This window comes from Lampetra planeri, chromosome 48 (assembly GCF_965212315.1).
Source record: "Lampetra planeri chromosome 48, kcLamPlan1.2.h2, whole genome shotgun sequence".
NCBI classification, from domain to species: Eukaryota; Metazoa; Chordata; class Hyperoartia; order Petromyzontiformes; family Petromyzontidae; genus Lampetra; species Lampetra planeri.
In genome coordinates, this window is record NC_136154.1 from 1,420,043 (window position 1) to 1,541,005 (window position 120,963).

Below are 120,963 nucleotides of genomic sequence, written 5' to 3' on the forward strand. Positions count from 1 at the left end.
GGCCATTAAAAAAAAGTGGCTGACCAAAAAAGGAATTGGGCCATAAAAAAGACCAGTCTAAAAAAATTGGTCAGTAAAAAAGATAAGATAAGAAAAAGTGACCGGTTAAAAAAGAATGGCCATTAAAAAAAGATTGACCACAAAAAATTGGCCCGTAAAAAAAGACCAGTCAAAAAAATTGGCCAGTAAAAGAATGTGGCCATCAAAAAAAATAACCGGTAAAAAAAAGTGGCCATTAAAGACGTGGCCATTAAAAAAAGTGACTGGTTAAAAAAGAGTGGCCATTAAAGAAAAATTGACTGGTAAAAAAATAAGTGGTCATAAAAAAAGTGAAACAAATTGGCCGGTAAAAAAGATAAATGGCCATCAAAAAAAGAATATCGGTTAAAAAAGAGTGGACATTAAAAAAGAAGTTGACCAAAAAAGAATTAGCTCGTAAAAAAGACCTGTCAAAAAAAATTGGCCAGTAAAAAAGATGTGGCCATCAAAAAAAGTGACCAGTTAAAAAAGAATGGCCATTAAAGAAAAAATTGACTGGTAACAAAAGTGGTCATAAAAAAAGTGAAAAAAATTGCCCGGTAAAAAAGATAAATGGCCATCAAAAAGAAGTGACCGGTTAAAAAAGAATGGCCATTAAAAAAGGAGTGACCACAAAAAATTGGTGCGTAAAAAAGAAAGACCAGTCAAAAAAAAATGGTGAGTTAAAGAATGTGGCCATGAAAAAAAATGACTAGTCAAAAAATGTGGCAATTAAAAAAGAAAAAAACTGTCAAAAAAAATTGGTCAGTAAAAAAATAACTGGCCATCACAAAAAGTGAGGTGGTGGAGGATGCGGAGGAGGAGGCGGACGAGGAGACAGACGAGGAGGCGGACGAGGAGGCGGACGAGGAGGCGGGCGAGGAGGCGGACGAGGAGGCGGACGAGGAGGCGGACGAGGAGGCGGACGAGGAGGCGGACGAGGAGGCGGACGAGGAGGCGGACGAGGAGGCGGACGAGGAGGCGGACGAGGAGGTAGGTGGCCCGTCAAAAAAAGAGACCAGTAAAAAAAAATTGACTGGTAAAAAAAAGTGGCCATGAAAAGAAGTTTAAAAATTGGCTGGTAAAAAATATAAATGGCCATCAAAAAAAATTACCGGTTAAAAAAGAGTGCCCATTAAAAAAAAAGTGGCCGAGCAAAAAAGGAATTGGGCCATAAAAAAGACCAGTCAAAACAAATTGGACATTAAAAAAGATAAGTGGCAATAAAGAAAAAATACCGGTTAAAAAAGAATGGCCATTAAAAAAAGATTGACCACATCAAATTGGCCCCTAAGAAAAAAAAGACCAGTCAAAAAAAGATTGGTCAGTAAAAAATAGTTGGCTATCAAAAAAAATACCGGTTAAAAAAAAGGGGCCATTAAAAAAGATACGTGGCCATCAAAAAAAGTGACCGGTTCAAAAAGAGAGTGGCCATTAAAGAAAAAACTTGACTGGTAAAAAAAAAGTGGCCATAAAAAAAGTGAAAAAAATTGGCTGCTAAAAAAGATAATGGCCATCAAAAAAAATTACTGGTTTAAAAAGAGTGGCCATTAAAAATGAAGTGGCCGACCAAAAAAGAATTGGCCTATAAAAAGACCAGTCCAAAAAAATTGGCCAGTAAAAAAGATGTGGCCATTAAAAAAAGTGACCGGTTAAAAAAGAATGGCCATTAAAAAAAGAGTGACCACAAAAAATTGGCCCCTAAAAAAAGAAAGACCAGTCAAAAAAAATTGGTGCGTTAAAGAATGTGGCCATGAAAAAAAATTACTGGTTAAAAAAATGTGGCAATTATAAAATAAAAAAACAGTCCAAAAAAATTGGTCCGTAAAAAAATAATTGGCCATCACACAAAGTGAGGCGGAGGCAGCGTAGGCGGAGGAATCGGAGCAGAGGAGGCAGAGGAGGAGGTAAGTGGCCCGTAAAAAAAGAGAGACCAGTAAAAAATTAATTTGGGCAATAAAAATATAAGTGGACATCAAAAAGAGTGACTGGTTATAAAAAGTGGCCATCAAAAAAAGTGACTGGTTAAAAAAGGGTGACCATTAAAGAAAAAATTGACTGCTAAAAAAAAGTTGTCTTAAAAAAAAAGTGAAAAAAATTGGCCGGTAAAAAAAGAAAGACCAGTCAAAAAAATGTGGTGAGTTAAAGAATGTGGCCATCAAAAAAAATTACCAATTAAAAAATGAGTGGCAATTAAAAAAGAAAAAAAGTAAAAAAAAATTGGTCAGTAAAAAAATAATTGGCCATCACAAAAAGTGAGGTGGTGGAGGATGCGGAGGAGGAGGCGGACGAGGAGACGGACGAGGAGACAGACGAGGAGACGGACGAGGAGGCGGATGAGGAGGCGGACGAGGAGGCGGACGAGGAGGCGGACGAGGAGGCGGACGAGGAGGCGGACGAGGAGGCGGACGAGGAGGCGGACGAGGAGGCGGACGAGGAGGCGGACGAGGAGGCGGACGAGGAGGCGGACGAGGAGGCGGACGAGGAGGCGGACGAGGAGGCGGACGAGGAGGCGGACGAGGAGGCGGACGAGGAGGCGGACGAGGAGGCGGACGAGGAGGTAGGTGGCCCATAAAAAAAAAGAGACCAGTAAAAGAAAAATTGACTGGTAAAAAAAAAGTGGTCATAAAGAGAAGTTAAAAAATTGGCCGGTAAAAAAGATGAATGGCCATGAAAAAAAGTGACCGGTTAAAAAAGAATGGCCATTAAAAAAAGATGGACCACAAAAAATTGGCCCGTAAAAAAAGAAAGACCAGGCCAAATAAATTGGTCAGTAAAAAAGATAAGTGGCCATGAAAAAACGTGACTGGTTAAAAAAGAGTGGCCATTAAAAAAAAGTGGCTGACCAAAAAAGAATTGGCCCATAAAAAAAGACCTGTCAAAAAAAATGGCCAGTAAAAAAGATGTGGCCATCAAAAAGAAGTGACCGGTTAAAAAAGAATGGCCATTAATAAAAGTTATCACAAGAAATTGGCCCGTAAAAAAAGAAAGACCAGTCAAAAAAAATTGGTCAATAAAAATATAATTGACCATCACACAAAGTGAGGCGGAGACGGCGGAGGCGGCGGCGGAGGAGGAGGTAGGTTGCCGGTAAAAAAAAAGAGACCAGTAAAAAAAATATTTACTTGTAAAAAAAAAAGTGGTCATAAAAAAATGTTTAAAAATTGGCCGGTAAAAAAGATAAATGGCCATCAAAAAAAATGACCGGTTAAAAAAGAGTGGCCATTAAAAAAAAGTGGCTGACCAAAAAAGGAATTGGGCCATAAAAAAGACCAGTCTAAAAAAATTGGTCAGTAAAAAAGATAAGATAAGAAAAAGTGACCGGTTAAAAAAGAATGGCCATTAAAAACAGATTGACCACAAAAAATTGGCCCGTAAAAAAAGACCAGTCAAAAAAATTGGCCAGTAAAAGAATGTGGCCATCAAAAAAAATAACCGGTAAAAAAAAGTGGCCATTAAAGACGTGGCCATTAAAAAAAGTGACTGGTTAAAAAAGAGTGGCCATTAAAGAAAAATTGACTGGTAAAAAAATAAGTGGTCATAAAAAAAGTGAAACAAATTGGCCGGTAAAAAAGATAAATGGCCATCAAAAAAAGAATACCGGTTAAAAAAGAGTGGACATTAAAAAAGAAGTTGACCAAAAAAGAATTAGCTCATAAAAAAGACCTGTCAAAAAAAATTGGCCAGTAAAAAAGATGTGGCCATCAAAAAAAGTGACCGGTTAAAAAAGAATGGCCATTAAAGAAAAAATTGACTGGTAACAAAAGTGGTCATAAAAAAAGTGAAAAAAATTGGCCGCTAAAAAAGATAATGGCCATCAAAAAAAATTACTGGTTTAAAAAGAGTGGCCATTAAAAATGAAGTGGCCGACCAAAAAAGAATTGGCCTATAAAAAGACCAGTCCAAAAAAATTGGCCAGTAAAAAAGATGTGGCCATTAAAAAAAGTGACCGGTTAAAAAAGAATGGCCATTAAAAAAAGAGTGACCACAAAAAATTGGCCCCTAAAAAAAGAAAGACCAGTCAAAAAAAATTGGTGCGTTAAAGAATGTGGCCATGAAAAAAAATTACTGGTTAAAAAAATGTGGCAATTATAAAATAAAAAAACAATCCAAAAAAATTGGTCCGTAAAAAAATAATTGGCCATCACACAAAGTGAGGCGGAGGCAGCGTAGGCGGAGGAATCGGAGCAGAGGAGGCAGAGGAGGAGGAGGTAAGTGGCCCGTAAAAAAAGAGAGACCAGTAAAAAATTAATTTGGGCAATAAAAATATAAGTGGACATCAAAAAGAGTGACTGGTTAAAAAAAGTGGCCATCAAAAAAAGTGACTGGTTAAAAAAGGGTGACCATTAAAGAAAAAATTGACTGCTAAAAAAAAAGTTGTCTTAAAAAAAAAGTGAAAAAAATTGGCCGGTAAAAAAAGAAAGACCAGTCAAAAAAATGTGGTGAGTTAAAGAATGTGGCCATCAAAAAAAATTACCAGTTAAAAAATGAGTGGCAATTAAAAAAGAAAAAAAGTCAAAAAAAATTGGTCAGTAAAAAAATAATTGGCCATCACAAAAAGTGAGGTGGTGGAGGATGCGGAGGAGGAGGCGGACGAGGAGACGGACGAGGAGACAGACGAGGAGACGGACGAGGAGGCGGACGAGGAGGCGGACGAGGAGGCGGACGAGGAGGCGGACGAGGAGGCGGACGAGGAGGCGGACGAGGAGGCGGACGAGGAGGCGGACGAGGAGGCGGACGAGGAGGCGGACGAGGAGGCGGACGAGGAGGCGGACGAGGAGGCGGACGAGGAGGCGGACGAGGAGGCGGACGAGGAGGTAGGTGGCCCATAAAAAAAAAGAGACCAGTAAAAGAAAAATTGACTGGTAAAAAAAAAGTGGTCATAAAGAGAAGTTAAAAAATTGGCCGGTAAAAAAGATGAATGGCCATGAAAAAAAGTGACCGGTTAAAAAAGAATGGCCATTAAAAAAAGATGGACCACAAAAAATTGGCCCGTAAAAAAAGAAAGACCAGGCCAAATAAATTGGTCAGTAAAAAAGATAAGTGGCCATGAAAAAACGTGACTGGTTAAAAAAGAGTGGCCATTAAAAAAAAGTGGCTGACCAAAAAAGAATTGGCCCATAAAAAAAGACCTGTCAAAAAAAATGGCCAGTAAAAAAGATGTGGCCATCAAAAAGAAGTGACCGGTTAAAAAAGAATGGCCATTAATAAAAGTTATCACAAGAAATTGGCCCGTAAAAAAAGAAAGACCAGTCAAAAAAAATTGGTCAATAAAAATATAATTGACCATCACACAAAGTGAGGCGGAGACGGCGGAGGCGGCGGCGGAGGAGGAGGTAGGTTGCCGGTAAAAAAAAAGAGACCAGTAAAAAAAATATTTACTTGTAAAAAAAAAAGTGGTCATAAAAAAATGTTTAAAAATTGGCCGGTAAAAAAGATAAATGGCCATGAAAAAAAATGACCGGTTAAAAAAGAGTGGCCATTAAAAAAAAGTGGCTGACCAAAAAAGGAATTGGGCCATAAAAAAGACCAGTCTAAAAAAATTGGTCAGTAAAAAAGATAAGATAAGAAAAAGTGACCGGTTAAAAAAGAATGGCCATTAAAAAAAGATTGACCACAAAAAATTGGCCCGTAAAAAAAGACCAGTCAAAAAAATTGGCCAGTAAAAGAATGTGGCCATCAAAAAAAATAACCGGTAAAAAAAAGTGGGCATTAAAGACGTGGCCATTAAAAAAAGTGACTGGTTAAAAAAGAGTGGCCATTAAAGAAAAATTGACTGGTAAAAAAATAAGTGGTCATAAAAAAAGTGAAACAAATTGGCCGGTAAAAAAGATAAATGGCCATCAAAAAAAGAATACCGGTTAAAAAAGAGTGGACATTAAAAAAGAAGTTGACCAAAAAAGAATTAGCTCATAAAAAAGACCTGTCAAAAAAAATTGGCCAGTAAAAAAGATGTGGCCATCAAAAAAAGTGACCGGTTAAAAAAGAATGGCCATTAAAGAAAAAATTGACTGGTAACAAAAGTGGTCATAAAAAAAGTGAAAAAAATTGCCCGGTAAAAAAGATAAATTGCCATCAAAAAGAAGTGACCGGTTAAAAAAGAATGACCATTAAAAAAAGAGTGACCACAAAAAATTGGCGCGTAAAAAAGAAAGACCAGTCAAAAAAAAATGGTGAGTTAAAGAATGTGGCCATGAAAAATAATGACTAGTCAAAAAATGTGGCAATTAAAAAAGAAAAAAACTGTCAAAAAAAATTGGTCAGTAAAAAAATAACTGGCCATCACAAAAAGTGAGGTGGTGGAGGATGCGGAGGAGGAGGTGGACGAGGAGACGGACGAGGAGGCGGACGAGGAGCCGGACGAGGAGGCGGGCGAGGAGGCGGACGAGGAGGCGGACGAGGAGGCGGACGAGGAGGCGGACGAGGAGGCGGACGAGGAGGCGGACGAGGAGGTAGGTGGCCCGTCAAAAAAAGAGACCAGTAAAAAAAAATTGACTGGTAAAAAAAAAGTGGCCATAAAAAGAAGTTTAAAAATTGGCTGGTAAAAAATATAAATGGCCATCAAAAAAAATTACCGGTTAAAAAAGAGTGCCCATTAAAAAAAAAGTGGCCGAGCAAAAAAGGAATTGGGCCATAAAAAAGACCAGTCAAAACAAATTGGACATTAAAAAAGATAAGTGGCAATAAAGAAAAAATACCGGTTAAAAAAGAATGGCCATTAAAAAAAGATTGACCACATCAAATTGGCCCCTAAAAAAAAAAGACCAGTCAAAAAAATATTGGTCAGTAAAGAATAGTTGGCTATCAAAAAAAATACCGGTTAAAAAAAAGGGGCCATTAAAAAAGATACGTGGCCATCAAAAAAAGTGACCGGTTCAAAAAGAGTGGCCATTAAAGAAAAAACTTGACTGGTAAAAAAAAAGTGGCCATAAAAAAAGTGAAAAAAATTGGCTGCTAAAAAAGATAATGGCCATCAAAAAAAATGACAGGTTAAAAAAGAGTGGCCATTAAAAATGAAATGGTCGACCAAAAAAGAATTGGCCTATAAAAAGACCAGTCGAAAAAAATTGGCCAGTAAAAAAGATGTGGCCATTAAAAAAAGAGTGACCACAAAAAATTGGCCCCTAAAAAAAGAAAGACCAGTCAAAAAAAATTGGTGAGTTAAAGCATGTGGCCATGAAAAAAAATTACTAGTTAAAAAAATGTGGCAATTATAAAAAAAAAACAGTCCAAAAACATTGGTCAGTAAAAAAATAATTGGCCATCATACAAAGTGAGGCGGAGGCAGCGTTGGCGGAGGAGTCGGAGCAGAGGAGGCAGAGGAGGAGGAGGTAGGTGGTCCGTAAAAAAAAGAGACCAGTAAAAGAAAAATTGACTGGTAAAAAAAAGTGGCCATAAAAAGAAGTTTAAAAATTGGCTGGTAAAAAATATAAATGGCTATCAAAAAAAATTACTGGTTAAAAAAAGAGTGCCCATTAAAAAAAAGTGGCCGACCAAAAAAGGAATTGGGCCATAAAAAAGACCAGTCAAAACAAATTGGACATTAAAAAAGATAAGTGGCAATAAAAAAAAATACCGGTTAAAAAAGAATGGCCATTAAAAAAAGATTGACCACATCAAATTGGCCCCTAAGAAAAAAAAGACCAGTCAAAAAAAGATTGGTCAGTAAAAAATAGTTGGCTATCAAAAAAAATACCGGTTAAAAAAAAAGGGGCCATTAAAAAAGATACGTGGCCATCAAAAAAAGTGACCGGTTCAAAAAGAGAGTGGCCATTAAAGAAAAAACTTGACTGGTAAAAAAAAAGTGGCCATAAAAAAAGTGAAAAAAATTGGCTGCTATAAAAGATAATGGCCATCAAAAAAAATTACTGGTTTAAAAAGAGTGGCCATTAAAAATGAAGTGGCCGACCAAAAAAGAATTGGCCTATAAAAAGACCAGTCCAAAAAAATTGGCCAGTAAAAAAGATGTGGCCATTAAAAAAAGTGACCGGTTAAAAAAGAATGGCCATTAAAAAAAGAGTGACCACAAAAAATTGGCCCCTAAAAAAAGAAAGACCAGTCAAAAAAAATTGGTGCGTTAAAGAATGTGGCCATGAAAAAAAATTACTGGTTAAAAAAATGTGGCAATTATAAAATGAAAAAACAGTCCAAAAAAATTGGTCCGTAAAAAAATAATTGGCCATCACACAAAGTGAGGCGGAGGCAGCGTAGGCGGAGGAATCGGAGCAGAGGAGGCAGAGGAGGAGGTAAGTGGCCCGTAAAAAAAGAGAGACCAGTAAAAAATTAATTTGGGCAATAAAAATATAAGTGGACATCAAAAAGAGTGACTGGTTAAAAAAAGTGGCCATCAAAAAAAGTGACTGGTTAAAAAAGGGTGACCATTAAAGAAAAAATTGACTGCTAAAAAAAAGTTGTCTTAAAAAAAAAGTGAAAAAAATTGGCCGGTAAAAAAAGAAAGACCAGTCAAAAAAATGTGGTGAGTTAAAGAATGTGGCCATCAAAAAAAATTACCAATTAAAAAATGAGTGGCAATTAAAAAAGAAAAAAAGTAAAAAAAAATTGGTCAGTAAAAAAATAATTGGCCATCACAAAAAGTGAGGTGGTGGAGGATGCGGAGGAGGAGGCGGACGAGGAGACGGACGAGGAGACAGACGAGGAGACGGACGAGGAGGCAGACGAGGAGGCGGACGAGGAGGCGGACGAGGAGGCGGACGAGGAGGCGGACGAGGAGGCGGACGAGGAGGCGGACGAGGAGGCGGACGAGGAGGCGGACGAGGAGGCGGACGAGGAGGCGGACGAGGAGGCGGACGAGGAGGCGGACGAGGAGGCGGACGAGGAGGCGGACGAGGAGGCGGACGAGGAGGCGGACGAGGAGGCGGACGAGGAGGCGGACGAGGAGGCGGACGAGGAGGCGGACGAGGAGGTAGGTGGCCCATAAAAAAAAAGAGACCAGTAAAAGAAAAATTGACTGGTAAAAAAAAAGTGGTCATAAAGAGAAGTTAAAAAATTGGCCGGTAAAAAAGATGAATGGCCATGAAAAAAAGTGACCGGTTAAAAAAGAATGGCCATTAAAAAAAGATGGACCACAAAAAATTGGCCCGTAAAAAAAGAAAGACCAGGCCAAATAAATTGGTCAGTAAAAAAGATAAGTGGCCATGAAAAAACGTGACTGGTTAAAAAAGAGTGGCCATTAAAAAAAAGTGGCTGACCAAAAAAGAATTGGCCCATAAAAAAAGACCTGTCAAAAAAAATGGCCAGTAAAAAAGATGTGGCCATCAAAAAGAAGTGACCGGTTAAAAAAGAATGGCCATTAATAAAAGTTATCACAAGAAATTGGCCCGTAAAAAAAGAAAGACCAGTCAAAAAAAATTGGTCAATAAAAATATAATTGACCATCACACAAAGTGAGGCGGAGACGGCGGAGGCGGCGGCGGAGGAGGAGGTAGGTTGCCGGTAAAAAAAAAGAGACCAGTAAAAAAAATATTTACTTGTAAAAAAAAAAGTGGTCATAAAAAAATGTTTAAAAATTGGCCGGTAAAAAAGATAAATGGCCATCAAAAAAAATGACCGGTTAAAAAAGAGTGGCCATTAAAAAAAAGTGGCTGACCAAAAAAGGAATTGGGCCATAAAAAAGACCAGTCTAAAAAAATTGGTCAGTAAAAAAGATAAGATAAGAAAAAGTGACCGGTTAAAAAAGAATGGCCATTAAAAAAAGATTGACCACAAAAAATTGGCCCGTAAAAAAAGACCAGTCAAAAAAATTGGCCAGTAAAAGAATGTGGCCATCAAAAAAAATAACCGGTAAAAAAAAGTGGCCATTAAAGACGTGGCCATGAAAAAACGTGACTGGTTAAAAAAGAGTGGCCATTAAAAAAAAGTGGCTGACCAAAAAAGAATTGGCCCATAAAAAAAGACCTGTCAAAAAAAATGGCCAGTAAAAAAGATGTGGCCATCAAAAAGAAGTGACCGGTTAAAAAAGAATGGCCATTAATAAAAGTTATCACAAGAAATTGGCCCGTAAAAAAAGAAAGACCAGTCAAAAAAAATTGGTCAATAAAAATATAATTGACCATCACACAAAGTGAGGCGGAGACGGCGGAGGCGGCGGCGGAGGAGGAGGTAGGTTGCCGGTAAAAAAAAAGAGACCAGTAAAAAAAATATTTACTTGTAAAAAAAAAAGTGGTCATAAAAAAATGTTTAAAAATTGGCCGGTAAAAAAGATAAATGGCCATCAAAAAAAATGACCGGTTAAAAAAGAGTGGCCATTAAAAAAAAGTGGCTGACCAAAAAAGGAATTGGGCCATAAAAAAGACCAGTCTAAAAAAATTGGTCAGTAAAAAAGATAAGATAAGAAAAAGTGACCGGTTAAAAAAGAATGGCCATTAAAAAAAGATTGACCACAAAAAATTGGCCCGTAAAAAAAGACCAGTCAAAAAAATTGGCCAGTAAAAGAATGTGGCCATCAAAAAAAATAACCGGTAAAAAAAAGTGGCCATTAAAGACGTGGCCATTAAAAAAAGTGACTGGTTAAAAAAGAGTTGCCATTAAAGAAAAATTGACTGGTAAAAAAATAAGTGGTCATAAAAAAAGTGAAAAAAATTGGCCGGTAAAAAAGATAAATGGCCATCAAAAAAAGAATACCGGTTAAAAAAGAGTGGACATTAAAAAAGAAGTTGACCAAAAAAGAATTAGCTCATAAAAAAGACCTGTCAAAAAAAATTGGCCAGTAAAAAAGATGTGGCCATCAAAAAAAGTGACCGGTTAAAAAAGAATGGCCATTAAAGAAAAAATTGACTGGTAACAAAAGTGGTCATAAAAAAAGTGAAAAAAATTGCCCGGTAAAAAAGATAAATGGCCATCAAAAAGAAGTGACCGGTTAAAAAAGAATGGCCATTAAAAAAAGAGTGACCACAAAAAATTGGCGCGTAAAAAAGAAAGACCAGTCAAAAAAAAATGGTGAGTTAAAGAATGTGGCCATGAAAAAAAATGACTAGTCAAAAAATGTGGCAATTAAAAAAGAAAAAAACTGTCAAAAAAAATTGGTCAGTAAAATAATAACTGGCCATCACAAAAAGTGAGGTGGTGGAGGATGCGGAGGAGGAGGCGGACGAGGAGACAGACGAGGAGGCGGACGAGGAGGCGGACGAGGAGGCGGGCGAGGAGGCGGACGAGGAGGCGGACGAGGAGGCGGACGAGGAGGCGGACGAGGAGGCGGACGAGGAGGCGGACGAGGAGGCGGACGAGGAGGCGGACGAGGAGGCGGACGAGGAGGTAGGTGGCCCGTCAAAAAAAGAGACCAGTAAAAAAAAATTGACTGGTAAAAAAAAAGTGGCCATAAAAAGAAGTTTAAAAATTGGCTGGTAAAAAATATAAATGGCCATCAAAAAAAATTACCGGTTAAAAAAGAGTGCCCATTAAAAAAAAAGTGGCCGAGCAAAAAAGGAATTGGGCCATAAAAAAGACCAGTCAAAACAAATTGGACATTAAAAAAGATAAGTGGCAATAAAGAAAAAATACCGGTTAAAAAAGAATGGCCATTAAAAAAAGATTGACCACATCAAATTGGCCCCTAAAAAAAAAAGACCAGTCAAAAAAATATTGGTCAGTAAAGAATAGTTGGCTATCAAAAAAAATACCGGTTAAAAAAAAGGGGCCATTAAAAAAGATACGTGGCCATCAAAAAAAGTGACCGGTTCAAAAAGAGTGGCCATTAAAGAAAAAACTTGACTGGTAAAAAAAAAGTGGCCATAAAAAAAGTGAAAAAAATTGGCTGCTAAAAAAGATAATGGCCATCAAAAAAAATGACTGGTTAAAAAAGAGTGGCCATTAAAAATGAAATGGCCGACCAAAAAAGAATTGGCCTATAAAAAGACCAGTCGAAAAAAATTGGCCAGTAAAAAAGATGTGGCCATTAAAAAAAGTGACAGGTTAAAAAGAATGGCCATTAAAAAAAGAGTGACCACAAAAAATTGGCCCCTAAAAATAGAAAGACCAGTCAAAAAAAATTGGTGAGTTAAAGCATGTGGCCATGAAAAAAAATTACTAGTTAAAAAAATGTGGCAATTATAAAAAAAAAACAGTCCAAAAACATTGGTCAGTAAAAAAATAATTGGCCATCATACAAAGTGAGGCGGAGGCAGCGTAGGCGGAGGAGTCGGAGCAGAGGAGGCAGAGGAGGAGGAGGTAGGTGGTCCGTAAAAAAAAGAGACCAGTAAAAGAAAAATTGACTGGTAAAAAAAAGTGGCCATAAAAAGAAGTTTAAAAATTGGCTGGTAAAAAATATAAATGGCTATCAAAAAAAATTACTGGTTAAAAAAAGAGTGCCCATTAAAAAAAAGTGGCCGACCAAAAAAGGAATTGGGCCATAAAAAAGACCAGTCAAAACAAATTGGACATTAAAAAAGATAAGTGGCAATAAAAAAAAATACCGGTTAAAAAAGAATGGCCATTAAAAAAAGATTGACCACATCAAATTGGCCCCTAAGAAAAAAAAGACCAGTCAAAAAAAGATTGGTCAGTAAAAAATAGTTGGCTATCAAAAAAAATACCGGTTAAAAAAAGGGGCCATTAAAAAAGATACGTGGCCATCAAAAAAAGTGACCGGTTCAAAAAGAGAGTGGCCATTAAAGAAAAAACTTGACTGGTAAAAAAAAAGTGGCCATAAAAAAAGTGAAAAAAATTGGCTGCTATAAAAGATAATGGCCATCAAAAAAAATTACTGGTTTAAAAAGAGTGGCCATTAAAAATGAAGTGGCCGACCAAAAAAGAATTGGCCTATAAAAAGGCCAGTCCAAAAAAATTGGCCAGTAAAAAAGATGTGGCCATTAAAAAAAGTGACCGGTTAAAAAAGAATGGCCATTAAAAAAAATTACTGGTTAAAAAAATGTGGCAATTATAAAATAAAAAAACAGTCCAAAAAAATTGGTCCGTAAAAAAATAATTGGCCATCACACAAAGTGAGGCGGAGGCAGCGTAGGCGGAGGAATCGGAGCAGAGGAGGCAGAGGAGGAGGAGGTAAGTGGCCCGTAAAAAAAGAGAGACCAGTAAAAAATTAATTTGGGCAATAAAAATATAAGTGGACATCAAAAAGAGTGACTGGTTAAAAAAAGTGGCCATCAAAAAAAGTGACTGGTTAAAAAAGGGTGACCATTAAAGAAAAAATTGACTGCTAAAAAAAAGTTGTCTTAAAAAAAAAGTGAAAAAAATTGGCCGGTAAAAAAAGAAAGACCAGTCAAAAAAATGTGGTGAGTTAAAGAATGTGGCCATCAAAAAAAATTACCAGTTAAAAAATGAGTGGCAATTAAAAAAGAAAAAAAGTCAAAAAAAATTGGTCAGTAAAAAAATAATTGGCCATCACAAAAAGTGAGGTGGTGGAGGATGCGGAGGAGGAGGCGGACGAGGAGACGGACGAGGAGACAGACGAGGAGACGGACGAGGAGGCGGATGAGGAGGCGGACGAGGAGGCGGACGAGGAGGCGGACGAGGAGGCGGACGAGGAGGCGGACGAGGAGGCGGACGAGGAGGCGGACGAGGAGGCGGACGAGGAGGCGGACGAGGAGGCGGACGAGGAGGCGGACGAGGAGGCGGACGAGCAGGCGGACGAGCAGGCGGATGAGGAGGCGGACGAGGAGGTAGGTGGCCCATAAAAAAAAAGAGACCAGTAAAAGAAAAATTCAGCTGTAATAATAATGGCGAGCGAGTGATCCATAAACAGGTTACAACGACAACACCCAAGGGCGCAGGGACCTCGGGCGATTGGCTGCGGGAGCTGGTGGCAGGGATAACGGGAGCCACGTCGCTGGTGGAAGGCCAGGTGAACGGGCAGCGCACCCGGATCCTGTTGGACACGGGCGCCATGGCCTCTCTCATGAGCGCCGCGCACTGCAGCATGCTCGGGGTGGACGTGGGCTGCCTGCAGGCGCCGGATCGCGCGCTGCACACGGCAAGCGGAGCCGGGATGGGGTTGCTGGGGAAGGTCTCCCTCGAGGTCCGTCTAGGAAACCAGGTGTGCACACAGGAATTCTACGTTTCGAGTGTGTTGTGCCACGAGTGCATTGCAGGAACGGACCTCCTGGAAAAGTTGGGACTTAACGTACAGCCCCGGCAACGATGCGCTACGGTGGAGGGCAGCGGGGAGCGGATTCCGTTCCTAGGACAGGAGCCGAATCGCCCACGCTTCACACCCGTGGCCGCTACGCTGGTGTCGGCCGTCACCATCGGGCCTCTCGCCGAGATGCTGGTGCCAGTGGCAACCCTCTCCACCGACCCAACCCACCGACCATCGGGCGAGGTAATGCTGACTCCTCACCCGGAGTTGGCATCGCGATACGGGGTGGTAGGGTCAGCCACACTGGTAAACGCAGATGGGGGCCGGCTGTTTATACGTGTGTTTAACCCACACAGTACCCCGGCAATGATACGACGACGCACCCCGGTAGCCACCGTACACCCCCTGCACGCTCGCCACTCGAACGACTCGGTGTTCGCACTCTGGGCGGAGGACCCTGGCCGCCCCGAGGACAGCCAGGATCTGGCCTGGCGGGTCGGCCCGACCCCCCGAGCCGAGATTGTTCCCCTGCAGGATGCGTTACATGTGCCTTGGGCAGCCTTACCTAAGGGGGAGGCCGATCAGCTGCGCGGGTTATTGCGGGAGTACGCCGACGTGTTCAGTGAGCACGATTCGGACGTGGGCCGGACCGACCTGGTCAAGCACCAAATTGACACAGGTGCAGCCCGACCCATCAAACTCCCCGCATACCGAGTGGGCGCGCCTGAACGGACCCAGATCAAAGAGGCAGTCACGGATATGCTACGCGATAACATAATCCAGCCCTCCGCGAGCCCTTGGTCTGCCCCGGTGGTACTGGTAACGAAAAAGGACGGATCGACTCGGTTCTGCGTTGATTACCGAAAATTGAACGCAGTCACCCTCGGCGACGCTTTTCCCATCCCACGCATCGACGACACCTTCGACAGTCTCGCAGGAGCGCGGTATTTTTCCACCCTCGATCTGGCGTCCGGTTACTGGCAGGTGGAGATGACGGAGGAGGATCGGCCAAAAACAGCATTCACCACCCCGATGGGCCTGTTTGAGTTTCGAGTGTTGCCGTTCGGACTCACTAACGCGCCCGCGACGTTCCAGCGGTTGATGGAGTTGGTGATGCGGGGCTTGCAGTGGGAACAGTGCCTGATTTACCTGGACGACGTAATAGTGTTCAGTAGGTCGCTGTCCGAACACTGGTCCAGGCTGCGGGAAGTATTCCAGCGACTGCGAGCAGCCCATCTCAAGCTCAAGCCACGTAAGTGTTACATTGCGCAACGCGAGGTGGGGTACCTCGGACACCGAGTCAGCGAGGCAGGGGTGAGCACCGATCCCGAGAAGGTGCGTGCCGTAGTGGATTGGCCGCGGCCGAGGAACCTGACGGAGATCAGGTCATTCTTGGGACTCGCCACTTATTACCGTCGATTTGTAAAGGGATTCAGTGAGATTGCACGCCCCCTCACCCAACTCACCTCCCCTAAGAACCCCTATCAGTGGTCAGAGGCCTGCCAGATGGCTTTCACCACACTCAAAGACCACCTCACCCACACCCCCACCTTGGCTTTCCCAGATTTCACCACCGATTTTATTTTGGACACTGACGCCTGCAGCAGTGGGCTGGGCGCGGTGCTGTCGCAAGTGCAGGGTGGGACGGAGCGGGTCATCGCGTACGCCAGTCGGACCCTGAGCGGGGCCGAACTGAACTATTGTGTAACCCGTCAGGAACTGTATGCTGTAATTTTCGCGTGTAAACAGTTCCGACCGTACTTGTACGGCAGGAAATGTCGTGTGCGCACCGATCATTATGCACTGCAGTTCCTCCTTACATTCAAGGAACCGCGGGGGCAGATGGCTCGATGGCTGGCGCAGCTGCAGGAGTACAACCTGCAGATCGAGTACCGAGCGGGGCGAACACACGCGAACGCGGACGCCTTGTCAAGACGGCCCGCGGTGCGCGCTGAGACGAGGGAGGGAGACGCCTGCCCGTGCTTCACGGGGGGACGCTGCCGCCAGGCAGCAGAACCCAAGGAGCGCGCGGAAACTAAACTCCCCCCCCCGAGAGAGAGTGCAGTGTGCGCCGCAGGAACCCCTGCAGAAGGAGCCCGGGGACAGACGGATCATCCCACCCCAACCGGGCGGATCCAAGAGGATGTCGGCTGCGCCTTCCCGGGCTTGGACGACGAGCAGCTGCGCCAAACCCAGCAGCGGGATCCGGATCTGGCGGCGGTGGAGGCGGCACTGCGAGAGAGGAAGGATGCACTACCAGGGCCCTGGAGCGGTTTGTATGCCCGGTTGTGTGTAGAAAACGGGGTGGTGAGGGAACTGGCCGACGCTGGGCAGCCGGGGTGCATCTGCGTTCCCGCCCATGTGCGACCCCAACTACTACGACTGGTACACGACCACCCGCTCGGGGGCCATGATGGGGAACGGCGCACCCGGGAGACTCTGCGTCGCCAGTATCTCTGGCCTAAATTGGCGCAAGATGTGGCCACCTGGGTGCAGGGCTGCCGGGCCTGTCAGCAGTGTGGGCAAAAGCCGGCGAGGTACCAGGTACCCCTGAGGCCGTTCCGAGTCAGTCGGACGAATCAGTTGGTCGGAATCGACCTGCAGGGGCCCTTTCCACGATCCCACCGGGGCAACCGATATATTCTTGTAGCGGTGGAGTACTTCACCCGCTACCCCGTGGCGGTGGCTATCCCGGATAAAACAGCCCTCGTAGTGGCCCGGGCCTTCGTGGAAAACTACGTACTTAAGTGCGGGATCCCCGAACGAGTCATTACCGACCAGGGTAGTGAATTCGAGGCCGAACTATTCCAGGCGCTGTGCCGAGAGTTCGGGATCCAGAAGGACCGAACCACGGCATATCACCCCCAGGCGAACGGGATGGTAGAGAGGATGAACCAGACTCTGGCCGGAAAGCTTAAACGCATGGCGGCCGCGAATCAACAGGACTGGGACGAACACCTCCCCTATGCCCTGTTCGCCTACACCACCGCCGTTCACACATCTACAGGACAGACCCCGTTCCTAATGATGTTTGGTCGCGAGTCTCGCCTGCCCGCAGATCTGCTGTTCGGTGTCCCTCCGCCGCAACGGGAGGAAGGGAGCCACCCCGTGGAGCACTTGCTGGAGACCCTGCGAGGGGCCAGGGGCCGAGCCTACCCGCACGGAGAGGCCGCGCACCAGCGGCAAGAGCAGGGCGCCCGACCCCGTATGGAGCCCCCCTTCTACACTGCGGGCTCCGAGGTGTGGCTGTACACTCCCCGCGTCGGTGCCGGACAGGTGGGGAAGCTGACCACCTACTGGCGAGGACCCTGGATTGTGAGACGGCAGATCTCACCATGGACGGTGCTGATTCAGGGAGGAGAGAGGGGCCGGGAGATGGTGGTCAACATCCGCCGACTGAAGCCGTGGCGAGCAGCCCCCGAGGGGGGGAGCCCCGCCGTCCAAGTACCCCGAAACCCCGGGGTCCCTCCACCCCCCGTGCCCGGGGGCCTCGCGCAGTATATGGGCCCCACGGAGCCCCGGGCTCCGAGGGGCCCCGGGCGGGGCCGGGGGCGACGAGGACGGCGACCCTTCAACCCCACCGCCTCTGAGTTTGTTCCCCAGCCCGCAGGTGCCAGAGACCGAGGGGAGCCGTTGGAATGGAGGAGGAGACCACCGCCGGAGCCCCAGGAGACGGAGCAGCCACCCCCGAGGCCAGCCACAAGGGCCGGGCGAATCCCGCGGACCCCGCGGCGATACCTCGTGGGGGCAACCCAGGCGAGGTGCTCCAGTCAACCCGGGACGGGGACTGGCACCCCGGGGGGCAATGTGGTGCCACAGCGACGGGGCCGCTCGGCCGAGCCAGGGAGCCGCCCGGCTTCCACCGCCGCACTGCCCCCCATCACCCCCCCCACATAAACACGCACCCGCACCCACGTAGGGCCTCGTGGTCGGGTCACCTACCCTGAGTTTTCACCCGAGGGCCCCCTAGGGGGGTTACCCCACGGTTTCTCAGGGCCAGGGAATTGGACAGGACCCTTCCCAGGCCAAGTAACACTGCGGCGCCGTAGGCGGATTTGAGATCGCACGACCACGGCGAGCTCAGAGAGCCCCGCAGTTAGAAACGCATACAAACACAAACACGGGTCAGCAAGGCAGATAGCTGGGATCAGGACCCGGGACGACTGATTGGTCGAAAGTTCAAAGGCCGGCGGGATCGCAAAAGAGCGGGAAATCCTAGGCTCAGGATTGGTCGAGAGACCAAGGCGGTCGGGACGGGGGCGCCTAGCCTTTGATGTGAATAGTTTAAAAGAAAACGCAGGGGCAGTAGGGAAGTCTCTTCTTCTGGAGTTTGGACACGGGGTCAGCGACGAAGGAGTCATCGGGCGAGCCGCTAGATTGTCTGCAGGACGATCTGAGCGCCGCAAGGTCACCAAGGACTACAGACGGTATCGTGTTGCGCGCCTTACAACACCTCAGAGCGGAGAGTAGGATCCGTAGGAGAGGGTTAGTTCGGGGTAAGGACGAGTAGGAAAGCGGTTTAGCAGAGAGCGCAGCATAGAATAGGGCTACACGGCACCAGAGTGTGGGTTAGAAGCGCCTTGCTGGCCCGCACACACACACGGGTGGCTCGGTTGGTTAGCAAGGGCTAATAAAATCTCGAGCGTAGTAACAAAACCGTGTTGTTGGGTGTTTTTGGAACGTGGTATTAGCGTGCACTGCATTCGCGAGTGTGTGGTCGTTGTATGCATAAAGGCCGTGGTCTCTGTACGATTGTGCGGGTACGGAGGTGTGTGCGTTAACGCCCGGGGAGAGCACTTTTGTGTGTTGGCGTGACTACGCAGCCGTGTGAGAGGAGAATCGTCCTTGTACGATATTTGTGTTGACGTGCACGCGCGAGTGGGGGAGGGGACGAGTCGTCGTGTCGGCGTGTGCCCCGCTTGCGTGCGCTCGTTACTTGCGTAAGCTCTCGGCGTGCGTAAGCGGCGTACCCCAGGTGCGCGATCGTAACGTGAGCGGCCAGCGCGGCGCAGAGCAGCGCAAGAGTGGGTATCGCGTGTGGAGCTGTATGGGTGTGCGCGCACGTTCACGACGTGTGTAACACAGGTGCGCGATCCTAACGTGAGTGGTCAGTGTTGGGTGAGTGCCGTGCAGAGCTGTGTGTGGGTGTGCGCGTACGTGGTTAACCATGCCTGCTACGCGGACCCGCGGTGGAGGGGAATCCTCGGGTGACGGCTCCCACACCCTGGGTGAGGAGCCTAGCGGCGGTTCGCTTAGCAGCGGGGGGGCGATTGATGATGTTAGTCCGGCCGTTAGTATTATCGAGGGAGGGATCTCGGGGGCTAGCGACCCCCACAAATGCTCACGATATAAATTATAATTCAAAACAAGTGAACAACCAACATTTGGGAGACATTGTTCGGTCAGGGCATGATATGACGATTGTCGGTTTTCAAAAGTGTTACTGATGAACACTATTTAAAACGCACTCGAATTTTTTGCAAGACAAGATGCTTCAACAGACTACTCATATTTAATTCCAACGAAATATTTTCTATTTAAGTTTTGCCTCGCGCGCTCGCGATTCCTCCTCTCGCGCTATGGTGAGGACTGCGCGCCATGTCAACAGTCCCTTGTCACCGAACTTTTAATTGGACGTTTTAATCGAACTTTGAAATGAATAAATATATGGATTTTCAGATGGACAACAAACTGAAGAAAATTACTCAAAATTAACCGACATTAAATAGAAAGTTTAACATTTTACGTGGCAAGAGGTGAGTAGCTCACGCACTGCAGAAGGGTCGCGCGCCTTGAACAAGATCGAGGCACGGTGCACAATCATCACCACTCAAATTCAACTCAAGTGACTCTGCAGTCGAATGTTTAAAGAAAATATATAATCTTACGTTTAATGCACCGACAGAGTTGATATTCTAGGAGCGCAGGATGGTTCATCCGATGGGTTGTTTTTACTGCAATAAGTAACACGTATTTACTGCACTAAATAACACGAATGAGTAATCATTGGAAAGATGTTATTAACCATGTAAAAAATATTTAACTACACATATTTGTACCATCTTATTTGACAAGTAATATTATACTTTACCGAGTGTTGACATCCCCAGCGTTTACCAGTACTTTTTTGCTTACTATCAGCTAACACCGGCCACAACCCTGAGCTGATGTGCTCATTTGATCCCTTTTCTGACCGCTCAAAAAGAGCGAGTTTTATTCTTTAATAAACACGATTCTTTCTTCCAATAGGCATCCCAATTTATTCTAAACCATGTTCCATGATTGATGCAATGTTGGAATGCTGCTCAAATACCGTTCCTAAATTAGACATAAAGGGTATCTGGAATGAGCAGAGCATTCGTTTAATTGCGAGCAATTTGGGACGAGGGCAACTCGACGACGGTGTCCTTATTAAACAGGACCCTGCGGGGTGGGCTGGTAGGAACGAATAACCAAATAATATAAACATAATGTATTATTACACTTGTTAAGCCAGGAAAGCCCCACTGAGTCAAAAGGTTTTTGTAGGGTCCTGCCAAGTGTTTGCAGTAGGGGGCGATGTTGCTACACCTAATCGGACGATACGAAGGGAGAGATTGAGGCCTAGTTCTAGGCTTTAGGCCTAGCTGTATGCTTTAGGGCGCTGTGAGTTAATTTTTAATTTAAATGTTTTAATGATTCATGTAAAAGCTTTAAATTTAAATGTTTCTATTTAAAAACATGAGGGAATGTAACATTGTTAAACATAACTCCCTTTCACACACGCGGGGGTACGACACGAATGGAGTTTCAGGCCTAGTTCTAGGCTTTAGGCCTAGCTGTAGGCTTTAGGGCGCTGTGAGTTTTTTTTTTATTTCAAAGTTTTAATTAAAAGCTATCTCAGGGAATTATTAGGGCGCTGTTAGTTGTTTTATTTAATTTCAAAGTTTTAATTAAAAGCTATCTCAGGGAATTATTAGGGAATGTTACACGTGTTTAGCCAGGAAAGCCTCATTAATTTAAATGTTTTAATTAAAAGCTGAGGGAATTATAAGGGAATGTTACACTTGTTTAGCCAGGATAGCGTCACTGAGTCTAAAGGTTTTCGTAGGGTCATGCCAAATGTTTGCAGTAGGGGGCGATGTTGACGGACGGACACATTAATCTGTTGGTGGTCTGGTCCATTTCGTTCCTACCAGTATAACAAAACTCCTGTGTACGACTGTCCAAGCTCTTTGCAAGTAAGTGGGTGGCTCTGAAAAGAGCCGTTGTTGTGGTGGTAGAGGCGGCGGCGCGTTCACTTCTTTGCCTGAGAGGTCTTCTTGGGCAGCAGCACGGCCTGGATGTTGGGCAGCACACCGCCCTGGGCGATAGTCACGCCGCCCATGAGCTTGTTGAGCTCCTCGTCGTTTCGCACGGCGAGCTGCAGGTGTCGGGGGATGATCCTCGTCTTCTTGTTGTCGCGGGCCGCATTGCCAGCCAGCTCGAGGATCTCGGCAGAAAGGTACTCGAGCACGGCGGCCAGGTAGACGGGTGCTCCAGCGCCGACCCGCTGGGCGTAATTGCCCTTGCGGAGCAGCCTGTGAACGCGACCCACGGGGAACTGCAGGCCGGCGCGGGAAGAGCGGGACTTTGCCTTGGCGCGAGACTTGCCACCGGTCTTGCCGCGTCCAGACATTGTTAAGGGACCTAGGATGCAAAAAGCACTGGAGACAAAGTACGAACGATTTGTGACGTTGACACGCACCACCGGAGCGGCTTTTATAGCGGAGACGAGGATCGTAGAGCGCGCCGCTGCTGATTGGCTCCTCTCGGTCGAGTCCCGCCCTCTCCTTGAGCCACCAATGAAAAGCCGGGACGCGATGATTCGATGTTGACTTTAATTATTTGTATCCATATATATTTTAATGCGGACACGCATCTTATGAATGAAACAATGCGATACACGTACTTAATAGGTTCAAGTTTTAAGCATGATAGAGTTAATTTATGGGCACGTGCTGGCAAGTCAAACTTATAAGCGGATTCCGCAAATATCAATGTATTATTGATTATAATCATCATTTTGAGGGACCGCATTGGTTATAAGAAATCATTGTGATAGCCTTGAGCTCGTGCTTGATCGCCCACGTGCCTATACGGTGTATATATATTTTCCTTTAACCGCCTGTTCGGGCAATGCCTAAAAATATATGTGCGTGAATAATTCAGTCTCTTAGTTTGCAAAATGTGAACTTCTTATCAGCTCGGGCTTGAAACAACATAAACCAATATCTTTGGGTTTAATAGTTAATATATTTAACCAAAATAACCCTTTTGTTGTACATTATGTAAACATGGTTTCCCAACGCTTATATACGACACCAACGTGTGATGTTGAAAAATATGAGCGGCGGGGTATAGAAAATGAACTTCATTGTCGCTTACGCCTGACGACTCGTGAGAGCCGTGACCAGCAAACGAAGGTTTCCGGCACCCGAACTTTGAAGGACACATGGAAGCGTTTTCATGAGTAAGTGGTGGCTCTGAAAAGAGCCTTTGTGTTGTGCTTTGAGGGCCGAGCTGGGCGTTCAAGCGCGCTCGCCACGAATGCGGCGGGCGAGCTGAATGTCCTTGGGCATGATGGTGACGCGCTTGGCGTGGATGGCGCACAGGTTGGTGTCCTCGAAGAGCGCGACAAGGTACGCTTCGCTGGCCTCCTGCAGAGCCATGACAGCGGAGCTCTGGAAGCGCAGGTCGGTCTTGAAGTCCTGCGCGATCTCCCTGACGAGGCGCTGGAAGGGCAGTTTGCGGATGAGCAGCTCGGTGGACTTCTGGTAGCGGCGGATCTCGCGCAGAGCGACGGTGCCGGGCCTGTAGCGGTGAGGCTTCTTGACGCCGCCCGTGGCCGGAGCGCTCTTTCGGGCCGCCTTGGTGGCGAGTTGCTTGCGGGGGGCCTTGCCGCCCGTGGACTTGCGAGCCGTCTGCTTGGTGCGAGCCATGGCTTGGTGAGGGCAAAGATTCTCACAGGCGGGGAGAAGGCGGCTTATGTAGCCCAGAGCGCGCGCTCACTGGTCAGCGGAGTCGTGACGTGCGAAGAAGGGGAGCGTGCTGATTGGTTGGCAGCGTGCAATGATCTCGAGTCGTCAACTCTTCTTAATCAACAAAATGTTCACAGTTTGGATCATTTCAGAATGCCGCATCACGATGCAGTAGTACCCTTTGAGCGCCGTCGATGTCTTTAACGGATGTTATTTTCTCAAGCAAACACCTTTCCGAAAACAACTTTACAGTGCTCTGCATGATCTAAATAAAGTGTTAAGAAACTGCACTTCATTGGAAACAGTAATACGTAAAAATGTCGGAAAGAGGTGATCACAGGAATAGATATATATTCTCTTGGCATTGAGATGATGATCAATTATACTGCACGAGTCATCCATGCTAGGCGCTTACTTTTACATATATGTACACGTGCAAAATGTTAGTTCCTGCCCGAAAATACAACCACGAATTAAATATATTGCATTGCAAGGTTTTGGCGCCAAACATCCAATGTAATATCTGAATGGGCTGCAGATGAAATCAATGGACAAACAAGTCCAAGAAATGCCTGCTGGTGAATATGATGTGCCATGAATATTGTTATCGCTTTTATTCACGTGGAAACATGTTAAAATGCGTTCGATCTCTCCACTTCACTCAATGAGCGAACAATGTCCCCGCGTGAACCGGGGCTTTGTTGGAAGTTTCGTTTTGTACTCCTGCTAGGACTGGTACAAGCAGGTTCGTTGAGGTGGGTGGCTCTGAAAAGAGCCTTTGTAATTAATGGTGGAGTCGAGGCTTCACTTGGAGCTTGTGTACTTGGTGACGGCCTTGGTGCCCTCCGACACGGCGTGTGTGGGGGTCGCTAGCCCCCGAGATCCCTCCCTCGATAATACTAACGGCCGGACTAACATCATCAATCGCCCCCCCGCTGCTAAGCGAACCGCCGCTAGGCTCCTCACCCAGGGTGTGGGAGCCGTCACCCGAGGATTCCCCTCCACCGCGGGTCCGCGTAGCAGGCATGGATAACCACGCACGCGCACACCCACACACAGCTCTGCACGGCACTCACCCAACCCTGACCACTCACGTTAGGATCGCGCACCTGTGTTACACACGTCGTGAACGTGCGCGCACACACGCATACAGCTCCACACGCGATACCCACTCCTGCGCCGCTCTGCGCCGCGCTGGCCGCCCACGTTACGATCGCGCACCTTGGGCACGCCGATTACGCACGCCGAGAGCTTACGCAAGTAACGAGCGCACGCAAGCGGGGCACACGCCGACACGACGACTCGTCCCCTCCCCCACTCGCGCGTGCACGTCAACACAAATATCGGACAAGGACGATTCTCCTCTCACACGGCTGCGTAGTCACGCCAACACACCAAAAGTGCTCTCCCCGGGCGTTAACGCACACACCTCCGTACCCGCACAATCGTACAGAGACCACGGCCTTTATGCGTACAACGACCACACACTCGCGAATGCAGTGCACGCTAATACCACGTTCCAAAAACACCCAACAACACGGTTTTGTTACTATGCTCGAGATTTTATTAGCCCTTGCTAACCAACCGAGCCACCCGTGTGTGTGTGCGGGACAGCAAGGCGCTTCTAACCCACACTCTGGTGCCGTGTAGCCCTATTCTATGCTGCGCTCTCTGCTAAACCGCTTTCCTACTCGTCCTTACCCCGAACTAACCCTCTCCTACGGATCCTACCCTCCGCTCTGAGGTGTTGTAAGGCGCGCAACACGATACCGTCTGTAGTCCTTGGTGACCTTGCGGCGCTCAGATCGTCCTGCAGACAATCTAGCGGCTCGCCCGATGACTCCTTCGTCGCTGACCCCGTGTCCAAACTCCAGAAGAAGAGAGTTCCCTACTGCCCCTGCGTTTTCTTTTAAACTATTCACATCAAAGGCTAGGCGCCCCCGTCCCGACCGCCTTGGTCTCTCGACCAATCCTGAGCCTAGGATTTCCCGCTCTTTTGCGATCCCGCCGGCCTTTGAACTTTCGACCAATCAGTCGTCCCGGGTCCTGATCCCAGCTATCTGCCTTGCTGACCCGTGTTTGTGTTTGTATGCGTTTCTAACTGCGGGGCTCTCTGAGCTCGCCATGGTCGTGCGATCTCAAATCCGCCCACGGCGCCGCAGTGTTACTTGGCCTGGGAAGGGTCCTGTCCAATTCCCTGGCCCTGAGAAACCGTGGGGTAACCCCCCTAGGGGGCCCTCGGGTGAAAACTCAGGGTAGGTGACCCGACCACGAGGCCCTACGTGGGTGCGGGTGCGTGTTTATGTGGGGGGGGTGATGGGGGGCAGTGCGGCGGTGGAAGCCGGGCGGCTCCCTGGCTCGGCCGAGCGGCCCCGTCGCTGTGGCACCACATAGCCCCCCGGGGTGCCAGTCCCCGTCCCGGGTTGACTGGAGCACCTCGCCTGGGTTGCCCCCATGAGGTATCGCCGCGGGGTCCGCGGGATTCGCCCGGCCCTTGTGGCTGGCCTCGGGGGTGGCGGCTCCGTCTCCTGGGGCTCCGGCGGTGGTCTCCTCCTCCATTCCAACGGCTCCCCTCGGTCTCTGGCACCTGCGGGCTGGGGAACAAACTCAGAGGCGGTGGGGTTTAAGGGTCGCCGTCCTCGTCGCCCCCGGCCCCGCCCGGGGCCCCTCGGAGCCCGGGGCTCCGTGGGGCCCATATACTGCGCGAGGCCCCCGGGCACGGGGGGTGGGGGGACCCCGGGGTTTCGGGGTACTTGGACGGCGGGGCTCCCCCACTCGGGGGCTGCTCGCCACGGCTTCAGTCGGCGGATGTTGACCACCATCTCCCGGCCCCTCTCTCCTCCCTGAATCAGCACCGTCCATGGTGAGATCTGCCGTCTCACAATCCAGGGTCCTCGCCAGTAGGTGGTCAGCTTCCCCACCTGTCCGGCACCGACGCGGGGAGTGTACAGCCACACCTCGGAGCCCGCAGTGTAGAAGGGGGGCTCCATACGGGGTCGGGCGCCCTGCTCTTGCCGCTGGTGCGCGGCCTCTTCGTGCGGGTAGGCTCGGCCCCTGGCCCCTCGCAGGGTCTCCAGCAAGTGCTCCACGGGGTGGCTCCCTTCCTCCCGTTGCGGCGGAGGGACACCGAACAGCAGATCTGCGGGCAGGCGAGACTCGCGACCAAACATCATTAGGAACGGGGTCTGTCCTGTAGATGTGTGAACGGCGGTGGTGTAGGCGAACAGGGCATAGGGGAGGTGTTCGTCCCAGTCCTGTTGATTCGCGGCCGCCATGCGTTTAAGCTTCCCGGCCAGAGTCTGGTTCATCCTCTCTACCATCCCGTTCGCCTGGGGGTGATATGCCGTGGTTCGGTCCTTCTGGATCCCGAACTCTCGGCACAGCGCCTGGAATAGTTCGGCCTCGAATTCACTACCCTGGTCGGTAATGACTCGTTCGGGGATCCCGCACTTAAGTACGTAGTTTTCCACGAAGGCCCGGGCCACTACGAGGGCTGTTTTATCCGGGATAGCCACCGCCACGGGGTAGCGGGTGAAGTACTCCACCGCTACAAGAATATATCGGTTGCCCCGGTGGGATCGTGGAAAGGGCCCCTGCAGGTCGATTCCGACCAACTGATTCGTCCGACTGACTCGGAACGGCCTCAGGGGTACCTGGTACCTCGCCGGCTTTTGCCCACACTGCTGACAGGCCCGGCAGCCCTGCACCCAGGCGGCCACATCTTGCGCTAATTTAGGCCAGAGATACTGGCGACGCAGAGTCTCCCGGGTGCGCCGTTCCCCATCATGGCCCCCGAGCGGGTGATCGTGTACCAGTCGTAGTAGTTGGGGTCGCACATGGGCTGGAACGCAGATGCACCCCGGCTGCCCAGCGTCGGCCAGTTCCCTCACCACCCCGTTTTCTACACACAACCGGGCATACAAACCGCTCCAGGGCCCTGGTAGTGCATCCTTCCTCTCTCGCAGTGCCGCCTCCACCGCCGCCAGATCCGGATCCCGCTGCTGGGTTTGTCGCAGCTGCTCGTCGTCCAAGCCCGGGAAGGCGCAGCCGACATCCTCTTGGATCCGCCCGGTTGGGGTGGGATGATCCGTCTGTCCCCGGGCTCCTTCTGCAGGGGTTCCTGCGGCGCACACTGCACTCTCTCTCGGGGGGGGGAGTTTAGTTTCCGCGCGCTCCTTGGGTTCTGCTGCCTGGCGGCAGCGTCCCCCCGTGAAGCACGGGCAGGCGTCTCCCTCCCTCGTCTCAGCGCGCACCGCGGGCCGTCTTGACAAGGCGTCCGCGTTCGCGTGTGTTCGCCCCGCTCGGTACTCGATCTGCAGGTTGTACTCCTGCAGCTGCGCCAGCCATCGAGCCATCTGCCCCCGCGGTTCCTTGAATGTAAGGAGGAACTGCAGTGCATAATGATCGGTGCGCACACGACATTTCCTGCCGTACAAGTACGGTCGGAACTGTTTACACGCGAAAATTACAGCATACAGTTCCTGACGGGTTACACAATAGTTCAGTTCGGCCCCGCTCAGGGTCCGACTGGCGTACGCGATGACCCGCTCCGTCCCACCCTGCACTTGCGACAGCACCGCGCCCAGCCCACTGCTGCAGGCGTCAGTGTCCAAAATAAAATCGGTGGTGAAATCTGGGAAAGCCAAGGTGGGGGTGTGGGTGAGGTGGTCTTTGAGTGTGGTGAAAGCCGTCTGGCAGGCCTCCGACCACTGATAGGGGTTCTTAGGGGAGGTGAGTTGGGTGAGGGGGCGTGCAATCTCACTGAATCCCTTTACAAATCGACGGTAATAAGTGGCGAGTCCCAAGAATGACCTGATCTCCGTCAGGTTCCTCGGCCGCGGCCAATCCACTACGGCACGCACCTTCTCGGGATCGGTGCTCACCCCTGCCTCGCTGACTCGGTGTCCGAGGTACCCCACCTCGCGTTGCGCAATGTAACACTTACGTGGCTTGAGCTTGAGATGGGCTGCTCGCAGTCGCTGGAATACTTCCCGCAGCCTGGACCAGTGTTCGGACAGCGACCTACTGAACACTATTACGTCGTCCAGGTAAATCAGGCACTGTTCCCACTGCAAGCCCCGCATCACCAACTCCATCAACCGCTGGAACGTCGCGGGCGCGTTAGTGAGTCCGAACGGCAACACTCGAAACTCAAACAGGCCCATCGGGGTGGTGAATGCTGTTTTTGGCCGATCCTCCTCCGTCATCTCCACCTGCCAGTAACCGGACGCCAGATCGAGGGTGGAAAAATACCGCGCTCCTGCGAGACTGTCGAAGGTGTCGTCGATGCGTGGGATGGGAAAAGCGTCGCCGAGGGTGACTGCGTTCAATTTTCGGTAATCAACGCAGAACTGAGTCGATCCGTCCTTTTTCGTTACCAGTACCACCGGGGCAGACCAAGGGCTCGCGGAGGGCTGGATTATGTTATCGCGTAGCATATCCGTGACTGCCTCTTTGATCTGGGTCCGTTCAGGCGCGCCCACTCGGTATGCGGGGAGTTTGATGGGTCGGGCTGCACCTGTGTCAATTTGGTGCTTGACCAGGTCGGTCCGGCCCACGTCCGAATCGTGCTCACTGAACACGTCGGCGTACTCCCGCAATAACCCGCGCAGCTGATCGGCCTCCCCCTTAGGTAAGGCTGCCCAAGGCACATGTAACGCATCCTGCAGGGGAACAATCTCGGCTCGGGGGGTCGGGCCGACCCGCCAGGCCAGATCCTGGCTGTCCTCGGGGCGGCCAGGGTCCTCCGCCCAGAGTGCGAACACCGAGTCGTTCGAGTGGCGAGCGTGCAGGGGGTGTACGGTGGCTACCGGGGTACGTCGTCGTATCATTGCCGGGGTACTGTGTGGGTTAAACACACGTATAAACAGCCGGCCCCCATCTGCGTTTACCAGTGTGGCTGACCCTACCACCCCGTATCGCGATGCCAACTCCGGGTGAGGAGTCAGCATTACCTCGCCCGATGGTCGGTGGGTTGGGTCGGTGGAGAGGGTTGCCACTGGCACCAGCATCTCGGCGAGAGGCCCGATGGTGACGGCCGACACCAGCGTAGCGGCCACGGGTGTGAAGCGTGGGCGATTCGGCTCCTGTCCTAGGAACGGAATCCGCTCCCCGCTGCCCTCCACCGTAGCGCATCGTTGCCGGGGCTGTACGTTAAGTCCCAACTTTTCCAGGAGGTCCGTTCCTGCAATGCACTCGTGGCACAACACACTCGAAACGTAGAATTCCTGTGTGCACACCTGGTTTCCTAGACGGACCTCGAGGGAGACCTTCCCCAGCAACCCCATCCCGGCTCCGCTTGCCGTGTGCAGCGCGCGATCCGGGGCCTGCAGGCAGCCCACGTCCACCCCGAGCATGCTGCAGTGCGCGGCGCTCATGAGAGAGGCCACGGCGCCCGTGTCCAACAGGATCCGGGTGCGCTGCCCGTTCACCTGGCCTTCCACCAGCGACGTGGCTCCCGTTATCCCTGCCACCAGCTCCCGCAGCCAATCGCCCGAGGTCCCTGCGCCCTTGGGTGTTGTCGTTGTAACCTGTTTATGGATCACTCGCTCGCCATTATTATTACAGCTGGTTTGGGTCGGGTCCACGTCGATTTCATCCCCCGGTGGTCCCCTCTCTAGGGGGGGCTTAGTGTTTGACCTATGCATCGGCCTCGCACGGGCGAGCTGAGGGCAGTCCCTCATGAGATGCCCTCGACGGTCGCACACATAACACGTCCTGGGAGGAGTGGCGGCTCTGTGGCGAACTTTCTGCCCACTCCCTCCTCCCCCCGTGCGCTGTTGCTCATACTCTGCTTCTAGTCGGGCTATCCTTCCAGTTAGCCCTCCTACCGCGGAGTCTAGGTCCCCCATTTCGGATCGGATGGTCTCAACGGAGGATTGCACCTGGGTTACCTGGCCGGCTATATCTCCCATGCCGGTCTGTAACCCAGCTACCCAACCCGGGGTTGTCTCGCGGGACACTGGAGGTTCTCTTTCCCGGCCCCTTACCGTCCTCGCGAGCTCCTGTTCCTCCTCCTCGTCTTCCGAGAGCAGGCTCGCAATGGCGCGCTCTCGTCCCAGCCCCCGGAGCTGCGCGCGTTCGCTGTGAATTCTTTCACACTTACGTGCGCGCTCGACAAGGGTGTTAAAGGGAAGACGTGGGCAGCTCATGTCTGGCTGCCACCACGCCGTGCGAGACAGGTACCGCTGGATTTTCTCGGCAGCCAGTTCCTCAATAACCTCAGTTGCGTACCCCGGGCGTGCGATCTTTGTTAACTCGCGCACATCCTCGGCGTAATCACGGAGATCTTCGCCAGGTTGGCGACGGCGCGCCTCTAAGGCCGATTTTGCTTCCTCCTCGTCACGTGTGCCAAAACGCTGATCGAGTCGGCGCATCAGCTCCTCTAGCTGTGTCTGTGCGCTCGCGGGTAACGCTTCTACAAAATCGGCTGCCCGCCCATCAAGATTCATATTAAGTTGACGTACTGCCTGCGCGTCCGTCCATCCATTAATTTCCTTGGCCCCTAAGAGATTGCGGGCGAATGCCTTCCACGAAGGGGCCCCCCGGCCGGTAAATATCAGTCTTATTTTAGCGTGAGGTAACGCGGGGGTCCGTACCGCTTCCGACACCAATTTGTGGGGGTCGCTAGCCCCCGAGATCCCTCCCTCGATAATACTAACGGCCGGACTAACATCATCAATCGCCCCCCCGCTGCTAAGCGAACCGCCGCTAGGCTCCTCACCCAGGGTGTGGGAGCCGTCACCCGAGGATTCCCCTCCACCGCGGGTCCGCGTAGCAGGCATGGATAACCACGCACGCGCACACCCACACACAGCTCTGCACGGCACTCACCCAACCCTGACCACTCACGTTAGGATCGCGCACCTGTGTTACACACGTCGTGAACGTGCGCGCACACACGCATACAGCTCCACACGCGATACCCACTCCTGCGCCGCTCTGCGCCGCGCTGGCCGCCCACGTTACGATCGCGCACCTTGGGCACGCCGATTACGCACGCCGAGAGCTTACGCAAGTAACGAGCGCACGCAAGCGGGGCACACGCCGACACGACGACTCGTCCCCTCCCCCACTCGCGCGTGCACGTCAACACAAATATCGGACAAGGACGATTCTCCTCTCACACGGCTGCGTAGTCACGCCAACACACCAAAAGTGCTCTCCCCGGGCGTTAACGCACACACCTCCGTACCCGCACAATCGTACAGAGACCACGGCCTTTATGCGTACAACGACCACACACTCGCGAATGCAGTGCACGCTAATACCACGTTCCAAAAACACCCAACAACACGGTTTTGTTACTACGCTCGAGATTTTATTAGCCCTTGCTAACCAACCGAGCCACCCGTGTGTGTGTGCGGGACAGCAAGGCGCTTCTAACCCACACTCTGGTGCCGTGTAGCCCTATTCTATGCTGCGCTCTCTGCTAAACCGCTTTCCTACTCGTCCTTACCCCGAACTAACCCTCTCCTACGGATCCTACCCTCCGCTCTGAGGTGTTGTAAGGCGCGCAACACGATACCGTCTGTAGTCCTTGGTGACCTTGCGGCGCTCAGATCGTCCTGCAGACAATCTAGCGGCTCGCCCGATGACTCCTTCGTCGCTGACCCCGTGTCCAAACTCCAGAAGAAGAGAGTTCCCTACTGCCCCTGCGTTTTCTTTTAAACTATTCACATCAAAGGCTAGGCGCCCCCGTCCCGACCGCCTTGGTCTCTCGACCAATCCTGAGCCTAGGATTTCCCGCTCTTTTGCGATCCCGCCGGCCTTTGAACTTTCGACCAATCAGTCGTCCCGGGTCCTGATCCCAGCTATCTGCCTTGCTGACCCGTGTTTGTGTTTGTATGCGTTTCTAACTGCGGGGCTCTCTGAGCTCGCCATGGTCGTGCGATCTCAAATCCGCCCACGGCGCCGCAGTGTTACTTGGCCTGGGAAGGGTCCTGTCCAATTCCCTGGCCCTGAGAAACCGTGGGGTAACCCCCCTAGGGGGCCCTCGGGTGAAAACTCAGGGTAGGTGACCCGACCACGAGGCCCTACGTGGGTGCGGGTGCGTGTTTATGTGGGGGGGGTGATGGGGGGCAGTGCGGCGGTGGAAGCCGGGCGGCTCCCTGGCTCGGCCGAGCGGCCCCGTCGCTGTGGCACCACACGTGCTTGGCCAGCTCGCCGGGGAGCAGCAGTCGCACTGCGGTCTGGATCTCCCGAGAAGTGATGGTGGAGCGCTTGTTGTAGTGCGCCAGGCGGGACGCCTCGGAAGCGATGCGCTCGAAGATGTCGTTGACGAACGAGTTCATGATGCTCATTGCCTTGGACGAGATGCCGGTATCGGGGTGCACCTGCTTCATCACCTTGTAGATGTAAATGGCGTAGCTCTCCTTCCTGCGGTGGCGTCGCTTCTTGCCATCCTTGCGCGTAGCCTTGGTCACAGCCTTCTTGGAGCCCTTCTTGGGAGCAGGAACCTTGGCCGGCCCAGCGCTCTTTGATGCGGGAGGATCGGGCATGTCGACGCGTTGTAGGCAGCTTCAGGTCAGAACAGACGGGAAGCGAATGTGGATGTCGGTCGCGCGTTGAGCTCCTTTTATAGGAGGCGAGATGCAAATCAGAGGATCGTAGTGCGCGGCGCTGCTGAGTGGCTCTTTTAGTACCATCCCTCTCCATCAGCGTCCAATGAGAAACGCGGACGCGATGTTCACTTTAATATCGATTTTTACTGCAAATATAACACAATGTAATGTCCAAACATGTATATTAGTGAATTGCAGCCATGGCATTGCCTTTGTTTTAAAAAGGATGACGAGAATACCCAATACAGTATATTGTGTTTTGAGCGTGGGTTTTTTTGTTTCTTACGAGGGATTGTTTCACCACTCGTCTAATACGGCGCACGGGCGTTTTATGAACGCAATTTGGAAAAATACAAGCGCTCGGTGAAATACCAGAAATGGGTACTGTATTAACGCGTTCAAGAATCACGCCTTGTTAAATGTGACGTGTCGCGAATACCTTGATTTCTTTCATTCATGTGCAAGCAGATGAAGATTCGCCAACTCAACAAGCAAACGTCCACCACGCTCACGAGGAATTGGCGCGCAACAACCCAGGACATGTGCTCCATTTAGAAAGTATTTGGCAACACTGGCGCAAGCAGTTTCGAAGAGGTGGGTGGCTCTGAAAAGAGCCTTTGGGTTGGCTTAGTGTGCGAGAGATGGGCGCTCAGCCTCCGAAGCCGTAGAGAGTGCGGCCCTGGCGCTTGAGGGCGTAGACCACGTCCATGGCGGTGACGGTCTTGCGCTTGGCGTGCTCCGTGTAGGTGACGGCGTCGCGGATGACGTTCTCAAGGAAGACCTTCAGGACGCCGCGGGTCTCCTCGTAGATGAGGCCCGAGATGCGCTTCACACCGCCGCGGCGAGCGAGGCGGCGGATGGCGGGCTTGGTGATGCCCTGGATGTTGTCGCGCAGCACCTTGCGATGGCGTTTTGCGCCTCCCTTGCCGAGCCCCTTACCGCCTTTACCGCGTCCAGACATTCCGACTACTTCTGACAAAGCTCGCGAGAGACTGCGCGCTCAGCTTGCAGCAGCAGCCGCCTTTATACCCGAAGCGTGGTGACGTCACCGACCACCCCTGCCCTCCGCGATGGCTCCGCCTTAAACCTTAGACCTTTAACCTCTGTGACGAAGAAAACCCTCCACTGTCGTCAATAACACTTCCTTGACATGTATAATATGCGACGTTTTGGGCAATGACCCTTCTTCGAAGCACTCTGTAATGATATTGGCACACCCGCAGCGAACGCGAGAGGAACGCGATCTGTTGCAAGATTGCACGTGGAGTGAATAATCGGTGTAAGGTCTTGTTTTCAAGTGAACAAGATGAACTAACTTTATAATCGTGTGAAGCTAAACGGCTTCCAACACAATAGTTGAGTGAACGTCACCAACTAGTTCTCCCAAAGTAAGAAAGACATTGCAAACAATGCGATATTTACGTATAGAAATTAATTTTAATAGAGAAGTTTAGATGGTGCACCGCAATGTTTACAAAACAAAGTGAAAAGGCGAGAACGAGCGAATGAAGGCAAATTGAGTAAAGCTGTCTGGAATCAATACCTTTTTAGACTAAATTCCATATTTGGCACCAGTAACATGATGACGGAATGAAGAGGTGCAACACATAATTCGGACGTCGCTGAGATTACTCTGCACTCCGTTCGAGTGAGGGAGCTGCCACCCGCCTCGCCTGTGTTTGTGATCCCTGCTTTCGGGCTCGATTACTCCCATCACATCAATGCTTAAAACACATCGAGTGGGTAAAATGTTATAGTTAATTTGGCGAATGTACGTAACTTATCCAATCTACACAAATCCTCACGATTGAACTGCACCAAGCGTCGAGCTCCTTGATCAGGGCCGAGGCAAGGCGAGCAACCATCGCCACGCCGTAAATGGGTTTGACTTACAGAATATGGCACGTGTGGGGGTCGCTAGCCCCCGAGATCCCTCCCTCGATAATACTAACGGCCGGACTAACATCATCAATCGCCCCCCCGCTGCTAAGCGAACCGCCGCTAGGCTCCTCACCCAGGGTGTGGGAGCCGTCACCCGAGGATTCCCCTCCACCGCGGGTCCGCGTAGCAGGCATGGATAACCACGCACGCGCACACCCACACACAGCTCTGCACGGCACTCACCCAACCCTGACCACTCACGTTAGGATCGCGCACCTGTGTTTCACACGTCGTGAACGTGCGCGCACACACGCATACAGCTCCACACGCGATACCCACTCCTGCGCCGCTCTGCGCCGCGCTGGCCGCCCACGTTACGATCGCGCACCTTGGGCACGCCGATTACGCACGCCGAGAGCTTACGCAAGTAACGAGCGCACGCAAGCGGGGCACACGCCGACACGACGACTCGTCCCCTCCCCCACTCGCGCGTGCACGTCAACACAAATATCGTACAAGGACGATTCTCCTCTCACACGGCTGCGTAGTCACGCCAACACACCAAAAGTGCTCTCCCCGGGCGTTAACGCACACACCTCCGTACCCGCACAATCGTACAGAGACCACGGCCTTTATGCGTACAACGACCACACACTCGCGAATGCAGTGCACGCTAATACCACGTTCCAAAAACACCCAACAACACGGTTTTGTTACTACGCTCGAGATTTTATTAGCCCTTGCTAACCAACCGAGCCACCCGTGTGTGTGTGCGGGACAGCAAGGCGCTTCTAACCCACACTCTGGTGCCGTGTAGCCCTATTCTATGCTGCGCTCTCTGCTAAACCGCTTTCCTACTCGTCCTTACCCCGAACTAACCCTCTCCTACGGATCCTACCCTCCGCTCTGAGGTGTTGTAAGGCGCGCAACACGATACCGTTTGTAGTCCTTGGTGACCTTGCGGCGCTCAGATCGTCCTGCAGACAATCTAGCGGCTCGCCCGATGACTCCTTCGTCGCTGACCCCGTGTCCAAACTCCAGAAGAAGAGAGTTCCCTACTGCCCCTGCGTTTTCTTTTAAACTATTCACATCAAAGGCTAGGAGCCCCCGTCCCGACCGCCTTGGTCTCTCGACCAATCCTGAGCCTAGGATTTCCCGCTCTTTTGTGATCCCGCCGGCCTTTGAACTTTCGACCAATCAGTCGTCCCGGGTCCTGATCCCAGCTATCTGCCTTGCTGACCCGTGTTTGTGTTTGTATGCGTTTCTAACTGCGGGGCTCTCTGAGCTCGCCGTGGTCGTGCGATCTCAAATCCGCCCACGGCGCCGCAGTGTTACTTGGCCTGGGAAGGGTCCTGTCCAATTCCCTGGCCCTGAGAAACCGTGGGGTAACCCCCCTAGGGGGCCCTCGGGTGAAAACTCAGGGTAGGTGACCCGACCACGAGGCCCTACGTGGGTGCGGGTGCGTGTTTATGTGGGGGGGGTGATGGGGGGCAGTGCGGCGGTGGAAGCCGGGCGGCTCCCTGGCTCGGCCGAGCGGCCCCGTCGCTGTGGCACCACATAGCCCCCCGGGGTGCCAGTCCCCGTCCCGGGTTGACTGGAGCACCTCGCCTGGGTTGCCCCCACGAGGTATCGCCGCGGGGTCCGCGGGATTCGCCCGGCCCTTGTGGCTGGCCTCGGGGGTGGCGGCTCCGTCTCCTGGGGCTCCGGCGGTGGTCTCCTCCTCCATTCCAACGGCTCCCCTCGGTCTCCGGCACCTGCGGGCTGGGGAACAAACTCAGAGGCGGTGGGGTTTAAGGGTCGCCGTCCTCGTCGCCCCCGGCCCCGCCCGGGGCCCCTCGGAGCCCGGGGCTCCGTGGGGCCCATATACTGCGCGAGGCCCCCGGGCACGGGGGGTGGGGGGACCCCGGGGTTTCGGGGTACTTGGACGGCGGGGCTCCCCCCCTCGGGGGCTGCTCGCCACGGCTTCAGTCGGCGGATGTTGACCACCATCTCCCGGCCCCTCTCTCCTCCCTGAATCAGCACCGTCCATGGTGAGATCTGCCGTCTCACAATCCAGGGTCCTCGCCAGTAGGTGGTCAGCTTCCCCACCTGTCCGGCACCGACGCGGGGAGTGTACAGCCACACCTCGGAGCCCGCAGTGTAGAAGGGGGGCTCCATACGGGGTCGGGCGCCCTGCTCTTGCCGCTGGTGCGCGGCCTCTCCGTGCGGGTAGGCTCGGCCCCTGGCCTCTCGCAGGGTCTCCAGCAAGTGCTCCATGGGGTGGCTCCCTTCCTCCCGTTGCGGCGGAGGGACACCGAACAGCAGATCTGCGGGCAGGCGAGACTCGCGACCAAACATCATTAGGAACGGGGTCTGTCCTGTAGATGTGTGAACGGCGGTGGTGTAGGCGAACAGGGCATAGGGGAGGTGTTCGTCCCAGTCCTGTTGATTCGCGGCCGCCATGCGTTTAAGCTTCCCGGCCAGAGTCTGGTTCATCCTCTCTACCATCCCGTTTGCCTGGGGGTGATATGCCGTGGTTCGGTCCTTCTGGATCCCGAACTCTCGGCACAGCGCCTGGAATAGTTCGGCCTCGAATTCACTACCCTGGTCGGTAATGACTCGTTCGGGGATCCCGCACTTAAGTACGTAGTTTTCCACGAAGGCCCGGGCCACTACGAGGGCTGTTTTATCCGGGATAGCCACCGCCACGGGGTAGCGGGTGAAGTACTCCACCGCTACAAGAATATATCGGTTGCCCCGGTGGGATCGTGGAAAGGGCCCCTGCAAGTCGATTCCGACCAACTGATTCGTCCGACTGACTCGGAACGGCCTCAGGGGTACCTGGTACCTCGCCGGCTTTTGCCCACACTGCTGGCAGGCCCGGCAGCCCTGCACCCAGGCGGCCACATCTTGTGCCAATTTAGGCCAGAGATACTGGCGACGCAGAGTCTCCCGGGTGCGCCGTTCCCCATCATGGCCCCCGAGCGGGTGGTCGTGTACCAGTCGTAGTAGTTGGGGTCGCACATGGGCGGGAACGCAGATGCACCCAGGCTGCCCAGCGTCGGCCAGTTCCCTCACCACCCCGTTTTCCACACACAACCGGGCATACAAACCGCTCCAGGGCCCTGGTAGTGCATCCTCCTTCTCTCGCAGTGCCGCCTCCACCGCCGCCAGATCCGGATCTCGCTGCTGGGTCTGTCTCAGCTGCTCGTCGTTCAGGCCCGGGAAGGCGCAGCCGACGTCCTCCTGGATCCGTCCGATTGGGTCCCGAGCTGCGGGTCCCGCGCTTGCCGGGCGGTCGACGGGATCCTCGGTGCCACCTGCAAGGGTCTCTGTGGCGCACACTGCACTCTCTCTCGCTGGGGGGGGGTCAGTGGCCGCGGCCTCTCGGGGGTCCGTTGCCTGCCGGCAGCGTCCCCCCGTGAAACACGGGCAGGCCTCCTCCGCCCTCGTCTCGGCGAACACCGTGGGTCGCCTCGACAAGGCGTCCGCGTTTGCGTGCGTCCGGCCAGCCCGATACTCGATTTGCAGGTTGTACTCCTGCAACTGCGCCAACCACCGGGCCATCTGCCCCCGCGGCTCCTTGAATGTAAGAAGGAACTGCAGAGCATAATGGTCAGTGCGTACGCGACATCTCCTGCCGTACAAATACGGCCGGAACTGTTTGCATGCGAAAATTACGGCGTACAACTCTTGGCGGGTCACGCAATAGTTCAGCTCGGCCCCACTCAAGGTCCGGCTGGCGTACGCGATGACTCGTTCCGTCCCATCCTGTACCTGTGACAACACCGCGCCCAGCCCGCTGCTGCAGGCGTCGGTGTCCAAAATAAAATCGGTGGTAAAATCGGGGAAAGCGAGGGTGGGGGCGTGGGTGAGGTGATCTTTGAGAGTGGTGAAGGCCGTCTGGCAGGCCCCCGTCCACTGGTAGGGGTGCTTAGGGGAGGTGAGTTGGGTGAGAGGGCGTGCAATCTCACTGAATCCCTTTACAAATCGACGATAATAGGTGGCGAGCCCCAAAAATGATCTGATCTCCGTCAGATTCCTTGGCCGTGGCCACTCCACTACGGCGCGTACCTTCTCCGGATCGGTGTGCACGCCTGCCTCGCTGACGCGATGCCCGAGGTACCCCACCTCGCGTTGTGCGATGTAACACTTACGTGGCTTGAGCTTGAGATGAGCCGCTCGCAGTCGCTGGAACACCTCTCGAAGCCTGGACCAATGCTCAGACAAAGATCTACTGAACACTATCACATCGTCCAAGTAAATCAGGCACTGTTCCCACTGCAAGCCCCGCATCACCAACTCCATCAACCGCTGGAACGTCGCGGGCGCGTTAGTGAGTCCGAACGGCAACACTCGAAACTCAAACAGGCCCATCGGGGTGGTGAATGCTGTTTTTGGCCGATCCTCCTCCGTCATCTCCACCTGCCAGTACCCGGACGCGAGATCGAGGGTGGAAAAATACCGCGCTCCTGCGAGACTGTCGAAGGTGTCGTCGATGCGTGGGATGGGAAAAGCGTCGCCGAGGGTGACTGCGTTCAATTTTCGGTAATCAACGCAGAACCGAGTCGATCCGTCCTTTTTCGTTACCAGTACCACCGGGGCAGACCAAGGGCTCGCGGAGGGCTGGATTATGTTATCGCGTAGCATATCCGTGACTGCCTCTTTGATCTGGGTCCGTTCAGGCGCGCCCACTCGGTATGCGGGGAGTTTGATGGGTCGGGCTGCACCTGTGTCAATTTGGTGCTTGACCAGGTCGGTCCGGCCCACGTCCGAATCGTGCTCACTGAACACGTCGGCGTACTCCCGCAATAACCCGCGCAGCTGATCGGCCTCCCCCTTAGGTAAGGCTGCCCAAGACACATGTAACGCATCCTGCAGGGGAACAATCTCGGCTCGGGGGGTCGGGCCGACCCGCCAGGCCAGATCCTGGCTGTCCTCGGGGCGGCCAGGGTCCTCCGCCCAGAGTGCGAACACCGAGTCGTTCGAGTGGCGAGCGTGCAGGGGGTGTACGGTGGCTACCGGGGTGCGTCGTCGTATCATTGCCGGGGTACTGTGTGGGTTAAACACACGTATAAACAATCGGTCCCCATCTGCGTTTACCAACGTGGCGGATCCCACTATCCCATACCGTTTTGCCAACTCCGGGTGAGGAGTTAGCATTACCTCTCCTGATGGTCGGAGCGCGGGGTCGGTGGGGGATGTTGCCACCGGCACCAGCATCTCGGTGAGTGGGTCGATGGTGACTGCCGTCGCCAGGATAGCGACCACAGGTGCGAAGCGGGGGCGCGTTGGTTCTCGTCCCAGGAACGGTATCCGCTCGCCGTTGCTCTCCATGGTGGCGCATCGCTGGCGGGGTTGCACGTTGAGTCCCAGCCGTTCTAAGAGGTCGGTACCTGCGATACACTCGTGACACAACGCACTCGACACGTAGAACTCCTGGGTGCACACCTGACTGCCTATGCGGACCTCTAGGGTGGCTCTCCCCAGCAGCCCCATTCCGGCTCCGCTCGCCGTGTGCAGCGCGCGGTCCGGTGCCTGCAGGTGACGCACGTCGACCCCGATCGCGCTGCAGTGCGCTGCGCTCACGAGCGAGGCCACCGCCCCCGTGTCCAGCAGAATTCGGGTACGCACTCCGTTTACCTCCCCTTCCACGAGCGACGTGGCCCCCGTGATCCCCGCCACCAGCTCCCGTAGCCAGTCGCCAGGAGTCACCGTTTCTGTGGGCGTTGTTGTTGGAACCTGTGTGGAGATCACTCGCTCGCCATTATTACCGTCTTTTTGCATCGGGACCGCTTCGAATGCACCCCCAGATGGTCCACTCTCTAGGGGGCGTTGGGGTTTAACCCCGGCGCGTTTCTAGCGCGGGCGATCTGCGGACAGTCTCTCACGAGATGCCCTCGCCGGTCACACAGGTAACACGCACGGGGGGCCGTCCCGTAGGAGCCCCCCCGTCCGTTTCCTATCCCCCCTCCGGCACGCCGCTGCCCCGACTCTGCCTCTAGTCGGGCTACCCTCCCAGATAACCCTCCCACCGTGGCGCGTAGGTCCCCCATTTCGGATCGGATGGTCTCAACGGAGGATTGCACCTGGGTTACCTGGCCGGCTATATCTCCCATGCCGGTCTGTAACCCAGCTACCCAACCCGGGGTTGTCTCGCGGGACACTGGAGGTTCTCTTTCCCGGCCCCTTACCGTCCTCGCGAGCTCCTGTTCCTCCTCCTCGTCTTCCGAGAGCAGGCTCGCAATGGCGCGCTCTCGTCCCAGCCCCCGGAGCTGCGCGCGTTCGCTGTGAATTCTTTCACACTTACGTGCGCGCTCGACAAGGGTGTTAAAGGGAAGACGTGGGCAGCTCATGTCTGGCTGCCACCACGCCGTGCGAGACAGGTACCGCTGGATTTTCTCGGCAGCCAGTTCCTCAATAACCTCAGTTGCGTACCCCGGGCGTGCGATCTTTGTTAACTCGCGCACATCCTCGGCGTAATCACGGAGATCTTCGCCAGGTTGGCGACGGCGCGCCTCTAAGGCCGATTTTGCTTCCTCCTCGTCACGTGTGCCAAAACGCTGATCGAGTCGGCGCATCAGCTCCTCTAGCTGTGTCTGTGCGCTCGCGGGTAACGCTTCTACAAAATCGGCTGCCCGCCCATCAAGATTCATATTAAGTTGACGTACTGCCTGCGCGTCCGTCCATCCATTAATTTCCTTGGCCCCTAAGAGATTGCGGGCGAATGCCTTCCACGAAGGGGCCCCCCGGCCGGTAAATATCAGTCTTATTTTAGCGTGAGGTAACGCGGGGGTCCGTACCGCTTCCGACACCAATTTGTGGGGGTCGCTAGCCCCCGAGATCCCTCCCTCGATAATACTAACGGCCGGACTAACATCATCAATCGCCCCCCCGCTGCTAAGCGAACCGCCGCTAGGCTCCTCACCCAGGGTGTGGGAGCCGTCACCCGAGGATTCCCCTCCACCGCGGGTCCGCGTAGCAGGCATGGATAACCACGCACGCGCACACCCACACACAGCTCTGCACGGCACTCACCCAACCCTGACCACTCACGTTAGGATCGCGCACCTGTGTTTCACACGTCGTGAACGTGCGCGCACACACGCATACAGCTCCACACGCGATACCCACTCCTGCGCCGCTCTGCGCCGCGCTGGCCGCCCACGTTACGATCGCGCACCTTGGGCACGCCGATTACGCACGCCGAGAGCTTACGCAAGTAACGAGCGCACGCAAGCGGGGCACACGCCGACACGACGACTCGTCCCCTCCCCCACTCGCGCGTGCACGTCAACACAAATATCGTACAAGGACGATTCTCCTCTCACACGGCTGCGTAGTCACGCCAACACACCAAAAGTGCTCTCCCCGGGCGTTAACGCACACACCTCCGTACCCGCACAATCGTACAGAGACCACGGCCTTTATGCGTACAACGACCACACACTCGCGAATGCAGTGCACGCTAATACCACGTTCCAAAAACACCCAACAACACGGTTTTGTTACTACGCTCGAGATTTTATTAGCCCTTGCTAACCAACCGAGCCACCCGTGTGTGTGTGCGGGACAGCAAGGCGCTTCTAACCCACACTCTGGTGCCGTGTAGCCCTATTCTATGCTGCGCTCTCTGCTAAACCGCTTTCCTACTCGTCCTTACCCCGAACTAACCCTCTCCTACGGATCCTACCCTCCGCTCTGAGGTGTTGTAAGGCGCGCAACACGATACCGTCTGTAGTCCTTGGTGACCTTGCGGCGCTCAGATCGTCCTGCAGACAATCTAGCGGCTCGCCCGATGACTCCTTCGTCGCTGACCCCGTGTCCAAACTCCAGAAGAAGAGAGTTCCCTACTGCCCCTGCGTTTTCTTTTAAACTATTCACATCAAAGGCTAGGAGCCCCCGTCCCGACCGCCTTGGTCTCTCGACCAATCCTGAGCCTAGGATTTCCCGCTCTTTTGTGATCCCGCCGGCCTTTGAACTTTCGACCAATCAGTCGTCCCGGGTCCTGATCCCAGCTATCTGCCTTGCTGACCCGTGTTTGTGTTTGTATGCGTTTCTAACTGCGGGGCTCTCTGAGCTCGCCGTGGTCGTGCGATCTCAAATCCGCCCACGGCGCCGCAGTGTTACTTGGCCTGGGAAGGGTCCTGTCCAATTCCCTGGCCCTGAGAAACCGTGGGGTAACCCCCCTAGGGGGCCCTCGGGTGAAAACTCAGGGTAGGTGACCCGACCACGAGGCCCTACGTGGGTGCGGGTGCGTGTTTATGTGGGGGGGGTGATGGGGGGCAGTGCGGCGGTGGAAGCCGGGCGGCTCCCTGGCTCGGCCGAGCGGCCCCGTCGCTGTGGCACCACACACGCATTCAACAGCAACGTAATACACTGTCATGTGTTACCGATGAACTAATGGAAGCGCAGCAGCATCTGGTTCACTTTTTTAACTAAGTGGGTGGCTCTGAAAAGAGCCGTTGAGGTGGAGTGAATCGAGCGTCGTCCGATCGGATTCACTTCTTTGGCGCAGTCTTCTTGGGCTTGGCCGCGGCCTTCTTGGGCTTGGCCACCTTGGGTTTGGCGGCCTTGGCCTTGACGGTCTTGGGCTTAGCGACCTTGGGCTTCGCAGCCTTGGGCTTGGCTGGGCTCTTCGCCGCCTTCTTGGGCTTAACAGCCAACTTCACCTTTTTGGGGCTCTTGGCCGCCTTGGCAGCCGCGGGCTTCTTTGCTTTCTTGGGAGACTTCTTGGGCGCGGTCTTCTTGGCTGCCGCGGGCTTCTTCACCTTCTTGGCTGCCGCGGGCTTTTTAGCTGCGGGCTTTGCCGTTGACGACTTGGGCTTCGCCTTTGCGGCAGCCTTTTCCTTGTTGAGTTTGAAAGAGCCAGACGCGCCGCTGCCCTTCACTTGCGCCACGGCGTCTTTGGCCACGAGCTTCTTGATGGCCAACTTCACGCGGGCATTGTTCTTCTCCACGTCGTATCCTCCGGCAGCAAGCGACTTTTTGAGCGCAGGAAGAGACACGCCGTTCCTCTCCTTGCTGCTGGCCAGAGCCTTGAGGATGAGCTCGGACACGCTGGGGCCGACCTTCTTGGCCTTTGGAGCGGCGCGCTTCTTCTTGGGGCTTTTAGGCGCTGAAGTAGCCGCAGCTGGTGGTTGAGCAGGAGCAGTTTCCGCCATCTCAAGACGTCGCTTTTATCGCCTCGCCTCTTTGAAATCGAAATCAGCGCTCTCACGAATTCGAAACGAGTGTTCTCCAGGCCCGAGGTTATTATAGAAGCGGCGTACTGAATGCGGACGTCGCTGAGATCATCCAGAACTCAGCTCTGGTGAGGGAGTTGCCACCATACTCACTGTGTTTATCACGCCTGCCTTTGGGCTCGATTACTCCCGTAACGTTCATACTTACATGCATCTAGTTGATACATTATCACGAAGATCACTTCTTTAATGTACGTTACTTATGCAATATACGACAATGCTCACGATATAAATTATAATTCAAAACAAGTGAACAACCAACATTTGGGAGACATTGTTCGGTCAGGGCATGCTATGACGATTGTCGGTTTTCAAAAGTGTTACTGATGAACACTATTTAAAACGCACTCGAATTTTTTGCAAGACAAGATGCTTCAACAGACTACTCATATTTAATTCCAACGAAATATTTTCTATTTAAGTTTTGCCTCGCGCGCTCGCGATTCCTCCTCTCGCGCTATGGTGAGGACTGCGCGCCATGTCAACAGTCCCTTGTCACCGAACTTTTAACTGGACGTTTTAATCGAACTTTGAAATGAATAAATATATGGATTTTCAGATGGACAACAAACTGAAGAAATTTACTCAAAATTAACCGACATTAAATAGAAAGTTTAACATTTTACGTGGCAAGAGGTGAGTAGCTCACGCACTGCAGAAGGGTCGCGCGCCTTGAACAAGATCGAGGCACGGTGCACAATCATCACCACTCAAATTCAACTCAAGTGACTCTGCAGTCGAATGTTTAAAGAAAATATATAATCTTACGTTTAATGCACCGACAGAGTTGATATTCTAGGAGCGCAGGATGGTTCATCCGATGGGTTGTTTTTACTGCAATAAGTAACACGTATTTACTGCACTAAATAACACGAATGAGTAATCATTGGAAAGATGTTATTAACCATGTAAAAAATATTTAACTACACATATTTGTACCATCTTATTTGACAAGTAATATTATACTTTACCGAGTGTTGACATCCCCAGCGTTTACCAGTACTTTTTTGCTTACTATCAGCTAACACCGGCCACAACCCTGAGCTGATGTGCTCATTTGATCCCTTTTCTGACCGCTCAAAAAGAGCGAGTTTTATTCTTTAATAAACACGATTCTTTCTTCCAATAGGCATCCCAATTTATTCTAAACCATGTTCCATGATTGATGCAATGTTGGAATGCTGCTCAAATACCGTTCCTAAATTAGACATAAAGGGTATCTGGAATGAGCAGAGCATTCGTTTAATTGCGAGCAATTTGGGACGAGGGCAACTCGACGACGGTGTCCTTATTAAACAGGACCCTGCGGGGTGGGCTGGTAGGAACGAATAACCAAATAATATAAACATAATGTATTATTACACTTGTTAAGCCAGGAAAGCCCCACTGAGTCAAAAGGTTTTTGTAGGGTCCTGCCAAGTTTTTGCAGTAGGGGGCGATGTTGCTACACCTAATCGGACGATACGAAGGGAGAGATTGAGGCCTAGTTCTAGGCTTTAGGCCTAGCTGTATGCTTTAGGGCGCTGTGAGTTAATTTTTAATTTAAATGATTTAATGATTCATGTAAAAGCTTTAAATTTAAATGTTTCTATTTAAAAACATGAGGGAATGTAACATTGTTAAACATAACTCCCTTTCACACACGCGGGGGTACGACACGAATGGAGAGTTTCAGGCCTAGTTCTAGGCTTTAGGCCTAGCTGTAGGCTTTAGGGCGCTGTGAGTTTTTTTTTAATTTCAAAGTTTTAATTAAAAGCTATCTCAGGGAATTATTAGGGCGCTGTTAGTTGTTTTATTTAATTTCAAAGTTTTAATTAAAAGCTATCTCAGGGAATTATTAGGGAATGTTACACGTGTTTAGCCAGGAAAGCCTCATTAATTTAAATGTTTTAATTAAAAGCTGAGGGAATTATAAGGGAATGTTACACTTGTTTAGCCAGGATAGCGTCACTGAGTCAAGGTTTTCGTAGGGTCATGCCAAATGTTTGCAGTAGGGGGCGATGTTGACGGACGGACACATTAATCTATTGGTGGTCTGGTCCACTTCGTTCCTACCAGTATAACAAAACTCCTGTGTACGACTGTCCGAGCTCTTTGCAAGTAAGTGGGTGGCTCTGAAAAGAGCCGTTGTTGTGGTGGTAGAGGCGGCGGCGCGTTCACTTCTTTGCCTGAGAGGTCTTCTTGGGCAGCAGCACGGCCTGGATGTTGGGCAGCACACCGCCCTGGGCGATAGTCACGCCGCCCATGAGCTTGTTGAGCTCCTCGTCGTTTCGCACGGCGAGCTGCAGGTGTCGGGGGATGATCCTCGTCTTCTTGTTGTCGCGGGCGGCATTGCCAGCCAGCTCGAGGATCTCGGCAGAAAGGTACTCGAGCACGGCGGCCAGGTAGACGGGTGCTCCAGCGCCGACCCGCTGGGCGTAATTGCCCTTGCGGAGCAGCCTGTGAACGCGACCCACGGGGAACTGCAGGCCGGCGCGGGAAGAGCGGGACTTTGCCTTGGCGCGAGACTTGCCACCGGTCTTGCCGCGTCCAGACATTGTTAAGGGACCTAGGATGCAAAAAGCACTGGAGACAAAGTACGAACGATTTGTGACGTTGACACGCACCACCGGAGCGGCTTTTATAGCGGAGACGAGGATCGTAGAGCGCGCCGCTGCTGATTGGCTCCTCTCGGTCGAGTCCCGCCCTCTCCTTGAGCCACCAATGAAAAGCCGGGACGCGAGGATTCGATGTTGACTTTAATTATTTGTATCCATATATATTTTAATGCGGACACGCATCTTATGAATGAAACAATGCGATACACGTACTTAATAGGTTCAAGTTTTAAGCATGATAGAGTTAATTTATGGGCACGTGCTGGCAAGTCAAACTTATAAGCGGATTCCGCAAATATCAATGTATTATTGATTATAATCATCATTTTGAGGGACCGCATTGGTTATAAGAAATCATTGTGATAGCCTTGAGCTCGTGCTTGATCGCCCACGTGCCTATACGGTGTATATATATTTTCCTTTAACCGCCTGTTCGGGCAATTGTGGGGGTCGCTAGCCCCCGAGATCCCTCCCTCGATAATACTAATGGCCGGACTAACATCATCAATCGCCCCCCCCGCTGCTAAGCGAACCGCCGCTAGGCTCCTCACCCATGGTGTGGGAGCCGTCACCCGAGGATTCCCCTCCACCGCGGGTCCGCGTAGCAGGCATGGTTAACCACGTACGCGCACACCCACACACAGCTCTGCATGGCACTCACCCAACACTGACCACTCACGTTAGGATCGCGCACCTGTGTTACACACGTCGTGAACGTGCGCGCACACACATACAGCTCCACACGCGATACCCACTCTTGCGCCGCTCTGCGCCGCGCTGGCCGCTCACGTTACGATTGCGCACCTGGTGTACGCCGATTACGCACGCCGAGAGCTTACGCAAGTAACGAGCACACGCAAGCGGGGCACACGCCGACACAACGACTCAAGCCGCCGCCGCCGTGCGCGCGAGACAAACCGTACAACAATGCGCAGCCGATTACGCGCTCGAGCCGTGGGGTCGGGGGTCAGGGGTCCACCACCGCGCCGCACTTTACGCAAGTAACGAGCACACGCAAGCGGGGCACACGCCGACACGACGACTCGTCCCCTCCCCCACTCGCGCGTGCACGTCAACACAAATATCGTACAAGGACGATTCTCCTCTCACACGGCTGCGTAGTCACGCCAACACACAAAAGTGCTCCCCCCGGGCGTTAACGCACACACCTCCGTACCCGCACAATCGTACAGAGACCACGGCCTTTATGCATAGAACGACCACACACTCGCGAATGCAGTGCACGCTAATACCACGTTCCAAAAACACCCAACAACACGGTTTTGTTACTACGCTCGAGATTTTATTAGCCCTTGCTAACCAACCGAGCCACCCGTGTGTGTGTGCGAGCCAGCAAGGCGCTTCTAACCCACACTCTGGTGCCGTGTAGCCCTATTCTATGCTGCGCTCTCTGCCAAACCGCTTTCCTACTCGTCCTTACCCCGAACTAACCCTCTCCCACGGATCCTACTCTCCGCTCTGAGGTGTTGTAAGGCGCGCAACACGATACCGTCTGTAGTCCTTGGTGACCTTGCGGCGCTCAGATCGTCCTGCAGACAATCTAGCGGCTCGCCCGATGACTCCTTCGTCGCTGACCCCGTGTCCAAACTCCAGAAGAAGAGAGTTCCCTACTGCCCCTGCGTTTTCTTTTAAACTATTCACATCAAAGGCTAGGCGCCCCCGTCCCGACCGCCTTGGTCTCTCGACCAATCCTGAGCCTAGGATTTCCCGCACTTTTGCGATCCCGCCGGCCTTTGAACTTTCGACCAATCAGTCGTCCCGGGTCCTGATCCCAGCTATCTGCCTTGCTGACCCGTGTTTGTATGCGTTTCTAACTGCGGGGCTCTCTGAGCTCGCCGTGGTCGTGCGATCTCAAATCCGCCCACGGCGCCGCAGTGTTACTTGGCCTGGGAAGGGTCCTGTCCAATTCCCTGGCCCTGAGAAACCGTGGGGTAACCCCCCTAGGGGGCCCTCGGGTGAAAACTCAGGGTAGGTGACCCGACCACGAGGCCCTACGTGGGTGCGTGTTTATGTGGGGGGGGTGATGGGGGGCAGTGCGGCGGTGGAAGCCGGGCGGCTCCCTGGCTCGGCCGAGCGGCCCCGTCGCTGTGGCACCACATAGCCCCCCGGGGTGCCAGTCCCCGTCCCGGGTTGACTGGAGCACCTCGCCTGGGTTGCCCCCACGAGGTATCGCCGCGGGGTCCGCGGGATTCGCCCGGCCCTTGTGGCTGGCCTCGGGGGTGGCGGCTCCGTCTCCTGGGGCTCCGGCGGTGGTCTCCTCCTCCATTCCAACGGCTCCCCTCGGTCTCCGGCACCTGCGGGCTGGGGGACAAACTCAGAGGCGGTGGGGTTTAAGGGTCGCCGTCCTCGTCGCCCCCGGCCCCGCCCGGGGCCCCTCGGAGCCCGGGGCTCCGTGGGGCCCATATACTGCGCGAGGCCCCCGGGCACGGGGGGTGGGGGGACCCCGGGGTTTCGGGGTACTTGGACGGCGGGGCTCCCCCCCTCGGGGGCTGCTCGCCACGGCTTCAGTCGGCGGATGTTGACCACCATCTCCCGGCCCCTCTCTCCTCCCTGAATCAGCACCGTCCATGGTGAGATCTGCCGTCTCACAATCCAGGGTCCTCGCCAGTAGGTGGTCAGCTTCCCCACCTGTCCGGCACCGACGCGGGGAGTGTACAGCCACACCTCGGAGCCCGCAGTGTAGAAGGGGGGCTCCATACGGGGTCGGGCGCCCTGCTCTTGCCGCTGGTGCGCGGCCTCTCCGTGCGGGTAGGCTCGGCCCCTGGCCCCTCGCAGGGTCTCCAGCAAGTGCTCCACGGGGTGGCTCCCTTCCTCCCGTTGCGGTGGAGGGACACCGAACAGCAGATCTGCGGGCAGGCGAGACTCGCGACCAAACATCATTAGGAACGGGGTCTGTCCTGTAGATGTGTGAACGGCGGTGGTGTAGGCGAACAGGGCATAGGGGAGGTGTTCGTCCCAGTCCTGTTGATTCGCGGCCGCCATGCGTTTAAGCTTCCCGGCCAGAGTCTGGTTCATCCTCTCTACCATCCCGTTCGCCTGGGGGTGATATGCCGTGGTTCGGTCCTTCTGGATCCCGAACTCTCGGCACAGCGCCTGGAATAGTTCGGCCTCGAATTCACTACCCTGGTCTGTAATGACTCGTTCGGGGATCCCGCACTTAAGTACGTAGTTTTCCACGAAGGCCCGGGCCACTACGAGGGCTGTTTTATCCGGGATAGCCACCGCCACGGGGTAGCGGGTGAAGTACTCCACCGCTACAAGAATATATCGGTTGCCCCGGTGGGATCGTGGAAAGGGCCCCTGCAGGTCGATTCCGACCAACTGATTCGTCCGACTGACTCGGAACGGCCTCAGGGGTACCTGGTACCTCGCCGGCTTTTGCCCACACTGCTGACAGGCCCGGCAGCCCTGCACCCAGGCGGCCACATCTTGCGCCAATTTAGGCCAGAGATACTGGCGACGCAGAGTCTCCCGGGTGCGCCGTTCCCCATCATGGCCCCCGAGCGGGTGGTCGTGTACCAGTCGTAGTAGTTGGGGTCGCACATGGGCGGGAACGCAGATGCACCTCGGCTGCCCAGCGTCGGCCAGTTCCCTCACCACCCCGTTTTCTACACACAACCGGGCATACAAACCGCTCCAGGGCCCTGGTAGTGCATCCTTCCTCTCTCGCAGTGCCGCCTCCACCGCCGCCAGATCCGGATCCCGCTGCTGGGTTTGTCGCAGCTGCTCGTCGTCCAAGCCCGGGAAGGCGCAGCCGACATCCTCTTGGATCCGCCCGGTTGGGGTGGGATGATCCGTCTGTCCCCGGGCTCCTTCTGCAGGGGTTCCTGCGGCGCACACTGCACTCTCTCTCGGGGGGGGGAGTTTAGTTTCCGCGCGCTCCTTGGGTTCTGCTGTCTGGCGGCAGCGTCCCCCCGTGAAGCACGGGCAGGCGTCTCCCTCCCTCGTCTCAGCGCGCACCGCGGGCCGTCTTGACAAGGCGTCCGCGTTCGCGTGTGTTCGCCCCGCTCGGTACTCGATCTGCAGGTTGTACTCCTGCAGCTGCGCCAGCCATCGAGCCATCTGCCCCCGCGGTTCCTTGAATGTAAGGAGGAACTGCAGTGCATAATGATCGGTGCGCACACGACATTTCCTGCCGTACAAGTACGGTCGGAACTGTTTACACGCGAAAATTACAGCATACAGTTCCTGACGGGTTACACAATAGTTCAGTTCGGCCCCGCTCAGGGTCCGACTGGCGTACGCGATGACCCGCTCCGTCCCACCCTGCACTTGCGACAGCACCGCGCCCAGCCCACTGCTGCAGGCGTCAGTGTCCAAAATAAAATCGGTGGTGAAATCTGGGAAAGCCAAGGTGGGGGTGTGGGTGAGGTGGTCTTTGAGTGTGGTGAAAGCCGTCTGGCAGGCCTCCGACCACTGATAGGGGTTCTTAGGGGAGGTGAGTTTGGTGAGGGGGCGTGCAATCTCACTGAATCCCTTTACAAATCGACGGTAATAAGTGGCGAGTCCCAAGAATGACCTGATCTCCGTCAGGTTCCTCGGCCGCGGCCAATCCACTACGGCACGCACCTTCTCGGGATCGGTGCTCACCCCTGCCTCGCTGACTCGGTGTCCGAGGTACCCCACCTCGCGTTGCGCAATGTAACACTTACGTGGCTTGAGCTTGAGATGGGCTGCTCGCAGTCGCTGGAATACTTCCCGCAGCCTGGACCAGTGTTCGGACAGCGACCTACTGAACACTATTACGTCGTCCAGGTAAATCAGGCACTGTTCCCACTGCAAGCCCCGCATCACCAACTCCATCAACCGCTGGAACGTCGCGGGCGCGTTAGTGAGTCCGAACGGCAACACTCGAAACTCAAACAGGCCCATCGGGGTGGTGAATGCTGTTTTTGGCCGATCCTCCTCCGTCATCTCCACCTGCCAGTAACCGGACGCCAGATCGAGGGTGGAAAAATACCGCGCTCCTGCGAGACTGTCGAAGGTGTCGTCGATGCGTGGGATGGGAAAAGCGTCGCCGAGGGTGACTGCGTTTAATTTTCGGTAATCAACGCAGAACCGAGTCGATCCGTCCTTTTTCGTTACCAGTACCACCGGGGCAGACCAAGGGCTCGCGGAGGGCTGGATTATGTTATCGCGTAGCATATCCGTGACTGCCTCTTTGATCTGGGTCCGTTCAGGCGCGCCCACTCGGTATGCGGGGAGTTTGATGGGTCGGGCTGCACCTGTGTCAATTTGGTGCTTGACCAGGTCGGTCCGGCCCACGTCCGAATCGTGCTCACTGAACACGTCGGCGTACTCCCGCAATAACCCGCGCAGCTGATCGGCCTCCCCCTTAGGTAAGGCTGCCCAAGGCACATGTAACGCATCCTGCAGGGGAACAATCTCGGCTCGGGGGGTCGGGCCGACCCGCCAGGCCAGATCCTGGCTGTCCTCGGGGCGGCCAGGGTCCTCCGCCCAGAGTGCGAACACCGAGTCGTTCGAGTGGCGAGCGTGCAGGGGGTGTACGGTGGCTACCGGGGTGCGTCGTCGTATCATTGCCGGGGTACTGTGTGGGTTAAACACACGTATAAACAGCCGGCCCCCATCTGCGTTTACCAGTGTGGCTGACCCTACCACCCCGTATCGCGATGCCAACTCCGGGTGAGGAGTCAGCATTACCTCGCCCGATGGTCGGTGGGTTGGGTCGGCGGAGAGGGTTGCCACTGGCACCAGCATCTCGGCGAGAGGCCCGATGGTGACGGCCGACACCAGCGTAGCGGCCACGGGTGTGAAGCGTGGGCGATTCGGCTCCTGTCCTAGGAACGGAATCCGCTCCCCGCTGCCCTCCACCGTAGCGCATCGTTGCCGGGGCTGTACGTTAAGTCCCAACTTTTCCAGGAGGTCCGTTCCTGCAATGCACTCGTGGCACAACACACTCGAAACGTAGAATTCCTGTGTGCACACCTGGTTTCCTAGACGGACCTCGAGGGAGACCTTCCCCAGCAACCCCATCCCGGCTCCGCTTGCCGTGTGCAGCGCGCGATCCGGGACCTGCAGGCAGCCCACGTCCACCCCGAGCATGCTGCAGTGCGCGGCGCTCATGAGAGAGGCCACGGCGCCCGTGTCCAGCAGGATCCGGGTGCGCTGCCCGTTCACCTGGCCTTCCACCAGCGACGTGGCTCCCGTTATCCCTGCCACCAGCTCCCGCAGCCAATCGCCCGAGGTCCCTGCGCCCTTGGGTGTTGTCGTTGTAACCTGTTTATGGATCACTCGCTCGCCATTATTATTACAGCTGGTTTGGGTCGGGTCTACGTCGATTTCATCCCCCGGTGGTCCCCTCTCTAGGGGGGGCTTAGTGTTTGACCTATGCATCGGCCTCGCACGGGCGAGCTGAGGGCAGTCCCTCATGAGATGCCCTCGACGGTCGCACACATAACACGTCCTGGGAGGAGTGGCGGCTCTGTGGCGAACTTTCTGCCCACTCCCTCCTCCCCCCGTGCGCTGTTGCTCATACTCTGCTTCTAGTCGGGCTATCCTTCCAGTTAGCCCTCCTACCGTGGAGTCTAGGTCCCCCATTTCGGATCGGATGGTCTCAACGGAGGATTGCAGTTGGGTCATATTTTTATTCGTTTCCTCGCGTACCTGGGTTACTTGGCCGGAGACATCCTTTATACCCGTTTGTATACCGGCAACCCATCCCGGGGTTGTCTCGCGGGACACTGGAGGCTCTCTTTCCCGGCCCCTTACCGTCCTCGCGAGCTCCTGTTCCTCCTCCTCGTCTTCCGAGAGCAGGCTCGCAATGGCGCGCTCTCGTCCCAGCCCCCGGAGCTGCGCGCGTTCGCTGTGAATTCTTTCACACTTACGTGCGCGCTCGACAAGGGTGTTAAAGGGAAGACGTGGGCAGCTCATGTCTGGCTGCCACCACGCCGTGCGAGACAGGTACCGCTGGATTTTCTCGGCGGCCAGTTCCTCAATAACATCAGTTGCGTACCCCGGGCGTGCGATCTTTGTTAACTCGCGCACATCCTCGGCGTAATCACGAAGATCCTCGCCAGGTTGACGACGGCGCGCCTCTAAGGCCGATTTTGCTTCCTCCTCGTCACGCGTGCCAAAACGCTGATCGAGTCGGCGCATCAACTCCTCTAGCTGTGTCTGTGCGCTCGCGGGTAACGCTTCTACAAAATCGGCTGCCCGTCCATCAAGATTCATATTAAGTTGACGTACTGCCTGCGCGTCCGTCCATCCATTAATTTCCTTGGCCCCTAAGAGATTGCGGGCGAATGCCTTCCATGAAGGGGCACCCCGGCCGGTAAATATTAGTCTTATTTTAGCGTGAGGTAACGCGGGGGTCCATCCCACTTCTGACACCAATTTGTGGGGGTCGCTAGCCCCCGAGATCCCTCCCTCGATAATACTAATGGCCGGACTAACATCATCAATCGCCCCCCCGCTGCTAAGCGAACCGCCGCTAGGCTCCTCACCCATGGTGTGGGAGCCGTCACCCGAGGATTCCCCTCCACCGCGGGTCCGCGTAGCAGGCATGGTTAACCACGTACGCGCACACCCACACACAGCTCTGCATGGCACTCACCCAACACTGACCACTCACGTTAGGATCGCGCACCTGTGTTACACACGTCGTGAACGTGCGCGCACACACATACAGCTCCACACGCGATACCCACTCTTGCGCCGCTCTGCGCCGCGCTGGCCGCTCACGTTACGATTGCGCACCTGGTGTACGCCGATTACGCACGCCGAGAGCTTACGCAAGTAACGAGCACACGCAAGCGGGGCACACGCCGACACAACGACTCAAGCCGCCGCCGCCGTGCGCGCGAGACAAACCGTACAACAATGCGCAGCCGATTACGCGCTCGAGCCGTGGGGTCGGGGGTCAGGGGTCCACCACCGCGCCGCACTTTACGCAAGTAACGAGCACACGCAAGCGGGGCACACGCCGACACGACGACTCGTCCCCTCCCCCACTCGCGCGTGCACGTCAACACAAATATCGTACAAGGACGATTCTCCTCTCACACGGCTGCGTAGTCACGCCAACACACAAAAGTGCTCCCCCCGGGCGTTAACGCACACACCTCCGTACCCGCACAATCGTACAGAGACCACGGCCTTTATGCATAGAACGACCACACACTCGCGAATGCAGTGCACGCTAATACCACGTTCCAAAAACACCCAACAACACGGTTTTGTTACTACGCTCGAGATTTTATTAGCCCTTGCTAACCAACCGAGCCACCCGTGTGTGTGTGCGAGCCAGCAAGGCGCTTCTAACCCACACTCTGGTGCCGTGTAGCCCTATTCTATGCTGCGCTCTCTGCCAAACCGCTTTCCTACTCGTCCTTACCCCGAACTAACCCTCTCCCACGGATCCTACTCTCCGCTCTGAGGTGTTGTAAGGCGCGCAACACGATACCGTCTGTAGTCCTTGGTGACCTTGCGGCGCTCAGATCGTCCTGCAGACAATCTAGCGGCTCGCCCGATGACTCCTTCGTCGCTGACCCCGTGTCCAAACTCCAGAAGAAGAGAGTTCCCTACTGCCCCTGCGTTTTCTTTTAAACTATTCACATCAAAGGCTAGGCGCCCCCGTCCCGACCGCCTTGGTCTCTCGACCAATCCTGAGCCTAGGATTTCCCGCACTTTTGCGATCCCGCCGGCCTTTGAACTTTCGACCAATCAGTCGTCCCGGGTCCTGATCCCAGCTATCTGCCTTGCTGACCCGTGTTTGTATGCGTTTCTAACTGCGGGGCTCTCTGAGCTCGCCGTGGTCGTGCGATCTCAAATCCGCCCACGGCGCCGCAGTGTTACTTGGCCTGGGAAGGGTCCTGTCCAATTCCCTGGCCCTGAGAAACCGTGGGGTAACCCCCCTAGGGGGCCCTCGGGTGAAAACTCAGGGTAGGTGACCCGACCACGAGGCCCTACGTGGGTGCGTGTTTATGTGGGGGGGGTGATGGGGGGCAGTGCGGCGGTGGAAGCCGGGCGGCTCCCTGGCTCGGCCGAGCGGCCCCGTCGCTGTGGCACCACACAATGCCTAAAAATATATGTGCGTGAATAATTCAGTCTCTTAGTTTGCAAAATGTGAACTTCTTATCAGCTCGGGCTTGAAACAACATAAACCAATATCTTTGGGTTTAATAGTTAATATATTTAACCAAAATAACCCTTTTGTTGTACATTATGTAAACATGGTTTCCCAACGCTTATATACGACACCAACGTGTGATGTTGAAAAATATGAGCGGCGGGGTATAGAAAATGAACTTCATTGTCGCTTACGCCTGACGACTCGTGAGAGCCGTGACCAGCAAACGAAGGTTTCCGGCACCCGAACTTTGAAGGACACATGGAAGCGTTTTCATGAGTAAGTGGTGGCTCTGAAAAGAGCCTTTGTGTTGTGCTTTGAGGGCCGAGCTGGGCGTTCAAGCGCGCTCGCCACGAATGCGGCGGGCGAGCTGAATGTCCTTGGGCATGATGGTGACGCGCTTGGCGTGGATGGCGCACAGGTTGGTGTCCTCGAAGAGCGCGACAAGGTACGCTTCGCTGGCCTCCTGCAGAGCCATGACAGCGGAGCTCTGGAAGCGCAGGTCGGTCTTGAAGTCCTGCGCGATCTCCCTGACGAGGCGCTGGAAGGGCAGTTTGCGGATGAGCAGCTCGGTGGACTTCTGGTAGCGGCGGATCTCGCGCAGAGCGACGGTGCCGGGCCTGTAGCGGTGAGGCTTCTTGACGCCGCCCGTGGCCGGAGCGCTCTTTCGGGCCGCCTTGGTGGCGAGTTGCTTGCGGGGGGCCTTGCCGCCCGTGGACTTGCGAGCCGTCTGCTTGGTGCGAGCCATGGCTTGGTGAGGGCAAAGATTCTCACAGGCGGGGAGAAGGCGGCTTATGTAGCCCAGAGCGCGCGCTCACTGGTCAGCCTGGTCAGCGGAGTCGTGACGTGCGAAGAAGGGGAGCGTGCTGATTGGTTGGCAGCGTGCAATGATCTCGAGTCGTCAACTCTTCTTAATCAACAAAATGTTCACAGTTTGGATCATTTCAGAATGCCGCATCACGATGCAGTAGTACCCTTTGAGCGCCGTCGATGTCTTTAACGGATGTTATTTTCTCAAGCAAACACCTTTCCGAAAACAACTTTACAGTGCTCTGCATGATCTAAATAAAGTGTTAAGAAACTGCACTTCATTGGAAACAGTAATACGTAAAAATGTCGGAAAGAGGTGATCACAGGAATAGATATATATTCTCTTGGCATTGAGATGATGATCAATTATACTGCACGAGTCATCCATGCTAGGCGCTTACTTTTACATATATGTACACGTGCAAAATGTTAGTTCCTGCCCGAAAATACAACCACGAATTAAATATATTGCATTGCAAGGTTTTGGCGCCAAACATCCAATGTAATATCTGAATGGGCTGCAGATGAAATCAATGGACAAACAAGTCCAAGAAATGCCTGCTGGTGAATATGATGTGCCATGAATATTGTTATCGCTTTTATTCACGTGGAAACATGTTAAAATGCGTTCGATCTCTCCACTTCACTCAATGAGCGAACAATGTCCCCGCGTGAACCGGGGCTTTGTTGGAAGTTTCGTTTTGTACTCCTGCTAGGACTGGTACAAGCAGGTTCGTTGAGGTGGGTGGCTCTGAAAAGAGCCTTTGTAATTAATGGTGGAGTCGAGGCTTCACTTGGAGCTTGTGTACTTGGTGACGGCCTTGGTGCCCTCCGACACGGCGTGCTTGGCCAGCTCGCCGGGGAGCAGCAGTCGCACTGCGGTCTGGATCTCCCGAGAAGTGATGGTGGAGCGCTTGTTGTAGTGCGCCAGGCGGGACGCCTCGGAAGCGATGCGCTCGAAGATGTCGTTGACGAACGAGTTCATGATGCTCATTGCCTTGGACGAGATGCCGGTATCGGGGTGCACCTGCTTCATCACCTTGTAGATGTAAATGGCGTAGCTCTCCTTCCTGCGGTGGCGTCGCTTCTTGCCATCCTTGCGCGTAGCCTTGGTCACAGCCTTCTTGGAGCCCTTCTTGGGAGCAGGAACCTTGGCCGGCCCAGCGCTCTTTGATGCGGGAGGATCGGGCATGTCGACGCGTTGTAGGCAGCTTCAGGTCAGAACAGACGGGAAGCGAATGTGGATGTCGGTCGCGCGTTGAGCTCCTTTTATAGGAGGCGAGATGCAAATCAGAGGATCGTAGTGCGCGGCGCTGCTGAGTGGCTCTTTTAGTACCATCCCTCTCCATCAGCGTCCAATGAGAAACGCGGACGCGATGTTCACTTTAATATCGATTTTTACTGCAAATATAACACAATGTAATGTCCAAACATGTATATTAGTGAATTGCAGCCATGGCATTGCCTTTGTTTTAAAAAGGATGACGAGAATACCCAATACAGTATATTGTGTTTTGAGCGTGGGTTTTTTTGTTTCTTACGAGGGATTGTTTCACCACTCGTCTAATACGGCGCACGGGCGTTTTATGAACGCAATTTGGAAAAATACAAGCGCTCGGTGAAATACCAGAAATGGGTACTGTATTAACGCGTTCAAGAATCACGCCTTGTTAAATGTGACGTGTCGCGAATACCTTGATTTCTTTCATTCATGTGCAAGCAGATGAAGATTCGCCAACTCAACAAGCAAACGTCCACCACGCTCACGAGGAATTGGCGCGCAACAACCCAGGACATGTGCTCCATTTAGAAAGTATTTGGCAACACTGGCGCAAGCAGTTTCGAAGAGGTGGGTGGCTCTGAAAAGAGCCTTTGGGTTGGCTTAGTGTGCGAGAGATGGGCGCTCAGCCTCCGAAGCCGTAGAGAGTGCGGCCCTGGCGCTTGAGGGCGTAGACCACGTCCATGGCGGTGACGGTCTTGCGCTTGGCGTGCTCCGTGTAGGTGACGGCGTCGCGGATGACGTTCTCAAGGAAGACCTTCAGGACGCCGCGGGTCTCCTCGTAGATGAGGCCCGAGATGCGCTTCACACCGCCGCGGCGAGCGAGGCGGCGGATGGCGGGCTTGGTGATGCCCTGGATGTTGTCGCGCAGCACCTTGCGATGGCGTTTTGCGCCTCCCTTGCCGAGCCCCTTACCGCCTTTACCGCGTCCAGACATTCCGACTACTTCTGACAAAGCTCGCGAGAGACTGCGCGCTCAGCTTGCAGCAGCAGCCGCCTTTATACCCGAAGCGTGGTGACGTCACCGACCACCCCTGCCCTCCGCGATGGCTCCGCCTTAAACCTTAGACCTTTAACCTCTGTGACGAAGAAAACCCTCCACTGTCGTCAATAACACTTCCTTGACATGTATAATATGCGACGTTTTGGGCAATGACCCTTCTTCGAAGCACTCTGTAATGATATTGGCACACCCGCAGCGAACGCGAGAGGAACGCGATCTGTTGCAAGATTGCACGTGGAGTGAATAATCGGTGTAAGGTCTTGTTTTCAAGTGAACAAGATGAACTAACTTTATAATCGTGTGAAGCTAAACGGCTTCCAACACAATAGTTGAGTGAACGTCACCAACTAGTTCTCCCAAAGTAAGAAAGACATTGCAAACAATGCGATATTTACGTATAGAAATTAATTTTAATAGAGAAGTTTAGATGGTGCACCGCAATGTTTACAAAACAAAGTGAAAAGGCGAGAACGAGCGAATGAAGGCAAATTGAGTAAAGCTGTCTGGAATCAATACCTTTTTAGACTAAATTCCATATTTGGCACCAGTAACATGATGACGGAATGAAGAGGTGCAACACATAATTCGGACGTCGCTGAGATTACTCTGCACTCCGTTCGAGTGAGGGAGCTGCCACCCGCCTCGCCTGTGTTTGTGATCCCTGCTTTCGGGCTCGATTACTCCCATCACATCAATGCTTAAAACACATCGAGTGGGTAAAATGTTATAGTTAATTTGGCGAATGTACGTAACTTATCCAATCTACACAAATCCTCACGATTGAACTGCACCAAGCGTCGAGCTCCTTGATCAGGGCCGAGGCAAGGCGAGCAACCATCGCCACGCCGTAAATGGGTTTGACTTACAGAATATGGCACGCATTCAACAGCAACGTAATACACTGTCATGTGTTACCGATGAACTAATGGAAGCGCAGCAGCATCTGGTTCACTTTTTTAACTAAGTGGGTGGCTCTGAAAAGAGCCGTTGAGGTGGAGTGAATCGAGCGTCGTCCGATCGGATTCACTTCTTTGGCGCAGTCTTCTTGGGCTTGGCCGCGGCCTTCTTGGGCTTGGCCACCTTGGGTTTGGCGGCCTTGGCCTTGACGGTCTTGGGCTTAGCGACCTTGGGCTTCGCAGCCTTGGGCTTGGCTGGGCTCTTCGCCGCCTTCTTGGGCTTAACAGCCAACTTCACCTTTTTGGGGCTCTTGGCCGCCTTGGCAGCCGCGGGCTTCTTTGCTTTCTTGGGAGACTTCTTGGGCGCGGTCTTCTTGGCTGCCGCGGGCTTCTTCACCTTCTTGGCTGCCGCGGGCTTTTTAGCTGCGGGCTTTGCCGTTGACGACTTGGGCTTCGCCTTTGCGGCAGCCTTTTCCTTGTTGAGTTTGAAAGAGCCAGACGCGCCGCTGCCCTTCACTTGCGCCACGGCGTCTTTGGCCACGAGCTTCTTGATGGCCAACTTCACGCGGGCATTGTTCTTCTCCACGTCGTATCCTCCGGCAGCAAGCGACTTTTTGAGCGCAGGAAGAGACACGCCGTTCCTCTCCTTGCTGCTGGCCAGAGCCTTGAGGATGAGCTCGGACACGCTGGGGCCGACCTTCTTGGCCTTTGGAGCGGCGCGCTTCTTCTTGGGGCTTTTAGGCGCTGAAGTAGCCGCAGCTGGTGGTTGAGCAGGAGCAGTTTCCGCCATCTCAAGACGTCGCTTTTATCGCCTCGCCTCTTTGAAATCGAAATCAGCGCTCTCACGAATTCGAAACGAGTGTTCTCCAGGCCCGAGGTTATTATAGAAGCGGCGTACTGAATGCGGACGTCGCTGAGATCATCCAGAACTCAGCTCTGGTGAGGGAGTTGCCACCATACTCACTGTGTTTATCACGCCTGCCTTTGGGCTCGATTACTCCCGTAACGTTCATACTTACATGCATCTAGTTGATACATTATCACGAAGATCACTTCTTTAATGTACGTTACTTATGCAATATACGACAATGCTCACGATATAAATTATACTTCAAAACAAGTGAACAACCAACATTTGGGAGACATTGTTCGGTCAGGGCATGCTATGACGATTGTCGGTTTTCAAAAGTGTTACTGATGAACACTATTTAAAACGCACTCGAATTTTTTGCAAGACAAGATGCTTCAACAGACTACTCATATTTAATTCCAACGAAATATTTTCTATTTAAGTTTTGCCTCGCGCGCTCGCGATTCCTCCTCTCGCGCTATGGTGAGGACTGCGCGCCATGTCAACAGTCCCTTGTCACCGAACTTTTAACTGGACGTTTTAATCGAACTTTGAAATGAATAAATATATGGATTTTCAGATGGACAACAAACTGAAGAAATTTACTCAAAATTAACCGACATTAAATAGAAAGTTTAACATTTTACGTGGCAAGAGGTGAGTAGCTCACGCACTGCAGAAGGGTCGCGCGCCTTGAACAAGATCGAGGCACGGTGCACAATCATCACCACTCAAATTCAACTCAAGTGACTCTGCAGTCGAATGTTTAAAGAAAATATATAATCTTACGTTTAATGCACCGACAGAGTTGATATTCTAGGAGCGCAGGATGGTTCATCCGATGGGTTGTTTTTACTGCAATAAGTAACACGTATTTACTGCACTAAATAACACGAATGAGTAATCATTGGAAAGATGTTATTAACCATGTAAAAAATATTTAACTACACATATTTGTACCATCTTATTTGACAAGTAATATTATACTTTACCGAGTGTTGTGTGGTGCCACAGCGACGGGGCCGCTCGGCCGAGCCAGGGAGCCGCCCGGCTTCCACCGCCGCACTGCCCCCCATCACCCCCCCCACATAAACACGCACCCGCACCCACGTAGGGCCTCGTGGTCGGGTCACCTACCCTGAGTTTTCACCCGAGGGCCCCCTAGGGGGGTTACCCCACGGTTTCTCAGGGCCAGGGAATTGGACAGGACCCTTCCCAGGCCAAGTAACACTGCGGCGCCGTGGGCGGATTTGAGATCGCACGACCACGGCGAGCTCAGAGAGCCCCGCAGTTAGAAACGCATACAAACACAAACACGGGTCAGCAAGGCAGATAGCTGGGATCAGGACCCGGGACGACTGATTGGTCGAAAGTTCAAAGGCCGGCGGGATCGCAAAAGAGCGGGAAATCCTAGGCTCAGGATTGGTCGAGAGACCAAGGCGGTCGGGACGGGGGCTCCTAGCCTTTGATGTGAATAGTTTAAAAGAAAACGCAGGGGCAGTAGGGAACTCTCTTCTTCTGGAGTTTGGACACGGGGTCAGCGACGAAGGAGTCATCGGGCGAGCCGCTAGATTGTCTGCAGGACGATCTGAGCGCCGCAAGGTCACCAAGGACTACAGACGGTATCGTGTTGCGCGCCTTACAACACCTCAGAGCGGAGGGTAGGATCCGTAGGAGAGGGTTAGTTCGGGGTAAGGACGAGTAGGAAAGCGGTTTAGCAGAGAGCGCAGCATAGAATAGGGCTACACGGCACCAGAGTGTGGGTTAGAAGCGCCTTGCTGTCCCGCACACACACACGGGTGGCTCGGTTGGTTAGCAAGGGCTAATAAAATCTCGAGCGTAGTAACAAAACCGTGTTGTTGGGTGTTTTTGGAACGTGGTATTAGCGTGCACTGCATTCGCGAGTGTGTGGTCGTTGTACGCATAAAGGCCGTGGTCTCTGTACGATTGTGCGGGTACGGAGGTGTGTGCGTTAACGCCCGGGGAGAGCACTTTTGGTGTGTTGGCGTGACTACGCAGCCGTGTGAGAGGAGAATCGTCCTTGTACGATATTTGTGTTGACGTGCACGCGCGAGTGGGGGAGGGGACGAGTCGTCGTGTCGGCGTGTGCCCCGCTTGCGTGCGCTCGTTACTTGCGTAAGCTCTCGGCGTGCGTAATCGGCGTGCCCAAGGTGCGCGATCGTAACGTGGGCGGCCAGCGCGGCGCAGAGCGGCGCAGGAGTGGGTATCGCGTGTGGAGCTGTATGCGTGTGTGCGCGCACGTTCACGACGTGTGTAACACAGGTGCGCGATCTTAACGTGAGTGGTCAGGGTTGGGTGAGTGCCGTGCAGAGCTGTGTGTGGGTGTGCGCGTGCGTGGTTATCCATGCCTGCTACGCGGACCCGCGGTGGAGGGGAATCCTCGGGTGACGGCTCCCACACCCTGGGTGAGGAGCCTAGCGGCGGTTCGCTTAGCAGCGGGGGGGCGATTGATGATGTTAGTCCGGCCGTTAGTATTATCGAGGGAGGGATCTCGGGGGCTAGCGACCCCCACAAATTGGTGTCGGAAGCGGTACGGACCCCCGCGTTACCTCACGCTAAAATAAGACTGATATTTACCGGCCGGGGGGCCCCTTCGTGGAAGGCATTCGCCCGAAATCTCTTAGGGGCCAAGGAAATTAATGGATGGACGGACGCGCAGGCAGTACGTCAACTTAATATGAATCTTGATGGGCGGGCAGCCGATTTTGTAGAAGCGTTACCCGCGAGCGCACAGACACAGCTAGAGGAGCTGATGCGCCGACTCGATCAGCGTTTTGGCACACGTGACGAGGAGGAAGCAAAATCGGCCTTAGAGGCGCGCCGTCGCCAACCTGGCGAAGATCTCCGTGATTACGCCGAGGATGTGCGCGAGTTAACAAAGATCGCACGCCCGGGGTACGCAACTGAGGTTATTGAGGAACTGGCCGCCGAGAAAATCCAGCGGTACCTGTCTCGCACGGCGTGGTGGCAGCCAGACATGAGCTGCCCACGTCTTCCCTTTAACACCCTTGTCGAGCGCGCACGTAAGTGTGAAAGAATTCACAGCGAACGCGCGCAGCTCCGGGGGCTGGGACGAGAGCGCGCCATTGCGAGCCTGCTCTCGGAAGACGAGGAGGAGGAACAGGAGCTCGCGAGGACGGTAAGGGGACGGGAAAGAGAACCTCCCGTGTCCCGCGAGACAACCCCGGGTTGGGTAGCTGGGTTACAGACCGGCATGGGAGATATAGCCGGCCAGGTAACCCAGGTGCAATCCTCCGTTGAGACCATCCGATCCGAAATGGGGGACCTAGACTCCGCGGTAGGAGGGCTAACTGGAAGGATAGCCCGACTAGAAGCAGAGTATGAGCAACAGCGCACGGGGGGAGGAGGGAGTGGGCAGAAAGTTCGCCACAGAGCCGCCACTCCTCCCAGGACGTGTTATGTGTGCGACCGTCGAGGGCATCTCATGAGGGACTGCCCTCAGCTCGCCCGTGCGAGGCCGATGCATAGGTCAAACACTAAGCCCCCCCTAGAGAGGGGACCACCGGGGGATGAAATCGACGTGGACCCGACCCAAACCAGCTGTAATAATAATGGCGAGCGAGTGATCCATAAACAGGTTACAACGACAACACCCAAGGGCGCAGGGACCTCGGGCGATTGGCTGCGGGAGCTGGTGGCAGGGATAACGGGAGCCACGTCGCTGGTGGAAGGCCAGGTGAACGGGCAGCGCACCCGGATCCTGTTGGACACGGGCGCCGTGGCCTCTCTCATGAGCGCCGCGCACTGCAGCATGCTCGGGGTGGACGTGGGCTGCCTGCAGGCCCCGGATCGCGCGCTGCACACGGCAAGCGGAGCCGGGATGGGGTTGCTGGGGAAGGTCTCCCTCGAGGTCCGTCTAGGAAACCAGGTGTGCACACAGGAATTCTACGTTTCGAGTGTGTTGTGCCACGAGTGCATTGCAGGAACGGACCTCCTGGAAAAGTTGGGACTTAACGTACAGCCCCGGCAACGATGCGCTACGGTGGAGGGCAGCGGGGAGCGGATTCCGTTCCTAGGACAGGAGCCGAATCGCCCACGCTTCACACCCGTGGCCGCTACGCTGGTGTCGGCCGTCACCATCGGGCCTCTCGCCGAGATGCTGGTGCCAGTGGCAACCCTCTCCACCGACCCAACCCACCGACCATCGGGCGAGGTAATGCTGACTCCTCACCCGGAGTTGGCATCGCGATACGGGGTGGTAGGGTCAGCCACACTGGTAAACGCAGATGGGGGCCGGCTGTTTATACGTGTGTTTAACCCACACAGTACCCCGGCAATGATACGACGACGCACCCCGGTAGCCACCGTACACCCCCTGCACGCTCGCCACTCGAACGACTCGGTGTTCGCACTCTGGGCGGAGGACCCTGGCCGCCCCGAGGACAGCCAGGATCTGGCCTGGCGGGTCGGCCCGACCCCCCGAGCCGAGATTGTTCCCCTGCAGGATGCGTTACATGTGCCTTGGGCAGCCTTACCTAAGGGGGAGGCCGATCAGCTGCGCGGGTTATTGCGGGAGTACGCCGACGTGTTCAGTGAGCACGATTCGGACGTGGGCCGGACCGACCTGGTCAAGCACCAAATTGACACAGGTGCAGCCCGACCCATCAAACTCCCCGCATACCGAGTGGGCGCGCCTGAACGGACCCAGATCAAAGAGGCAGTCACGGATATGCTACGCGATAACATAATCCAGCCCTCCGCGAGCCCTTGGTCTGCCCCGGTGGTACTGGTAACGAAAAAGGACGGATCGACTCGGTTCTGCGTTGATTACCGAAAATTGAACGCAGTCACCCTCGGCGACGCTTTTCCCATCCCACGCATCGACGACACCTTCGACAGTCTCGCAGGAGCGCGGTATTTTTCCACCCTCGATCTGGCGTCCGGTTACTGGCAGGTGGAGATGACGGAGGAGGATCGGCCAAAAACAGCATTCACCACCCCGATGGGCCTGTTTGAGTTTCGAGTGTTGCCGTTCGGACTCACTAACGCGCCCGCGACGTTCCAGCGGTTGATGGAGTTGGTGATGCGGGGCTTGCAGTGGGAACAGTGCCTGATTTACCTGGACGACGTAATAGTGTTCAGTAGGTCGCTGTCCGAACACTGGTCCAGGCTGCGGGAAGTATTCCAGCGACTGCGAGCAGCCCATCTCAAGCTCAAGCCACGTAAGTGTTACATTGCGCAACGCGAGGTGGGGTACCTCGGACACCGAGTCAGCGAGGCAGGGGTGAGCACCGATCCCGAGAAGGTGCGTGCCGTAGTGGATTGGCCGCGGCCGAGGAACCTGACGGAGATCAGGTCATTCTTGGGACTCGCCACTTATTACCGTCGATTTGTAAAGGGATTCAGTGAGATTGCACGCCCCCTCACCCAACTCACCTCCCCTAAGAACCCCTATCAGTGGTCGGAGGCCTGCCAGACGGCTTTCACCACACTCAAAGACCACCTCACCCACACCCCCACCTTGGCTTTCCCAGATTTCACCACCGATTTTATTTTGGACACTGACGCCTGCAGCAGTGGGCTGGGCGCGGTGCTGTCGCAAGTGCAGGGTGGGACGGAGCGGGTCATCGCATACGCCAGTCGGACCCTGAGCGGGGCCGAACTGAACTATTGTGTAACCCGTCAGGAACTGTATGCTGTAATTTTCGCGTGTAAACAGTTCCGACCGTACTTGTACGGCAGGAAATGTCGTGTGCGCACCGATCATTATGCACTGCAGTTCCTCCTTACATTCAAGGAACCGCGGGGGCAGATGGCTCGATGGCTGGCGCAGCTGCAGGAGTACAACCTGCAGATTGAGTACCGAGCGGGGCGAACACACGCGAACGCGGACGCCTTGTCAAGACGGCCCGCGGTGCGCGCTGAGACGAGGGAGGGAGACGCCTGCCCGTGCTTCACGGGGGGACGCTGCCGCCAGGCAGCAGAACCCAAGGAGCGCGCGGAAACTAAACTCCCCCCCCCGAGAGAGAGTGCAGTGTGCGCCGCAGGAACCCCTGCAGAAGGAGCCCGGGGACAGACGGATCATCCCACCCCAACCGGGCGGATCCAAGAGGATGTCGGCTGCGCCTTCCCGGGCTTGGACGACGAGCAGCTGCGACAAACCCAGCAGCGGGATCCGGATCTGGCGGCGGTGGAGGCGGCACTGCGAGAGAGGAAGGATGCACTACCAGGGCCCTGGAGCGGTTTGTATGCCCGGTTGTGTGTAGAAAACGGGGTGGTGAGGGAACTGGCCGACGCTGGGCAGCCGGGGTGCATCTGTGTTCCCGCCCATGTGCGACCCCAACTACTACGACTGGTACACGACCACCCGCTCGGGGGCCATGATGGGGAACGGCGCACCCGGGAGACTCTGCGTCGCCAGTATCTCTGGCCTAAATTAGCGCAAGATGTGGCCGCCTGGGTGCAGGGCTGCCGGGCCTGTCAGCAGTGTGGGCAAAAGCCGGCGAGGTACCAGGTACCCCTGAGGCCGTTCCGAGTCAGTCGGACGAATCAGTTGGTCGGAATCGACCTGCAGGGGCCCTTTCCACGATCCCACCGGGGCAACCGATATATTCTTGTAGCGGTGGAGTACTTCACCCGCTACCCCGTGGCGGTGGCTATCCCGGATAAAACAGCCCTCGTAGTGGCCCGGGCCTTCGTGGAAAACTACGTACTTAAGTGCGGGATCCCCGAACGAGTCATTACCGACCAGGGTAGTGAATTCGAGGCCGAACTATTCCAGGCGCTGTGCCGAGAGTTCGGGATCCAGAAGGACCGAACCACGGCATATCACCCCCAGGCGAACGGGATGGTAGAGAGGATGAACCAGACTCTGGCCGGGAAGCTTAAACGCATGGCGGCCGCGAATCAACAGGACTGGGACGAACACCTCCCCTATGCCCTGTTCGCCTACACCACCGCCGTTCACACATCTACAGGACAGACCCCGTTCCTAATGATGTTTGGTCGCGAGTCTCGCCTGCCCGCAGATCTGCTGTTCGGTGTCCCTCCGCCGCAACGGGAGGAAGGGAGCCACCCCATGGAGCACTTGCTGGAGACCCTGCGAGAGGCCAGGGGCCGAGCCTACCCGCACGGAGAGGCCGCGCACCAGCGGCAAGAGCAGGGCGCCCGACCCCGTATGGAACCCCCCTTCTACACTGCGGGCTCCGAGGTGTGGCTGTACACTCCCCGCGTCGGTGCCGGACAGGTGGGGAAGCTGACCACCTACTGGCGAGGACCCTGGATTGTGAGACGGCAGATCTCACCATGGACGGTGCTGATTCAGGGAGGAGAGAGGGGCCGGGAGATGGTGGTCAACATCCGCCGACTGAAGCCGTGGCGAGCAGCCCCCGAGGGGGGGAGCCCCGCCGTCCAAGTACCCCGAAACCCCGGGGTCCCCCCACCCCCCGTGCCCGGGGGCCTCGCGCAGTATATGGGCCCCACGGAGCCCCGGGCTCCGAGGGGCCCCGGGCGGGGCCGGGGGCGACGAGGACGGCGACCCTTAAACCCCACCGCCTCTGAGTTTGTCCCCCAGCCCGCAGGTGCCGGAGACCGAGGGGAGCCGTTGGAATGGAGGAGGAGACCACCGCCGGAGCCCCAGGAGACGGAGCCGCCACCCCCGAGGCCAGCCACAAGGGCCGGGCGAATCCCGCGGACCCCGCGGCGATACCTCGTGGGGGCAACCCAGGCGAGGTGCTCCAGTCAACCCGGGACGGGGACTGGCACCCCGGGGGGCTATGTGGTGCCACAGCGACGGGGCCGCTCGGCCGAGCCAGGGAGCCGCCCGGCTTCCACCGCCGCACTGCCCCCCATCACCCCCCCCACATAAACACGCACCCGCACCCACGTAGGGCCTCGTGGTCGGGTCACCTACCCTGAGTTTTCACCCGAGGGCCCCCTAGGGGGGTTACCCCACGGTTTCTCAGGGCCAGGGAATTGGACAGGACCCTTCCCAGGCCAAGTAACACTGCGGCGCCGTGGGCGGATTTGAGATCGCACGACCACGGCGAGCTCAGAGAGCCCCGCAGTTAGAAACGCATACAAACACAAACACGGGTCAGCAAGGCAGATAGCTGGGATCAGGACCCGGGACGACTGATTGGTCGAAAGTTCAAAGGCCGGCGGGATCGCAAAAGAGCGGGAAATCCTAGGCTCAGGATTGGTCGAGAGACCAAGGCGGTCGGGACGGGGGCTCCTAGCCTTTGATGTGAATAGTTTAAAAGAAAACGCAGGGGCAGTAGGGAACTCTCTTCTTCTGGAGTTTGGACACGGGGTCAGCGACGAAGGAGTCATCGGGCGAGCCGCTAGATTGTCTGCAGGACGATCTGAGCGCCGCAAGGTCACCAAGGACTACAGACGGTATCGTGTTGCGCGCCTTACAACACCTCAGAGCGGAGGGTAGGATCCGTAGGAGAGGGTTAGTTCGGGGTAAGGACGAGTAGGAAAGCGGTTTAGCAGAGAGCGCAGCATAGAATAGGGCTACACGGCACCAGAGTGTGGGTTAGAAGCGCCTTGCTGTCCCGCACACACACACGGGTGGCTCGGTTGGTTAGCAAGGGCTAATAAAATCTCGAGCGTAGTAACAAAACCGTGTTGTTGGGTGTTTTTGGAACGTGGTATTAGCGTGCACTGCATTCGCGAGTGTGTGGTCGTTGTACGCATAAAGGCCGTGGTCTCTGTACGATTGTGCGGGTACGGAGGTGTGTGCGTTAACGCCCGGGGAGAGCACTTTTGGTGTGTTGGCGTGACTACGCAGCCGTGTGAGAGGAGAATCGTCCTTGTACGATATTTGTGTTGACGTGCACGCGCGAGTGGGGGAGGGGACGAGTCGTCGTGTCGGCGTGTGCCCCGCTTGCGTGCGCTCGTTACTTGCGTAAGCTCTCGGCGTGCGTAATCGGCGTGCCCAAGGTGCGCGATCGTAACGTGGGCGGCCAGCGCGGCGCAGAGCGGCGCAGGAGTGGGTATCGCGTGTGGAGCTGTATGCGTGTGTGCGCGCACGTTCACGACGTGTGTAACACAGGTGCGCGATCTTAACGTGAGTGGTCAGGGTTGGGTGAGTGCCGTGCAGAGCTGTGTGTGGGTGTGCGCGTGCGTGGTTATCCATGCCTGCTACGCGGACCCGCGGTGGAGGGGAATCCTCGGGTGACGGCTCCCACACCCTGGGTGAGGAGCCTAGCGGCGGTTCGCTTAGCAGCGGGGGGGCGATTGATGATGTTAGTCCGGCCGTTAGTATTATCGAGGGAGGGATCTCGGGGGCTAGCGACCCCCACAGTTGACATCCCCAGCGTTTACCAGTACTTTTTTGCTTACTATCAGCTAACACCGGCCACAACCCTGAGCTGATGTGCTCATTTGATCCCTTTTCTGACCGCTCAAAAAGAGCGAGTTTTATTCTTTAATAAACACGATTCTTTCTTCCAATAGGCATCCCAATTTATTCTAAACCATGTTCCATGATTGATGCAATGTTGGAATGCTGCTCAAATACCGTTCCTAAATTAGACATAAAGGGTATCTGGAATGAGCAGAGCATTCGTTTAATTGCGAGCAATTTGGGACGAGGGCAACTCGACGACGGTGTCCTTATTAAACAGGACCCTGCGGGGTGGGCTGGTAGGAACGAATAACCAAATAATATAAACATAATGTATTATTACACTTGTTAAGCCAGGAAAGCCCCACTGAGTCAAAAGGTTTTTGTAGGGTCCTGCCAAGTGTTTGCAGTAGGGGGCGATGTTGCTACACCTAATCGGACGATACGAAGGGAGAGATTGAGGCCTAGTTCTAGGCTTTAGGCCTAGCTGTATGCTTTAGGGCGCTGTGAGTTAATTTTTAATTTAAATGATTTAATGATTCATGTAAAAGCTTTAAATTTAAATGTTTCTATTTAAAAACATGAGGGAATGTAACATTGTTAAACATAACTCCCTTTCACACACGCGGGGGTACGACACGAATGGAGAGTTTCAGGCCTAGTTCTAGGCTTTAGGCCTAGCTGTAGGCTTTAGGGCGCTGTGAGTTTTTTTTTAATTTCAAAGTTTTAATTAAAAGCTATCTCAGGGAATTATTAGGGCGCTGTTAGTTGTTTTATTTAATTTCAAAGTTTTAATTAAAAGCTATCTCAGGGAATTATTAGGGAATGTTACACGTGTTTAGCCAGGAAAGCCTCATTAATTTAAATGTTTTAATTAAAAGCTGAGGGAATTATAAGGGAATGTTACACTTGTTTAGCCAGGATAGCGTCACTGAGTCAAGGTTTTCGTAGGGTCATGCCAAATGTTTGCAGTAGGGGGCGATGTTGACGGACGGACACATTAATCTATTGGTGGTCTGGTCCACTTCGTTCCTACCAGTATAACAAAACTCCTGTGTACGACTGTCCGAGCTCTTTGCAAGTAAGTGGGTGGCTCTGAAAAGAGCCGTTGTTGTGGTGGTAGAGGCGGCGGCGCGTTCACTTCTTTGCCTGAGAGGTCTTCTTGGGCAGCAGCACGGCCTGGATGTTGGGCAGCACACCGCCCTGGGCGATAGTCACGCCGCCCATGAGCTTGTTGAGCTCCTCGTCGTTTCGCACGGCGAGCTGCAGGTGTCGGGGGATGATCCTCGTCTTCTTGTTGTCGCGGGCGGCATTGCCAGCCAGCTCGAGGATCTCGGCAGAAAGGTACTCGAGCACGGCGGCCAGGTAGACGGGTGCTCCAGCGCCGACCCGCTGGGCGTAATTGCCCTTGCGGAGCAGCCTGTGAACGCGACCCACGGGGAACTGCAGGCCGGCGCGGGAAGAGCGGGACTTTGCCTTGGCGCGAGACTTGCCACCGGTCTTGCCGCGTCCAGACATTGTTAAGGGACCTAGGATGCAAAAAGCACTGGAGACAAAGTACGAACGATTTGTGACGTTGACACGCACCACCGGAGCGGCTTTTATAGCGGAGACGAGGATCGTAGAGCGCGCCGCTGCTGATTGGCTCCTCTCGGTCGAGTCCCGCCCTCTCCTTGAGCCACCAATGAAAAGCCGGGACGCGAGGATTCGATGTTGACTTTAATTATTTGTATCCATATATATTTTAATGCGGACACGCATCTTATGAATGAAACAATGCGATACACGTACTTAATAGGTTCAAGTTTTAAGCATGATAGAGTTAATTTATGGGCACGTGCTGGCAAGTCAAACTTATAAGCGGATTCCGCAAATATCAATGTATTATTGATTATAATCATCATTTTGAGGGACCGCATTGGTTATAAGAAATCATTGTGATAGCCTTGAGCTCGTGCTTGATCGCCCACGTGCCTATACGGTGTATATATATTTTCCTTTAACCGCCTGTTCGGGCAATGCCTAAAAATATATGTGCGTGAATAATTCAGTCTCTTAGTTTGCAAAATGTGAACTTCTTATCAGCTCGGGCTTGAAACAACATAAACCAATATCTTTGGGTTTAATAGTTAATATATTTAACCAAAATAACCCTTTTGTTGTACATTATGTAAACATGGTTTCCCAACGCTTATATACGACACCAACGTGTGATGTTGAAAAATATGAGCGGCGGGGTATAGAAAATGAACTTCATTGTCGCTTACGCCTGACGACTCGTGAGAGCCGTGACCAGCAAACGAAGGTTTCCGGCACCCGAACTTTGAAGGACACATGGAAGCGTTTTCATGAGTAAGTGGTGGCTCTGAAAAGAGCCTTTGTGTTGTGCTTTGAGGGCCGAGCTGGGCGTTCAAGCGCGCTCGCCACGAATGCGGCGGGCGAGCTGAATGTCCTTGGGCATGATGGTGACGCGCTTGGCGTGGATGGCGCACAGGTTGGTGTCCTCGAAGAGCGCGACAAGGTACGCTTCGCTGGCCTCCTGCAGAGCCATGACAGCGGAGCTCTGGAAGCGCAGGTCGGTCTTGAAGTCCTGCGCGATCTCCCTGACGAGGCGCTGGAAGGGCAGTTTGCGGATGAGCAGCTCGGTGGACTTCTGGTAGCGGCGGATCTCGCGCAGAGCGACGGTGCCGGGCCTGTAGCGGTGAGGCTTCTTGACGCCGCCCGTGGCCGGAGCGCTCTTTCGGGCCGCCTTGGTGGCGAGTTGCTTGCGGGGGGCCTTGCCGCCCGTGGACTTGCGAGCCGTCTGCTTGGTGCGAGCCATGGCTTGGTGAGGGCAAAGATTCTCACAGGCGGGGAGAAGGCGGCTTATGTAGCCCAGAGCGCGCGCTCACTGGTCAGCGGAGTCGTGACGTGCGAAGAAGGGGAGCGTGCTGATTGGTTGGCAGCGTGCAATGATCTCGAGTCGTCAACTCTTCTTAATCAACAAAATGTTCACAGTTTGGATCATTTCAGAATGCCGCATCACGATGCAGTAGTACCCTTTGAGCGCCGTCGATGTCTTTAACGGATGTTATTTTCTCAAGCAAACACCTTTCCGAAAACAACTTTACAGTGCTCTGCATGATCTAAATAAAGTGTTAAGAAACTGCACTTCATTGGAAACAGTAATACGTAAAAATGTCGGAAAGAGGTGATCACAGGAATAGATATATATTCTCTTGGCATTGAGATGATGATCAATTATACTGCACGAGTCATCCATGCTAGGCGCTTACTTTTACATATATGTACACGTGCAAAATGTTAGTTCCTGCCCGAAAATACAACCACGAATTAAATATATTGCATTGCAAGGTTTTGGCGCCAAACATCCAATGTAATATCTGAATGGGCTGCAGATGAAATCAATGGACAAACAAGTCCAAGAAATGCCTGCTGGTGAATATGATGTGCCATGAATATTGTTATCGCTTTTATTCACGTGGAAACATGTTAAAATGCGTTCGATCTCTCCACTTCACTCAATGAGCGAACAATGTCCCCGCGTGAACCGGGGCTTTGTTGGAAGTTTCGTTTTGTACTCCTGCTAGGACTGGTACAAGCAGGTTCGTTGAGGTGGGTGGCTCTGAAAAGAGCCTTTGTAATTAATGGTGGAGTCGAGGCTTCACTTGGAGCTTGTGTACTTGGTGACGGCCTTGGTGCCCTCCGACACGGCGTGCTTGGCCAGCTCGCCGGGGAGCAGCAGTCGCACTGCGGTCTGGATCTCCCGAGAAGTGATGGTGGAGCGCTTGTTGTAGTGCGCCAGGCGGGACGCCTCGGAAGCGATGCGCTCGAAGATGTCGTTGACGAACGAGTTCATGATGCTCATTGCCTTGGACGAGATGCCGGTATCGGGGTGCACCTGCTTCATCACCTTGTAGATGTAAATGGCGTAGCTCTCCTTCCTGCGGTGGCGTCGCTTCTTGCCATCCTTGCGCGTAGCCTTGGTCACAGCCTTCTTGGAGCCCTTCTTGGGAGCAGGAACCTTGGCCGGCCCAGCGCTCTTTGATGCGGGAGGATCGGGCATGTCGACGCGTTGTAGGCAGCTTCAGGTCAGAACAGACGGGAAGCGAATGTGGATGTCGGTCGCGCGTTGAGCTCCTTTTATAGGAGGCGAGATGCAAATCAGAGGATCGTAGTGCGCGGCGCTGCTGAGTGGCTCTTTTAGTACCATCCCTCTCCATCAGCGTCCAATGAGAAACGCGGACGCGATGTTCACTTTAATATCGATTTTTACTGCAAATATAACACAATGTAATGTCCAAACATGTATATTAGTGAATTGCAGCCATGGCATTGCCTTTGTTTTAAAAAGGATGACGAGAATACCCAATACAGTATATTGTGTTTTGAGCGTGGGTTTTTTTGTTTCTTACGAGGGATTGTTTCACCACTCGTCTAATACGGCGCACGGGCGTTTTATGAACGCAATTTGGAAAAATACAAGCGCTCGGTGAAATACCAGAAATGGGTACTGTATTAACGCGTTCAAGAATCACGCCTTGTTAAATGTGACGTGTCGCGAATACCTTGATTTCTTTCATTCATGTGCAAGCAGATGAAGATTCGCCAACTCAACAAGCAAACGTCCACCACGCTCACGAGGAATTGGCGCGCAACAACCCAGGACATGTGCTCCATTTAGAAAGTATTTGGCAACACTGGCGCAAGCAGTTTCGAAGAGGTGGGTGGCTCTGAAAAGAGCCTTTGGGTTGGCTTAGTGTGCGAGAGATGGGCGCTCAGCCTCCGAAGCCGTAGAGAGTGCGGCCCTGGCGCTTGAGGGCGTAGACCACGTCCATGGCGGTGACGGTCTTGCGCTTGGCGTGCTCCGTGTAGGTGACGGCGTCGCGGATGACGTTCTCAAGGAAGACCTTCAGGACGCCGCGGGTCTCCTCGTAGATGAGGCCCGAGATGCGCTTCACACCGCCGCGGCGAGCGAGGCGGCGGATGGCGGGCTTGGTGATGCCCTGGATGTTGTCGCGCAGCACCTTGCGATGGCGTTTTGCGCCTCCCTTGCCGAGCCCCTTACCGCCTTTACCGCGTCCAGACATTCCGACTACTTCTGACAAAGCTCGCGAGAGACTGCGCGCTCAGCTTGCAGCAGCAGCCGCCTTTATACCCGAAGCGTGGTGACGTCACCGACCACCCCTGCCCTCCGCGATGGCTCCGCCTTAAACCTTAGACCTTTAACCTCTGTGACGAAGAAAACCCTCCACTGTCGTCAATAACACTTCCTTGACATGTATAATATGCGACGTTTTGGGCAATGACCCTTCTTCGAAGCACTCTGTAATGATATTGGCACACCCGCAGCGAACGCGAGAGGAACGCGATCTGTTGCAAGATTGCACGTGGAGTGAATAATCGGTGTAAGGTCTTGTTTTCAAGTGAACAAGATGAACTAACTTTATAATCGTGTGAAGCTAAACGGCTTCCAACACAATAGTTGAGTGAACGTCACCAACTAGTTCTCCCAAAGTAAGAAAGACATTGCAAACAATGCGATATTTACGTATAGAAATTAATTTTAATAGAGAAGTTTAGATGGTGCACCGCAATGTTTACAAAACAAAGTGAAAAGGCGAGAACGAGCGAATGAAGGCAAATTGAGTAAAGCTGTCTGGAATCAATACCTTTTTAGACTAAATTCCATATTTGGCACCAGTAACATGATGACGGAATGAAGAGGTGCAACACATAATTCGGACGTCGCTGAGATTACTCTGCACTCCGTTCGAGTGAGGGAGCTGCCACCCGCCTCGCCTGTGTTTGTGATCCCTGCTTTCGGGCTCGATTACTCCCATCACATCAATGCTTAAAACACATCGAGTGGGTAAAATGTTATAGTTAATTTGGCGAATGTACGTAACTTATCCAATCTACACAAATCCTCACGATTGAACTGCACCAAGCGTCGAGCTCCTTGATCAGGGCCGAGGCAAGGCGAGCAACCATCGCCACGCCGTAAATGGGTTTGACTTACAGAATATGGCACGCATTCAACAGCAACGTAATACACTGTCATGTGTTACCGATGAACTAATGGAAGCGCAGCAGCATCTGGTTCACTTTTTTAACTAAGTGGGTGGCTCTGAAAAGAGCCGTTGAGGTGGAGTGAATCGAGCGTCGTCCGATCGGATTCACTTCTTTGGCGCAGTCTTCTTGGGCTTGGCCGCGGCCTTCTTGGGCTTGGCCACCTTGGGTTTGGCGGCCTTGGCCTTGACGGTCTTGGGCTTAGCGACCTTGGGCTTCGCAGCCTTGGGCTTGGCTGGGCTCTTCGCCGCCTTCTTGGGCTTAACAGCCAACTTCACCTTTTTGGGGCTCTTGGCCGCCTTGGCAGCCGCGGGCTTCTTTGCTTTCTTGGGAGACTTCTTGGGCGCGGTCTTCTTGGCTGCCGCGGGCTTCTTCACCTTCTTGGCTGCCGCGGGCTTTTTAGCTGCGGGCTTTGCCGTTGACGACTTGGGCTTCGCCTTTGCGGCAGCCTTTTCCTTGTTGAGTTTGAAAGAGCCAGACGCGCCGCTGCCCTTCACTTGCGCCACGGCGTCTTTGGCCACGAGCTTCTTGATGGCCAACTTCACGCGGGCATTGTTCTTCTCCACGTCGTATCCTCCGGCAGCAAGCGACTTTTTGAGCGCAGGAAGAGACACGCCGTTCCTCTCCTTGCTGCTGGCCAGAGCCTTGAGGATGAGCTCGGACACGCTGGGGCCGACCTTCTTGGCCTTTGGAGCGGCGCGCTTCTTCTTGGGGCTTTTAGGCGCTGAAGTAGCCGCAGCTGGTGGTTGAGCAGGAGCAGTTTCCGCCATCTCAAGACGTCGCTTTTATCGCCTCGCCTCTTTGAAATCGAAATCAGCGCTCTCACGAATTCGAAACGAGTGTTCTCCAGGCCCGAGGTTATTATAGAAGCGGCGTACTGAATGCGGACGTCGCTGAGATCATCCAGAACTCAGCTCTGGTGAGGGAGTTGCCACCATACTCACTGTGTTTATCACGCCTGCCTTTGGGCTCGATTACTCCCGTAACGTTCATACTTACATGCATCTAGTTGATACATTATCACGAAGATCACTTCTTTAATGTACGTTACTTATGCAATATACGACAATGCTCACGATATAAATTATACTTCAAAACAAGTGAACAACCAACATTTGGGAGACATTGTTCGGTCAGGGCATGCTATGACGATTGTCGGTTTTCAAAAGTGTTACTGATGAACACTATTTAAAACGCACTCGAATTTTTTGCAAGACAAGATGCTTCAACAGACTACTCATATTTAATTCCAACGAAATATTTTCTATTTAAGTTTTGCCTCGCGCGCTCGCGATTCCTCCTCTCGCGCTATGGTGAGGACTGCGCGCCATGTCAACAGTCCCTTGTCACCGAACTTTTAACTGGACGTTTTAATCGAACTTTGAAATGAATAAATATATGGATTTTCAGATGGACAACAAACTGAAGAAATTTACTCAAAATTAACCGACATTAAATAGAAAGTTTAACATTTTACGTGGCAAGAGGTGAGTAGCTCACGCACTGCAGAAGGGTCGCGCGCCTTGAACAAGATCGAGGCACGGTGCACAATCATCACCACTCAAATTCAACTCAAGTGACTCTGCAGTCGAATGTTTAAAGAAAATATATAATCTTACGTTTAATGCACCGACAGAGTTGATATTCTAGGAGCGCAGGATGGTTCATCCGATGGGTTGTTTTTACTGCAATAAGTAACACGTATTTACTGCACTAAATAACACGAATGAGTAATCATTGGAAAGATGTTATTAACCATGTAAAAAATATTTAACTACACATATTTGTACCATCTTATTTGACAAGTAATATTATACTTTACCGAGTGTTGACATCCCCAGCGTTTACCAGTACTTTTTTGCTTACTATCAGCTAACACCGGCCACAACCCTGAGCTGATGTGCTCATTTGATCCCTTTTCTGACCGCTCAAAAAGAGCGAGTTTTATTCTTTAATAAACACGATTCTTTCTTCCAATAGGCATCCCAATTTATTCTAAACCATGTTCCATGATTGATGCAATGTTGGAATGCTGCTCAAATACCGTTCCTAAATTAGACATAAAGGGTATCTGGAATGAGCAGAGCATTCGTTTAATTGCGAGCAATTTGGGACGAGGGCAACTCGACGACGGTGTCCTTATTAAACAGGACCCTGCGGGGTGGGCTGGTAGGAACGAATATGTGGGGGTCGCTAGCCCCCGAGATCCCTCCCTCGATAATACTAATGGCCGGACTAACATCATCAATCGCCCCCCCGCTGCTAAGCGAACCGCCGCTAGGCTCCTCACCCATGGTGTGGGAGCCGTCACCCGAGGATTCCCCTCCACCGCGGGTCCGCGTAGCAGGCATGGTTAACCACGTACGCGCACACCCACACACAGCTCTGCATGGCACTCACCCAACACTGACCACTCACGTTAGGATCGCGCACCTGTGTTACACACGTCGTGAACGTGCGCGCACACACATACAGCTCCACACGCGATACCCACTCTTGCGCCGCTCTGCGCCGCGCTGGCCGCTCACGTTACGATTGCGCACCTGGTGTACGCCGATTACGCACGCCGAGAGCTTACGCAAGTAACGAGCACACGCAAGCGGGGCACACGCCGACACAACGACTCAAGCCGCCGCCGCCGTGCGCGCGAGACAAACCGTACAACAATGCGCAGCCGATTACGCGCTCGAGCCGTGGGGTCGGGGGTCAGGGGTCCACCACCGCGCCGCACTTTACGCAAGTAACGAGCACACGCAAGCGGGGCACACGCCGACACGACGACTCGTCCCCTCCCCCACTCGCGCGTGCACGTCAACACAAATATCGTACAAGGACGATTCTCCTCTCACACGGCTGCGTAGTCACGCCAACACACAAAAGTGCTCCCCCCGGGCGTTAACGCACACACCTCCGTACCCGCACAATCGTACAGAGACCACGGCCTTTATGCATAGAACGACCACACACTCGCGAATGCAGTGCACGCTAATACCACGTTCCAAAAACACCCAACAACACGGTTTTGTTACTACGCTCGAGATTTTATTAGCCCTTGCTAACCAACCGAGCCACCCGTGTGTGTGTGCGAGCCAGCAAGGCGCTTCTAACCCACACTCTGGTGCCGTGTAGCCCTATTCTATGCTGCGCTCTCTGCCAAACCGCTTTCCTACTCGTCCTTACCCCGAACTAACCCTCTCCCACGGATCCTACTCTCCGCTCTGAGGTGTTGTAAGGCGCGCAACACGATACCGTCTGTAGTCCTTGGTGACCTTGCGGCGCTCAGATCGTCCTGCAGACAATCTAGCGGCTCGCCCGATGACTCCTTCGTCGCTGACCCCGTGTCCAAACTCCAGAAGAAGAGAGTTCCCTACTGCCCCTGCGTTTTCTTTTAAACTATTCACATCAAAGGCTAGGCGCCCCCGTCCCGACCGCCTTGGTCTCTCGACCAATCCTGAGCCTAGGATTTCCCGCACTTTTGCGATCCCGCCGGCCTTTGAACTTTCGACCAATCAGTCGTCCCGGGTCCTGATCCCAGCTATCTGCCTTGCTGACCCGTGTTTGTATGCGTTTCTAACTGCGGGGCTCTCTGAGCTCGCCGTGGTCGTGCGATCTCAAATCCGCCCACGGCGCCGCAGTGTTACTTGGCCTGGGAAGGGTCCTGTCCAATTCCCTGGCCCTGAGAAACCGTGGGGTAACCCCCCTAGGGGGCCCTCGGGTGAAAACTCAGGGTAGGTGACCCGACCACGAGGCCCTACGTGGGTGCGTGTTTATGTGGGGGGGGTGATGGGGGGCAGTGCGGCGGTGGAAGCCGGGCGGCTCCCTGGCTCGGCCGAGCGGCCCCGTCGCTGTGGCACCACATAGCCCCCCGGGGTGCCAGTCCCCGTCCCGGGTTGACTGGAGCACCTCGCCTGGGTTGCCCCCACGAGGTATCGCCGCGGGGTCCGCGGGATTCGCCCGGCCCTTGTGGCTGGCCTCGGGGGTGGCGGCTCCGTCTCCTGGGGCTCCGGCGGTGGTCTCCTCCTCCATTCCAACGGCTCCCCTCGGTCTCCGGCACCTGCGGGCTGGGGGACAAACTCAGAGGCGGTGGGGTTTAAGGGTCGCCGTCCTCGTCGCCCCCGGCCCCGCCCGGGGCCCCTCGGAGCCCGGGGCTCCGTGGGGCCCATATACTGCGCGAGGCCCCCGGGCACGGGGGGTGGGGGGACCCCGGGGTTTCGGGGTACTTGGACGGCGGGGCTCCCCCCCTCGGGGGCTGCTCGCCACGGCTTCAGTCGGCGGATGTTGACCACCATCTCCCGGCCCCTCTCTCCTCCCTGAATCAGCACCGTCCATGGTGAGATCTGCCGTCTCACAATCCAGGGTCCTCGCCAGTAGGTGGTCAGCTTCCCCACCTGTCCGGCACCGACGCGGGGAGTGTACAGCCACACCTCGGAGCCCGCAGTGTAGAAGGGGGGCTCCATACGGGGTCGGGCGCCCTGCTCTTGCCGCTGGTGCGCGGCCTCTCCGTGCGGGTAGGCTCGGCCCCTGGCCCCTCGCAGGGTCTCCAGCAAGTGCTCCACGGGGTGGCTCCCTTCCTCCCGTTGCGGTGGAGGGACACCGAACAGCAGATCTGCGGGCAGGCGAGACTCGCGACCAAACATCATTAGGAACGGGGTCTGTCCTGTAGATGTGTGAACGGCGGTGGTGTAGGCGAACAGGGCATAGGGGAGGTGTTCGTCCCAGTCCTGTTGATTCGCGGCCGCCATGCGTTTAAGCTTCCCGGCCAGAGTCTGGTTCATCCTCTCTACCATCCCGTTCGCCTGGGGGTGATATGCCGTGGTTCGGTCCTTCTGGATCCCGAACTCTCGGCACAGCGCCTGGAATAGTTCGGCCTCGAATTCACTACCCTGGTCTGTAATGACTCGTTCGGGGATCCCGCACTTAAGTACGTAGTTTTCCACGAAGGCCCGGGCCACTACGAGGGCTGTTTTATCCGGGATAGCCACCGCCACGGGGTAGCGGGTGAAGTACTCCACCGCTACAAGAATATATCGGTTGCCCCGGTGGGATCGTGGAAAGGGCCCCTGCAGGTCGATTCCGACCAACTGATTCGTCCGACTGACTCGGAACGGCCTCAGGGGTACCTGGTACCTCGCCGGCTTTTGCCCACACTGCTGACAGGCCCGGCAGCCCTGCACCCAGGCGGCCACATCTTGCGCCAATTTAGGCCAGAGATACTGGCGACGCAGAGTCTCCCGGGTGCGCCGTTCCCCATCATGGCCCCCGAGCGGGTGGTCGTGTACCAGTCGTAGTAGTTGGGGTCGCACATGGGCGGGAACGCAGATGCACCTCGGCTGCCCAGCGTCGGCCAGTTCCCTCACCACCCCGTTTTCTACACACAACCGGGCATACAAACCGCTCCAGGGCCCTGGTAGTGCATCCTTCCTCTCTCGCAGTGCCGCCTCCACCGCCGCCAGATCCGGATCCCGCTGCTGGGTTTGTCGCAGCTGCTCGTCGTCCAAGCCCGGGAAGGCGCAGCCGACATCCTCTTGGATCCGCCCGGTTGGGGTGGGATGATCCGTCTGTCCCCGGGCTCCTTCTGCAGGGGTTCCTGCGGCGCACACTGCACTCTCTCTCGGGGGGGGGAGTTTAGTTTCCGCGCGCTCCTTGGGTTCTGCTGTCTGGCGGCAGCGTCCCCCCGTGAAGCACGGGCAGGCGTCTCCCTCCCTCGTCTCAGCGCGCACCGCGGGCCGTCTTGACAAGGCGTCCGCGTTCGCGTGTGTTCGCCCCGCTCGGTACTCGATCTGCAGGTTGTACTCCTGCAGCTGCGCCAGCCATCGAGCCATCTGCCCTCGCGGTTCCTTGAATGTAAGGAGGAACTGCAGTGCATAATGATCGGTGCGCACACGACATTTCCTGCCGTACAAGTACGGTCGGAACTGTTTACACGCGAAAATTACAGCATACAGTTCCTGACGGGTTACACAATAGTTCAGTTCGGCCCCGCTCAGGGTCCGACTGGCGTACGCGATGACCCGCTCCGTCCCACCCTGCACTTGCGACAGCACCGCGCCCAGCCCACTGCTGCAGGCGTCAGTGTCCAAAATAAAATCGGTGGTGAAATCTGGGAAAGCCAAGGTGGGGGTGTGGGTGAGGTGGTCTTTGAGTGTGGTGAAAGCCGTCTGGCAGGCCTCCGACCACTGATAGGGGTTCTTAGGGGAGGTGAGTTTGGTGAGGGGGCGTGCAATCTCACTGAATCCCTTTACAAATCGACGGTAATAAGTGGCGAGTCCCAAGAATGACCTGATCTCCGTCAGGTTCCTCGGCCGCGGCCAATCCACTACGGCACGCACCTTCTCGGGATCGGTGCTCACCCCTGCCTCGCTGACTCGGTGTCCGAGGTACCCCACCTCGCGTTGCGCAATGTAACACTTACGTGGCTTGAGCTTGAGATGGGCTGCTCGCAGTCGCTGGAATACTTCCCGCAGCCTGGACCAGTGTTCGGACAGCGACCTACTGAACACTATTACGTCGTCCAGGTAAATCAGGCACTGTTCCCACTGCAAGCCCCGCATCACCAACTCCATCAACCGCTGGAACGTCGCGGGCGCGTTAGTGAGTCCGAACGGCAACACTCGAAACTCAAACAGGCCCATCGGGGTGGTGAATGCTGTTTTTGGCCGATCCTCCTCCGTCATCTCCACCTGCCAGTAACCGGACGCCAGATCGAGGGTGGAAAAATACCGCGCTCCTGCGAGACTGTCGAAGGTGTCGTCGATGCGTGGGATGGGAAAAGCGTCGCCGAGGGTGACTGCGTTTAATTTTCGGTAATCAACGCAGAACCGAGTCGATCCGTCCTTTTTCGTTACCAGTACCACCGGGGCAGACCAAGGGCTCGCGGAGGGCTGGATTATGTTATCGCGTAGCATATCCGTGACTGCCTCTTTGATCTGGGTCCGTTCAGGCGCGCCCACTCGGTATGCGGGGAGTTTGATGGGTCGGGCTGCACCTGTGTCAATTTGGTGCTTGACCAGGTCGGTCCGGCCCACGTCCGAATCGTGCTCACTGAACACGTCGGCGTACTCCCGCAATAACCCGCGCAGCTGATCGGCCTCCCCCTTAGGTAAGGCTGCCCAAGGCACATGTAACGCATCCTGCAGGGGAACAATCTCGGCTCGGGGGGTCGGGCCGACCCGCCAGGCCAGATCCTGGCTGTCCTCGGGGCGGCCAGGGTCCTCCGCCCAGAGTGCGAACACCGAGTCGTTCGAGTGGCGAGCGTGCAGGGGGTGTACGGTGGCTACCGGGGTGCGTCGTCGTATCATTGCCGGGGTACTGTGTGGGTTAAACACACGTATAAACAGCCGGCCCCCATCTGCGTTTACCAGTGTGGCTGACCCTACCACCCCGTATCGCGATGCCAACTCCGGGTGAGGAGTCAGCATTACCTCGCCCGATGGTCGGTGGGTTGGGTCGGCGGAGAGGGTTGCCACTGGCACCAGCATCTCGGCGAGAGGCCCGATGGTGACGGCCGACACCAGCGTAGCGGCCACGGGTGTGAAGCGTGGGCGATTCGGCTCCTGTCCTAGGAACGGAATCCGCTCCCCGCTGCCCTCCACCGTAGCGCATCGTTGCCGGGGCTGTACGTTAAGTCCCAACTTTTCCAGGAGGTCCGTTCCTGCAATGCACTCGTGGCACAACACACTCGAAACGTAGAATTCCTGTGTGCACACCTGGTTTCCTAGACGGACCTCGAGGGAGACCTTCCCCAGCAACCCCATCCCGGCTCCGCTTGCCGTGTGCAGCGCGCGATCCGGGACCTGCAGGCAGCCCACGTCCACCCCGAGCATGCTGCAGTGCGCGGCGCTCATGAGAGAGGCCACGGCGCCCGTGTCCAGCAGGATCCGGGTGCGCTGCCCGTTCACCTGGCCTTCCACCAGCGACGTGGCTCCCGTTATCCCTGCCACCAGCTCCCGCAGCCAATCGCCCGAGGTCCCTGCGCCCTTGGGTGTTGTCGTTGTAACCTGTTTATGGATCACTCGCTCGCCATTATTATTACAGCTGGTTTGGGTCGGGTCTACGTCGATTTCATCCCCCGGTGGTCCCCTCTCTAGGGGGGGCTTAGTGTTTGACCTATGCATCGGCCTCGCACGGGCGAGCTGAGGGCAGTCCCTCATGAGATGCCCTCGACGGTCGCACACATAACACGTCCTGGGAGGAGTGGCGGCTCTGTGGCGAACTTTCTGCCCACTCCCTCCTCCCCCCGTGCGCTGTTGCTCATACTCTGCTTCTAGTCGGGCTATCCTTCCAGTTAGCCCTCCTACCGTGGAGTCTAGGTCCCCCATTTCGGATCGGATGGTCTCAACGGAGGATTGCAGTTGGGTCATATTTTTATTCGTTTCCTCGCGTACCTGGGTTACTTGGCCGGAGACATCCTTTATACCCGTTTGTATACCGGCAACCCATCCCGGGGTTGTCTCGCGGGACACTGGAGGCTCTCTTTCCCGGCCCCTTACCGTCCTCGCGAGCTCCTGTTCCTCCTCCTCGTCTTCCGAGAGCAGGCTCGCAATGGCGCGCTCTCGTCCCAGCCCCCGGAGCTGCGCGCGTTCGCTGTGAATTCTTTCACACTTACGTGCGCGCTCGACAAGGGTGTTAAAGGGAAGACGTGGGCAGCTCATGTCTGGCTGCCACCACGCCGTGCGAGACAGGTACCGCTGGATTTTCTCGGCGGCCAGTTCCTCAATAACATCAGTTGCGTACCCCGGGCGTGCGATCTTTGTTAACTCGCGCACATCCTCGGCGTAATCACGAAGATCCTCGCCAGGTTGACGACGGCGCGCCTCTAAGGCCGATTTTGCTTCCTCCTCGTCACGCGTGCCAAAACGCTGATCGAGTCGGCGCATCAACTCCTCTAGCTGTGTCTGTGCGCTCGCGGGTAACGCTTCTACAAAATCGGCTGCCCGTCCATCAAGATTCATATTAAGTTGACGTACTGCCTGCGCGTCCGTCCATCCATTAATTTCCTTGGCCCCTAAGAGATTGCGGGCGAATGCCTTCCATGAAGGGGCACCCCGGCCGGTAAATATTAGTCTTATTTTAGCGTGAGGTAACGCGGGGGTCCATCCCACTTCTGACACCAATTTGTGGGGGTCGCTAGCCCCCGAGATCCCTCCCTCGATAATACTAATGGCCGGACTAACATCATCAATCGCCCCCCCGCTGCTAAGCGAACCGCCGCTAGGCTCCTCACCCATGGTGTGGGAGCCGTCACCCGAGGATTCCCCTCCACCGCGGGTCCGCGTAGCAGGCATGGTTAACCACGTACGCGCACACCCACACACAGCTCTGCATGGCACTCACCCAACACTGACCACTCACGTTAGGATCGCGCACCTGTGTTACACACGTCGTGAACGTGCGCGCACACACATACAGCTCCACACGCGATACCCACTCTTGCGCCGCTCTGCGCCGCGCTGGCCGCTCACGTTACGATTGCGCACCTGGTGTACGCCGATTACGCACGCCGAGAGCTTACGCAAGTAACGAGCACACGCAAGCGGGGCACACGCCGACACAACGACTCAAGCCGCCGCCGCCGTGCGCGCGAGACAAACCGTACAACAATGCGCAGCCGATTACGCGCTCGAGCCGTGGGGTCGGGGGTCAGGGGTCCACCACCGCGCCGCACTTTACGCAAGTAACGAGCACACGCAAGCGGGGCACACGCCGACACGACGACTCGTCCCCTCCCCCACTCGCGCGTGCACGTCAACACAAATATCGTACAAGGACGATTCTCCTCTCACACGGCTGCGTAGTCACGCCAACACACAAAAGTGCTCCCCCCGGGCGTTAACGCACACACCTCCGTACCCGCACAATCGTACAGAGACCACGGCCTTTATGCATAGAACGACCACACACTCGCGAATGCAGTGCACGCTAATACCACGTTCCAAAAACACCCAACAACACGGTTTTGTTACTACGCTCGAGATTTTATTAGCCCTTGCTAACCAACCGAGCCACCCGTGTGTGTGTGCGAGCCAGCAAGGCGCTTCTAACCCACACTCTGGTGCCGTGTAGCCCTATTCTATGCTGCGCTCTCTGCCAAACCGCTTTCCTACTCGTCCTTACCCCGAACTAACCCTCTCCCACGGATCCTACTCTCCGCTCTGAGGTGTTGTAAGGCGCGCAACACGATACCGTCTGTAGTCCTTGGTGACCTTGCGGCGCTCAGATCGTCCTGCAGACAATCTAGCGGCTCGCCCGATGACTCCTTCGTCGCTGACCCCGTGTCCAAACTCCAGAAGAAGAGAGTTCCCTACTGCCCCTGCGTTTTCTTTTAAACTATTCACATCAAAGGCTAGGCGCCCCCGTCCCGACCGCCTTGGTCTCTCGACCAATCCTGAGCCTAGGATTTCCCGCACTTTTGCGATCCCGCCGGCCTTTGAACTTTCGACCAATCAGTCGTCCCGGGTCCTGATCCCAGCTATCTGCCTTGCTGACCCGTGTTTGTATGCGTTTCTAACTGCGGGGCTCTCTGAGCTCGCCGTGGTCGTGCGATCTCAAATCCGCCCACGGCGCCGCAGTGTTACTTGGCCTGGGAAGGGTCCTGTCCAATTCCCTGGCCCTGAGAAACCGTGGGGTAACCCCCCTAGGGGGCCCTCGGGTGAAAACTCAGGGTAGGTGACCCGACCACGAGGCCCTACGTGGGTGCGTGTTTATGTGGGGGGGGTGATGGGGGGCAGTGCGGCGGTGGAAGCCGGGCGGCTCCCTGGCTCGGCCGAGCGGCCCCGTCGCTGTGGCACCACAAATAACCAAATAATATAAACATAATGTATTATTACACTTGTTAAGCCAGGAAAGCCCCACTGAGTCAAAAGGTTTTTGTAGGGTCCTGCCAAGTGTTTGCAGTAGGGGGCGATGTTGCTACACCTAATCGGACGATACGAAGGGAGAGATTGAGGCCTAGTTCTAGGCTTTAGGCCTAGCTGTATGCTTTAGGGCGCTGTGAGTTAATTTTTAATTTAAATGATTTAATGATTCATGTAAAAGCTTTAAATTTAAATGTTTCTATTTAAAAACATGAGGGAATGTAACATTGTTAAACATAACTCCCTTTCACACACGCGGGGGTACGACACGAATGGAGAGTTTCAGGCCTAGTTCTAGGCTTTAGGCCTAGCTGTAGGCTTTAGGGCGCTGTGAGTTTTTTTTTAATTTCAAAGTTTTAATTAAAAGCTATCTCAGGGAATTATTAGGGCGCTGTTAGTTGTTTTATTTAATTTCAAAGTTTTAATTAAAAGCTATCTCAGGGAATTATTAGGGAATGTTACACGTGTTTAGCCAGGAAAGCCTCATTAATTTAAATGTTTTAATTAAAAGCTGAGGGAATTATAAGGGAATGTTACACTTGTTTAGCCAGGATAGCGTCACTGAGTCAAGGTTTTCGTAGGGTCATGCCAAATGTTTGCAGTAGGGGGCGATGTTGACGGACGGACACATTAATCTATTGGTGGTCTGGTCCACTTCGTTCCTACCAGTATAACAAAACTCCTGTGTACGACTGTCCGAGCTCTTTGCAAGTAAGTGGGTGGCTCTGAAAAGAGCCGTTGTTGTGGTGGTAGAGGCGGCGGCGCGTTCACTTCTTTGCCTGAGAGGTCTTCTTGGGCAGCAGCACGGCCTGGATGTTGGGCAGCACACCGCCCTGGGCGATAGTCACGCCGCCCATGAGCTTGTTGAGCTCCTCGTCGTTTCGCACGGCGAGCTGCAGGTGTCGGGGGATGATCCTCGTCTTCTTGTTGTCGCGGGCGGCATTGCCAGCCAGCTCGAGGATCTCGGCAGAAAGGTACTCGAGCACGGCGGCCAGGTAGACGGGTGCTCCAGCGCCGACCCGCTGGGCGTAATTGCCCTTGCGGAGCAGCCTGTGAACGCGACCCACGGGGAACTGCAGGCCGGCGCGGGAAGAGCGGGACTTTGCCTTGGCGCGAGACTTGCCACTGGTCTTGCCGCGTCCAGACATTGTTAAGGGACCTAGGATGCAAAAAGCACTGGAGACAAAGTACGAACGATTTGTGACGTTGACACGCACCACCGGAGCGGCTTTTATAGCGGAGACGAGGATCGTAGAGCGCGCCGCTGCTGATTGGCTCCTCTCGGTCGAGTCCCGCCCTCTCCTTGAGCCACCAATGAAAAGCCGGGACGCGAGGATTCGATGTTGACTTTAATTATTTGTATCCATATATATTTTAATGCGGACACGCATCTTATGAATGAAACAATGCGATACACGTACTTAATAGGTTCAAGTTTTAAGCATGATAGAGTTAATTTATGGGCACGTGCTGGCAAGTCAAACTTATAAGCGGATTCCGCAAATATCAATGTATTATTGATTATAATAATCATTTTGAGGGACCGCATTGGTTATAAGAAATCATTGTGATAGCCTTGAGCTCGTGCTTGATCGCCCACGTGCCTATACGGTGTATATATATTTTCCTTTAACCGCCTGTTCGGGCAATGCCTAAAAATATATGTGCGTGAATAATTCAGTCTCTTAGTTTGCAAAATGTGAACTTCTTATCAGCTCGGGCTTGAAACAACATAAACCAATATCTTTGGGTTTAATAGTTAATATATTTAACCAAAATAACCCTTTTGTTGTACATTATGTAAACATGGTTTCCCAACGCTTATATACGACACCAACGTGTGATGTTGAAAAATATGAGCGGCGGGGTATAGAAAATGAACTTCATTGTCGCTTACGCCTGACGACTCGTGAGAGCCGTGACCAGCAAACGAAGGTTTCCGGCACCCGAACTTTGAAGGACACATGGAAGCGTTTTCATGAGTAAGTGGTGGCTCTGAAAAGAGCCTTTGTGTTGTGCTTTGAGGGCCGAGCTGGGCGTTCAAGCGCGCTCGCCACGAATGCGGCGGGCGAGCTGAATGTCCTTGGGCATGATGGTGACGCGCTTGGCGTGGATGGCGCACAGGTTGGTGTCCTCGAAGAGCGCGACAAGGTACGCTTCGCTGGCCTCCTGCAGAGCCATGACAGCGGAGCTCTGGAAGCGCAGGTCGGTCTTGAAGTCCTGCGCGATCTCCCTGACGAGGCGCTGGAAGGGCAGTTTGCGGATGAGCAGCTCGGTGGACTTCTGGTAGCGGCGGATCTCGCGCAGAGCGACGGTGCCGGGCCTGTGTGGGGGTCGCTAGCCCCCGAGATCCCTCCCTCGATAATACTAACGGCCGGACTAACATCATCAATCGCCCCCCCGCTGCTAAGCGAACCGCCGCTAGGCTCCTCACCCAGGGTGTGGGAGCCGTCACCCGAGGATTCCCCTCCACCGCGGGTCCGCGTAGCAGGCATGGATAACCACGCACGCGCACACCCACACACAGCTCTGCACGGCACTCACCCAACCCTGACCACTCACGTTAGGATCGCGCACCTGTGTTACACACGTCGTGAACGTGCGCGCACACACGCGTACAGCTCCACACGCGATACCCACTCCTGCGCCGCTCTGCGCTGCGCTGGCCGCCCACGTTACGATCGCGCACCTTGGGCACGCCGATTACGCACGCCGAGAGCTTACGCAAGTAACGAGCGCACGCAAGCGGGGCACACGCCGACACGACGACTCGTCCCCTCCCCCACTCGCGCGTGCACGTCAACACAAATATCGTACAAGGACGATTCTCCTCTCACACGGCTGCGTAGTCACGCCAACACACCAAAAGTGCTCTCCCCGGGCGTTAACGCACACACCTCCGTACCCGCACAATCGTACAGAGACCACGGCCTTTATGCGTACAACGACCACACACTCGCGAATGCAGTGCACGCTAATACCACGTTCCAAAAACACCCAACAACACGGTTTTGTTACTACGCTCGAGATTTTATTAGCCCTTGCTAACCAACCGAGCCACCCGTGTGTGTGTGCGGGACAGCAAGGCGCTTCTAACCCACACTCTGGTGCCGTGTAGCCCTATTCTATGCTGCGCTCTCTGCTAAACCGCTTTCCTACTCGTCCTTACCCCGAACTAACCCTCTCCTACGGATCCTACCCTCCGCTCTGAGGTGTTGTAAGGCGCGCAACACGATACCGTCTGTAGTCCTTGGTGACCTTGCGGCGCTCAGATCGTCCTGCAGACAATCTAGCGGCTCGCCCGATGACTCCTTCGTCGCTGACCCCGTGTCCAAACTCCAGAAGAAGAGAGTTCCCTACTGCCCCTGCGTTTTCTTTTAAACTATTCACATCAAAGGCTAGGCGCCCCCGTCCCGACCGCCTTGGTCTCTCGACCAATCCTGAGCCTAGGATTTCCCGCACTTTTGCGATCCCGCCGGCCTTTGAACTTTCTACCAATCAGTCGTCCCGGTTCCTGATCCCAGCTATCTGCCTTGCTGACCCGTGTTTGTGTTTGTATGCGTTTCTAACTGCGGGGCTCTCTGAGCTCGCCGTGGTCGTGCGATCTCAAATCCGCCCACGGCGCCGCAGTGTTACTTGGCCTGGGAAGGGTCCTGTCCAATTCCCTGGCCCTGAGAAACCGTGGGGTAACCCCCCTAGGGGGCCCTCGGGTGAAAACTCAGGGTAGGTGACCCGACCACGAGGCCCTACGTGGGTGCGGGTGCGTGTTTATGTGGGGGGGGTGATGGGGGGCAGTGCGGCGGTGGAAGCCGGGCGGCTCCCTGGCTCGGCCGAGCGGCCCCGTCGCTGTGGCACCACATAGCCCCCCGGGGTGCCAGTCCCCGTCCCGGGTTGACTGGAGCACCTCGCCTGGGTTGCCCCCACGAGGTATCGCCGCGGGGTCCGCGGGATTCGCCCGGCCCTTGTGGCTGGCCTCGGGGGTGGCGGCTCCGTCTCCTGGGGCTCCGGCGGTGGTCTCCTCCTCCATTCCAACGGCTCCCCTCGGTCTCTGGCACCTGCGGGCTGGGGAACAAACTCAGAGGCGGTGGGGTTTAAGGGTCGCCGTCCTCGTCGCCCCCGGCCCCGCCCGGGGCCCCTCGGAGCCCGGGGCTCCGTGGGGCCCATATACTGCGCGAGGCCCCCGGGCACGGGGGGTAGGGGGACCCCGGGGTTTCGGGGTACTTGGACGGCGGGGCTCCCCCCCTCGGGGGCTGCTCGCCACGGCTTCAGTCGGCGGATGTTGACCACCATCTCCCGGCCCCTCTCTCCTCCCTGAATCAGCACCGTCCATGGTGAGATCTGCCGTCTCACAATCCAGGGTCCTCGCCAGTAGGTGGTCAGCTTCCCTACCTGTCCGGCACCGACGCGGGGAGTGTACAGCCACACCTCGGAGCCCGCAGTGTAGAAGGGGGGCTCCATACGGGGTCGGGCGCCCTGCTCTTGCCGCTGGTGCGCGGCCTCTCCGTGCGGGTAGGCTCGGCCCCTGGCCCCTCGCAGGGTCTCCAGCAAGTGCTCCACGGGGTGGCTCCCTTCCTCCCGTTGCGGCGGAGGGACACCGAACAGCAGATCTGCGGGCAGGCGAGACTCGCGACCAAACATCATTAGGAACGGGGTCTGTCCTGTAGATGTGTGAACGGCGGTGGTGTAGGCGAACAGGGCATAGGGGAGGTGTTCGTCCCAGTCCTGTTGATTCGCGGCCGCCATGCGTTTAAGCTTCCCGGCCAGAGTCTGGTTCATCCTCTCTACCATCCCGTTCGCCTGGGGGTGATATGCCGTGGTTCGGTCCTTCTGGATCCCGAACTCTCGGCACAGCGCCTGGAATAGTTCGGCCTCGAATTCACTACCCTGGTCGGTAATGACTCGTTCGGGGATCCCGCACTTAAGTACGTAGTTTTCCACGAAGGCCCGGGCCACTACGAGGGCTGTTTTATCCGGGATAGCCACCGCCACGGGGTAGCGGGTGAAGTACTCCACCGCTACAAGAATATATCGGTTGCCCCGGTGGGATCGTGGAAAGGGCCCTTGCAGGTCGATTCCGACCAACTGATTCGTCCGACTGACTCGGAACGGCCTCAGGGGTACCTGGTACCTCGCCGGCTTTTGCCCACACTGCTGACAGGCCCGGCAGCCCTGCACCCAGGCGGCCACATCTTGCGCCAATTTAGGCCAGAGATACTGGCGACGCAGAGTCTCCCGGGTGCGCCGTTCCCCATCATGGCCCCCGAGCGGGTGGTCGTGTACCAGTCGTAGCAGCTGGGGTCGCACCTGGGCAGGAACACAGATACACCCCGGCTGGCCGGCCTCGGTTAACTCCCGTACCACTCCGTTCTGTACACACAACCGGGCATACAAACCGCTCCAGGGTCCTGGTAGGGCGCTCTTTTCCTCCCGCAGTGCCGCCTCCACTGCCGCCAGATCCGGATCTCGCTGCTGGGTCTGTCTCAGCTGCTCGTCGTTTAGGCCCGGGAAGGCACAGCCGACGTCCTCCTGGGTCCGTCCGATCGGGTCCCGAGCCGCGGGTCCCGCGCTTGCCGGGAGGTCGACGGGATCCTCAGTGCCACCTGCGAGGGTCTCTGTGGCGCACACTGCACTCTCTCTCGGGGGGGGGAGTTTAGTTTCCGCGCGCTCCTTGGGTTCTGCTGCCTGGCGGCAGCGTCCCCCCGTGAAGCACGGGCAGGCGTCTCCCTCCCTCGTCTCAGCGCGCACCGCGGGCCGTCTTGACAAGGCGTCCGCGTTCGCGTGTGTCCGCCCCGCTCGGTACTCGATCTGCAGGTTGTACTCCTGCAGCTGCGCCAGCCATCGAGCCATCTGCCCCCGCGGTTCCTTGAATGTAAGGAGGAACTGCAGTGCATAATGATCGGTGCGCACACGACATTTCCTGCCGTACAAGTACGGTCGGAACTGTTTACACGCGAAAATTACAGCATACAGTTCCTGACGGGTTACACAATAGTTCAGTTCGGCCCCGCTCAGGGTCCGACTGGCGTACGCGATGACCCGCTCCGTCCCACCCTGCACTTGCGACAGCACCGCGCCCAGCCCACTGCTGCAGGCGTCAGTGTCCAAAATAAAATCGGTGGTGAAATCTGGGAAAGCCAAGGTGGGGGTGTGGGTGAGGTGGTCTTTGAGTGTGGTGAAAGCCGTCTGGCAGGCCTCCGACCACTGATAGGGGTTCTTAGGGGAGGTGAGTTGGGTGAGGGGGCGTGCAATCTCACTGAATCCCTTTACAAATCGACGGTAATAAGTGGCGAGTCCCAAGAATGACCTGATCTCCGTCAGGTTCCTCGGCCGCGGCCAATCCACTACGGCACGCACCTTCTCGGGATCGGTGCTCACCCCTGCCTCGCTGACTCGGTGTCCGAGGTACCCCACCTCGCGTTGCGCAATGTAACACTTACGTGGCTTGAGCTTGAGATGGGCTGCTCGCAGTCGCTGGAATACTTCCCGCAGCCTGGACCAGTGTTCGGACAGCGACCTACTGAACACTATTACGTCGTCCAGGTAAATCAGGCACTGTTCCCACTGCAAGCCCCGCATCACCAACTCCATCAACCGCTGGAACGTCGCGGGCGCGTTAGTGAGTCCGAACGGCAACACTCGAAACTCAAACAGGCCCATCGGGGTGGTGAATGCTGTTTTTGGCCGATCCTCCTCCGTCATCTCCACCTGCCAGTAACCGGACGCCAGATCGAGGGTGGAAAAATACCGCGCTCCTGCGAGACTGTCGAAGGTGTCGTCGATGCGTGGGATGGGAAAAGCGTCGCCGAGGGTGACTGCGTTCAATTTTCGGTAATCAACGCAGAACCGAGTCGATCCGTCCTTTTTCGTTACCAGTACCACCGGGGCAGACCAAGGGCTCGCGGAGGGCTGGATTATGTTATTGCGTAGCATATCCGTGACTGCCTCTTTGATCTGGGTCCGTTCAGGCGCGCCCACTCGGTATGCGGGGAGTTTGATGGGTCGGGCTGCACCTGTGTCAATTTGGTGCTTGACCAGGTCGGTCCGGCCCACGTCCGAATCGTGCTCACTGAACACGTCGGCGTACTCCCGCAATAACCCGCGCAGCTGATCGGCCTCCCCCTTAGGTAAGGCTGCCCAAGGCACATGTAACGCATCCTGCAGGGGAACAATCTCGGCTCGGGGGGTCGGGCCGACCCGCCAGGCCAGATCCTGGCTGTCCTCGGGGCGGCCAGGGTCCTCCGCCCAGAGTGCGAACACCGAGTCGTTCGAGTGGCGAGCATGCAGGGGGTGTACGGTGGCTACCGGGGTGCGTCGTCGTATCATTGCCGGGGTACTGTGTGGGTTAAACACACGTATAAACAGCCGGCCCCCATCTGCGTTTACCAGTGTGGCTGACCCTACCACCCCGTATCGCGATGCCAACTCCGGGTGAGGAGTCAGCATTACCTCGCCCGATGGTCGGTGGGTTGGGTCGGTGGAGAGGGTTGCCACCGGCACGAGCATCTCGGCGAGAGGCCCGATGGTGACGGCCGACACCAGCGTAGCGGCCACAGGTGCGAAGCGGGGGCGCGTTGGTTCTCGTCCCAGGAACGGTATCCGCTCGCCGTTGCTCTCCATGGTGGCGCATCGCTGGCGGGGTTGCACGTTGAGTCCCAGCCGTTCTAAGAGGTCGGTACCTGCGATACACTCGTGACACAACGCACTCGACACGTAGAACTCCTGGGTGCACACCTGACTGCCTATGCGGACCTCTAGGGTGGCTCTCCCCAGCAGCCCCATTCCGGCTCCGCTCGCCGTGTGCAGCGCGCGGTCCGGTGCCTGCAGGTGACGCACGTCGACCCCGATCGCGCTGCAGTGCGCTGCGCTCACGAGCGAGGCCACCGCCCCCGTGTCCAGCAGAATTCGGGTACGCACTCCGTTTACCTCCCCTTCCACCAGCGACGTGGCCCCCGTGATCCCCGCCACCAGCTCCCGTAGCCAGTCGCCAGGAGTCACCGTTTCCGTGGGCGTTGTTGTTGGAACCTGTGTGGAGATCACTCGCTCGCCATTATTACCGTCTTTTTGCATCGGGACCGCTTCGAATGCACCCCCAGATGGTCCACTCTCTAGGGGGCGTTGGGGTTTAACCCCGGCGCGTTTCTAGCGCGGGCGATCTGCGGACAGTCTCTCACGAGATGCCCTCGCCGGTCACACAGGTAACACGCACGGGGGGCCGTCCCGTAGGAGCCCCCCCGTCCGTTCCCTATCCCCCCTCCGGCACGCCGCTGCCCCGACTCTGCCTCCAGTCGAGCCACTCTCCCAGTTAATCCTCCTACCTCGGCCTGGACCGTCTCTACCATTGTCTCCAGCGCAGTCATGTGTGCCCGTACTTGGGTTACCTTGTTGTCTACTTGGGTTACCCTGTCACCTACCTGGGTTACCCTGTCACCTACCTGGGTTACCTGGCCGGAGACATCCTTTATACCCGTTTGTATACCGGCAACCCATCCCGGGGTTGTCTCGCGGGACACTGGAGGTTCTCTTTCCCGGCCCCTTACCGTCCTCGCGAGCTCCTGTTCCTCCTCCTCGTCTTCCGAGAGCAGGCTCGCAATGGCGCGCTCTCGTCCCAGCCCCCGGAGCTGCGCGCGTTCGCTGTGAATTCTTTCACACTTACGTGCGCGCTCGACAAGGGTGTTAAAGGGAAGACGTGGGCAGCTCATGTCTGGCTGCCACCACGCCGTGCGAGACAGGTACCGCTGGATTTTCTCGGCAGCCAGTTCCTCAATAACCTCAGTTGCGTACCCCGGGCGTGCGATCTTTGTTAACTCGCGCACATCCTCGGCGTAATCACGGAGATCTTCGCCAGGTTGGCGACGGCGCGCCTCTAAGGCCGATTTTGCTTCCTCCTCGTCACGCGTGCCAAAACGCTGATCGAGTCGGCGCATCAGCTCCTCTAGCTGTGTCTGTGCGCTCGCGGGTAACGCTTCTACAAAATCGGCTGCCCGCCCATCAAGATTCATATTAAGTTGACGTACTGCCTGCGCGTCCGTCCATCCATTAATTTCCTTGGCCCCTAAGAGATTGCGGGCGAATGCCTTCCACGAAGGGGCCCCCCGGCCGGTAAATATCAGTCTTATTTTAGCGTGAGGTAACGCGGGGGTCCGTACCGCTTCCGACACCAATTTGTGGGGGTCGCTAGCCCCCGAGATCCCTCCCTCGATAATACTAACGGCCGGACTAACATCATCAATCGCCCCCCCGCTGCTAAGCGAACCGCCGCTAGGCTCCTCACCCAGGGTGTGGGAGCCGTCACCCGAGGATTCCCCTCCACCGCGGGTCCGCGTAGCAGGCATGGATAACCACGCACGCGCACACCCACACACAGCTCTGCACGGCACTCACCCAACCCTGACCACTCACGTTAGGATCGCGCACCTGTGTTACACACGTCGTGAACGTGCGCGCACACACGCGTACAGCTCCACACGCGATACCCACTCCTGCGCCGCTCTGCGCTGCGCTGGCCGCCCACGTTACGATCGCGCACCTTGGGCACGCCGATTACGCACGCCGAGAGCTTACGCAAGTAACGAGCGCACGCAAGCGGGGCACACGCCGACACGACGACTCGTCCCCTCCCCCACTCGCGCGTGCACGTCAACACAAATATCGTACAAGGACGATTCTCCTCTCACACGGCTGCGTAGTCACGCCAACACACCAAAAGTGCTCTCCCCGGGCGTTAACGCACACACCTCCGTACCCGCACAATCGTACAGAGACCACGGCCTTTATGCGTACAACGACCACACACTCGCGAATGCAGTGCACGCTAATACCACGTTCCAAAAACACCCAACAACACGGTTTTGTTACTACGCTCGAGATTTTATTAGCCCTTGCTAACCAACCGAGCCACCCGTGTGTGTGTGCGGGACAGCAAGGCGCTTCTAACCCACACTCTGGTGCCGTGTAGCCCTATTCTATGCTGCGCTCTCTGCTAAACCGCTTTCCTACTCGTCCTTACCCCGAACTAACCCTCTCCTACGGATCCTACCCTCCGCTCTGAGGTGTTGTAAGGCGCGCAACACGATACCGTCTGTAGTCCTTGGTGACCTTGCGGCGCTCAGATCGTCCTGCAGACAATCTAGCGGCTCGCCCGATGACTCCTTCGTCGCTGACCCCGTGTCCAAACTCCAGAAGAAGAGAGTTCCCTACTGCCCCTGCGTTTTCTTTTAAACTATTCACATCAAAGGCTAGGCGCCCCCGTCCCGACCGCCTTGGTCTCTCGACCAATCCTGAGCCTAGGATTTCCCGCTCTTTTGCGATCCCGCCGGCCTTTGAACTTTCTACCAATCAGTCGTCCCGGTTCCTGATCCCAGCTATCTGCCTTGCTGACCCGTGTTTGTGTTTGTATGCGTTTCTAACTGCGGGGCTCTCTGAGCTCGCCGTGGTCGTGCGATCTCAAATCCGCCCACGGCGCCGCAGTGTTACTTGGCCTGGGAAGGGTCCTGTCCAATTCCCTGGCCCTGAGAAACCGTGGGGTAACCCCCCTAGGGGGCCCTCGGGTGAAAACTCAGGGTAGGTGACCCGACCACGAGGCCCTACGTGGGTGCGGGTGCGTGTTTATGTGGGGGGGGTGATGGGGGGCAGTGCGGCGGTGGAAGCCGGGCGGCTCCCTGGCTCGGCCGAGCGGCCCCGTCGCTGTGGCACCACACCTGTAGCGGTGAGGCTTCTTGACGCCGCCCGTGGCCGGAGCGCTCTTTCGGGCCGCCTTGGTGGCGAGTTGCTTGCGGGGGGCCTTGCCGCCCGTGGACTTGCGAGCCGTCTGCTTGGTGCGAGCCATGGCTTGGTGAGGGCAAAGATTCTCACAGGCGGGGAGAAGGCGGCTTATGTAGCCCAGAGCGCGCGCTCACTGGTCAGCGGAGTCGTGACGTGCGAAGAAGGGGAGCGTGCTGATTGGTTGGCAGCGTGCAATGATCTCGAGTCGTCAACTCTTCTTAATCAACAAAATGTTCACAGTTTGGATCATTTCAGAATGCCGCATCACGATGCAGTAGTACCCTTTGAGCGCCGTCGATGTCTTTAACGGATGTTATTTTCTCAAGCAAACACCTTTCCGAAAACAACTTTACAGTGCTCTGCATGATCTAAATAAAGTGTTAAGAAACTGCACTTCATTGGAAACAGTAATACGTAAAAATGTCGGAAAGAGGTGATCACAGGAATAGATATATATTCTCTTGGCATTGAGATGATGATCAATTATACTGCACGAGTCATCCATGCTAGGCGCTTACTTTTACATATATGTACACGTGCAAAATGTTAGTTCCTGCCCGAAAATACAACCACGAATTAAATATATTGCATTGCAAGGTTTTGGCGCCAAACATCCAATGTAATATCTGAATGGGCTGCAGATGAAATCAATGGACAAACAAGTCCAAGAAATGCCTGCTGGTGAATATGATGTGCCATGAATATTGTTATCGCTTTTATTCACGTGGAAACATGTTAAAATGCGTTCGATCTCTCCACTTCACTCAATGAGCGAACAATGTCCCCGCGTGAACCGGGGCTTTGTTGGAAGTTTCGTTTTGTACTCCTGCTAGGACTGGTACAAGCAGGTTCGTTGAGGTGGGTGGCTCTGAAAAGAGCCTTTGTAATTAATGGTGGAGTCGAGGCTTCACTTGGAGCTTGTGTACTTGGTGACGGCCTTGGTGCCCTCCGACACGGCGTGCTTGGCCAGCTCGCCGGGGAGCAGCAGTCGCACTGCGGTCTGGATCTCCCGAGAAGTGATGGTGGAGCGCTTGTTGTAGTGCGCCAGGCGGGACGCCTCGGAAGCGATGCGCTCGAAGATGTCGTTGACGAACGAGTTCATGATGCTCATTGCCTTGGACGAGATGCCGGTATCGGGGTGCACCTGCTTCATCACCTTGTAGATGTAAATGGCGTAGCTCTCCTTCCTGCGGTGGCGTCGCTTCTTGCCATCCTTGCGCGTAGCCTTGGTCACAGCCTTCTTGGAGCCCTTCTTGGGAGCAGGAACCTTGGCCGGCCCAGCGCTCTTTGATGCGGGAGGATCGGGCATGTCGACGCGTTGTAGGCAGCTTCAGGTCAGAACAGACGGGAAGCGAATGTGGATGTCGGTCGCGCGTTGAGCTCCTTTTATAGGAGGCGAGATGCAAATCAGAGGATCGTAGTGCGCGGCGCTGCTGAGTGGCTCTTTTAGTACCATCCCTCTCCATCAGCGTCCAATGAGAAACGCGGACGCGATGTTCACTTTAATATCGATTTTTACTGCAAATATAACACAATGTAATGTCCAAACATGTATATTAGTGAATTGCAGCCATGGCATTGCCTTTGTTTTAAAAAGGATGACGAGAATACCCAATACAGTATATTGTGTTTTGAGCGTGGGTTTTTTTGTTTCTTACGAGGGATTGTTTCACCACTCGTCTAATACGGCGCACGGGCGTTTTATGAACGCAATTTGGAAAAATACAAGCGCTCGGTGAAATACCAGAAATGGGTACTGTATTAACGCGTTCAAGAATCACGCCTTGTTAAATGTGACGTGTCGCGAATACCTTGATTTCTTTCATGCATGTGCAAGCAGATGAAGATTCGCCAACTCAACAAGCAAACGTCCACCACGCTCACGAGGAATTGGCGCGCAACAACCCAGGACATGTGCTCCATTTAGAAAGTATTTGGCAACACTGGCGCAAGCAGTTTCGAAGAGGTGGGTGGCTCTGAAAAGAGCCTTTGGGTTGGCTTAGTGTGCGAGAGATGGGCGCTCAGCCTCCGAAGCCGTAGAGAGTGCGGCCCTGGCGCTTGAGGGCGTAGACCACGTCCATGGCGGTGACGGTCTTGCGCTTGGCGTGCTCCGTGTAGGTGACGGCGTCGCGGATGACGTTCTCAAGGAAGACCTTCAGGACGCCGCGGGTCTCCTCGTAGATGAGGCCCGAGATGCGCTTCACACCGCCGCGGCGAGCGAGGCGGCGGATGGCGGGCTTGGTGATGCCCTGGATGTTGTCGCGCAGCACCTTGCGATGGCGTTTTGCGCCTCCCTTGCCGAGCCCCTTACCGCCTTTACCGCGTCCAGACATTCCGACTACTTCTGACAAAGCTCGCGAGAGACTGCGCGCTCAGCTTTGCAGCAGCAGCCGCCTTTATACCCGAAGCGTGGTGACGTCACCGACCACCCCTGCCCTCCGCGATGGCTCCGCCTTAAACCTTAGACCTTTAACCTCTGTGACGAAGAAAACCCTCCACTGTCGTCAATAACACTTCCTTGACATGTATAATATGCGACGTTTTGGGCAATGACCCTTCTTCGAAGCACTCTGTAATGATATTGGCACACCCGCAGCGAACGCGAGAGGAACGCGATCTGTTGCAAGATTGCACGTGGAGTGAATAATCGGTGTAAGGTCTTGTTTTCAAGTGAACAAGATGAACTAACTTTATAATCGTGTGAAGCTAAACGGCTTCCAACACAATAGTTGAGTGAACGTCACCAACTAGTTCTCCCAAAGTAAGAAAGACATTGCAAACAATGCGATATTTACGTATAGAAATTAATTTTAATAGAGAAGTTTAGATGGTGCACCGCAATGTTTACAAAACAAAGTGAAAAGGCGAGAACGAGCGAATTAAGGCAAATTGAGTAAAGCTGTCTGGAATCAATACCTTTTTAGACTAAATTCCATATTTGGCACCAGTAACATTGTGGGGGTCGCTAGCCCCCGAGATCCCTCCCTCGATAATACTAACGGCCGGACTAACATCATCAATCGCCCCCCCGCTGCTAAGCGAACCGCCGCTAGGCTCCTCACCCAGGGTGTGGGAGCCGTCACCCGAGGATTCCCCTCCACCGCGGGTCCGCGTAGCAGGCATGGATAACCACGCACGCGCACACCCACACACAGCTCTGCACGGCACTCACCCAACCCTGACCACTCACGTTAGGATCGCGCACCTGTGTTACACACGTCGTGAACGTGCGCGCACACACGCATACAGCTCCACACGCGATACCCACTCCTGCGCCGCTCTGCGCCGCGCTGGCCGCCCACGTTACGATCGCGCACCTTGGGCACGCCGATTACGCACGCCGAGAGCTTACGCAAGTAACGAGCGCACGCAAGCGGGGCACACGCCGACACGACGACTCGTCCCCTCCCCCACTCGCGCGTGCACGTCAACACAAATATCGTACAAGGACGATTCTCCTCTCACACGGCTGCGTAGTCACGCCAACACACCAAAAGTGCTCTCCCCGGGCGTTAACGCACACACCTCCGTACCCGCACAATCGTACAGAGACCACGGCCTTTATGCGTACAACGACCACACACTCGCGAATGCAGTGCACGCTAATACCACGTTCCAAAAACACCCAACAACACGGTTTTGTTACTACGCTCGAGATTTTATTAGCCCTTGCTAACCAACCGAGCCACCCGTGTGTGTGTGCGGGACAGCAAGGCGCTTCTAACCCACACTCTGGTGCCGTGTAGCCCTATTCTATGCTGCGCTCTCTGCTAAACCGCTTTCCTACTCGTCCTTACCCCGAACTAACCCTCTCCTACGGATCCTACCCTCCGCTCTGAGGTGTTGTAAGGCGCGCAACACGATACCGTCTGTAGTCCTTGGTGACCTTGCGGCGCTCAGATCGTCCTGCAGACAATCTAGCGGCTCGCCCGATGACTCCTTCGTCGCTGACCCCGTGTCCAAACTCCAGAAGAAGAGAGTTCCCTACTGCCCCTGCGTTTTCTTTTAAACTATTCACATCAAAGGCTAGGCGCCCCCGTCCCGACCGCCTTGGTCTCTCGACCAATCCTGAGCCTAGGATTTCCCGCTCTTTTGCGATCCCGCCGGCCTTTGAACTTTCGACCAATCAGTCGTCCCGGGTCCTGATCCCAGCTATCTGCCTTGCTGACCCGTGTTTGTGTTTGTATGCGTTTCTAACTGCGGGGCTCTCTGAGCTCGCCGTGGTCGTGCGATCTCAAATCCGCCCACGGCGCCGCAGTGTTACTTGGCCTGGGAAGGGTCCTGTCCAATTCCCTGGCCCTGAGAAACCGTGGGGTAACCCCCCTAGGGGGCCCTCGGGTGAAAACTCAGGGTAGGTGACCCGACCACGAGGCCCTACGTGGGTGCGGGTGCGTGTTTATGTGGGGGGGGTGATGGGGGGCAGTGCGGCGGTGGAAGCCGGGCGGCTCCCTGGCTCGGCCGAGCGGCCCCGTCGCTGTGGCACCACATAGCCCCCCGGGGTGCCAGTCCCCGTCCCGGGTTGACTGGAGCACCTCGCCTGGGTTGCCCCCACGAGGTATCGCCGCGGGGTCCGCGGGATTCGCCCGGCCCTTGTGGCTGGCCTCGGGGGTGGCGGCTCCGTCTCCTGGGGCTCCGGCGGTGGTCTCCTCCTCCATTCCAACGGCTCCCCTCGGTCTCCGGCACCTGCGGGCTGGGGGACAAACTCAGAGGCGGTGGGGTTTAAGGGTCGCCGTCCTCGTCGCCCCCGGCCCCGCCCGGGGCCCCTCGGAGCCCGGGGCTCCGTGGGGCCCATATACTGCGCGAGGCCCCCGGGCACGGGGGGTGGGGGGACCCCGGGGTTTCGGGGTACTTGGACGGCGGGGCTCCCCCCCTCGGGGGCTGCTCGCCACGGCTTCAGTCGGCGGATGTTGACCACCATCTCCCGGCCCCTCTCTCCTCCCTGAATCAGCACCGTCCATGGTGAGATCTGCCGTCTCACAATCCAGGGTCCTCGCCAGTAGGTGGTCAGCTTCCCCACCTGTCCGGCACCGACGCGGGGAGTGTACAGCCACACCTCGGAGCCCGCAGTGTAGAAGGGGGGCTCCATACGGGGTCGGGCGCCCTGCTCTTGCCGCTGGTGCGCGGCCTCTCCGTGCGGGTAGGCTCGGCCCCTGGCCTCTCGCAGGGTCTCCAGCAAGTGCTCCATGGGGTGGCTCCCTTCCTCCCGTTGCGGCGGAGGGACACCGAACAGCAGATCTGCGGGCAGGCGAGACTCGCGACCAAACATCATTAGGAACGGGGTCTGTCCTGTAGATGTGTGAACGGCGGTGGTGTAGGCGAACAGGGCATAGGGGAGGTGTTCGTCCCAGTCCTGTTGATTCGCGGCCGCCATGCGTTTAAGCTTCCCGGCCAGAGTCTGGTTCATCCTCTCTACCATCCCGTTCGCCTGGGGGTGATATGCCGTGGTTCGGTCCTTCTGGATCCCGAACTCTCGGCACAGCGCCTGGAATAGTTCGGCCTCGAATTCACTACCCTGGTCGGTAATGACTCGTTCGGGGATCCCGCACTTAAGTACGTAGTTTTCCACGAAGGCCCGGGCCACTACGAGGGCTGTTTTATCCGGGATAGCCACCGCCACGGGGTAGCGGGTGAAGTACTCCACCGCTACAAGAATATATCGGTTGCCCCGGTGGGATCGTGGAAAGGGCCCCTGCAGGTCGATTCCGACCAACTGATTCGTCCGACTGACTCGGAACGGCCTCAGGGGTACCTGGTACCTCGCCAACTTTTGCCCACACTGCTGACAGGCCCGGCAGCCCTGCACCCAGGCGGCCACATCTTGCGCTAATTTAGGCCAGAGATACTGGCGACGCAGAGTCTCCCGGGTGCGCCGTTCCCCATCATGGCCCCCGAGCGGGTGGTCGTGTACCAGTCGTAGTAGTTGGGGCCGCACATGGGCGGGAACGCAGATGCACCCCGGCTGCCCAGCGTCGGCCAGTTCCCTCACCACCCCGTTTTCTACACACAACCGGGCATACAAACCGCTCCAGGGCCCTGGTAGTGCATCCTTCCTCTCTCGCAGTGCCGCCTCCACCGCCGCCAGATCCGGATCCCGCTGCTGGGTTTGTCGCAGCTGCTCGTCGTCCAAGCCCGGGAAGGCGCAGCCGACATCCTCTTGGATCCGCCCGGTTGGGGTGGGATGATCCGTCTGTCCCCGGGCTCCTTCTGCAGGGGTTCCTGCGGCGCACACTGCACTCTCTCTCGGGGGGGGGAGTTTAGTTTCCGCGCGCTCCTTGGGTTCTGCTGCCTGGCGGCAGCGTCCCCCCGTGAAGCATGGGCAGGCGTCTCCCTCCCTCGTCTCAGCGCGCACCGCGGGCCGTCTTGACAAGGCGTCCGCGTTCGCGTGTGTTCGCCCCGCTCGGTACTCGATCTGCAGGTTGTACTCCTGCAGCTGCGCCAGCCATCGAGCCATCTGCCCTCGCGGTTCCTTGAATGTAAGGAGGAACTGCAGTGCATAATGATCGGTGCGCACACGACATTTCCTGCCGTACAAGTACGGTCGGAACTGTTTACACGCGAAAATTACAGCATACAGTTCCTGACGGGTTACACAATAGTTCAGTTCGGCCCCGCTCAGGGTCCGACTGGCGTATGCGATGACCCGCTCCGTCCCACCCTGCACTTGCGACAGCACCGCGCCCAGCCCACTGCTGCAGGCGTCAGTGTCCAAAATAAAATCGGTGGTGAAATCTGGGAAAGCCAAGGTGGGGGTGTGGGTGAGGTGGTCTTTGAGTGTGGTGAAAGCCGTCTGGCAGGCCTCCGACCACTGATAGGGGTTCTTAGGGGAGGTGAGTTGGGTGAGGGGGCGTGCAATCTCACTGAATCCCTTTACAAATCGACGGTAATAAGTGGCGAGTCCCAAGAATGACCTGATCTCCGTCAGGTTCCTCGGCCGCGGCCAATCCACTACGGCACGCACCTTCTCGGGATCGGTGCTCACCCCTGCCTCGCTGACTCGGTGTCCGAGGTACCCCACCTCGCGTTGCGCAATGTAACACTTACGTGGCTTGAGCTTGAGATGGGCTGCTCGCAGTCGCTGGAATACTTCCCGCAGCCTGGACCAGTGTTCGGACAGCGACCTACTGAACACTATTACGTCGTCCAGGTAAATCAGGCACTGTTCCCACTGCAAGCCCCGCATCACCAACTCCATCAACCGCTGGAACGTCGCGGGCGCGTTAGTGAGTCCGAACGGCAACACTCGAAACTCAAACAGGCCCATCGGGGTGGTGAATGCTGTTTTTGGCCGATCCTCCTCCGTCATCTCCACCTGCCAGTAACCGGACGCCAGATCGAGGGTGGAAAAATACCGCGCTCCTGCGAGACTGTCGAAGGTGTCGTCGATGCGTGGGATGGGAAAAGCGTCGCCGAGGGTGATCAACGCAGAACCGAGTCGATCCGTCCTTTTTCGTTACCAGTACCACCGGGGCAGACCAAGGGCTCGCGGAGGGCTGGATTATGTTATCGCGTAGCATATCCGTGACTGCCTCTTTGATCTGGGTCCGTTCAGGCGCGCCCACTCGGTATGCGGGGAGTTTGATGGGTCGGGCTGCACCTGTGTCAATTTGGTGCTTGACCAGGTCGGTCCGGCCCACGTCCGAATCGTGCTCACTGAACACGTCGGCGTACTCCCGCAATAACCCGCGCAGCTGATCGGCCTCCCCCTTAGGTAAGGCTGCCCAAGGCACATGTAACGCATCCTGCAGGGGAACAATCTCGGCTCGGGGGGTCGGGCCGACCCGCCAGGCCAGATCCTGGCTGTCCTCGGGGCGGCCAGGGTCCTCCGCCCAGAGTGCGAACACCGAGTCGTTCGAGTGGCGAGCGTGCAGGGGGTGTACGGTGGCTACCGGGGTGCGTCGTCGTATCATTGCCGGGGTACTGTGTGGGTTAAACACACGTATAAACAGCCGGCCCCCATCTGCGTTTACCAGTGTGGCTGACCCTACCACCCCGTACCGCGATGCCAACTCCGGGTGAGGAGTCAGCATTACCTCGCCCGATGGTCGGTGGGTTGGGTCGGTGGAGAGGGTTGCCACTGGCACCAGCATCTCGGCGAGAGGCCCGATGGTGACGGCCGACACCAGCGTAGCGGCCACGGGTGTGAAGCGTGGGCGATTCGGCTCCTGTCCTAGGAACGGAATCCGCTCCCCGCTGCCCTCCACCGTAGCGCATCGTTGCCGGGGCTGTACGTTAAGTCCCAACTTTTCCAGGAGGTCCGTTCCTGCAATGCACTCGTGGCACAACACACTCGAAACGTAGAATTCCTGTGTGCACACCTGGTTTCCTATGCGGACCTCTAGGGTGGCTCTCCCCAGCAGCCCCATTCCGGCTCCGCTCGCCGTGTGCAGCGCGCGGTCCGGTGCCTGCAGGTGACGCACGTCGACCCCGATCGCGCTGCAGTGCGCTGCGCTCACGAGCGAGGCCACCGCCCCCGTGTCCAGCAGAATTCGGGTACGCACTCCGTGTACCTCCCCTTCCACCAGCGACGTGGCCCCCGTGATCCCCGCCACCAGCTCCCGTAGCCAGTCGCCAGGAGTCACCGTTTCCGTGGGCGTTGTTGTTGGAACCTGTGTGGAGATCACTCGCTCGCCATTATTACCATTACCGTCTATTTGTATCGGGACCGCGTCGATTGCACCCCTAGTTGGTCCGCTCACTAGGAGGCGTTGGAGTTTAACCCGCGCCTGCCTAGCTCGGGTGATTTCAGGACAGTCTCTCACTAGATGCCCTCGGCGATCGCACATATAACATGCCCGGGGAGGGGGGGCGGCTCCGTAGTGGGCCCCCCGCCCACTCCCTCCCCCCCCATTACGCCGCTGTCCACCCTCCGCCTCTAGTCGGGCTACCCTCCCAGATAACCCTCCCACCGTGGCGCGTAGGTCCCCCATTTCAGATCGGATGGTCTCAACGGAGGATTGCAATTGGGTCATATTTTTGTTCGTTTCCTCGCGTACCTGGGTTACCTGGCCGGAGACATCCTTTATACCCGTTTGTATACCGGCAACCCATCCCGGGGTTGTCTCGCGGGACACTGGAGGTTCTCTTTCTCGGCCCCTTACCGTCCTCGCGAGCTCCTGTTCCTCCTCCTCGTCTTCCGAGAGCAGGCTCGCAATGGCGCGCTCTCGTCCCAGCCCCCGGAGCTGCGCGCGTTCGCTGTGAATTCTTTCACACTTACGTGCGCGCTCGACAAGGGTGTTAAAGGGAAGACGTGGGCAGCTCATGTCTGGCTGCCACCACGCCGTGCGAGACAGGTACCGCTGGATTTTCTCGGCAGCCAGTTCCTCAATAACCTCAGTTGCGTACCCCGGGCGTGCGATCTTTGTTAACTCGCGCACATCCTCGGCGTAATCACGGAGATCTTCGCCAGGTTGGCGACGGCGCGCCTCTAAGGCCGATTTTGCTTCCTCCTCGTCACGCGTGCCAAAACGCTGATCGAGTCGGCGCATCAGCTCCTCTAGCTGTGTCTGTGCGCTCGCGGGTAACGCTTCTACAAAATCGGCTGCCCGCCCATCAAGATTCATATTAAGTTGACGTACTGCCTGCGCGTCCGTCCATCCATTAATTTCCTTGGCCCCTAAGAGATTGCGGGCGAATGCCTTCCACGAAGGGGCCCCCCGGCCGGTAAATATCAGTCTTATTTTAGCGTGAGGTAACGCGGGGGTCCGTACCGCTTCCGACACCAATTTGTGGGGGTCGCTAGCCCCCGAGATCCCTCCCTCGATAATACTAACGGCCGGACTAACATCATCAATCGCCCCCCCGCTGCTAAGCGAACCGCCGCTAGGCTCCTCACCCAGGGTGTGGGAGCCGTCACCCGAGGATTCCCCTCCACCGCGGGTCCGCGTAGCAGGCATGGATAACCACGCACGCGCACACCCACACACAGCTCTGCACGGCACTCACCCAACCCTGACCACTCACGTTAGGATCGCGCACCTGTGTTACACACGTCGTGAACGTGCGCGCACACACGCATACAGCTCCACACGCGATACCCACTCCTGCGCCGCTCTGCGCCGCGCTGGCCGCCCACGTTACGATCGCGCACCTTGGGCACGCCGATTACGCACGCCGAGAGCTTACGCAAGTAACGAGCGCACGCAAGCGGGGCACACGCCGACACGACGACTCGTCCCCTCCCCCACTCGCGCGTGCACGTCAACACAAATATCGTACAAGGACGATTCTCCTCTCACACGGCTGCGTAGTCACGCCAACACACCAAAAGTGCTCTCCCCGGGCGTTAACGCACACACCTCCGTACCCGCACAATCGTACAGAGACCACGGCCTTTATGCGTACAACGACCACACACTCGCGAATGCAGTGCACGCTAATACCACGTTCCAAAAACACCCAACAACACGGTTTTGTTACTACGCTCGAGATTTTATTAGCCCTTGCTAACCAACCGAGCCACCCGTGTGTGTGTGCGGGACAGCAAGGCGCTTCTAACCCACACTCTGGTGCCGTGTAGCCCTATTCTATGCTGCGCTCTCTGCTAAACCGCTTTCCTACTCGTCCTTACCCCGAACTAACCCTCTCCTACGGATCCTACCCTCCGCTCTGAGGTGTTGTAAGGCGCGCAACACGATACCGTCTGTAGTCCTTGGTGACCTTGCGGCGCTCAGATCGTCCTGCAGACAATCTAGCGGCTCGCCCGATGACTCCTTCGTCGCTGACCCCGTGTCCAAACTCCAGAAGAAGAGAGTTCCCTACTGCCCCTGCGTTTTCTTTTAAACTATTCACATCAAAGGCTAGGCGCCCCCGTCCCGACCGCCTTGGTCTCTCGACCAATCCTGAGCCTAGGATTTCCCGCTCTTTTGCGATCCCGCCGGCCTTTGAACTTTCGACCAATCAGTCGTCCCGGGTCCTGATCCCAGCTATCTGCCTTGCTGACCCGTGTTTGTGTTTGTATGCGTTTCTAACTGCGGGGCTCTCTGAGCTCGCCGTGGTCGTGCGATCTCAAATCCGCCCACGGCGCCGCAGTGTTACTTGGCCTGGGAAGGGTCCTGTCCAATTCCCTGGCCCTGAGAAACCGTGGGGTAACCCCCCTAGGGGGCCCTCGGGTGAAAACTCAGGGTAGGTGACCCGACCACGAGGCCCTACGTGGGTGCGGGTGCGTGTTTATGTGGGGGGGGTGATGGGGGGCAGTGCGGCGGTGGAAGCCGGGCGGCTCCCTGGCTCGGCCGAGCGGCCCCGTCGCTGTGGCACCACAGATTCTCCTCCACCGCGGGTCCGCGTAGCAGGCATAGTTAACCACGTACGCGCACACCCACACACAGCTCTGCACGGCACTCACCCAACACTGACCACTCACGTTAGGATCGCGCACCTGTGTTACACACGTCGTGAACTTACGCAAGTAACGAGCACACGCAAGCGGGGCACACGCCGACACAACGACTCAAGCCGCCGCCGCCGTGCGCGCGAGACAAACCGTACAACAATGCGCAGCCGATTACGCGCTCGAGCCGTGGGGTCGGGGGTCAGGGATCCACCACCGCGCCGCACTTTACGCAAGTAACGAGCACACGCAAGCGGGGCACACGCCGACACACAAAAGTGCTCTCCCCGGGCGTTAACGCACACACCCCCGTACCCGCACAATCGTACAGAGACCACGGCCTTTATGCATACGACCACACACTCGCGAATGCAGTGCACGCTAATACCACGTTCCAAAAACACCCAACAACACGGTTTTGTTACTACGCTCGAGATTTTATTAGCCCTTGCTAACCAACCGAGCCACCCGTGTGCGTGTGCGGGCCAGCAAGGCGCTTCTAACCCACACTCTGGTGCCGTGTAGCCCTATTCTATGCTGCGCTCTCTGCTAAACCGCTTTCCTACTCGTCCTTACCCCGAACTAACCCTCTCCTACGGATCCTACTCTCCGCTCTGAGGTGTTGTAAGGCGCGCAACACGATACCGTCTGTAGTCCTTGGTGACCTTGCGGCGCTCAGATCGTCCTGCAGACAATCTAGCGGCTCGCCCGATGACTCCTTCGTCGCTGACCCCGTGTCCAAACTCCAGAAGAAGAGACCTCCCTACTGCCCCTGCGTTTTCTTTTAGACTATTCACATCAAAGGCTAGGCGCCCCCGTCCCGACGCCTTGGTCTCTCGACCAATCCTGAGCCTAGGATTTCCCGCTCTTTTGCGATCCCGCCGGCCTTTGAACTTTCGACCAATCAGTTGTCCCGGGTCCTGATCCCAGCTATCTGCCTTGCTGACCCGTGTTTGTGTTGGTATGCGTTTCTAACTGCGGGGCTCTCTGAGCTCGCCGTGGTCGTGCGATCTCAAATCCGCCCACGGCGCCGCAGTGTTACCTGGCCTGGGAAGGGTCCTGTCCAATTCCCTGGCCCTGAGAAACCGTGGGGTAACCCCCCTAGGGGGCCCTCGGGTGAAAACTCAGGGTAGGTGACCCGACCACGAGGCCCTACGTGGGTGCGGGTGCGTGTTTATGTGGGGGGGGTGATGGGGGGCAGTGCGGCGGTGGAAGCCGGGCGGCTCCCTGGCTCGGCCGAGCGGCCCCGTCGCTGTGGCACCACATAGCCCCCCGGGGTGCCAGTCCCCGTCCCGGGTTGACTGGAGCACCTCGCCTGGGTTGCCCCCACGAGGTATCGCCGCGGGGTCCGCGGGATTCGCCCGGCCCTTGTGGCTGGCCTCGGGGGTGGCGGCTCCGTCTCCTGGGGCTCCGGCGGTGGTCTCCTCCTCCATTCCAACGGCTCCCCTCGGTCTCTGGCACCTGCGGGTTGGGGAACAAACTCAGAGGCGGTGGGGTTTAAGGGTCGCCGTCCTCGTCGCCCCCGGCCCCGCCCGGGGCCCCTCGGAGCCCGGGGCTCCGTGGGGCCCATATACTGCGCGAGGCCCCCGGGCACGGGGGGTGGGGGGACCCCGGGGTTTCGGGGTACTTGGACGGCGGGGCTCCCCCCCTCGGGGGCTGCTCGCCACGGCTTCAGTCGGCGGATGTTGACCACCATCTCCCGGCCCCTCTCTCCTCCCTGAATCAGCACCGTCCATGGTGAGATCTGCCGTCTCACAATCCAGGGTCCTCGCCAGTAGGTGGTCAGCTTCCCCACCTGTCCGGCACCGACGCGGGGAGTGTACAGCCACACCTCGGAGCCCGCAGTGTAGAAGGGGGGCTCCATACGGGGTCGGGCGCCCTGCTCTTGCCGCTGGTGCGCGGCCTCTCCGTGCGGGTAGGCTCGGCCCCTGGCCCCTCGCAGGGTCTCCAGCAAGTGCTCCACGGGGTGGCTCCCTTCCTCCCGTTGCGGCGGAGGGACACCGAACAGCAGATCTGCGGGCAGGCGAGACTCGCGACCAAACATCATTAGGAACGGGGTCTGTCCTGTAGATGTGTGAACGGCGGTGGTGTAGGCGAACAGGGCATAGGGGAGGTGTTCGTCCCAGTCCTGTTGATTCGCGGCCGCCATGCGTTTAAGCTTCCCGGCCAGAGTCTGGTTCATCCTCTCTACCATCCCGTTCGCCTGGGGGTGATATGCCGTGGTTCGGTCCTTCTGGATCCCGAACTCTCGGCACAGCGCCTGGAATAGTTCGGCCTCGAATTCACTACCCTGGTCGGTAATGACTCGTTCGGGGATCCCGCACTTAAGTACGTAGTTTTCCACGAAGGCCCGGGCCACTACGAGGGCTGTTTTATCCGGGATAGCCACCGCCACGGGGTAGCGGGTGAAGTACTCCACCGCTACAAGAATATATCGGTTGCCCCGGTGGGATCGTGGAAAGGGCCCCTGCAGGTCGATTCCGACCAACTGATTCGTCCGACTGACTCGGAACGGCCTCAGGGGTACCTGGTACCTCGCCGGCTTTTGCCCACACTGCTGACAGGCCCGGCAGCCCTGCACCCAGGCGGCCACATCTTGCGCCAATTTAGGCCAGAGATACTGGCGACGCAGAGTCTCCCGGGTGCGCCGTTCCCCATCATGGCCCCCGAGCGGGTGGTCGTGTACCAGTCGTAGTAGTTGGGGTCGCACATGGGCAGGAACGCAGATGCACCCAGGCTGCCCAGCGTCGGCCAGTTCCCTCACCACCCCGTTTTCCACACACAACCGGGCATACAAACCGCTCCAGGGCCCTGGTAGTGCATCCTCCTTCTCTCGCAGTGCCGCCTCCACCGCCGCCAGATCCGGATCTCGCTGCTGGGTCTGTCTCAGCTGCTCGTCGTTCAGGCCCGGGAAGGCGCAGCCGACGTCCTCCTGGATCCGTCCGATCGGGTCCCGAGCTGCGGGTCCCGCGCTTGCCGGGCGGTCGACGGGATCCTCGGTGCCACCTGCGAGGGTCTCTGTGGCGCACACTGCACTCTCTCTCGCTGGGGGGGGGTCAGTGGCCGCCGCCGCTCGGGGGTCCGTTGCCTGCCGGCAGCGTCCCCCCGTGAAACACGGGCAGGCCTCCTCCGCCCTCGTCTCGGCAAACACCGTGGGTCGCCTCGACAAGGCGTCCGCGTTTGCATGCGTCCGGCCAGCCTGATACTCGATTTGCAGGTTGTACTCCTGCAACTGCGCCAACCACCGGGCCATCTGCCCCCGCGGCTCCTTGAATGTAAGAAGGAACTGCAGAGCATAATGGTCAGTGCGTACGCGACATCTCCTGCCGTACAAATACGGCCGGAACTGTTTGCATGCGAAAATTACGGCGTACAACTCTTGGCGGGTCACGCAATAGTTCAGCTCGGCCCCACTCAGGGTCCGGCTGGCGTACGCGATGACTCGTTCCGTCCCCTCCTGTACCTGTGACAACACCGCGCCCAGCCCGCTGCTGCAGGCGTCGGTGTCCAAAATGAAATCTGTGGTAAAATCGGGGAAAGCGAGGGTGGGGGCGTGGGTGAGGTGGTCTTTGAGAGTGGTGAAGGCCGTCTGGCAGGCCCCCGTCCACTGGTAGGGGTGCTTAAGGGAGGTGAGTTGGGTGAGAGGGCGTGCAATCTCGCTGAATCCCTTTACAAATCGACGATAATAGGTGGCGAGCCCCAAAAATGATCTGATCTCCGTCAGATTCCTTGGCCGTGGCCACTCCACTACGGCGCGTACCTTCTCTGGATCGGTGTGCACGCCTGCCTCGCTGACGCGATGCCCGAGGTACCCCACCTCGCGTTGTGCGATGTAACACTTACGTGGCTTGAGCTTGAGATGAGCCGCTCGCAGTCGCTGGAACACCTCTCGAAGCCTGGACCAATGCTCAGACAAAGATCTACTGAACACTATCACGTCGTCCAAGTAAATCAGGCACTGTTCCCACTGCAAGCCCCGCATCACCAACTCCATCAGCCGCTGGAACGTCGCAGGCGCATTGGTGAGTCCGAACGGGAGTACTCGAAACTCGAATAGTCCCATCGGGGTGGTGAATGCGGTTTTCGGCCGATCTTCCTCCGTCATCTCCACCTGCCAGTAACCGGACGCCAGATCGAGGGTGGAAAAATACCGCGCTCCTGCGAGACTGTCGAAGGTGTCGTCGATGCGGGGTATGGGGAAGGCATCGCCGAGCGTGACTGCATTTAGTTTACGGTAATCGACGCAGAACCGGGTTGACCCATCCTTTTTCGTTACCAGTACCACCGGGGCAGACCAAGGGCTCGCGGAGGGCTGGATTATGTTATCGCGTAGCATATCCGTGACTGCCTCTTTGATCTGGGTCCGTTCAGGCGCGCCCACTCGGTATGCGGGGAGTTTGATGGGTCGGGCTGCACCTGTGTCAATTTGGTGCTTGACCAGGTCGGTCCGGCCCACGTCCGAATCGTGCTCACTGAACACGTCGGCGTACTCCCGCAATAACCCGCGCAGCTGATCGGCCCCCCCCCTTAGGTAAGGCTGCCCAAGGCACATGTAACGCATCCTGCAGGGGAACAATCTCGGCTCGGGGGGTCGGGCCGACCCGCCAGGCCAGATCCTGGCTGTCCTCGGGGCGGCCAGGGTCCTCCGCCCAGAGTGCGAACACCGAGTCGTTCGAGTGGCGAGCATGCAGGGGGTGTACGGTGGCTACCGGGGTGCGTCGTCGTATCATTGCCGGGGTACTGTGTGGGTTAAACACACGTATAAACAGCCGGCCCCCATCTGCGTTTACCAGTGTGGCTGACCCTACCACCCCGTATCGCGATGCCAACTCTGGGTGAGGAGTCAGCATTACCTCGCCCGATGGTCGGTGGGTTGGGTCGGTGGAGAGGGTTGCCACTGGCACCAGCATCTCGGCGAGAGGCCCGATGGTGACGGCCGACACCAGCGTAGCGGCCACGGGTGTGAAGCGTGGGCGATTCGGCTCCTGTCCTAGGAACGGAATCCGCTCCCCGCTGCCCTCCACCGTAGCGCATCGTTGCCGGGGCTGTACGTTAAGTCCCAACTTTTCCAGGAGGTCCGTTCCTGCAATGCATTCGTGGCACAACACACTCGAAACGTAGAATTCCTGTGTGCACACCTGGTTTCCTAGACGGACCTCGAGGGAGACCTTCCCCAGCAACCCCATCCCGGCTCCGCTTGCCGTGTGCAGCGCGCGATCCGGGGCCTGCAGGCAGCCCACGTCCACCCCGAGCATGCTGCAGTGCGCGGCGCTCATGAGAGAGGCCACGGCGCCCGTGTCCAGCAGGATCCGGGTGCGCTGCCCGTTCACCTGGCCTTCCACCAGTGACGTGGCTCCCGTTATCCCTGCCACCAGCTCCCGCAGCCAATCGCCCGAGGTCCCCGCGCCCTTGGGTGTTGTTGTTGTAACCTGTTTATGGATCACTCGCTCGCCATTATTCTCATTACCGTCTATTTGTATCGGGACCGCGTCGATTGCACCCCTAGTTGGTCCGCTCACTAGGAGGCGTTGGAGTTTAACCCCCGCGCCTGCCTAGCTCGGGTGATTTCAGGACAGTCTCTCACTAGATGCCCTTGTGGGGGTCGCTAGCCCCCGAGATCCCTCCCTCGATAATACTAACGGCCGGACTAACATCATCAATCGCCCCCCCGCTGCTAAGCGAACCGCCGCTAGGCTCCTCACCCAGGGTGTGGGAGCCGTCACCCGAGGATTCCCCTCCACCGCGGGTCCGCGTAGCAGGCATGGATAACCACGCACGCGCACACCCACACACAGCTCTGCACGGCACTCACCCAACCCTGACCACTCACGTTAGGATCGCGCACCTGTGTTACACACGTCGTGAACGTGCGCGCACACACGCATACAGCTCCACACGCGATACCCACTCCTGCGCCGCTCTGCGCCGCGCTGGCCGCCCACGTTACGATCGCGCACCTTGGGCACGCCGATTACGCACGCCGAGAGCTTACGCAAGTAACGAGCGCACGCAAGCGGGGCACACGCCGACACGACGACTCGTCCCCTCCCCCACTCGCGCGTGCACGTCAACACAAATATCGTACAAGGACGATTCTCCTCTCACACGGCTGCGTAGTCACGCCAACACACCAAAAGTGCTCTCCCCGGGCGTTAACGCACACACCTCCGTACCCGCACAATCGTACAGAGACCACGGCCTTTATGCGTACAACGACCACACACTCGCGAATGCAGTGCACGCTAATACCACGTTCCAAAAACACCCAACAACACGGTTTTGTTACTACGCTCGAGATTTTATTAGCCCTTGCTAACCAACCGAGCCACCCGTGTGTGTGTGCGGGACAGCAAGGCGCTTCTAACCCACACTCTGGTGCCGTGTAGCCCTATTCTATGCTGCGCTCTCTGCTAAACCGCTTTCCTACTCGTCCTTACCCCGAACTAACCCTCTCCTACGGATCCTACCCTCCGCTCTGAGGTGTTGTAAGGCGCGCAACACGATACCGTCTGTAGTCCTTGGTGACCTTGCGGCGCTCAGATCGTCCTGCAGACAATCTAGCGGCTCGCCCGATGACTCCTTCGTCGCTGACCCCGTGTCCAAACTCCAGAAGAAGAGAGTTCCCTACTGCCCCTGCGTTTTCTTTTAAACTATTCACATCAAAGGCTAGGCGCCCCCGTCCCGACCGCCTTGGTCTCTCGACCAATCCTGAGCCTAGGATTTCCCGCTCTTTTGCGATCCCGCCGGCCTTTGAACTTTCGACCAATCAGTCGTCCCGGGTCCTGATCCCAGCTATCTGCCTTGCTGACCCGTGTTTGTGTTTGTATGCGTTTCTAACTGCGGGGCTCTCTGAGCTCGCCGTGGTCGTGCGATCTCAAATCCGCCCACGGCGCCGCAGTGTTACTTGGCCTGGGAAGGGTCCTGTCCAATTCCCTGGCCCTGAGAAACCGTGGGGTAACCCCCCTAGGGGGCCCTCGGGTGAAAACTCAGGGTAGGTGACCCGACCACGAGGCCCTACGTGGGTGCGGGTGCGTGTTTATGTGGGGGGGGTGATGGGGGGCAGTGCGGCGGTGGAAGCCGGGCGGCTCCCTGGCTCGGCCGAGCGGCCCCGTCGCTGTGGCACCACATAGCCCCCCGGGGTGCCAGTCCCCGTCCCGGGTTGACTGGAGCACCTCGCCTGGGTTGCCCCCACGAGGTATCGCCGCGGGGTCCGCGGGATTCGCCCGGCCCTTGTGGCTGGCCTCGGGGGTGGCGGCTCCGTCTCCTGGGGCTCCGGCGGTGGTCTCCTCCTCCATTCCAACGGCTCCCCTCGGTCTCCGGCACCTGCGGGCTGGGGGACAAACTCAGAGGCGGTGGGGTTTAAGGGTCGCCGTCCTCGTCGCCCCCGGCCCCGCCCGGGGCCCCTCGGAGCCCGGGGCTCCGTGGGGCCCATATACTGCGCGAGGCCCCCGGGCACGGGGGGTGGGGGGACCCCGGGGTTTCGGGGTACTTGGACGGCGGGGCTCCCCCCCTCGGGGGCTGCTCGCCACGGCTTCAGTCGGCGGATGTTGACCACCATCTCCCGGCCCCTCTCTCCTCCCTGAATCAGCACCGTCCATGGTGAGATCTGCCGTCTCACAATCCAGGGTCCTCGCCAGTAGGTGGTCAGCTTCCCCACCTGTCCGGCACCGACGCGGGGAGTGTACAGCCACACCTCGGAGCCCGCAGTGTAGAAGGGGGGCTCCATACGGGGTCGGGCGCCCTGCTCTTGCCGCTGGTGCGCGGCCTCTCCGTGCGGGTAGGCTCGGCCCCTGGCCTCTCGCAGGGTCTCCAGCAAGTGCTCCATGGGGTGGCTCCCTTCCTCCCGTTGCGGCGGAGGGACACCGAACAGCAGATCTGCGGGCAGGCGAGACTCGCGACCAAACATCATTAGGAACGGGGTCTGTCCTGTAGATGTGTGAACGGCGGTGGTGTAGGCGAACAGGGCATAGGGGAGGTGTTCGTCCCAGTCCTGTTGATTCGCGGCCGCCATGCGTTTAAGCTTCCCGGCCAGAGTCTGGTTCATCCTCTCTACCATCCCGTTCGCCTGGGGGTGATATGCCGTGGTTCGGTCCTTCTGGATCCCGAACTCTCGGCACAGCGCCTGGAATAGTTCGGCCTCGAATTCACTACCCTGGTCGGTAATGACTCGTTCGGGGATCCCGCACTTAAGTACGTAGTTTTCCACGAAGGCCCGGGCCACTACGAGGGCTGTTTTATCCGGGATAGCCACCGCCACGGGGTAGCGGGTGAAGTACTCCACCGCTACAAGAATATATCGGTTGCCCCGGTGGGATCGTGGAAAGGGCCCCTGTAGGTCGATTCCGACCAACTGATTCGTCCGACTGACTCGGAACGGCCTCAGGGGTACCTGGTACCTCGCCGGCTTTTGCCCACACTGCTGACAGGCCCGGCAGCCCTGCACCCAGGCGGCCACATCTTGCGCTAATTTAGGCCAGAGATACTGGCGACGCAGAGTCTCCCGGGTGCGCCGTTCCCCATCATGGCCCCCGAGCGGGTGGTCGTGTACCAGTCGTAGTAGTTGGGGCCGCACATGGGCGGGAACGCAGATGCACCCCGGCTGCCCAGCGTCGGCCAGTTCCCTCACCACCCCGTTTTCTACACACAACCGGGCATACAAACCGCTCCAGGGCCCTGGTAGTGCATCCTTCCTCTCTCGCAGTGCCGCCTCCACCGCCGCCAGATCCGGATCCCGCTGCTGGGTTTGTCGCAGCTGCTCGTCGTCCAAGCCCGGGAAGGCGCAGCCGACATCCTCTTGGATCCGCCCGGTTGGGGTGGGATGATCCGTCTGTCCCCGGGCTCCTTCTGCAGGGGTTCCTGCGGCGCACACTGCACTCTCTCTCGGGGGGGGGAGTTTAGTTTCCGCGCGCTCCTTGGGTTCTGCTGCCTGGCGGCAGCGTCCCCCCGTGAAGCACGGGCAGGCGTCTCCCTCCCTCGTCTCAGCGCGCACCGCGGGCCGTCTTGACAAGGCGTCCGCGTTCGCGTGTGTTCGCCCCGCTCGGTACTCGATCTGCAGGTTGTACTCCTGCAGCTGCGCCAGCCATCGAGCCATCTGCCCTCGCGGTTCCTTGAATGTAAGGAGGAACTGCAGTGCATAATGATCGGTGCGCACACGACATTTCCTGCCGTACAAGTACGGTCGGAACTGTTTACACGCGAAAATTACAGCATACAGTTCCTGACGGGTTACACAATAGTTCAGTTCGGCCCCGCTCAGGGTCCGACTGGCGTATGCGATGACCCGCTCCGTCCCACCCTGCACTTGCGACAGCACCGCGCCCAGCCCACTGCTGCAGGCGTCAGTGTCCAAAATAAAATCGGTGGTGAAATCTGGGAAAGCCAAGGTGGGGGTGTGGGTGAGGTGGTCTTTGAGTGTGGTGAAAGCCGTCTGGCAGGCCTCCGACCACTGATAGGGGTTCTTAGGGGAGGTGAGTTGGGTGAGGGGGCGTGCAATCTCACTGAATCCCTTTACAAATCGACGGTAATAAGTGGCGAGTCCCAAGAATGACCTGATCTCCGTCAGGTTCCTCGGCCGCGGCCAATCCACTACGGCACGCACCTTCTCGGGATCGGTGCTCACCCCTGCCTCGCTGACTCGGTGTCCGAGGTACCCCACCTCGCGTTGCGCAATGTAACACATACGTGGCTTGAGCTTGAGATGGGCTGCTCGCAGTCGCTGGAATACTTCCCGCAGCCTGGACCAGTGTTCGGACAGCGACCTACTGAACACTATTACGTCGTCCAGGTAAATCAGGCACTGTTCCCACTGCAAGCCCCGCATCACCAACTCCATCAACCGCTGGAACGTCGCGGGCGCGTTAGTGAGTCCGAACGGCAACACTCGAAACTCAAACAGGCCCATCGGGGTGGTGAATGCTGTTTTTGGCCGATCCTCCTCCGTCATCTCCACCTGCCAGTAACCGGACGCCAGATCGAGGGTGGAAAAATACCGCGCTCCTGCGAGACTGTCGAAGGTGTCGTCGATGCGTGGGATGGGAAAAGCGTCGCCGAGGGTGACTGCGTTCAATTTTCGGTAATCAACGCAGAACCGAGTCGATCCGTCCTTTTTCGTTACCAGTACCACCGGGGCAGACCAAGGGCTCGCGGAGGGCTGGATTATGTTATCGCGTAGCATATCCGTGACTGCCTCTTTGATCTGGGTCCGTTCAGGCGCGCCCACTCGGTATGCGGGGAGTTTGATGGGTCGGGCTGCACCTGTGTCAATTTGGTGCTTGACCAGGTCGGTCCGGCCCACGTCCGAATCGTGCTCACTGAACACGTCGGCGTACTCCCGCAATAACCTGCGCAGCTGATCGGCCTCCCCCTTAGGTAAGGCTGCCCAAGGCACATGTAACGCATCCTGCAGGGGAACAATCTCGGCTCGGGGGGTCGGGCCGACCCGCCAGGCCAGATCCTGGCTGTCCTCGGGGCGGCCAGGGTCCTCCGCCCAGAGTGCGAACACCGAGTCGTTCGAGTGGCGAGCGTGCAGGGGGTGTACGGTGGCTACCGGGGTGCGTCGTCGTATCATTGCCGGGGTACTGTGTGGGTTAAACACACGTATAAACAGCCGGCCCCCATCTGCGTTTACCAGTGTGGCTGACCCTACCACCCCGTATCGCGATGCCAACTCCGGGTGAGGAGTCAGCATTACCTCGCCCGATGGTCGGTGGGTTGGGTCGGTGGAGAGGGTTGCCACTGGCACCAGCATCTCGGCGAGAGGCCCGATGGTGACGGCCGACACCAGCGTAGCGGCCACGGGTGTGAAGCGTGGGCGATTCGGCTCCTGTCCTAGGAACGGAATCCGCTCCCCGCTGCCCTCCACCGTAGCGCATCGTTGCCGGGGCTGTACGTTAAGTCCCAACTTTTCCAGGAGGTCCGTTCCTGCAATGCACTCGTGGCACAACACACTCGAAACGTAGAATTCCTGTGTGCACACCTGGTTTCCTAGACGGACCTCGAGGGAGACCTTCCCCAGCAACCCCATCCCGGCTCCGCTTGCCGTGTGCAGCGCGCGATCCGGGGCCTGCAGGCAGCCCACGTCCACCCCGAGCATGCTGCAGTGCGCGGCGCTCATGAGAGAGGCCACGGCGCCCGTGTCCAGCAGGATCCGGGTGCGCTGCCCGTTCACCTGGCCTTCCACCAGCGACGTGGCTCCCGTTATCCCTGCCACCAGCTCCCGCAGCCAATCGCCCGAGGTCCCTGCGCCCTTGGGTGTTGTCGTTGTAACCTGTTTATGGATCACTCGCTCGCCATTATTATTACAGCTGGTTTGGGTCGGGTCTACGTCGATTTCATCCCCCGGTGGTCCCCTCTCTAGGGGGGGCTTAGTGTTTGACCTATGCATCGGCCTCGCATGGGCGAGCTGAGGGCAGTCCCTCATGAGATGCCCTCGACGGTCGCACACATAACACGTCCTGGGAGGAGTGGCGGCTCTGTGGCGAACTTTCTGCCCACTCCCTCCTCCCCCCGTGCGCTGTTGCTCATACTCTGCTTCTAGTCGGGCTATCCTTCCAGTTAGCCCTCCTACCGTGGAGTCTAGGTCCCCCATTTCGGATCGGATGGTCTCAACGGAGGATTGCAGTTGGGTCATATTTTTATTCGTTTCCTCGCGTACCTGGGTTACTCGGCCGGAGACATCCTTTATACCCGTTTGTATACCGGCAACCCATCCCGGGGTTGTCTCGCGGGACACTGGAGGCTCTCTATCCCGGCCCCTTACCGTCCTCGCGAGCTCCTGTTCCTCCTCCTCGTCTTCCGAGAGCAGGCTCGCAATGGCGCGCTCTCGTCCCAGCCCCCGGAGCTGCGCGCGTTCGCTGTGAATTCTTTCACACTTACGTGCGCGCTCGACAAGGGTGTTAAAGGGAAGACGTGGGCAGCTCATGTCTGGCTGCCACCACGCCGTGCGAGACAGGTACCGCTGGATTTTCTCGGCGGCCAGTTCCTCAATAACATCAGTTGCGTACCCCGGGCGTGCGATCTTTGTTAACTCGCGCACATCCTCGGCGTAATCACGAAGATCCTCGCCAGGTTGACGACGGCGCGCCTCTAAGGCCGATTTTGCTTCCTCCTCGTCACGCGTGCCAAAACGCTGATCGAGTCGGCGCATCAACTCCTCTAGCTGTGTCTGTGCGCTCGCGGGTAACGCTTCTACAAAATCGGCTGCCCGTCCATCAAGATTCATATTAAGTTGACGTACTGCCTGCGCGTCCGTCCATCCATTAATTTCCTTGGCCCCTAAGAGATTGCGGGCGAATGCCTTCCATGAAGGGGCCCCCCGGCCGGTAAATATTAGTCTTATTTTA

The 120,963-nt window shown here is 55.8% G+C and overlaps 14 protein-coding genes across 14 annotated transcripts; all 14 read right to left on the reverse strand.

Moving 5' to 3' along the window:
• Nucleotides 1-21,323: 21,323 nt before the first annotated feature.
• On the reverse strand, nt 21,324-22,540 carry LOC144733686 (histone H2A-like). Its single transcript, XM_078615713.1, has 2 exons — nt 22,521-22,540; nt 21,324-21,876 (listed from the first exon to the last, which is right to left on the reverse strand). Exons 1-2 carry the CDS (start codon nt 22,538-22,540, stop codon nt 21,342-21,344), a joined length of 555 nt encoding a protein of 184 aa, XP_078471839.1. The 3' UTR covers nt 21,324-21,341.
• A 10,736-nt stretch (nt 22,541-33,276) lies between these two features.
• LOC144733688 (histone H4) lies at nt 33,277-33,588 on the reverse strand. The gene has a single exon (XM_078615714.1). It carries the CDS (start codon nt 33,586-33,588, stop codon nt 33,277-33,279), a length of 312 nt encoding a protein of 103 aa, XP_078471840.1.
• A 9,398-nt stretch (nt 33,589-42,986) lies between these two features.
• Nucleotides 42,987-43,714, reverse strand: LOC144733819 (histone H1.2-like). The gene has a single exon (XM_078615828.1). The coding sequence runs from the start codon at nt 43,649-43,651 to the stop codon at nt 42,989-42,991; it is 663 nt and encodes a 220-aa protein (XP_078471954.1). The 5' UTR covers nt 43,652-43,714; the 3' UTR covers nt 42,987-42,988.
• A 2,156-nt stretch (nt 43,715-45,870) lies between these two features.
• Nucleotides 45,871-56,186, reverse strand: LOC144733689 (uncharacterized). Its single transcript, XM_078615715.1, has 2 exons — nt 55,790-56,186; nt 45,871-46,349 (listed from the first exon to the last, which is right to left on the reverse strand). Exons 1-2 carry the CDS (start codon nt 56,184-56,186, stop codon nt 45,889-45,891), a joined length of 858 nt encoding a protein of 285 aa, XP_078471841.1. The 3' UTR covers nt 45,871-45,888.
• An 852-nt stretch (nt 56,187-57,038) lies between these two features.
• On the reverse strand, nt 57,039-57,440 carry LOC144733690 (histone H2B type 3-B). Its single transcript, XM_078615716.1, has one exon. It carries the CDS (start codon nt 57,438-57,440, stop codon nt 57,039-57,041), a length of 402 nt encoding a protein of 133 aa, XP_078471842.1.
• Nucleotides 57,441-58,152: 712 nt separating this feature from the next.
• On the reverse strand, nt 58,153-58,464 carry LOC144733691 (histone H4). Its single transcript, XM_078615718.1, has one exon. It carries the CDS (start codon nt 58,462-58,464, stop codon nt 58,153-58,155), a length of 312 nt encoding a protein of 103 aa, XP_078471844.1.
• Nucleotides 58,465-58,920: 456 nt separating this feature from the next.
• LOC144733820 (histone H1.2-like) lies at nt 58,921-60,279 on the reverse strand. Its single transcript, XM_078615829.1, has one exon. The coding sequence runs from the start codon at nt 60,214-60,216 to the stop codon at nt 59,554-59,556; it is 663 nt and encodes a 220-aa protein (XP_078471955.1). The 5' UTR covers nt 60,217-60,279; the 3' UTR covers nt 58,921-59,553.
• Nucleotides 60,280-70,729: 10,450 nt separating this feature from the next.
• Nucleotides 70,730-72,431, reverse strand: LOC144733692 (uncharacterized). The gene is made up of 2 exons (XM_078615719.1): nt 72,035-72,431; nt 70,730-71,208 (listed from the first exon to the last, which is right to left on the reverse strand). The coding sequence occupies exons 1-2, from the start codon at nt 72,429-72,431 to the stop codon at nt 70,748-70,750; spliced, it is 858 nt and encodes a 285-aa protein (XP_078471845.1). The 3' UTR covers nt 70,730-70,747.
• Nucleotides 72,432-73,274: 843 nt separating this feature from the next.
• On the reverse strand, nt 73,275-73,676 carry LOC144733693 (histone H2B type 3-B). The gene has a single exon (XM_078615720.1). It carries the CDS (start codon nt 73,674-73,676, stop codon nt 73,275-73,277), a length of 402 nt encoding a protein of 133 aa, XP_078471846.1.
• Nucleotides 73,677-74,388: 712 nt separating this feature from the next.
• Nucleotides 74,389-74,700, reverse strand: LOC144733694 (histone H4). The gene has a single exon (XM_078615721.1). It carries the CDS (start codon nt 74,698-74,700, stop codon nt 74,389-74,391), a length of 312 nt encoding a protein of 103 aa, XP_078471847.1.
• Nucleotides 74,701-75,156: 456 nt separating this feature from the next.
• Nucleotides 75,157-76,515, reverse strand: LOC144733821 (histone H1.2-like). The gene has a single exon (XM_078615830.1). The coding sequence runs from the start codon at nt 76,450-76,452 to the stop codon at nt 75,790-75,792; it is 663 nt and encodes a 220-aa protein (XP_078471956.1). The 5' UTR covers nt 76,453-76,515; the 3' UTR covers nt 75,157-75,789.
• Nucleotides 76,516-87,284: 10,769 nt separating this feature from the next.
• On the reverse strand, nt 87,285-87,698 carry LOC144733826 (histone H2A-like). The gene has a single exon (XM_078615834.1). It carries the CDS (start codon nt 87,681-87,683, stop codon nt 87,303-87,305), a length of 381 nt encoding a protein of 126 aa, XP_078471960.1. The 5' UTR covers nt 87,684-87,698; the 3' UTR covers nt 87,285-87,302.
• A 10,505-nt stretch (nt 87,699-98,203) lies between these two features.
• Nucleotides 98,204-98,605, reverse strand: LOC144733695 (histone H2B type 3-B). The gene has a single exon (XM_078615722.1). The coding sequence runs from the start codon at nt 98,603-98,605 to the stop codon at nt 98,204-98,206; it is 402 nt and encodes a 133-aa protein (XP_078471848.1).
• A 712-nt stretch (nt 98,606-99,317) lies between these two features.
• LOC144733696 (histone H4) lies at nt 99,318-99,629 on the reverse strand. Its single transcript, XM_078615723.1, has one exon. It carries the CDS (start codon nt 99,627-99,629, stop codon nt 99,318-99,320), a length of 312 nt encoding a protein of 103 aa, XP_078471849.1.
• Nucleotides 99,630-120,963: the final 21,334 nt, after the last annotated feature.

Coding starts and splice junctions, on each gene's coding strand:
- LOC144733686 (XM_078615713.1), bottom strand. CDS start 22,540: ATGTGTCCTTCAAAGTTCGG. Junction 21,877..22,520: donor ATGTGTCCTTCAAAGTTCGG/GTGCCGGAAACC, acceptor TGGTGGCTCAAG/GAGAGGGCGGGACTCGACCG.
- LOC144733688 (XM_078615714.1), bottom strand. CDS start 33,588: ATGTCTGGACGCGGTAAAGGCGGTAAGGGGCTCGGCAAGGGAGGCGCA.
- LOC144733819 (XM_078615828.1), bottom strand. CDS start 43,651: ATGGCGGAAACTGCTCCTGCTCAACCACCAGCTGCGGCTACTTCAGCG.
- LOC144733689 (XM_078615715.1), bottom strand. CDS start 56,186: ATGGCTCGCACCAAGCAGACGGCTCGCAAGTCCACGGGCGGCAAGGCC. Junction 46,350..55,789: donor GCTCGCCCGCCGCATTCGTG/GCGAGCGCGCTT, acceptor CCGCTATAAAAG/CCGCTCCGGTGGTGCGTGTC.
- LOC144733690 (XM_078615716.1), bottom strand. CDS start 57,440: ATGCCCGATCCTCCCGCATCAAAGAGCGCTGGGCCGGCCAAGGTTCCT.
- LOC144733691 (XM_078615718.1), bottom strand. CDS start 58,464: ATGTCTGGACGCGGTAAAGGCGGTAAGGGGCTCGGCAAGGGAGGCGCA.
- LOC144733820 (XM_078615829.1), bottom strand. CDS start 60,216: ATGGCGGAAACTGCTCCTGCTCAACCACCAGCTGCGGCTACTTCAGCG.
- LOC144733692 (XM_078615719.1), bottom strand. CDS start 72,431: ATGGCTCGCACCAAGCAGACGGCTCGCAAGTCCACGGGCGGCAAGGCC. Junction 71,209..72,034: donor GCTCGCCCGCCGCATTCGTG/GCGAGCGCGCTT, acceptor CCGCTATAAAAG/CCGCTCCGGTGGTGCGTGTC.
- LOC144733693 (XM_078615720.1), bottom strand. CDS start 73,676: ATGCCCGATCCTCCCGCATCAAAGAGCGCTGGGCCGGCCAAGGTTCCT.
- LOC144733694 (XM_078615721.1), bottom strand. CDS start 74,700: ATGTCTGGACGCGGTAAAGGCGGTAAGGGGCTCGGCAAGGGAGGCGCA.
- LOC144733821 (XM_078615830.1), bottom strand. CDS start 76,452: ATGGCGGAAACTGCTCCTGCTCAACCACCAGCTGCGGCTACTTCAGCG.
- LOC144733826 (XM_078615834.1), bottom strand. CDS start 87,683: ATGTCTGGACGCGGCAAGACCAGTGGCAAGTCTCGCGCCAAGGCAAAG.
- LOC144733695 (XM_078615722.1), bottom strand. CDS start 98,605: ATGCCCGATCCTCCCGCATCAAAGAGCGCTGGGCCGGCCAAGGTTCCT.
- LOC144733696 (XM_078615723.1), bottom strand. CDS start 99,629: ATGTCTGGACGCGGTAAAGGCGGTAAGGGGCTCGGCAAGGGAGGCGCA.